Source organism: Lepus europaeus, chromosome 11 (assembly GCF_033115175.1).
Source record: "Lepus europaeus isolate LE1 chromosome 11, mLepTim1.pri, whole genome shotgun sequence".
NCBI classification, from domain to species: domain Eukaryota; kingdom Metazoa; phylum Chordata; class Mammalia; order Lagomorpha; family Leporidae; genus Lepus; species Lepus europaeus.
The window spans coordinates 50,346,363-50,485,300 of record NC_084837.1 but is presented as its reverse complement, the minus strand read 5'-3'; the positions used below and the strand labels follow the sequence as shown (position 1 = coordinate 50,485,300).

Genomic DNA, 138,938 nt, shown 5'->3' with positions numbered 1-138,938 from the left:
TGTTCTCATTCATGCCTCGCATGGGAGTCCCTTTAAAAGGCCAGAGTTCCACTGGCCATCTACCTAACCATAGGGCCAGGCCATTGGCCACTGCCCATGAGTCAATAAACCCTAAACCAAGGGGCTTTCATTGCTGTTCTGTTCTCCCATCATGCAAGGAAAACAGCATACAATTCAGCAGTGGCTGTTTGTTACCATCTTTGATCAGTATCTCTCCATCTGCCAAACTTAGTGTAATAGCCTTCCAAACAGGACACTACCCACACACCTTGGAACTGCCATCCAAAAACCAGGCAGACTTTTCTTGGTTAGTGCAGATATATTAACAGGGTATTGTCCATGTGGCAATAGGATCCAGGCACTTCCCCATGTAGTTATAAGCCAGTCCTAGAAGAAAGGGGGCCACCTGTTTGAGGAGACAATGACTACCTCTTTGCATGCCCCCACCAGTATCATGTTTCTGTATAAACCATTTCCATTTTATTGTTGAACTCTTTTGGGTACTACCTTCCTTACTAGTGTTTTCCTGGCATCACCCAAGACCTGATGGATGCTTCAGGTTTTATGTCCTTCAATCACAGGAGCAGTTCCTATTAATGCCAACAGCAAAACAGTAGTTGTCTCTCAAATGGCATATATCTTACCACATTATCCAGGAATGTTCTAGTACAAAATCCCAGTGGTCACCTCTGGGTGGCACTCATAAGCTTTTGCAAGAACCTCCAGTCTACATAAGTACTCTACAGGCACTTCCTATATCATGTGAGTGTAGATCACAAGGACCCAAAATGTCAAGAGAGAAGCTGCTTCTTGTGATTCAGACAAGGCCTGATTTTATTTTGGCCCCTTCAAATACAGCATTCTTTGGGGGTAGTTTCACAGAGAAGAACTTGCAGTCTTCCCAATGTGGAATATGTATCCTCCAAAATCCAAGTAGACAAGCCAACACTGGGCTTCTTTTGATGTAGGATAGATATTAACAGCAGTTTTAGTCACATACAAAATGTCCTGGTCGTCTCTTGTCCTCAGAATGTCACCATTTGCTCAGGCCATTGGGCCTTTGTTGCATTTATCAGCCAGCCTCTGTTGGTCATGTTTGTCACCCCAGCATTTGGATCAGTTCTCACTTGGTCTTCAGTTTCAAATATGATCATGATATCAATACAGTGTACCATTACACCAATAATCTGAATCATTCCAAATGTCTTCTTTTTTTTTCTTTTTAACTTTTATTTAATGAGTATAAATTTCCAAAGTACAGCTTATGGATTACAATGGCTTTTTCCCCCCATAACTGCCCTCCCACCCGCAACCTCCCATCTCCCGCTCCCTCTCCCATTCCATTCGCAAAGATTCATTTTCAATTATCTTTATATACAAAAGATCAATTTAGTATATATTAAATAAAGTTTTCAGCAGTGTGCACCCACACAGAAACACAAAGTGTAAAATACTGTTTCAGTACTAGTTATAGCATTAAATCACAATGTACAGCACATTAAGGACAGAGGTCCTACATGAGGAGTAAGTGCACAGTGACTCCTGTTGTTGACTTAACAATTTGACACTCTTGTTTATGGCATCAGTAATCCCCCTAGGCTCTTGTCATGAGTTGCCAAGGCTATGGAAGCATTTTGAGTTTGCCGACTCCGATCTTATTTAGACAAGGTCATAGTCAAAGTGGAAGTTCTCTCCTCCCTTCAGAGAAAGGTACCTCCTTCTTTGATGGCCCATTCTTTCCACTGGGATCTCACCCGCAGAGATCCCCCATTTAGGTGTTTTTGTTTTTGTTTTTTTTGCCAGAGTGTCTTGGCTTTCCATGCCTGAAATACTCTCATGGGCTCTTCAGCCAGATCCGAAGGCCTTAAGGGCTAATTCTGAGGCCAGAGTGCTGTTTAGGACATCTGCCATTCTATGAGTCTGCTGTGTATCCTGCTTCCCATGTTGGATCTTTCTCTCCTTCTTAATTCTATCAGATAGTATTAGCAGACACTAGTCTTGTTTATGTGATCCCTTTGACTCTTAGACCTATCATATGATCAATTGTGAAGAGAAATTGATCAATTGGACTAGTGAGATGGCATTGGTACATGCCACCTAGATGGGATTGAATTGGAATCGCCTGGCACGTTTCTAATTCTACCATTTGGGGCAAGTCAGATTGAGCATGTCCCAAATTGTACATCTCCTCCCTCTCTTATTCCCACTCTTATATTTAACAGGGATCACTTTTCAGTTAAATTTCAACACCTAAGAATAATAGTGTGTTAATTACAGAGTTCAACCAATAGTATCAAGTATGACCAAAAAAAATTGTAAAAGGGATAAAGTATTAAGTTGTTCATCAACAGTTAGGACAAGGGTTGATCAAGTCACCGTTTCTCATAGTGTCCATTTCGCTTCAACAGGTTTCCCTTTTGGTGCTCGGTTAGTGATCACTGATCAGGGAGAACATATGATATTTGTTCCTTTGGGACTGGCTTATTTCACTCAGCATGATGTTTTCCAGATTGCTCCATCTTGTTGCAAATGACCGGATTTCATTGTTTTTTACTGCTGTGTAGTATTCTATAGAGTACATGTCCCATAGTTTCTTTATCCAGTATACTGTTGATGGGCATTTAGGTTGATTCCAGGTCTTAGCTATTGTGAATGGAGCTGCAATAAACATTAAGGTGCAGATGGCTCTTTTATTTGCCAATTTAATTTCCTTTGGGTAAATTCCAAGGAGTGGATGGCTGGGTTGTATGGGAGGGTTATGTTCAGGTTTCTGAGGAATCTCCAGACTGACTTCCATAGTGGCTTAACCAGTTTGCATTCCTACCAACAGTGGGTTAGTGTCCCTTTTTCCCCACATCCTCGCCAGCATCTGTTGTTGGTAGATTTCTGTATGTGAGCCATTCTAACCAAGGTGAGGCAAATGTCTTCTAACCCAATTATGACAGCAGCTGGTGAATTCAAATAACCCTATACAGTAAATATAACTTGGAATCCTTCCCATATGAAGGCAAACAGCAATTGGCCATTTTCCAAGATCAAGACAGGAAAGAAAAAAAAAAAGAAAGAAAGAAAGAGCATGGCAAAATCAATCACTGAGTAGTAATCTCCTTTGGCCTGCAGTGTATTTTTGTCCTGTTGAAATATAGCAGGGACTACTAATGCTATGGGTAGTGCGACTTTATTCAAGTTCAGTATTTCCCTATCACCCTACATGAGTCACCCCTTTTATGCACAAGCCATATACAAAAAAGTCATTGATATCAGCACTTTACCTTCTGACATGTCATTCATTCATTTTTGTGCACTTATATATCCTACATTGCCTCAGATTAACAAACTGTGGGATTGAGTAGCTCTCACTGCTCCTATTTAGCATGTCCAATCATGATTGGCCTGGGAAAACATTCAGATGCTTTCTGTTTCACAATACTAGGTAGGGGAGAGGTTCCCCAGTCAGACATAGTATCCTTCCCAATATTGCATTCATGTAAAGGAAACACATGAAGTCCTTTCAAAATCCCAGTGCTCATCAAAACATTCACCTTTATCCCATGATCCATTATTTACTCTCCCAATCTGTGACCCCCACCAGGACTTTACCAACAGATTTAGGATTCACAGTGCGCTGGGGTCCGCTGCCAAGGTGTCCCAGAAATCTCTCCTCTCCACTTCCAGCTGTTATTACCCACTCTCCAGCTGGGGTATGAACTAGAAGACCCAGGTCTCTTTTCAACCTTCACCTTGATGGATCTGGCAGACTGTTGCCACTGGTGATCCATGTTCAGGTGTCTCATTGTCGTCCTTGCCTTCCAGATTTTTTAATTCTTCCAAACCAGGGTAAGTATAGCAGAATTATTTAAGGCCTTTTTTTTTTTTTTTTTTTTTTTTGACAGAATGGACAGTGAGAGAGAGAGAGAGACAGAGAGAAAGGTCTTCCTTTTGCCGTTGGTTCACCCTCCAATGGCCGTCGCGGTAGGTGCACTGCGGCCGACGCACCGCGCTGATCCAATGGCAGGAGCCAGGTGCTTCTCCTGGTTTCCCATGGGGTGCAGGGCCCAAGCACTTGGGCCATCCTCCACTGCACTCCCTGGCCACAGCAGAGAGCTGGCCTGGAAGAGGGGCAACCGGGACAGGATCGGTATCCCGACCGGGACTAGAACCTGGTGTGCTGGCGCCACAAGGCAGAGGATTAGCCTATTGAGCCGCGGCACCGGCCTATTTAAGGCCTTTTAATATGGCATAAGCCAGGGCCGGCACCATGGCTCACTTGGTTAATCCTCCACCTGCAGCGCCAGCATCCCATATGGGCACCAGGTTCTAGTCCCAGTTGCTCCTCTTCCAGTCCAGCTCTCTGCTATGGTGCTGTGGCCCGGGAGGGCAGTGGAGGATGGCCCAAGTGCTTGGGCTCCTGCACCCATGTGGGAGACCAGGAGGAAGCACCACGCTCCTGGCTCCTGGCTCCAGATCAGCTTAACTGCAGCCATTTGGGGAGTGAACCAATGGAAGGAAGACCTTTCTGTCTCTCTCCCTCTCACTGTCTAATTCTGTCAAATAAAAAAAAAAAGGCATGAGCCAACAGGAATTTCAAAGATCCACCTAGATTTTTTTTCATTGTTTTAATCTACCTATTTATTTAAATTTTTTAACTTTTTATTTTAAAACAGTTTTAATTTACAAAAGATTTTATTTTTAATATTTAAATATAAAATAAAAATATTTGTCACAAATCATAAACCACACCCATCTTCCCTATATGTATTCATCAGAATTCCCTTTATCCCTGCCACTGCTCCCAGCCTCTAGTAATCAACAATCTGTTCATATTGAGGGTTTCTTTTAGCTCCCACATATAAGGGAGAACATGTGGTATTTGCCTTTCTGTGTCTGAGTTATTTCATTTAGCATGATGTCCTCTAGCTCCATCCATTTTTCTGCAATTGAAAGAATTTCACTGTTTGTATGGCTGGATAGTATCTCATTGTGTATAAATACCGTATTTTCTTCATTTATTCATCTGAGGATGGACACCTTGGTTGACTCTACTTTCAGATTCTGTTTTAACTCCATCACTGTTAACTTTATTCTTCCCATTTCTTAAGGACCACCTACAGATTTTACTCTACTGGGATGAATGCCTTGACTCCTCCTTTTGTCTTCACTTTCTTTTGAGTCATTTTAATTTTTTAAGCATCTGTAAGATCAATAAGGCAAACCAAGATAATAAATATGACAAGGCTTTTCATATCATTGTGAGTTTCACAGCAGCAAGACTGCAAGGGGTGTCCAGAGAAATAAGGCCCCCTGGTCACAGAATTTACTACCACCTAGTAAAAGGGCACATTCAGTGGATATGTGATAAAGCCACTTCAGCATGACCTACATACAAAACATATCGGCTTCTTTATCTGGGGACTTCCACTTGGTATTTATTGGAGGATGGCCGTTTCCCTCTTCTCAAAGAAACAGATTTTACAGAAATTTTTATCTAGTATACCAAGTTAATAACCTGCTATATGTCCAATCATGCATAGCTACTTAGAGTTGTCAATAGTGAGCACGGGTCCTATGTCAAAACAGATATGCTCTAACGACAATAATATATAAATTAATCTATACAATGAGGCAATCATTTCTCGCTATTTCCATCTTGGATTCATCTTCCCTCCACATAGGCAACCTCCTTGGTGACTGGAGGTGATAGACAAGCCACCTGTTGTCCCAGGGTAACTTTTCCCTTCGAGAATGTCCCTTGGGCCAGCTGCAATAACTCAGATCAGCAGAAATCTGAGCAGGGCCCAGCATCAAGATGCAGCCCAACACTCCCTTCCACTTTCATTTTAGCTGTTACAGAAGATGATAACAATCTAGGGAGTATATGTTTGACTGATTTATTATTATTTTTCATTTTCTGATGTGCCCAAGAGTTGAGTCTACCATTTCCGAATTTCACTGATGACTTTAACTTCTAGTAACTTTAGCCTCAAAGTGTGTGTCATGATGGCACAGATACAATTCCATATCACAGGTGACCAGGAATTAAAGGCTCACCAGTCCCTAAATTCTCACCAGTTCTTTGCCCAAAATACACATTTCAATGAGTTGGGTTGACCTAGTGAATCTCAAACCAGAGCCAACTGCAAAAGCTGCCCACCTATGATGTTGGGGAATAGGTCACAAGACACCCCCTCACTTATGATACCTGTTGCAAATTGGGAGATGCCCAAAGCTACCCTGAGTTTCAGTTGCTCATTAGAAATCATGGAAAACTATTGCACTCACTATTACACTCAAATGCAGTTTATCATAGGCAAAGGACACACTTTAAAAAAACCATGAGAAGAGACATGTAGGGCAGAGTCCAGGAAAAGTACCAAACATGAGGTTTCTCATGGTCTTCCCCCTATGCAGTCAGGAGGGCAGCACACACGGGGCATTGCCAGCCGGTGTGAGGCAATCTGGGGTCTTTATTGGAGCGCCATCATGTAGACCTGGTTGAACACCACTGTGACTGATAAAATTTCTGGCCCCTCAGGAGGTTGAGCTGATACCATATCAGCTCACGTTAAATCCCAGTGTTTGGGTGGCTCAAAGTCCCCAGAATAAATAATGTTCCTATTTGGCTGGCCTAAAACAAAGCCACTCCTGTCAAGCAGAACATTCTTGGAGTTTAGAGACCATCTCCAGAAGCTCAGGACGAAGGCCAGACCTCTTTCTGGATGAGTTAAATTCTTTACTGTGCTGCAAGTCTCAAGTCTTACTGAAAAACACCAGGAAGAAGGAAGAACAAATTTTCACAATGTTTTCTTTTTTAAAAAAAAGACTTATTTATTTATTTGAAAGTCAGAGTTACACAGAGAGAGAAGGAGAGGCAGGGAGAGAGAGAGGTCTTCCATCCACTGGTTCACTCCCCAACTGGCTGCAACAATCCGAAGCCAGGAGCCAGGAGCTTCTTCCAAGTCTCCCAAGTGGGTGCAGGGACCCAAGGACCTGGGCCACCTTCTACTGCTTCCCAGGTGCATTAGCAGGGAGCTGGATCAGAAGAGGAACAGCCAGGTCTCGAATCGGTGCCCATATGGGATGCCGTTGCTTCAGGCCAGGCGTTAACCTGCTGCCACAGTGCTGGCCCCACAATGTTTTCCTTCCTTATTATGCAAGCATGTGGCTGAGTGAAGAATCCCATCTCTGAACCTGAATATTCCGCTCACCTCGAGCACTTGACTATGAGAGAAGAGGAAGAACTTTGTGAACTGGAGTAAATCGGGTGAGGGTCACTCATCTGCCCTAGGGAAGTTCTGCATTTCTGTGGGAGAGCACCCCGCCACTCACAGGGGAACAATGCACATTCTGCCCAAGCTTTCAACTTCCTACTGTCAGCTTTCTCCATGTATCTAACTACCACCAAGGACGGATATGGTCTCATTTCAGGTGAAGATGAAATCCGTGCATGCTTGCCACACGTTTGATCCAGAACTCAATACTTGTGAGATAAAAAGCAAGCACAGGCTTTAAATGAAAAATGAATTTCATTCCTTTAGCTTCATCATAATGCTTCATATGCATGTATAGGTTTGTAAAGGAAATCAAAACCCTCCTGAACATAAAAATCATGTTCAGTGAAAAATTTTTTCAGTCTTAATAAAATAATGTTTTAGAAATTGGAACGATACAGAGAAGATTAGCATGGCTCCTGCGCAAGGATGACACGCAAATTCATGAAGCATTCCATATTTTTTAAAAAAAATGTTTTAGAGTATCTTCTTTTTTAAAAAAAGATTTATTTATTCATTTGAAGGCAGAGTTACAGAAAAGCAGAGAGAGAGAGAGATATTGTCCATCTGCTGGTTCACTCCCCAAATGGCCTCAACTGCTGGAGCCAGGCTGATCCAAAGCCGGGAGCCAGGAGCTTCTTCTAGGTCTTCCATGCAGGTGCAGGGGCCCAAGCACTTGGGCCATCTTCTACTGCTTTCCCAGGCCATAGCAGAGAGCTGGATCAGAAGTAGAGCATCCAGGTCTCTATCCAGCACCCATATGGGATGCCAGCACTGCAGGCAGTGGCTTTGCCCCTTATGCCACAGTACGGGGCCCTAGAGTATATTCTTAATTCATGTGGCTTGGCTTGTGATTAATTGCTTTACTACTTAATAATACTACCAAAATTTGTCACATTGTAGATAACATTACTTAAAATAAACTGTAGCTCTCATTTTTGGCAATGACAGCTTTGGTTGTAGAGGAATCTTCAGTGGTCATGGTGGCCTTGGTGGTAGCCCAGTGGTGGTGGTTATAGTGGCAGTGGGGATGGTTACAATGGATCTGGTCATGATGGAAGCAGTTTTGGAGGTGGTGGAAGCTACAATGATTTTGGCAATTACAGCAATCAATTTTCAAATTTTGGGCCTGTGAAGGGAGGAAAGTTTGGAGGCAGAAAGTCTGGTCCCTATGGTGGTAGCAGCCAATATTTTGACAAACCATGGAATCAAGATGGGTATGGAGGTCCTAGCAGCAGCAGTAGTTATGGCAGTGGCAGAAGGGTGTTTTTTTTTTTTTAAGATTTATTAATTTATTTGAAAGACAGAGTTACAGAGGCAGAGAGAGAGAGAGAGAAGTCTTCCATCCTCTAGTTTACTCCCCAAATGGAGTGGCAGAAGGTTTTAAGAACTTCCAGGAAACAATGCTTAGCAGAAGGAAAGAGCCAGAGAAGTGACAGTGACGTTACAGGTTACAACAGATTTGTGAACTCAGCCAACCACAGTGATGGCAGGGCCCAGCTGCTACAAAGACACACTTTAGACAATACTCATGTGTGGGGGCACACACACACACACACACCCCACAAGGACTGTACTTGTAACTAATTTTATAACAATTTATCCTAGTTTCTATTCTGTGGAAAATTTAAAGCATTCCAACAAAGTTTTAATGTAGGTTTTTTTGACCCATGCTGTTGATTGCTAAATGTCTGATCATGATACTGAATTAATGTGTCTTTTTCAAAAAAGAAATGGTGAGGCCAACACTGTGGCTTAGTAGGTAAAAGCCACCACGTGCAGTACCAGCATCCCATATGGGTGCCAGTTCGAGTCCCAGCTGCTCCTCTTCTAATCCGGCTCTCTGCTCATGGCCTGGGAAATCAGTGGAAAATGGCCTGAGTGCTTGGGCCCCTGCACCCACATGGGAGACCCAGAAAAAGCTCCTGGATCCTGGCTTAGGATCAGCTTAGCTCCGGCAGTTTTGGTTATTTGGGGAGTGAACCAGAGGATGGAAGACCTTTCTCTCGGTCTCTCCCTCTGTCTGTAACTCTAACTCTCAAACAAATAAATAAAATCTTTTTTAAAAATGGCTAGACTATGAGAGTATGGGGTTTGGAGACAAATCTCAGCACTGATAAATAATGCTTGTACTGGTTAGGCATGTTATTTGCTTTTTCTGTGACTCAGTTTTCTTATATGTAAAATGAGACTAGCTCACAAGCATGGAAAGCCATGACACGATGGCAAAAAACAATCTAAACGAAAGACCCTGGTGAACAAGACCCCAGCAGAAGGAACAGGCCATCAAGGAGAGAGGCGCCTTTCTCTGAAGGGAGGAAGGAACCTCTACTGTGACACGTCCTTGACTAAACAAGTTCAGAGTCGGTGAACTCAAGGGAATTCCATAGCCTAAACAGCTCATAGCAAGAGTCTCGGGTGATTGCTGACGTCACAAATAAGAGTGCCAATTGTTAAATCAACAACAGGAGTCACTGGGTACATGCTCCCCACGTAGGATCTCTGTCCTTAATGTGTTTTACTATGAAACTTAAAAACACTACTACTAATCAATAACTATACTAACTACTAAACAATACCCTATACCTTGTGCTTTTGTGTGAATGCAGCCTGTTGAAATCCTTGCTTAATATATACTAAGTTGATCTTCAGTATATGAAGGTAATTGAAAATGAAACTCGATAAAGGGTGGGATGGGAGAGGGAGAGGGGAGGGCCACGGGAGGGAGGGAGGTTGGTGGGGGAAGCCACAACAATACAAAAGTTGCACTTTGTAAATTCACATTTATGAAATAAAAAAATAAAAAATAAATTAAAATTTTTTTTTAAAATGAGACTAGAACCTCATTGGTTTTTTTACAATACGATGCCCATACGGGATGCCAGCATCAAAGACGAAGGCTTAACCTGCTATGCCACTATGCCGGCCCTAAGTAAATGTTTTTTTATAAAAAGAAATCAATTCTCAGATATTCAACTTCCATATTCCATCTTTCCAAAGAATGACCTGAGAAAACACCTGTGTTTAAGGTCATACTCAGCCTGCTTTCCTACCTCCCCTTTGAGTTAGCCAAGCTCAGAATAGAAAAACCTACATTCTTCTCCCCATCTTGTATTTACTATGGTGCAGGAAACTGCCCAATTTCCAAGAAAAAGATGATTCTAAGTACTGATTACCTGGATACTTCCTTTAATAATTAATGGCTTTGGGCTTGTTACCTTTCTCTATCTTATATTTAGTTTGGTTAAGAATGTAGACTGGTATTGCTGGAAGTTAACTGGTCCTGTGTTGAGATGTTCTGAATTCAGATATATTGTGGAATGGTTGATGATTTTCTTTTTCTTTATTTTATTTTATTTTTTGACAGGCAGAGTGGACAGTGAGAGAAAGACAGAGAGAAAGGTCTTCCTTTGCCGTTGGTTCACCCTCCAATGGCTGCCGCGGCTGGCGCACCACACTGATCCGAAGCCAGGAGCCAGGTGCTTCTCCTGGTCTCCCATGCGGGTGCAGGGCCCAAGCACTTGGGCCATCCTCCACTGCCCTCCCAGGCCACAGCAGAGAGCTGGCCTGGAAGAGGGGCAACCGGGACAGAATCTGGTGCCCCGACCGGGACTAGAACCCGGTGTGCCGGCGCCGCTAGGTGGAGGATTAGCCTATTGAGCCGCGGCACCAGCCGATGATTTTCTTTTAAGGACCCTCACCTTTCCACACCTCAACTGTGGTCCAGGAACACATATAGGGAAGAGTTCTATGAGTATAAAGCAGCCATAGTGCGGATACAAAACATTCTCTGCTGAAACTGGCTTTTTCAGGTATTTAAGTGTATGCAATTTGTTTCAACTCTTCTCAACACTCATCCATAAGTTGTGTTGTTAGCTAGAGGGAAAAATATCATCACTGAACAGATGAAGCTGAACTGTTCAGTGACATTAGTTTTCTTAGACTGCTTTCTAGGACTACCAATTTTTCAAGATATATTGAATAAAATCCATGAGTTCATCAGAAAGTTTGTAAAAACTTATTTCATCAGATCACAGGCATCTAGCTCCATGACCACTAATCTGTTCTGATTTTTTTATTTATGTATGTATTTGAGAGGGAGAGAGAGAGAGATTGAGATCTCATTTTCATCCACCGGCTCACTCTCCATCTATGACCAGGTTAACGCTGGGACCCAGGAACTCAATCTGGATCTCCCACATGGGTGGCAGACACCCAACCACTTAAGCCATCAACTGCTGCCTCCCTGGGTATGCATTGGCAGGAGACTGAAGTCAGAAGCCAGAGCCAAGTATTAAATTATGATATGGGATACAAAAGTCTTAACTGTGGACTAAACACCCACCCTATATAGTTTCATTTTTATGCCAACAACTTCATTTATGTGTAATTTATTCTGCTATAAAAAATGAAGTAATGATCTAACACATTTGTTTTCCTAGTCTCTAGCCTCTTGAAAGAACTGAGAATTAAAGGAACTAGACATTTTACCTTTTGTTTTTTTTTAGAGTATTTCATTTATTTAAGTAGGCATATATATGAGTTTTATGATTTTTTTAAAAAACTGATTCCTCTGCTTTCTAGTATTTACCTGAGTAAGGCTAATCTGAGATCTTACACTCTCCTGTATCTGATTAAGGAGTGCTTTTCCTCACCTCCCCCCACACTATGTATCTGTTAGCACTCCTGACTGTGTCTATTGATCCCCTTGCTAATGTCAATGCTGATGAGACTTGCAGGAGACAGACTCCTGACCTGGGGACTCTAGCAGAGGAGACTGAGCATCGGCGAGTGTGTGGACACAATGCTAGAAATCAAGGGTGAGAGGAATGTGCTCTTGTCATGGATGTGAAGCAAAGAGCTGGGGCCTTCGGTCAAATCCTTTATTAAGTGAGCCCAGAATCCAACTTTGGTGTAGCTGACTTGCCAGAGATTGTGCTAACCATGGAGGAAAGATGGGTCCAGGAGAACTGAGAAGTTTCCCCACATGACACACAAACTCACCTCTTCTTGATGAAGCAAGACCCTCCCTTAAGACTGAGAGTGATGTGAGTGGCCCACTAGCACTCCATTCAGCAGCAGCTTTCGCTCCAGTAAAACGCCAGAAGGCACCTGATTCCAAAATCACTGGGTGATTTAAAAATGCACAAAGCACCTCAACAGGTCCAGTTTCAGCAAAGAAAAGAGAACATTTTTGCAGAAGGATAAAGTATTTATCCTTATGGTCTTATTCTTGTTAGAAGTTGTTGTTAGCATGATCTAGCAGTCACAGAGCTAAAGAAATGAATCAAGAAACTACCCAATAAACCACACTTATAAATTCAGCAGCAAGAATGGGAGACACCTGCCTAGACTATAACCACCATCAGCAGAGAGGCAGGGATGGCTTTAACAATACACTACCAAAGGCCATGGCAAGGAGAGTGGAACAAGACACCATCAAAAACCCAGAACTCTCCATGGACCAGCACTACTCTTTATTGATGGCAACATCCTAGGACAGAAGTGGAGCAAGCAAGTCAGATTCGTGGATGATAATTCAGACAGCCACTGAAGGTTCAAGGCTCAGCACCTACTGAGGCCAGGCTCACAGAGTGAGCTCAGCTCAGACAGGCTGAGGTTACTGCACACCTCAGAGACTCCTTCTCTGCAGTACCAAGGGCTAGCAGGCATCTTCTTTATTGGTCAATGCAAGGGAGCAAGCCCAAGACAGCGCACAGAGGACCAAACTCAATAACCAAATTAAACTGCATGTCAAGAACTGAGATAATTAACCCCGCACTGGCTCAAACCCTGGGAATCATAAGCAGTGTGCAAGGCAGGCTGGGAAGAGGAAAATCAGCACCCCATGCCAGAAGAACCCCACATGTCTACTGTGACCACAGTTACTCACGTTTTCTGGGCTTTCTGGACCACAGCAGGATTCCAGAGGACTAGGATTCCTGGGTGCCTTTGGCTCAACCTGGCCCCTGAGTCTCGCATTTTTTCCCTATCTAACTTGAAAACAGCTTACATCCTTAACCTTCTCTATTGATTGAACTTAACAAACAGCTATAGAACAGCAACTATGTGGCAGCCACATTACCATACAGCACCTTTGGGCTAAAATGTTTATGGGCAATTGACAAACAGGTTCCATGAAAACGAAAACAAATCAAGAGGTAAGTACACTGTGATTGGGAGGGAGTGAGACCTGCAGAGGAGCAGCATGGGAATTCGTACCTCTGAACTGATGGAACAGGGCTGGGGATTCATACCTCTGAACTGATGGAATAGGGCCGGCTGGGTTCCCACACATTCCGCTGCCTCCTTCCCTACAATTAAGCTGGAGCGATGTAACAATTTCTGCCTGTGTCTGCCATGGCTGGAGAGGAAGAATTCTGAAATGATGGAAGTTCAAGGTGGAAGCACCCAGTGTCCAACGGAAGAAGAGCTTCCCTGGAGTGCGACCCAACCTGCACCAGACTGACACAGCAGCAAATTCTCATTTGGTTAAACCACGGAGATTTGGGGATTGTGAATCACCCAGCATAGCCTAGCCTGCCCTGTTACCTTGTGTAAGAGTGGAGCTGGGTCAGGCAGCTGCTTTCTCCCCACCACTTGGGAGAGACCTCAAGCAAAAATAGACTTCTCAAAGCCCAGGAAAAAAACCTCCCTTGGCAAGTCTTGGTCAGTGTCAGAGGCCTCTTCATGGACCACAGCCTCCCTGGTGATTTACCACTAGGACAACCGTGGCTTCTTCAGGCAAGCTCCCTCCTACTCACAGAGCTATGGTCTTGTCACTGGAGAAAAGGCCGTGGACGCCGCGGGGTTCTTGTCAGGCACGAGACAGAGAGCTAAGGAACAAGGTCTTACTGGGGATAGGGCATCCGTCAGAACAGAAGAGACAGATAGAGAGCGCCCAGTCACTCAGACTGGGGAGAGTGAGGTTACAAGGTTGAATGGAGAGAATACACCTGGGCACATCTGGGCAGGTCAGGCCCGGCCCGCAGCTCTGCAGAGAGCAGAGGGCTGAGTGTGCCCAGTCTTTGTTTAGGCTGGGGCTTATAAAGGCAGGGGGCCAGGTTTCTCCTTCCCCTCCTCCTCCTCTATGGTAAAGGGTTTGTGGAGGGTAAATTAGCAAATTCCTCCCCAGGTTTACTGGCACCCAGCAGAGTAGAGGGGCTTCCCTTAGGGCGTCTGAGAAGGTTTTATTGCCCCCATGTTATCAGGTCAGGTAACCCATTTGGTCCTGAGGAGAGAGAATTCTCAGGGAGCTTTCCTTGGGGGAAAGGCTAGGACCACCTGGAAGGTTATCAGGGTCTGAGCAGGACTTTGAAATGCAAAATGCTGGCCTTCAGGCCGTTCTCACTCACACACACAGGCTAATTTCTAACTTCCTGTCTAACAGTCTCACTTGAGTAGCTTCACAGGTAGATGGCAGCACCAACTGTCACCAGCTTCCGGAGGCAGCTGGGAGAGGCCACCGTGGAGACTCAGATGCCTACAACACTGTAGTGGACAGTCATCCACCAGGGCACCGTAGCCCAGAGTCTACGTTCGGAGATGGAGATCATCCAGGATATGAACGAACTAGATTGGTTTAGAAGTCTCACACACACACACACAATCCTTCTCAGCTCCATCCTAACCATCCTGTGGCCTCCTGCTCTCTAGGTATTGTAGCTCTGTGTTCTCAGCTGTGCCACTCACCCGTGGATACCTTCCTGATTTTCCCCAACTACAACAGCACTGTATACCAATGGCATTTTTACTTCCCAAGACCGAGCAGTGTGAGATACCCTGGCCATCATGTAGCAGCCACTCAGGAAATATCTCCTGAATTAATAGGGTTCTCTGAGAGTATTTGGGTTAGAGATGCACTTTAGCACCTCCGTATCAGATCTGAAGAGAAGTCAGTGGTCAAACCAATCTGAAAACAGCAAGAGAACAGCCTGGGCCCCCAGTAGGACCAGGAGCACCATCCTCAGGAGCACAGTGAGGAAGTTCTACTTAAAAGGAAGACGACTCCCCTGGGTTTGCCCCCTATGCTGCCCTGCATCTGAGCCAAAATGCTAGAGACACAGGATCATTAACATTCCCCAGCGCCCCGGGGGCCGGGGCCACACTGTGGTTCTGAAAAGAAGTAAGGTTGGGGCAGTGTGTCCATTGTTGTACGGCACCCCCTTAACTGGTAACAGCAAGAAATGCCATTGTCACCCATCATACCACACATACGCATGCACCTTTTTAAACCAAACAGAATCTAGTAAGAGATGGCCCCTGGACTTGGAAGTTCCTGGAAAGACAGGACATTCCAGGGAAACAAAGACATACAGAACCTGAGGACTATGACCCGAACCTAATCAGGTGGCAGACTCAACCTTGCTTGCCAGGAAAGTAGCAGGATTAACAAAGGAACGATTCAGCCCTTTGTGAACTGTGTGCTTGGGAGCAAAGGGATGTTAAACTGACTCAAGGCCTGGGTTCGGGCCCTGCAGACAAACAGTTATATCCCCCATCCCCTGACATACCCACTAGAATATGGAACACAGCCGTTGGAGGATCCCAGACATCCGAAGAAACCCAGCTGTACCTCTCCCTGCTCTCCTGCTCGTTCACAGAGGCAGAAGAACCGAGATGAAGGAACCTGAGTGACTTTGGTAGCTGAAGTTCCTTCTACCTGCCTGAAGAGGTGGAGGCCCTCTACCTGACTCCAGGGCCGAGCAAGACAGCTGCCAAGCCTGCTGAGAGCATTCAGAGAGGGAGAAAGGGAAGAGAGCCCAGAGATCCACCTCTGCACCAAGAGCAGCAAGCAGAGCTCAGCTGGTGCCAGAAACTTCCCTGACCCTGCCGCCCAGAAGCAGGTGTCCACGGTTATACTGCACACAAGACCGCATTGTCCCTCCATAGTGCGCGTGGGCAGGGAACTAAGGCACTGCAAGATGACCACAAACAAACGGATTCTTCACCAGGCCACTGTACCTGAGGTCTTAGAATTTAATTCCCAAGTGATGTGAAGCCCAAGAGGGGGAAGCAAAATATTAACTTCACGACCCCATTTCTACAGAATTCCTGACTTCTACAGCATGCGTGCTTCCTTTCCCCAGAAAACCGCAGGCACAGTGTTCTGTCAAATGCTGTTTTAAATGTTTGTCAAACAAATTGATGGGAATTATAAACAACGATGGTATTTATGATTCTGTGACTATTTTAAAATTTATATGAATGAAATTGAACATCTTTTTATTTGATTATTGGGGTTTTTTTTGTTTTTTGTTTTTTGGGTTTTTTTTGACAGGCAGAGTGGACAGTGAGAGAGACAGAGAGAAAGGTCTTCCTTTGCCGTTGGTTCACCCTCCAATGGCCGCTGCAGCCGGTGCACCACGCTGATCCGAAGCCAGGAGCCAGGTGTTTCTCCTGGTCTCCCATGCGGGTGCAGGGCCCAAGCACTTGGGCCATCCTCCACTGCACTCCTGGGCCACAGCAGAGAGCTGGCCTGGAAGAGGAGCAACCGGGACAGAATCCGGCGCCCCAACTGGGACCAGAACCCGGTGTGCCGGCCCCGCAGGCGGAGGATTAGCCTATTGAGCCGTGGGGTCGGCCTGATTATTATTTATACCCTTGCCTATTTTCCTACTGGACTATGGTCTTTTTTATTTGTATCTGTTGAACTCTATTTAGTAGCACCATTAAGCCTTTCACTGTAATGTAAATTAAAAATGTTATCTCAGGGCCAGCCCTGTGGTGCAGTGGGTTAACGTCCTGGCCTGAAGCACCAGCATCCCATATGGGCGCCTGTTTTAGTCCCGGCTGCTCCACTTTGCATCCAGCTCTCTGCTATGGCCTGGGAAAGCAGTGGAGGATGGCCCAGATCCTTGGGCCCCTGCACCCATGTGGGAGACCTGGGAGAAGCTCCTGGTTTCGGATCAGCGCAGTTCCGGCCGTTGCGGCCAATTGGGGAGTGGACCAACGGATAGAAGACCTCTCTCTCTGCCTCTCCTCTCTCTGTGTAACTCTGACTCTCAAGTAAAAAATAAATAAATCTTTAAAAAAAAAGTTATCTCAAAAATAAATAAAAGGATTAAATTAAATGGCTTATACTACTACCTCACAAATATTTGCTATTAACTATTTATATAGGAAAGCAATATAATACATGTGTATTGCTAGAAAAGTTAAACATTACAGAAAAGCATAATTTTTTTTAATTTAAAACCTGCCAAATGTACTCCCTAAAGGCAAACACTGCTAAAAACAAAACAAAAAAAAGTACATGTTTCACTCAGGAAAATACTGTGTATGCTTATGTCAACATGCACTTTTTTTTTTAAAGATTTATTTATTCATTTGAAAGACAGAGTTACAGAGAGGCAGAAAGAGAAGTCTTCCATCCACTGGTTCACCCCCAGATGGCCACAATGACCAGAACTCCACCGATGAAGCCAGGAACCAGGAGCTTCTTCTGTGCCTCCCACGTGGGTGCAGGGGCCCAAGGTCTTGGCTATCTTCTACTGCTTTCCCAGGCCATAGCAAAGGCTGGATGGGAAGTGGAGCAGCTGGGACTTGAACCAGTGCCTATATGGGATGCCAGCACTGCAGGTGGCAGCTTTACCTAGTACACCACAGTGCCGGCCCCATGTTTTTATTTATATCAAAAGATTATGTAGGCTTTCTTTCAATAGATGTATAGTGTTCCATGACAAGGGTAGGTATGCCACAAGCTCCTTAACCAACTCCCTATTAATAAGTATTAGGTAATTTCCAGGTAGGTTGTTTTGTTTTTGAGCTTTACAATGCAGATAAGACCAACACAAACATTCTTGTACATATATTTTGTCCTATTCTTGCAAAAGCACCCATAAAGTAGGTTTCCATGTGAAAGGTTTTCCCCATCTGTAGCTGAATAGGTGTCCTGCGCACATTTTCAGTGTGAGCTTCCTGGTCCTCATTCAGTTACAGCAGCTCTGCCTGCTTACTGAGGATCACTTAGTCCTGGCAGAGGGCGAACACCTGCTTCTCTGCTGTTCTTTGTCACAAGGAGCCCAAAGGGTCCAGATGGCAGCCACAGCGTACAGGTCAAGAACATGTTTGTTTGGTCCCCAATGAAAGCACTCCCCCATGGGAACCAAGACTTGAAAAAAAATCACAGAGCCCAAAGATGTAAGGGTAAGGGAAAAAGGTTCCCCAAATTTGCCGCTGGGAATGGCAGCGAACAGGGCCGCTCCTGTACCCACCCCTTGGTTTTTCCAGAAGAAACTGAGGGATCAGGATCCATGGACAGCAACTCTGACACACAGCATGTGTCAGGGTCCCATGCTTCCCCACCCAGGGCCCATCCTTGCATAGCAGATCTGCTGTAGTCAGGAGTTAAGCCTCTTTGAGCTCTCTTATGGTTAATTCCTGAGTCTGATTTTCAACCTTCTTGTCCTCTGGCTGCTGGAGATAAGAGCCACTTTATATGCCTCCCAGGAGATCCGCCAGCTTTGACACTCAGCTTTGAATAACTGATTAATTACTCTCAGCTCTTCGTGATCCTTTTCCATCGCCTGAGTATAGTTAGCATTTCCCCCCACACACCCATTTTGCAAATTCCTGATACTCTGAACCAGTTAATGCAGCCCCTTCTACAAGTGCACCATTGCAGCTCATAACCAGTGAACTATTGCTCTGCCGCCTCCACCACAGTGATGCCAGCTGGGTGGCCAGTAACCCGGCCCTAAGACCCTGTCTCATCACCTGCTTCCTCAGAACTGCTGGAACCCATGATCTCTGCTTGGGTGTCCCAGGAAGCAGACTCTGAGTCAGGGAATAACACAGAGGGGGTTTGCCAGGAAGTGCTTTTGGTACCAATACCTATGAACAGGAAGAGAGAGAGGCAGGATTGGGCAGAGGGTGAAATTCAGCCCTCAGCCGGTCTTCCTGGGGTGTCTCAGCCCATCCTGCAGAGTTCTGAAGATGGGCTGACTTTTCAGAACTCTCCTGAGTCGGGATGAGAGGGTTGGGCTCTATGCCACGTATCACCAGTGCTTGGACGTGGGTAGCTGGGAAGGGGACTTGACCCTGGACACCATGGCTCTCCTTAGTCCAGAAGTCCCCTGAGGGGCGGGGGGAATGGCTGCTGCAGGTTCTTTCCCAGCAGCTGAGATAACAAAGCCTCTAATCCTGAAGAGTGATCTGGGCAGCAAATATTAGCAACCGCCACATAACCCAAGCAAGACGTATGGGCTCCATGACCCCTAAGGGTTGTGTGCTTTGTCCTCTACTCATTTTCCTGTCCCTAGGAATCCTGTGGGACAGGATGCCCTTGGCATCTGGGAGCCTGTGCCCTCATGGATGACACATGTTATTACAGTCATTTCCACATGGTTCCCTGATACGACTATTGGCAGGAGGCCTCCATCCCTCAACGCACGGCCTCTCCTTCGGTCTGTTGGAGTCTCCTCACAACTTGACAGCCAGTTTCCCCCAGGCAAGTGGTCCGAGACAGCAAGAAAAGAGGAAAAAGCCCAATGCTGTTGATACCCTAACATCAGCCATCACAAATCATGACTCTTGACACATTCTACACTTTAAAAGTGAGTCCTAAGCCCATCCCACACTACAGGTGAGGAGAATTAGGCTCCACCTCTCGAAGGAGGTGGTATGAAATAATTGCAGCACCTTTCAAACTGCTACACATGGAGAGAAGGATATTCCCCAAATCAATGATGCCAGATTCTTCTGAGGAAGGACATATAATGGAGAAATAAAGTAAAAGGAAGCTTTTGTTTTCCCTCTGTTATTTATAAGAATATAAGCCAGAGCCACAACTCACTAGGCTAATCCTCCACCTGTGGCGCCGGCACCCTGGGTTCTATTCCCGGTTGGGGAGCCGGATTCTGTCCTGGATGCTCCTCTTCCAGTCCAGCTCTCTGCTGTGGCCCGGGAGTGCAGTGGAGGATGGCCCAAGTGCTTGGGCCCTGCACCCGCATGGGAGACCAGGAGAAGCACCTGGTTCCTGGCTTCAGATCGGCGCAGCACGCCAGCCTTAGCGGCCATTTGGGGGGTGAACCAATGGAAGGAAGACCTTTCTCTCTGTCACTCTCTCCCTCTCTCTCACTCTCTCACTGTCTAACTCTGCCTGTCAAAAAAAATATATAAAAGAACATATTCTTATAACTTTTTTCATTCAAATATAGAAATATTATTGACAAATATGTGGCAAGCCAGTGAAACGGGGTGGGAAGTAAAGGGCTCCCATAGGGGCGATGTGTGACTCCCTGCCCCTTCTGCTACGGTTTCTCCCTGGCTGACCCCATCCAGCTAAACACAAAAGCATGAGGAGCAACATGATCATTGCCAACGGTTTCTCAAAACAGCCATCATTTTCCTAGCACATCAACAAAGAGTCAGATGACAGCACTTAGTTGAGAAGCGAAAGGTCGGGGAAAACAGAACCATTAGTCTGTTTCCTGCATCCTCATCCTTCAGCCACAATTTCATTTCACGCAGAAACCAGCCCATTAGCTTGGAAGGCTTGATTACAAGCTCGGCATGGGGCCCCGGCACTCTACAGATGTCCAAGAGGGCACAGCTGGGGGGTTCTATACCCTTGTGTCCCCTTTAGTCCAGGCCCTTGTCCCCATTCCCTTTCCTATATTCCATGGAGACGCCCATTCCCCAACATCCAGGAAGGAGACAGGAACCTTTAAGGGGAGGATTTGTCAAGGTCCAGGCAGAGAAATCACCCAAGGCTAGGTAGGACCTGTCCCTTGAGGCCTGATGGGCTGTTAGGGATTTTTTCCCCCCCTCTCTCCTAGGAATGAAGAGGTCCCCACCCTACCTGGACCTTTGCTGACCCCTTCAGGCAAGGGAAGGAATTTCAGCTGTGTCCACAACAGCAGAGCTGGTTCTCACCTCCTTCACCCCGCCCTTTGGAAGGAAAGTTCTCGCCTCCACACTGCATGGAGGGAACTCAGCCTGCCAGAGCACCAAGTAGGAACCAAGAGGAAGGACTTTCTCTCCTGTCGACAGGAAAATGGTTTGTAAACATGAGTTACCCCATCAACTCACAGACTGACGACCATGTGAGTCCCAGAGACATTGCTGGGGTGCCCAAGACTCAACTACCCACTGTCCCCAGTCCACAGTCACATCTTTGTCATCTGTGACTCTCTTTTGGAGGAGAGCAGATGAGAGTACTTCAAAAAGTTTATGGAAGAATGGAACCAAAAGATACATTTACTTTGGTGCAAGAAAATTTTTGAAATACATCATATTTTCATAATGTCCATTTTCCTGAGATATATCCTTTATAAAGAAATAAATAAAAGATGCATTTATTTGTTTGAAAGGCAGAGTTACAGAGAAAGGGGGAGAGATAGAGATCGTCTATCCACTAGTTCAGTCTCCAAATGACCACAATGGCCAAGGCTGTGCCAAGTTGAAGCCAGGAGCTTCATCTGGGTCTGCCACATGGGTGCAGGAGCCCAAGCACTTGGGCCATCTTCCACTGCTTTCCCAGGCACATTAGCAGGGAGCTGGATCGGAAGTGGAGCAGCTGGGACTCCAGTCAACACCCATATGGGATTCGAGGGTCACAGGCAACAGCTGCTCTGTGACCTTTTCAAAGCACCTTTGTACACGGAGAAGTCCCAGTCTGCAGATATTTTTGGATTCATCAGAGCTGCTTCCACAAATTGAGCCTGCTCTGGGCGAGGGTGCGGACACAAGGCAGCCACCCCAGAGCCTCGAGCAGCAAGGGCAGCACTGTGTCTCCATCTGCTGCCCCCACAGGGCTTCTTAAGAGGCAAAGTCTCTGTCTAGCCTCATTTCCCAGCATAATACACCCTATCTGTAGCCTTCTCCCTCCTCCGAGAAGATTCACCCAGGCCAGGGTCTGAGGTCCACCAAGCCCATGGGGCCACCTTCCTGGAGGCGCCAGAGCCCCAGCTCGGCAGCTTCCTTCCCAGCAGCTCTCCATGTGGCCCTGATGTTTGCTTGCTGCTGAGAGCTCAGGTGGTGAGGATTTTCCCAGCACCTCACTGATCAGACCAGGGATGTGATTAGAGAAGAGTTAGCAAAGGGCAGACGGAAGCCTGTAAGATAAGGATTAGCTTTGCACAAAATGGCAACATTTCTCTAAGGAGCCAGCCTTTCCCCGGGGCTGCATAAGCTCAGTCCTCCAAGGGGGAAAAATGCCCTGTGTTTTGAGAACGGGCTTGAGAAGTGTAGAATTCTGCCCCGAGGATGCCTTATCCTCCCACATAGGGAATAACTCGGTGATGTCCACAGGATGAGCTTTCTCAGACCAGATCCAACCTAGAAGCTTTTAAGAGCCAGGGCTGTTTGTAAATATCTGAGCACAAAGGGATAAGACATTTCCAGATACGGAGCAACACGCATTCCCACGGAGTGAACCGTGTATCACCTGGCGTAGGCGGAATAGGGGCCCCAAAGACAGCCAGGCTAATCCTCAGAACCATGAACATTTTCCGATGTGGCCCAAAGGGCTTTGAAGATGAGATTCCGTGAAAGATCTTGAGACGGGGCCATCAGTCCAGGCCGTCTGGGTGTGCCCTACATGTAATCAAGAGGAGAAGGGGAGGTGACTCTGCCTCAGAGAGGAGAGGGGATGTGATGCAGAGACTGCAGTGATGCGCATTGAAGAAAAGGCCATTGATAAGGAACACAGGTGGTCACTAGATACTGGACAATTACAAGAAATGAATTCGGGGCCAGCGCTGTGGTGCAGTGGGTTAACACCTGGCCTGAAGCTCCAGCATCCCATACAGGTGCTGGTTCTAGTCCTGGCTGCTCCTCTTCCAATCCAGCTCTCTGCTATGGTCTGGGATAGCAGTAGAAGATGGCCCAAGTCCTTGGGCCCCTGTACCCACGTGGGAAGCTTCTGGCTCCTGGCTCCCGGCTCCTGGCTCCTGGCTCCTGGCTTCAGATCGGTGCAGCTCTGGCCGTTGTGGCCATCTGGGGAGTGAACTAGTGCATGGAAGATCTCTCTCTCTCTCCCTGCCTCTCCTTCTCTCTCTGTGTAACTCTGACTTTCAAATAAATAAATAAATCTTAAAAAAAAAAAAAAAAGAAATGAATTCTCCCCTAAGGCCCTCCCAAAGACACCAGCCCTGCCAACACCTTGACTTGAGCCCAGTGAGACTGAGCTCGGATTTCTGAGATCCAGAACTCTAAGAGACTACATTTAATACCATATCAAGCCACTAAGTTCGTGATGGTCTATTACAGCAGCAACAGGAAACTAATACACCATCTCTGAGGTGTTATTTTAATGGCTTTACTAAGGTACTACTGATACACAACAAACTACACACATTTAGTGTACAATTTGACCAGTTCTGACATACGTGTACATGCATGAAGCCTTCATCAGTCACAATAGTGAACGTACACACTACCTCCAAGAGTAAACTCATCCACCCCACAACCCCGACTCCTGGGCCTCCCCGAGGCCCCGCCTTCCGGGAGACCACTGCTGTGTTCCATCAGGACGAAATCGCTGGTTTGTATTGAAAACATTTAGCCCTAAGTGGACCCATGCAGCGGTGCTCTTTTTTGTCGCACTTCCTCCACTCTGTTATTTAAGATTTCGCTCACGCTGTCGTGCACACGGTCCCTTTTTCTGCTGAGTAGTGTTCCATTGTGTAGCTACACCACGGTTCGACACTTTTACTTCGTTTATGTTGGAGACAGAGACACCTCCCATCCACTGGTTCACTCTCCAAATGCCCAGGAGCCAGGAACTCAATCCAGGTCTTCCATGTGGGTGGCAGGCATGCACCTCCTTGAGCTGTCCTGCTGTCTCCCAGGGGGCACATTAGCAGGAAGCTTAAAAGAGGAGTAGAGGGGCCACCCATATAGTGCCAGCATCCCATATGGGCGTCGGTTCGAGTCCCGGCTGCTCCTCTTCCAATCCAGCTCTCTGCTATGGCCTGGGAAAGCAGTAGAACAATGGCCCAAGTCCTTGGGCCCCTGCACCTGCGTGGGAGACCCGGGAGAAGCTCCTGGCTCCTGGCTTCGGGTCGGCACAGCTCCGGCCGTTACAGCCAATTAGGGAGTGAACCAGTGGATGGAAGATCTCTCTCTCTCTCCCTGCCTCTCCTTCTCTCTGTGTGTAACTCTGACTTTCAAATAAATAAATAAATCTTAAAAAAAGAGTGGAACCAGGATTCAAACCCAGGCACTCCAATTCGGGATGTGGGAGTCCCAAGCATTGACTTAACTGCTGTGCCAAATTCTGTTTCTAAGCATTAAACACTACAGTTTAATACTCACCTATTGGTAGACTTCGGGTCATTCCAATTTTTGGCTATGTTAAGTAAAGCAACCAGTATCGTGCATGTAAAGGTTCTTATATACTGTGTGCTTTCCGTGTTCTTAACTAAATACCTGCAAATGAACTGGCTGCATCCTACGGTGAGAATATATTTTGCTTTTCAAAGGCTACTTTCCCAAGTGCTGGGCCATTTTACACTTCCAACAACAACATCTTGCTTTTATGTTTTTCTTTCTTTTTCTTTTTCTTTTTTTATTTATTTTTATTTATTTATTTTTTTGACAGGCAGGGTGGACAGTGAGAGAGAGAGAGAGAGAGGTCTTCCATCTACTGGTTCACTCCCCAAATGGCTGCAATAGCCAAAGCTGGGCCAATCTAAAGCCAGGGGCCATGAGCAGGGGCCCAGGGATTTGGGCCATCTTCCACTGCTTTCCCAGGCCATAGCAGAGAGCTGGATCGAAAGAGAAGCAGCCTAGAATCAGCCCTTAAGGGATTCAGATCTGGCTGAAGAGCCCATGAGAGTATTTCAGGCATGGAAAGCCAAGACACTCTGGCAAAAAAAAAAAAAAAAAAAAACCCTATATGAAAGATCTCTGCAAGTGAGATCCCAGTGGAAAGAACAGGGTCATCAAAGAAGGAGGTACCTTTCTCTGAAGGGAGGAGAGAACTTCCACTTTGACTATGACCTGGTCTAAATATGATCAGAGTTGGCGAACTCAAAAGGCCTCCATAGCCTCGGCAACTCATGACAAGAGCCTAGGGGGATTACTGACGCCATAAACAAGAGTGTCAAATTGTTAAGTCAACAACAGGAGTCACTGTGCACTTACTCCTCATGTAGGATCTCTGTCCTAAATGTGCTGTACATTGTGATTTAATGCTATAACTAGTACTGAAACAGTATTTTACACTTTGTGTTTCTGTGTGGGTGCACACTGTTGAAATCTTTACTTAATATATGCTAAATTGATCTTCTGTATATAGAGATAATTGAAAATGAATCGATGTGAATGGAAGGGGAGAGAGCGCGGGAGAGGGGAGGGTTGCGGGGGGGGAGGGCAGTTATGGGGGGAAAAAGCCATTGTAATCCATAAGCTGTACTTCGGAAATTTATATTCATTAAATAAAAGTTAAAAATATATTTAAAAAAAAAAAAAAAAAGAGGAGCAGCCAAGACATGAACCAGTGACCATATAGTATGCTGGTGCTGCAGGCAGAGGCTTGACCTACTATGCCACAGCACCGGCCCCCTCCACCCAGTTTTGAGATGTGTTTTGAAGAGGTTACTAACCTGAGTTTTAAAGGCAAAAAGCCCGAGAGTTTCCTCATTAGAAGGGAGGAAACTTCTGCATCAAGAAACAGCATCATGGCTTGATGCGAAGCATGGCCCAAGGCAGCAGATGCCTCCCACAAGAAGGCCGGAAACTCAATAGGGCGAGCCTCAATGAGGAAGCCACAGAATGTCTTTAAACCCTACAGGAGGTGCAGGTGGGGATGATTATCTTCCTCCTCGTCAGGTGACCTGCCTATTTGGGGGTTAATCTCTCCATTTTATTCTTTTTTTTTAAAAGATTTATTTATTTATTTGAAAGTCAGAGTTACACAGAGAGGAGAGGCAGAGAGAGAGAGAGGTCTTCCATCCAATGGTTCACTCCCCAGATGGCCTCTCCGGCCGGAGCTGCGCCAATCCAAAGCCAGGAGCCTCTTCCGGGTCTCCCACATGGGTGCAGGGGCCCAAGGACTTGGGCCATCTTCTACTGCTATCCCAGGCCATAGCAGAGAGCTGGATTGGAAGAGGAGCAGCAGGGTCTCGAACCGGCGCCCATGTGGGATGCCGGCACTTCAGGCCAGGACGTTAACTCGCTGCACCCAGCACCAGCCCCTCCATTTTATTCTTTCAATGAGGGGACTGCTGACAAAAAAAAAGCAAGATGATCCACTGGAGGGGCTGGAAACAATCTTTTTATTTATTTTTTTATTTTTTATCTTTTTAAAATTTTTTTTCAATCTCATAAAAACTCTAAAATGTATCTCCATTAACTCACACAAAGGATCTTTGAAAAGGTTGTGGACAATGCATATTGTGAAAAAACTATGGATTTCATGGCCGGCACTGTGGCATGGAGGGTAAAGCCACTGCCTGCGTGCTAGCATCCCATATGGGCACCTGTTCATGTCCTTGTTGCTCCTCTTCCAGTCCAGCTCTCTGCTATGGCCTGGGAAAGCAGCAGAAGATGGCCCAAGTGCTTGGGACCCTGCACCCGCATGGGAGACCCGGAGGAAGCTTCTGGCTCCTGGCTTCAGATCGGCGCAGCTCTGGCTGTTGCAGCCAACTGGGGAGTGAACCAGCGGATGGAAGACCTCTCTCTCTTTCTCTCTCTCTCTCTGCCTCTCCTTCTCTCTGTGTAACTCTGACTTTCAAATAAATAAACAAATCTTTTTAAAAAAAAAAAAACTATAGATTTCAAAATTTCTGCACCAGTAGAAACTTAACTTTTGATTTCATTTTCCATGAACATTTTGAAATACTCTCATATCTACATTTTATCTTTTAAGGAATCATCACAATGTCCATAAGCAAGCTTCACGTAACAAGCTATTGTTAGCACACTTTCTTATCTCTGCTGGGAATATTGAGGCATTTTTTTCCTTGTCCATGTTAATAAAAACTGAAGGTAGGAATATATCAGTGCCCAATTTGGATGAATTCGCCAGCCAGCTTTTACAAAGCGGACACTGAAAGAATGCCTTTGGATGATCGGGAGCAATTTGAACATCTGGGTGTGCAAACTCCCTTTAATTGGGGCCTTTGGGTGATGGGATTCCTTGTTCTCTTTGCTCAGAACCTTCAGAGCGGAAAGTTAAGAAAAGTCAAGTTTACTGCTGCTAATTGCTGCTTCTGGTTTTGGCAGTCCAAGAATCAAATGAGGTGGTACTAATAGGACAAGCAGTTTGCTGTGGTTCCTTACATTTTGATAGGTGGAAGGATAGCCCATAAAATCTTCTATTCATTTGCTCACAAATGCGAGCCAATTCGGAGGTAGAACGGGAAGAACCGTTAGACATGAGGGCAGAAGCCTGGGACTCGGACTCCCGTGATTCTAACGTACCAGCTGCACGCTCTCCGGTGAAATGCACTGAATTCCCTCTGTCTGTTTCCTGCAGCCTTCCAACAGAATGGGTCTATTTATCGAGGCAAATCCACCTGAGAGTGGGCATCAAACCATTCAACAGAAACAACCCTAAGCATGGCTCCAGCTCGGGAGAGGCCTGTGAGTGTTACACGGGAGAGTCCTAAACTGGAGGCAAGGAGCAGCTGAGGACCGCACGGCGCTAACAGGGCAGGTGAGGGAATGGGACAAGGCCCTCGGCAGTCCAGGCAGAATCACCGCCTCCCAGAGCCAGAAGCCAGCCCTGGATTACTGCAGGAGAAGCAGGCGTTCTGTAGACCCTATTGGAGCCTCCTCAGGAACAAAACCAGGGAAGATTCTGGAAAAGCAAGTTCTGAGCGAGTGCGTAAGCCAAGGGCATGCCATTAGGTAGAGCCCTGTGTAGGCTGGCACAGAACAAGAACGGCGATAGACATCAAGAGCAGGAATAAGCGGAAACTGGGAAACTCCAGAACAACGGAGAGCTAGGCAGAGCAAACCCTGTTTTGTCAGCCAGTCCTGGATCAGGGTTTTCGCCAATTCCCTGGGAATAAATTGGGGAAGAGTGATTAATCCTCCCCCACAAAGATACAGGGAGCATCCTGCGGGTCCCAGGGCTCCCTGCAGATGAGCACACGCATCTCACCTCGGAGCTTACAGCAACAGGCAAAGCACAGCGAAGGAGAGGAGCCCGCAGACCTGCAGGCTGGGAGGCCACCACAACAAGCTCAGGGGCGGAGGCCACAGCAGCAGGCAGGAGGCTCCAGAGAGCAAGGGAGAGGCTGGGGGAGAGGCTGGGGCAGACGCAAGGACAGGGCCCGGGACACCTGGTTAGAGATTTTCCTCTTGTCCTGCAATCAGGGGGAGGCAGGAGGCTGACATGAAAATCACTCGCTCCGGTTTGAGAACCAAATCAGAATCCCCTATGCATTATTTAAAGCTCATTGTGCAAAAGCGTGACCACGATACAGTTCATGCTCTCGGGTTATAAAGAACATCTCCTTTAAAAATATAAAAAAGATGTTTCTCTGAGCTTTATCCTGGGTGCCTGGCACTGAGCTTCTGAAACCCTTGGCATATCCTAAGCAATAAGAGCATCTGCATAACTCACGACCACCCAGGTCACACCAGAGTTTATGCCTCTGAGGGGTCTGTGTTGAGCCCCTGGATAGGGGCCTGTCACCAACCGTGTGACTAGCAGATGGGGACTTGGAGCAACGTGGTAGCAGCCCAGGCTGCCCTCTGGAGATTGGGCTCAATCACTAGGATCTAATCAGCTATGGCAACGTAATGAAACACCACTAACAACTCTAGACAGCCAAGCTCAGTGAGTGTCGTGGCTGATGAACACAATGGGGAGGGAGGATGGGGACAGCACTCTGATTCCGGGGGAAAGGGCACAGAAACTGCATGTGCCGGATCCGCCCAGCCCTCACCCTGGTGGTGTCTTCAACTGCTCCTGATGTGTATTCTTTCTAAGACTGTAAACATTTTTTAAGGATTGATTTATTTATTTGAAAGTCAGAGTTACAGAGAGGGGGGGGGAGAGACAGATCTTTCATCTGTGGTATAATCAATTTTTGTAAAGTCCTAGGGTGGGGCTGGTGCTGTGGCGTGGCAGGTAAAGCCACTGCCTGCAGTGCCGGCATCCCATGTGGGTGCTAGTTCGAGTCCCGGCTGTTCCACTTCCCATCCAGCTCTCCGCTGTGGCCTGGGAAAGCAGTAGAAGATGGCCTGAGAGACCTGAGCCTGGATCAAGGCAAGGCTATTTTAGAATAGACCTCCATCTTGTAACTCGGGCCTGACCGGGCCTGAGCTCTTAAGTTCATAAAAGAAAAAAATAAATAAATGAACCCCCCTTGCAATAAACTCTCCTAGCTACAGCCAATTAGCAGATAGCAGAGAAATACCTAAAGTTCCTAGTGTCTTTTTAGGGCAGTTAAGGTGACTGATAACATCCCAAGACCCTGAGGTTTGGCACGTACACCCCAACAGCTCGAACCCTATACTTTAGCCAATCAATTTAAAAGGCATCAACCCCAAAGCCATCCAACCACCTTTACTAGGTCCATTCCCGCCACTGGATGCACTAATTAGTTCTAAGAGATGTCCTTTGAATTTCCCAAGGGATGAGATGATTTGCTAAATGGTACCATGATGTATAGAATGTCTCTGAAAACCCTATAAAAACCCTGTTAACTGAGGGGTTGGGGCTCTCAATTCAAATCCGCTGCATCAGTGATAGTTGAGAGTCCAGGCCCAGACCTGTAATAAAACTCTCATGTGTTTTACAGCAGTATCAGCTCCTTGATGGTTTTGGGGACAATCAAACTGGGCATAACAGGCCCAAGTCCTTGGGCTCCTGCACCTGCATGGGAGACCCGGGAAAAGCTCCTGGCTCCTGACTTTGTATCAGCACAGCTCTGGCCATTACAGCCATTTGAGGAGTGAATGGATGGAACTCTCTCTCTCTCTCTCTCTTTTTATCTCTCTCTGCCTCTCCTTCTCTCTCTCTGTAACTCTGACTTTCAAATAAATAAATCTTAAAAAAAAAAAAAAAAGTGCCCTTGGGTAGGCATTTGGCCTAGCAGCAGTTAAGATGCCCACGTCCCATATCCAAGAACTTGGGTTTGATACCTGCTTCCAGCTCCTGATTCCGGTTTCCTGCTAATGCAGACCCTGGGAGGCAGTGAGTTATGGGCCAAGTACTTAGGTCCCTGCCACCACATGGAAGATCCAGATTGAGTTCCCAGCTCCCAGTTTGAGCTTTGGTCCAGCCCTGGCCATCTTAGGCATTTTTGGGAATGAACCAGTAGATAGAAGCTGGCTCGCTCACTCTCTTTCTCTTCCTCTCCTTCTCCCTCTTTTTTTTTTTTTTTTAAGATTTATTTATTTATTTGAAAGTCAGAGTTACAGAGAGGCAGAAGCAGAAGCAGAGAGAGAGAGAGAGGTATTCCATCTGCTGGTTCACTCCCCTGATGGCCGTAACGGCTAGAGCTGCGCCAATCAGGAGACAGGAACTTCTTCTGGGTCTTCCACATGGGTTCAGGGGCACAAGGACTTGGGCCATCTTCTACTGTTTTCCCAGGCCATAGCAGAGAGCTGGATCAGAAGTGGAACAGCCGGGACTCAAACCGGCGCCCATATGGGATGCCGGCACTGCAGGCAGCAGCTTTACCCACTATGCCACAGTGCCAGCCCCTCTCTTAATTTTAAAAACAGCCAACAACAAATGTCCACTGACTTTCTTTTAAAAAGTGTTTTCCAGGGTTCTGTGAGTCACTCTGACAAATTATAGAACCTGAAGAGGCTGTGGGAACCCCAAATTGGTAGCCAGTTGGTCAGAAGCTCAGGAGGACTGGGGACCTCCAAAGGCTGGCTGGCACCTGAAGTGAAGGGGTAAAATCTCAGTCCACCCCTGCCAGACCTCCTGGGGAGGACGGAGCGCCCTTGGTTAATGGGGTCTGCACCAACTCCAGATGGTTAGCACAGGTTTGAATTGTAGTACACCAGAGGGAGTCAGGCCTGTTGGGATTGAAACAAAATGCACGCTACAGTTCATTTTAGTCATTCTTAATCAATTTCAAATACAATTATCTTTTGTACAAGGGAGTAAAAACAAAAAGCACACACACTTGTTCCAGAACTAAGAAATGGACAGATGTCTTAGTTTTATCAGCTATTGAGAAAAAAAACTCTGGCTTTGAGCAGCTCAAAATTCAGATTCTGGAACCTGGTGGCCAGCCCCAGGGTGCTCAGTGCCATTTAGGCTTTTTGTTATCAGCACTAAACCAACAAAGGGGTAAAATCTCAATCCACCACTGGCCAGACTTGAGCCTCTTGTCATCTGCATCTGAAGAGTCCTTTTCCCTGGGCCTGAGACACCAGTGACACCCAACATCCCCGCCCGCCCACCGTAGCTTTCATTCCCAGCTACTGGTGTGGACCGATGCTCTGGTGGCCTGTGAAATGGAACCGCAAGCTTTCACCTTTTTAGTAACCAGCTGCCTGCACCAGCGCCCTTGGCCAGTTCTAAAGCGCCTCCCTCCTTCATACCCTTTCTGTACCAGCATACTCATTAGCTTGCTAACAAACTAAAGATGGTAAAGTGAGCTTGAGAGCAACTCACCTAAGACATTTTTTGCCTATTTCTAAGAGTAACTGTGATGAACATCCAGGCCAGGAGTAGGCAGTCAATATCAAAACCAGGAGGAAAAACCTCCCTCCCACAACACTGTCTTGACAAGGCCTGCTCCAGAGGCCATCACTGTGCTTTAGTGGGTGAAGTTGCTGCCTGCGGCGCTGGTTCCAGTCCCGGCTGCTCCACTTCTGATCCCGCTCCCTGCTAAAGCACCTGGGAAAGCAGCAGAGGATGGTCCAAGTACTTGGACCCCTGCACCCACCAGAGGGACCCTGATGGAGTTCCAGGGTCCTGGCTTCAGTCTGGCCCAGTCCTGGCTGTTCCAGCCATTTGGTGAGTGAGCCAGCAGATCAAAAATCTCTTTGTCTGTCTGTCTGTCTGTCTGTCTCTCTCTCTCTGTGTAACTCTGCCTTTCAAATAAATAAATTAATCTTAAAAAAAAAAAAAAAGACCTGCTCCAATCCAGAGAGATTACAGGTAACATACTCGATATGATCAAACAAGGCACATTAATTTGCAGGATACTGATACGTATGATTAAAACATCATCTTGCAAATTCTATCCTTAAACATCTTTAGGCCTTTACAATCCTTTGTATTATCAAAGTTTTATAACTTGAAGCCAATCTCATTACAGATGACTCTCAACAACAGTTCTTTAAAAAAAAAAAAAAAAGATTTATTTATTCAAGAGGCAGAGAGAAAGAGAAATAGAGGGAAAATCTTCCATCCTCTGGTTCACTCCCCAAATGGCTGCAATGGCCAGATCTGGGCCAGGCCAAAGCCAGGAGCCAGGAGCTTCCTTGTAGTCTCCCACATGGGGGCAGGAGCCCAAGAACTTAGGCCATCTTCTGCTGCCTTTCCAGATACATTAGCAGGGAGCTGGATAGGAAATGGAGCAGTGGGGACTCGAACTGGTACCCATATGGGGTGCCAGCACTGCAGGCAGAGACTTAACCTTCTATACCACAGTGCCAGCCCCTCAACAACAGTTCTCTTCCAGGCTGTCTACACCCACAATGTTTCTGGCTCCAGCAATAGCCTGTGGAATAATAACTGAGAGGAAAACACCCAATTGTCCATCCTCCACATCATGGACACAGAAGGAAGAACTCAACCAAGCCCGTAGCAATTCCATTTTTTCCCTACCTCTCTGTAGCTAATGCCTTTTAACCACTTTCCTCTCCTCCCACCTCCTTGTGTACGCTCATCAGTCCTCCCAGGAGAGCACACATCCAACAATAGTCTCTTGCTGTTTAGAAGTTGCAGGAAGAAAAGGAATAGGTTGGCCACATTATCTTCCTTTTTCTATTGAGTGTGGAGCTCTCGCTAACTCACTTCAGAGTCTCCTGCCTTCCTTCCGCTTCAGATCCGGGGTCTCCAGCTTAGTCACCGCAGTTGTCTATCTAAGACTGGTTCTTCATGAACGATGCAGAGTCAGAGGAGAAACAGCTCATGAACTCTGCCCCAGCAGACTCCTGGGCTGTCCCCCCCTTTATTTTGTGCCACCAAGATTAAGGTCAACTACAGGTCCTCACTCTCAGTCAACTTCATCCATATTTCTAGGGAATCACTAAAAATAAGTCATTTTACACTGTGCTCGTGAATACAATATTAAAAAAAGAATGATAGCATTCTCCATCACAGAGAGGGAAGAAAGTATGTGACATACAGAATACATAGAAAGGCATCTCAGCTGGCGCCGCAGCTCAATAGGCTAATCCTCCACCTGCGGCGCCAGCACACTGGGTTCTAGTCCCGGTCGGGGCACCAGATTCTGTCCCGTTGCTCCTCTTCCAGTCCAGCTGTCTGCTATGGCCCGGGAGTGCAGTGGAGGATGGCCCAAGTGCTTGGGCCCTGCACCCACATGGGAGACCAGGAGAAGCACCTGGCTCCTGGCTTTGGATCAGCGCGGTGCGCCGGCCGCAGCACACCAGTCACAGCGGCCATTGGAGGGTGAGCCAGCGGTAAAGGAAGACCTTTCTCTCTGTCTCTCTCTCTCTCTCACTGTCCACTCTGCCTGTCAAAAAAAAAAAAGAAAAAAGAAAAAAAAAAGAAAGGCATCTCAGAAATTTCACGGAAAAGTAGAATGAAAAGATAATTCTAGGGTGGGTGTCATGACACAGTAGTCTAAGCTGCTGCTTGCAACACCCACACCCCACATTGGAGTGCCAATTCGATTCCCAGCTCCTCTTCTTCCAATCCAGCTTACTGCTAATGCATCTTTGGAGGCAGCAGGTAGTGGCTCAAATACTTGGGTCCCTGCCACCCACATGGGACACCCTGATGGAGTTCCTGGCTCCCGGTTTTGGCCTAGACAAGCTTCATCTGTTGCAGCCATTTAGAAAGTGGACCCATGGGGCCAGCGCTGTGGTACAGTGGGTTAAAGCCTTGGCCTGAAGCGCCGGCATCCCATACGGACGCCGGTTCTAGTCACGGCTAGTCCTCTTCCAATCCAGCTCTCTGCTGTGGCCTGGGATAGCAGTAGAAGATGGCCCAAGTCCTTGGGCCCCTGCACCTGCATGGGAGACCCAGAAGAAGCTCCTGGCTCCTGGCTTCAGATTAGCGCAGCTCTGGCCATTGCGGCCATCTGGGGAGTGAACCAACAGATGGAAGACCGCTCTCTCTGTCTCTGCCTCTCTGTAACTCTTTCGGTGGGCCCAGCAGATGAAATATCTCTCTCTCTGTCTCTCCGCCTCTCTCTACCCTGCCCTTCAAGGAAATAAAAATAAATGAACATTTTTTCAAAGATATTATGCGTTCTCCATGAATTTTTCGAGGACCTTCATAAATGTGCACACACCTATATATGCACATATTCTAACTACATATTTGGCCCTGTTTTCTTTCTATATGACTTTTGATTGTGTACTTTCTTATATAACTTACATTTTAAACATTTTCCCTTATAGACAATATTCAGAGATACATTTTCCCTTATAGACAATATTCAAAGATAGCAATTACCTGCCTCAAGTATGTCCTGACTAATTAGAAAACCAAAGGGTTTTAATAGGCAGTTAGAGTTTCTATCAAAGTAAATGCTGTTTTAAAGACAACCGATCCCTATAATTATATAAATATATTCACATTAAACCTGATAATGCCATTGAGGAGGTTCTTTGCTATTAGTTGATTCCCAATAATTGGACAAACTACAAAGTCAACTGTGATTTTTAAGTGTTATTTTCATTCCCAAAGAAAAGAAAGGAAGAAAAAAAAGATGAAACCTTCTTGGTCACAGCAAGAACCAAAACACTATTACACCTGTCTCTTTGCATGAATTTCATCTCAAACATACACGTACCAAAATCTACTTCAAACAAACTGCTATCATTAGCTCAAACCTGAGCAATGAAGCCTGCAGAAGACAGCCTTTCTCCATGCCATTAGAGAGAAAACACACCACCATTATTCAGGAGGCCTGCAGAGAAAGAGATCTGAAAAAAAAATAAAAGAAGAAGAAGAAAAATAAATAGCCATATTTTAGATTCTGTGAATAGGGCATTATGGCTGGAATTTATTATACAAGATTTTCCTGAAATATTTGCTCTAATTTTAGAGCTTTGTCAAACCTTATGATGGAAATAATTAAAACCTGTGCACTGTGAGCTGAAGCTAGTGGGTTTCCCCCACTAGCTGATAGTAATGGCAATGCCGCCAGCCGCCAGCTGTAGGACAAGTTGGCCATCTTATCTACAAACATCAGGCTGGACATTAACCAACATCACTTGGGGCTGCTGGAATTCCTGGGAGCAGGTCAGTAGGTCCAGGTCTCTGCCCTCCTCACCTCACATGGGAACAGTGCTTGGAGAAGGATACTTGTTGAACGGAACCTGCCACAGGCAACGCACTGCAGGAGCGCCCCCACCCCTTGGTATTCTGTTTCACTATAAAAGCAGCCCCTCGTGTAACAATAAACACTTTAGCAATAGTCTTTTTTTAAAAAGATTTATTTATTTATTTGAAAGGCAGAGTTACAGAAAGGGAGGCAGAGAGAAAGAGAAGTCTTCCATCCACTGGCTCACTCCCCAAATGGCCACAACAGCAAAAGTTGGGCTGATCCGAAGCCAGGAGCCAGGAACTTCTTCTTGGTCACCCACATGGGTGCAGGGACCAAGTACTTGGGCCATCTTCTACTGCTTTCCCAGGCCACAGCAGAGAGCTGGATTGGAAGTGGAGCAGTCAGGACTTGAACTGGTGCCCACATGGGGTGGTGGCACTACAGGCAGCGGCTTTACCCGCTACGCCACAGCACCAGCCCCATCAGTCCCAATCTTAGGCAACTGTTAAAGGGAATCCTGTCAGACATCACAGCTTCCAGAACTTGAAGACCTTGCAAGCCAAAAGCCCCAAGGGACACTGAGTGTGAGAGCTAGCTCAATGCCAGGCAACTGAGAGAGCAGTCCCGGTCAAGGTCATGCTCCAGGCAGCCCTGTGTATCTCCACAACCTACAGCAGTATACAACTGTACCTGTACACACACACACACACACACGCACAAATATACAGGTATATATTTTAAATATTTAAATTTAAGTGAATTTCTTAGATGTGCCTTTTCAGACACACCCCATCATAAAATATATGACCTTAAATAGATGAGTGGAAACTGTGACTGTGGCTTTTTAATTTTTTTTTAATATTTATTCATTTATTTGAAAGGCAGAGAGAAAGAGAGAGCAAGCAAGCTCTTCCATCTGCTGGTTCACTCCCCAAATGGCTGCAACAGCCAAGACTGAGCCAGGTCAAAGCCAGGAGCCTGGAGCTCCATTCTGATCTCCCATTTGGGTGGCAGGAGTCCAAGTACCTGGGCCATCTTCTGCTGCTTTCCCAGGTACATTAGCAGAGAACTGGATCAGAGGCAGAACATCTGAGACTTGAACCGTTGGTCTAATATGGGATGCCAGCTTTGTAGGCAGCAACTTAACCCACTGTACCACAAGGTGCATCTAACAGGATTTTTTTTAAGATTTTTTTTTTATTTGAAAGAGTTAGAGAGAGGTAGAGACAGAAAGAGAGAGGTCTTCCATCCACTGGTTCACTCCCCAGATGGCTGCAACAGCCGGAGCTGCACCAATCTGAAGCCAGGAGCCAGGAGCTTCTTCCGGGTCTCCCATGTGGGTGCAGGGGTCCAAGGGCTTGGGCCATCTTCCATTGCTTTCCCAGGCACATTAGCAGTGAGCTGGATCGGAAGTGGAGCAGCCGGGACTCAAACCAGCACTGCAAGCTGGGGCTTTTACTCGCTGTACCATGCACTGATCCCATAGGATTTTTTTTTAATCCTACCTTAATACTGCAACTATTGGGCCTCTCAAGGGTTCAAAGGTGTCAACAATGACAGTCTTGCTCACACTCCTTTTCCCCAATGTGGGCTATTGCAGCAGCCTCCTTGGGGTCTCCGCTAGTGTCCACCTACTCTGCGTGGTCACCAGCATTGCCTTCTGTTCATTCACCCAATGCTTATTGATTTCTTTCTTTCTTATTATTATTTGCGCAGCTAAGAAAGGGAGAAAGAAAAATAAAGGGAGCTCTCAAATCTTTGTATGAGCAAGGACTGGGCCAGGCCAAAGCCAGGAGCCAGGAACTCAATCTAGGCCTCCCCATATGGGTGGCAGGAACCCAACTACTTGAGCCATCACCACAGCCTCTTAGGGTTCGCATTAGCGGGAATCTGGAGTCAGGAGCTGGAGCTGGAGTGGGTATTAAATCCAGGCACGCCACTATGGTATGCAAAAGGGCCAGCGCTGTGGTGTAGTGGTGATGCTTGTGACACCAGCATCCCATATGGGTGCCGGTTTGAGTCCCAGCTGCTTCACTTTCAACCCAGATCTCTGTTAATGGCCTGAAAAACACACCAGAAGATGTACTTGAGGCCCTGCCAGCCACATGAGAGACCAAGATGAAGCTCCTAGCTCCTGGCTTTGGCCTGGCCCAGCCCTGGCCTTTGCAGCCATTTGGGGAGTGAACCAGCAGATGGAAGATGGATCTCTCTGAGTCTCTCTCTGTCTCTCCCTTTCCCTGTAACTCTGACTTTCAAATAAAGGCAGAGATCAGAAGTGGAAGAGCCGGGACTTGAGTCAGCACCTATATGCATCATTCAAGCAGTGGCTTACCACAGCTGCGCCACAATGCCCGCCTGAATGCACATGACTTAGCCACCATCTGAACCCATCCCCTGGTTTCTTGCTATGAGTAAAATGATGATTACTTACAGAAGACACAAAGATGAGTAAGGCACCTCCCATACTCTGAAGGATCACACAGTCTAAGATGCAAATTCTGTTTTGTCAGTCACCTACCTGAAATTCGTCAGGAAATGCCTGTAGGATGAAATCGGAACTGACAGGGCTGGTGCTGTGGCAGAGCGGGTAAAGCATCCCATATGGGCACCAGTTCAAGTCCCGGATGCTCCTCTTCTGATCCAGCTCTCTGCTATGGCCTGGGAAAGCAGTGGAAGATGGCCCAAGTCCTTGGGCCCCTCCACCCACGTGGGAGACCCAGAAGAAGCTCCTGGCTCCTGGCTTCAGATTCGCCCGGCTCCAGCTGTTGCGGCCATTTGAGAAGTGAATCAGCAGATGGAAGACCTCTCTCTCTCTCTCTCTCTCTCTTTCTCTAACTGTGCCTTTCAAATAAATAAATCTTTTTGAAAAAAGGAAGGAAAGGGAAGGGAAGGGAAGAGAAGGGAAGGGAAGGGAAGGGAAGGGAAGGGAAGGGAAGGGAAGGGAAGGGAAGGAGGAAGGAAGGAAGGAAGGAAGGAAGGAAGGAAGGAAGGAACTAATTAGTACAGCACGATTTGTCATTATTCGTACTCATGGGATCTGGTCCCAGACCAAACTGCTCTATCTGACTCCCTGACTCTGTCATATATGTTGCCTCTGCCCTAGCTACCTGGAGCCTGCTCACCCTCCCAAGACCCATGCAAACGACATCCTCTACCTGGACTGGCCCTGCTATGGTTTGAATGCCCCACCCCCACCAAAACTCATGTTGAGGCTTCACTCCCCAGCAGAACACTACTGCACTGCGGGGAGACCTTTCAAAGGTGACAGAGTCGTGACCCCGCTCACGAAGGGACTCATGCTGGTCTCACAAGTGGGCTGTTACAGGAGAGAGCCCGGCCTCTCCCACTCTCTTGCTTCCTCTCTCACCACGAGACCTCCCTCTCCCACACACACAGTCCCACTGTAGACGTCATCTGCCATGAGGCCCCCACCAGAGTCAAGCAGATGCTGGCTCCAAGCTCTTGCACTTCAGTTAAAGGCACCTAGCCCCAGGTAATTTGTTACGGAGGCAGGAAATGGACTGAGACACCTTCCGTGCAGTAAACTGCTAGGCCTCAGCACCCGGCACAAGCTCAGAGAGTCCCATCCGGCTAAGCCAGCATGCCAAGTCAGCAGCTTTCCTTAAACACCACGTGCCAGGCTCTCCCACGCTTTAACCCATTATTCCGCACAGGTCTCAGGCAGATATCACTAATACCTCCACTTGCTAGATCCGGACACTGAGGCACAGCAACTTCAAGTAACTCACCCAAGACCACCAGTTAGGAAGCAGCAGAGCCAAACTTGGAACCTGGTTCCACAGTCATGGGAAAAAAGGACTTTTTTTTTTTTTACTTTTTTTTTCTTTTGGTAAACTATAGAAATCTTTTCTGAAGGATACTGTGTTTCATCCCTGAGGGACAGGCTTCATAGAAAGACAGGTGGCACCCCACCATGCGGAGACCAGTCAGCACAGCGGGACCCTGTCTCAAGCGGCTGATGGGGTCAGGGTGCTTGTCTCTGGGCCGAGACACCGAGGCCGGGCACCGTCGCCTGAGCACTGCAGAGACCAACACGAGCAGGTGCCCTCCTTCGGGGGCTCTGTGGGCCTCAGCTCTTGTTCTCAGCAACAAGTTAGCCTCTTCCCCATCGCTCCGAGGTGGTCTGAGAGCCTCCCACCTCCTGCGAGTCACTGAGCAGCTCTCTGCTGTCACCTGCTCTGGTTTCACGGTTCACAGCACATCCGTGTACTTCCCCTGTGTCAAAGTTCCCACAGGCAGCTTCGCTGTCACCTCCACGTCCTGCCCCGGCCAGGCAGCTGAGGTTACCTACACCACAGGGTGAGTGGACAGGGATGAAGGTCACAGCGCTGCTTCTCAAAGCAGAACTTGCACCTCAGCCTTCCAGCTCTAATCCAGTTCCTTCCCTGGTACGAGTGAACACAACAAACCTTGAGATTTGCCACCAGCCCAGCAGCACTGGCCCAGAGCCTTGAGCCCAGCGTGGGATGTCTGTTTCCAGCAGGTTCACGTGGGCCCCAGCAACTCGCCCCCCAAGGCTTCCTGTCTCCCAGCTTCCCTGGTGTCCCCATTGTATGCACCCAGGAGCTCTGGCCACGGTGGCCACCCCATGCCTTGTGCCTCAGTTTCCTCGTGGGTGCCACAGTGTTGGCCTCCTTGGATGCCACTCCTTGCTGTTCACACACACACACACACACACACATACTTCCTCTGCTGTCTTTGTCACCATCTCTGCCCAAGTCCCACAGTATGGCTTCCCGCTCCCAGGCCCTCTACCCCAAGATCCTACCTGCAGCAACTGGACTCCAAGGAAGACCTATTCCCACCTACTGCTCTCCTAGCTTTGGCGTTGTCCCCACTTCTCACCCTCCTATTAACAGGGCACATTGACCAATGTCATGGTTTTTCTAGCATCACACTGATTCCAGCCTCTGTCCCATCATCAGACCATTTGGCCCAATCTTCAGATCAGAAATACAGTCATTGTAGATATACTGTGCCTACACATCATTGTTTAAAATGTTTTGTTTAATTAGCTTGTATTTGAGAGACAGAGAGGGAAAGACAGAGAGATCTTTCATCCTCTGGTTCACTCCCCAAGTGCCCACAACAGCCAGGGCTCAGCCAGGATAAAGTTAGCAGTCAGGAGCTCCATCTTGATCTCTCCCATGGGTGGCAGGGGCCCAAGTACTTGGACCATCTTTCACTGCCTTCCCAGGCACACTAGCAGGGAGCTGGATTGGAAGTAGAGCATCCAGGACTCGAACTGGTGCTCCAGTATGGGGAACTGGCACTACAAGTGGTGGCTTAGCCCACTGCACCGCAACACCGGCTCCTACACATCATATTCAAATAGACACCACATGCCCAGGATACAAAATTTCAAAGGCATCCAACTATATAGCCCATAGAGTGAGAACTAAGTCACTTCTCAGCCCTGTAGCCCAGGCCCATGGGTCCACAGTTCCCCTACTCAGAGGCAGCAGCAGGTTCTTAACTTCACCGATGACAGTCATGGATCTCCAACCTGGATGGCACTGCCCATGTTTCGACAGCAGCATTGTCAATTTCTTCACCATGTATAAACTTAAAACCATTTTAAAAAGGAATTTTTAAAATTCAACTTTAATGCCACCACCCTAAATTAACTCAAGCTATTTCTTAAAATCACATTTCAATTTTTATCTACATGTACTTTTTCATTATTTAATCATAGCAATTTTTAAAGTTTAGTTGTAGTTCCATTGCCAATGTCAGACACACATTTCATTTTCATTATTTTTAATAGCTACATAATATTCATTTTGGCTAAAATCCAAATCTTGGGTTTTTATTTCAAGCTTTCCTGACTATAAATAATAGCAGTATAACCATCTATAATTTTGTCTTCTTTGAATTATTGCATTCGAGTAAGTCCCCAGAGTTATAATATCAAGTCTAAGGAATGGTTTATGTCACATTTAGCCAAATGACTCTCGGAGAAAGGCAAGAGCAGTTAACAATGCCTCACACACATCTGAGGACACACATTACTCCTGTCCCATCCGATACAATAATTACACTTATTAATCAAATATACTTTCAGAATGTTCACATTTATGTCTTTGATGCAGGGGCTGGAATTGTGGCAGAGCGGGTTAAGCTCCTGCTTGCAACTCCAGGTTCCCATAGAGGAGCGCTGATCCAGCTCCCTGCTAACCTGCCTGGGAAAGCAGAGGATGATGGCCCAAGTAATTGAGCCCCCGCCACCCACAGGGCAGACCAGAATGGAGTTGCTGGCTCCTAGCTTCAGCCTGGTCCAGATCTAGTTATTGTGGCCGTTTGGAGAGTGAATCAGTGGATGGCAGATACTGCTCGCTCTCTCTGTGTCCCTCTCACTCTGCCTTTCAAATAAATATTTTTTAAAAGTGTCCTTGATGTAGGTTTCTGTGTTTGGCACAAACTTCTGTTAGAAGCAGTCCTCCGACTGACTCACTGGGGTCAGTGAGTGACTGGTTGGATTTCCAGAACCTTGAAAAGCTTACAGATCTTGTGACATCCCATGTGATCAAGCATGAAGTGAATACAACTAACTTTCTCTCCCTCTCTCTCTCTCCTCTCTCTCATTCTTGGTTACTCCCTATCCACTGAGCTCTTTTTCTATGTTACTATAAAAGACAATAAGCTTTCCAGCTTACATTCTTTTAAAAATGATCGCCTTTTGCACAGTATTGCAAGAATATCTCCCTTGTTTAAAGTGGGCATAAGACACCTCCACTTTGGAAAGCAAAACCTGGACTTGAACTTGGGTTCTTCACTTGCTAGTTATATTCCTTGGTCAAAGCATTAGCCTCTCAGAGGCTAGTTTCCATCAGTAAAATGGGAGAAGAGCACTATCTGTCCATCTTACAGTGTTGCTGTGAAATCAAGTGGAAAGGTGTATGCCTGTGAGAACTGTTTTGGAAATAACAAATTGCTCCTCAAACCTTCATAATAATTCTGTTAGACCACATGACTCCTCTGTTTCAAGTCTCTCTCTTACTGATTCTGGAAAACCGTATTGTTGAATTTTTAATGATTGATTTAGTGCCTTTTCTTTGTTCTGGTTACTCAAACTAGGAAGCCCAGCTCTCCAGAAAGCGTAATGCTAGCTCCATCCCTGACACCTGCCTTCCTGGAATGTTTCATTTTCTAGTTTTGTTTCCTAAAGCTCTACATCCATTGCTCAAGATTTTCCTTACTGCTTTAAGTGTGTTTTCTGCTTTGTGAAGCCAGAACATTTTCAGTGTCTTTTGCAGTGATCATTCCCTTCCTTCCTTTTTGTTCTGACTTCCTCGGAACAAAACATAAAGATTATTACTGTTAGATAATAAGGGATTAGGACTGAGAGGACATAATGTCAATTTCATAGCTTTGAAAGGGGCACCTCGGTGCTGTGGTATAGCAGGGAAAGCCGCCACCTGCAGAGCCAGCATCCCATATGGACACCGGTTCAAGTCCTGGCTGCTCCACTTCTGATCCAGCTCCCTGCTAACACGCTTGGGAAAGCAACAGAAGATGGTCCAAGTCCTGATGCCCCTGCACCCACATGGAAGCCCTGGAGGAAGCTCCAGGCTCCTGGCTTTGGATCACCCCAGGTCTGGCTATTGTGGTCATTTGGGGTATAAACCAGTGGATGGAAGACCCTTCTCTCTGTCTCTCTTTCTGTCTGTAACTCTGACTCTCAAATAAATAAATATTTTTAAAAGATTTCTATTTATTTATTTGACAGGTAGAGTTACAGATAGTGAGAGGGAAAGACAGAGAGAAAAGTCTTCCATCCACTGGTTCACTCCCCAAATGGCCAAAACAGCCAGAGCCGGGCCGATCCAAAGCCAGGAGCCAGGAGTTTTCTCCAGGTCTCCCATGAGGGTACAAGGGCCAAAGAGATTGAGCCATCCTCTACTGCTTTCCCAGGCCACAGCAGAGAGCTGGATTGGAAGAGGAGCAGCCGGGACTAGAACCGGCACCCATATGGTATGTTTTCACTGAAGGCAGAGGATTAACCTACTGTGCCACAGAGCCAGCCCAATTAATAAATCTTAAAAAAAAAAAAAAAAAAAAAAGAACCAACCATTTTCTGAAGTGTGGGGATGGTTCCCTGCAGTTGCTTTCTCAAGAGTAATTACAAGAAAGTTTTCTGAAGGTTCACGTCTTTTTTGGAAACTTTTGCAGGAAACCCACACTGATTTTTCCCATGTATGGTATTCTTTCTTAAGTCACCTTAGTGGCTATGCTCTGCTGCACTGCTGGAAATCCTTTACTAAAAATTTTTAATTAATTTTAATAGAATCTGGAGTGAGGAGTTTGATTGATCTACTTACTCTACCATCTTACTGGATAATTTTCCTGCCATTCCAGACTTTTAAAAAAATTATTTTATTTATTTGAAAGAGTTATAGAGAGAGGTAGAGATAGAGAGAGGTCTTCCATCTACTGGTTCACTCTCCCGATGGCCACAATGGCTGGAGCTGAACCCATCTGAAGCCAGGAGCCAGGAGCTTCTTGCCTGTCTACCACTTGGGTGCAGGGGCCCAAGGACTTGGACCATCTTCTACTGCTTTCCCAAGCACATTAGCAGAGAGCTGGATCAGAAGTGGAGTAACAGGGACTTGAATCAGCACCCATATTGGATGCTGGCGCTGTCAGCCGAGGCCTTAACCCGTTGCACCACAGTGCCACCCCCCCATTCCAGACTTTTGTATCCTCGGCTACAAGAGAGTCTAAGAAGAATCCAAGGACCAGAGATGGGATTAGAGCCAGAGAGCCAAATCTTTTCGGTAGAAAACTGGGAAATGCCATTTCATGCTTTGCTGCTGCAGTAAAGGCTCAGGCTGGACCTTCTCAGAGAGAGGCGAGGCTGGAATACTGAGAAGCGCAGCACAAACCCTTTCATAACTCAACTCATTAACTGCGTTCCTCAAGTTTCTGAATCTTCCAGACTTCTTGCGAGCAGCAAGGGCTGCAGCGATATCTTTGGTTATAGATGAGGGGAATGCTAAATTATTTCCAAGGTCATCTTTCCACTTCTGAATTTCTACACTAAATACTATTTAAGCTGCAGATTCAGGCACTAATTGATGTGACCAGGATGATCCTGGCTTCCTGATATCCTACCCACAAAATGCACATGTACATGGTTGTGCACACACTTACACGCGTGTACACACAGTACTACTTGGATTTCCCCATTTGTGAACTCTTCAAATCAATTGTCATTAAGCGTAAAATAAGGTCCCAGCATTGTGGCACAGTGGGTGAAGCCGCCACCTGCGATGTTGGCATCCCATATGGGCACCAGTTCCAGTTCCAGTTCCGGCTGTTCCCTTTTCCGTCCAGCTCCCTGCTAGTGCTTCTGGGAAAGGCAGAAGATGGCCCAAGTACTTGGGGCCACCCACATGGGAGACCCGGATCTAGCTCCTTGCTCCTGGCCTAGCCCTAAGCCATTTGGGCCATTTAGAGAGTAAACCAAGGGATGAAAGATCTCTCTCTCTCTCTCTCTCTCTCTCTCTCTCTCTCTCTCTCTCTCTCCCTCTCTCTCTCTCTCCTTCCCTCTCTTATCTGCAATAGAAACGTCCTTCCTTCTAGGATCAGGGCAGCCTCTGCTCCCCCAAATCTGCTCCAACAATGAGATGCGGAAGATCCCACAAGGTAGCAGCACCTTTCCAAGGTATGGGCGAGGTGCCCAACCTCAGCCCAGTCTGCCATGGCCAGGGTTGGGGGGTAGCCCTCTGATGGACAAACCGCAGCATCTCAGCCTTCCCTGCGACCCCAGGCACGGGGCCCACCTGGGATGGAAGCCTCCAGGCACTCCCAGAGTGACCGGAAACCCTAACCAAGGCCAGGCACAGGCCGGGTCCTTGCCCCTGAAATGCTACTTTGGTCATTTCGAGGACCGTGATCCCCCGCAGGCTTTAGATTTGAGGCTCAGGAAAACTAGGCTGGGCTTCAAACAGGGCCCCTGTGAAGTGGCCCACGTTTTGACACGTTTCAGTGGTCCACGTTTCAGCCCCTCCTGGCAGAAGAACATGTTTTAAACTCCGCGAAATTCAGAAGGAAGTTCTTGGGCAAGGAGACGCCACCCGCGGGGCTCGCGTGTCCTCACCGACCCGGGTCCCCCTCCGGCGGCATGTCAGAGCCCATCAGCGCCCCCTGGTGGCAGAGACGCGAGGGGTGGTTCTGTTCCTGCAGGTGGGGAACGAGGGGCCACGGAGGCTTACCCACCCGTCCACGCGCCCTGCGGGGCCCTGCTGGTTTCCTCTCAGATCTCCACCGCTCTCCTGAAAACTGTTTCCGTTTCACGGCTGCCAAGCTAGTCCCCGGCTAGAAAGCCTACCTGGGGCAGTAGCAAGAGGCTGAGAAGGCGAAGCCCAGATGGTTTCTTCCTCTACTTCTCAGCTTTCAGCGCGCCATGGGCCAAGCCCCTCGCTCCGGGGACCGGGCAGCCTCCGCTGTGGTCCTCATTCCTGCTGGGCGGCCTCAGCTTCGCAGCTGGCGACACCTCCCCTTTCCCGTCCTTCAGCCCTCAGGCCCCTGGCAGCTGCCTGGTGCTTTCTCCAGCCCTGTGTGTGCCCAATTCCCTGTTTGAAAGCCTGGGATGACTTTGTTGTGCCTGACCACAGGTGATGAGCAGGACGGACACGGGGTCTCACGGCGCTGATTATCTGCCCCAAGAAAACAAGTATTAGAGAAGCAATCACTAATTTGGCAAGGACTTCCACAGAGAAGTACGTGAGAACAAATAGAGACTTAGCCTAGAATAATAATTGTTGAGACCTACACTGTGGTACAGCGGGTTAAGCCACCACCTGCAATGCCTGCATCCCACATCACAGGACCAGTTGGAGCCCCATCTGTGCTATTTCTGATCCAGCTTCCTGCTAATGTGCCTGGAAAAGCAGTGGAAGATGGCTCAAATTCTTGGGCCCTTGCCAGCCAGGTGGAAGACCAGGATGGAATTCTTAGCTCCTGGCTTCAGCCTGGTCCAGCTCCAGTCATAGTGACCATTTAGGGAGTGAACTAGTAGATGGAAGATATTCTCTCTCTCTCTCTCTCTCTCTCTCTCTCTAATCTATCTTTCTTTCTCAGTCTTTCCCCCATCCCATAGCTCTGCCTTTCAAACAAATAAAATAAACCATTATTTGAAAAAAAAGAATAAATGTTGTAGCACCACAGGTAACACCAGATGCAAGAAACACTGAGTTAGTGGGTTTCACCCAGACAGCCCCACAAGCCACAGCTGAAGCAAGGCAAGCTTTCTGCCTGGCTCCAGCAAGAAGAAAGGAGGGGCCCTGGCCAGGGGCGAAATCAAGGTTTCAAACAGGGCCTTGTGCACTGGGGTGCAGAGAAGCGGGGATAGGGTTCTTCTGACCGCCTGTCGGTACCTAAGAAAATTTAGGTTCTGCCAAGTCCAGCCAGAGGAGAAATCAGAATCGTGGAGGAATGTGCCATCCCCCTGGCAACCCCTACCCCACAGGAGCCAGGCAAGGCACAGGTCAAGCCTGACTCAGAGAAAACGCTGTCCTGGAGATGTAAGCTCCGAGATGACAGCGTTCCCCGAGCCTGCCGGAGGACGGCAGCGCCAGCCTGCTGCCCTGCTCTTTCGTCCCAACAGATTTCTATTCTTGTCATGATGAGCTCAAAACATCCTTACCTTCTCCATCCAGCTGTCAACCTAAATAACAATCAGAGGGATTCCCCCAAGAATGATGATGTTTATTTGGGAACAGTTGCACACTGCAATGGGAATGTGCATGCCATAGTAAACCATGAACATACTCAAGGAGGTAGAAGCAAGGAGGAATTTGTTAATGCAAAAGGGAGGAGGATTACATAAGATGTTTTGAAACAACCATCCTTGGCCACAAGGACTAATACCGAGAGTGGTGCCAGTTCACATGGACAGACGTGTGCTGGGCAGGTGTCTTCACAGAAGTATTTTCTGTGCAATGCTGTGGTTCTGGCAGCTTTTTGTGATGGCTGCTCTCGGGCAATCATGTGACAACCTTCAGAACCTCCCGGCTTTACTCATTGATGTGTTGCTTTTGTTAGGGCTGACACAGGAAACCCCATTTTGCTTATGACCATTTCCACACACCCACCAAGACCAGGGAATCTCCTCAACACCTGGACGCCCTATGACAAACCGTGACAATTAAATTCATGTAGAGATGTGGTAGGTATGCGACATTCTTCACTTTCGACACTTTTTTTTAAAGATTTATTTATTTGAGAGATAGAGTTACAGAGAAAGAGAGAGAGAGAGAGAAGAGCTGATCCAAAGCCAGAAGCCAGGAGCTTCTTCTGGGTCTCCCATGTGGGTCCAGGGGCCCAAGGAGTTGGGCCATCCTCTACTGCTTTCCCAGGCCATAGCAGAGAGCTGGATCAGAAGAGGAGCAGCTGGGATATGAACTGGAGCCATAGGCTGAGGCTTAACCCACTGCACCAGAGCACCGGCCCCCACCTGAGATGCATTTAAATCACTATTTACAAGTCTATAGTGTGTTACTTGAACAGAGGAGTTCCAGTTCCACATGACAAAAGGAGAGCCACTACTCAGTGGTATGGCCACCCTAAGCCACCCTGCCTTGAGGGAGGGAGAGAGCAAAGCTTGAGTCTCCTCACCCCTCCAAGTTCACTGCCTATTCTAGGTTAATATTAACTTTAGAATATCTAACAACATCTCCAGCACTATGGCACAGCGGGTTAAAGACCAGGCCTGCAGTGCCAGCATCCCATATAGGTGCCTGTTCGAGTCCCAGCTGCTCTGCTTCCAAACCAGCTCCCTGCTAATGCACTGGGAAACCAGTGGAGGGTGGTCTGGGACCCCTGCACTCACATGGGAGACCCAGAAGAAGCTCCTGGCTCCTGGCTTTCAATCAGCTCAGCTCTGGCTGTTGCAGCCATTTGGGAAGTGAACCAGTGGATGGAAGACATCTGTCTCTGTGTGTGTGTGTGTCTCTACTTCTCTCCATAACTCTTTCAAAATAAATAAAATAAATAATTTTTGAAAAAAGAATATCTAACAGCATTATAACTCAACATGCCCCCCCACTGACACACACACACACAAGCTATTGTCTCTCTTTTAAACTCCAATTACATTTTACCTACACTGCCCAAGTCATGATTCAATAAGTCATTTTGAGTCAGTTGTGGCAACGGAAGTAGACCAAGAAAAGGGGGGCGCTCTGGTGTTGTCTGGGATCTACGGACCAGGGCCCAGAGCGCCCCTTCTCAACCTGATTCCATGAGAAACTAAGCCTTCATGCCCAAAGCCAACTGTTTTATGTGACGAATTAACTTATATTCCTTCTGCGTCTAGAGTGCTACTAGCTATGTAACTTCCTGGGGAGAATCAGGAACATAGACCTCCATTCTTTCCTGTAAACCCCGTTGTGGAAGCCTGGGTAGTGGCAGAAGCTGTCCAGTAACTCTTGTCACTCTCTTGAACCTGTCTCTAGGTTAAAGGAGCATATGCAGGTGATTACACTCACATAAACGTGAGCTCAAGAAGAAGGCAAATGTTTACGTGAAGGGTACAGGCATAAAGACGTGTGAGAGAACATGGACAAGCTACTGAGCAAGCAAAGGACCCTCAGAAGTGCACACGCAGGTCCCCTGATGGCCTTTTGTCTTCCTTCCACATGAGTGAGACTGGGCAGGTGCTGGTCAACCTGATAAGGTTTATGTGATCCATTCAACTAACCCAGTCCTTCCAGTTTTTAAAAAAGATTTATTTATTTATTTGAAATTTGGAGTTACACACACACACACACACACACAGGTCTTCCACCTGCTGGTTCGCTCCTCAGATGGCTGCAATGGCTAGCACTGGGCCAGGCCAAAGCCAGGAGCCAGGAGCTTCATCTGGGTCTCCCACATGGGTGGCAGGGGCCCAGTGACTTGGGCCATCTTCTACCGCCCTTCCCGGGCCATTAAGCATGGGTCCAGATCGAAATACAGCAACCTGGACATGAACTGGTGCCCATGTGAGACGCTGGCATCACAGGTGACAGTTTTACCTGTTTATCACAAGAGTGGCCCCAGATCATTCCATTTTGACAAAAGACAGTCAAACAAATTAAACCTTTGTTTATATGAGCATGGCTAATTCTGTAGGGTCCATTTTCTGAACACCCCCTCCCCTGACTGTCCTCACTCCCAACCCAGCCCACTGAGCCCCACGGGAAGGAAGAGGACTGAGCGGTGCACATGAAGAGTCTAGCAGCAGTGAGTGAGTTCGTGGGATAAGGAATGGAGGGGCACAGGGGGAAGATTTGTATCATCTGCCCAGAGCCCGGGAGCTTGGCCAATGGGGCAGAGTTGAGTCTCCCTGTGGGGGAAACGCAGATAAATCACAGAGAGTGTGGCACTGTTCTTGGCAGTTGTTTTCTAGGTGTTTCACTGACGTGTCCCATTTCCTTAGCTAGACAGTAAATTCCTTGAGTACAAGGACGAAGTTTCCGCTGTAAATCTTTAACCTCCTACAGTGTTCAGCACAGTGATTCTCCTGCAGATGCTTAATCAGCATATTGCTGATTAATTAGAACCTGCTTTGGGGGAAAAAGTGGTGTATCCTTGCAACATTTACAGCATAAGTGTTTACGCGTGCAAGCCCTGTATGGAAAAAATATAGTTTAAAATGTTTAATACGTGCACAACCCAAGCCAAGGTTCTTCCTCCCATTCTGCTTCCTGCGCCTCATGGGAGCCACTGACCCTGAGAGTCGGACAGAGACAGAATCTGGGGAAGGCAGCCCTCATCACTGTGGAATGGGGCCGTGCTTCCCCGGGAGACAGAGCCCAGAGTCTCTTTCCCACCTGTTCAGGGACAGCAGGCAAGCCAGACACTTTGGGAAACACTGACACGCCCCATCTCCATTCTACCTCTTTCCTCCCCAAAGTCAGAGGCTTCTCTCCTCTCACCCCAGCGAGTGCGTGCCCTTTCCTGCTGAACTCTCAGAATCCCACCGACATTCGAAGCTGGCTACTCCGAGGCAGCAAGCTGCCCGGACTGCTGTTTCCCACGGTTTTCAGCTCGGCCTCTGCGTCACCTCTAGCAGGGTCCTGGAACACTCCCGGTCTGGGAGCCTGTGAGACTGGACGGCTGCTTTCAGGCTGCTCTCTCAGGGTTCTGACCCCGGCCTGGCTCTCAGTCCAGTCACCCTGGCTGTTAGACAGTCACCACCCGGGAGTGGGGCTAGTACTGAAAACTGGCTCCTTTGGCCCAAACACAGGTGAAACTGATTGCGTCTCCAAAGCCAGTGCATTAAATTTCTGTGGGAAACAGGCTCTTCCGTGGGTGAGCAAAGGTGCTGTCCACAGGCCATGCCTCCTGCCTGGAGTGATAATCAGAACATAGCAGGGTAGACATAGAATCCAGAGAGAGGGAACTGGCGGGTGCTGGAGGACCCTTCAGCCAGCAGGACAAGGCCCAGCTGGCCCTGGCTGGCCCCATCTCGCAGTATCCTGAGATAAGGAGGAAATGTCCAGAAAGCCAGGCTCTGCCCTTGTCCTGCCTAGAACAAGATGTCCTCCAGTGCTTGGCTCAGCCAGCCAAGTGTCCCCAGGGCAGAGCGCTTCTGGAGCCCCTCAGCTGTGGTGACAAGTGGGGCACAGCAGACACAACTCCAGCCACCCCGGGTGGCTTTCCTGAGCCTCGGAGAATCGGCTACCTGTGGACACGAGGCCTCTGTCGGTTCCTGCTGCCTGTCGGTGAGTGATAGTGTTGCTCTGCCTGACTGCTGTGGGAGTGCCCTGTGTCCCCGCACCCTCTGGAGCAGCTGGGTTTGTGCAAACCCTCCTACCTGAGCTAGAAAATTGCAGGCAGATTTAGGCATCTCAGTAGAAATCGGCAAGGTGTGTAGAGTCCTCACCAGGGCCTGGCGATGGGTGTGTGGAGATCCCACCCAGGGATTGGTCCCTCTGCCCAGTATTGTGCTCCAGAGAACTTGACCTTGGTGGTACTGATGAACACCCACTCCACACACAACAGCACATTTCAGGGTCTCCAAATGGCCGTGTCTATCAGAAAGCATGGTTCTCCCTTAATATATCAGAGACCCTATAAATTCCAATGCCCAACTACCTTCATCCTAAACTGGATCAGCTTGGGTCCCCTTCCTTCTTTCCTCATCATTCCATCAGGTTTTCAACACATTTTTCGTCTTTCTAGACATTATATACTGCCCAGTAAGAACCTTCCTCTGGCCCCCAGCATGGGAGGGCTCCCAAGGCTTCCCTGGAGAATGGGTGTCCTGCTCTGTCCTTTGCACTGCCTTCTCGTCTTCAGCCCCACTGCACGTTGGGAACTGATGCTCTTGGCCCTATATCCATGGCCTCCAATGGATTCTAGCAGCAAGAATCTGACCATACAGATCTGACCACCAGGGATTGGCCTGACCTCTTTGCTAGGTCTCATTGGTTGCTAGGGCATACATGGTGGATTATCTTCATTTCTCTCTTTTTTTTAATGATTTATTTTATTTATTTGAAAGGCAGAGTTACAGAGAGAGAAGAGGAGGGAGAGGGGGGAGGGAGGAGAGAGAGAGAGAGAGAGAGAGAGAGAGAGAGAGAGAGAATCTTCCATCTGCTGATTCACTCCCCAAATGGCCACAACAGCCAGGGCTGGGCCAGGCCGAAGCCAGGAGCCAGGAAACTCTTCGGGTCCCCCACATGAGTGCAGGGGCTGAGGCACTTTGGCCATCCTCTGCTGCTCTCCCAGGCACATTAGCAGACACTTCACCTCTCTCCATTCAAGCCAATGCGAGGGCCCAGACACTGGGATGACCATTCTGCTTTGTGGCCAGTCATGCCCTCTGGCTCTGCTTCCAGGAAAACTTGGTTTTTCTGCTTCTACTAACCTCAAAATAAATCAGCAGTCAGCCCTCATGACTTTCATACACGTTTATCAACCTTGGCAGAAGGAACCCTGGACTTTGAAAGCTATTTGGGGGCCGGCGCCGTGGCTCAATAGGCTAATTCTCTGCCTTGTGGTGCCGGCACACCAGGTTCTAGTCCCAGTCAGGGCTCCGGATTCTGTCCCAGTTGCTCCTCTTCCAGGCCAGCTCTCTGCTGTGGCCAAGGAGTGCAGTGGAGGATGGCCCAAGTCCTTGGGCCCTGTACCCCATGGGAGACCAGGAGAAGCACCTGGTTCTGCCTTCGAATCAGCGCGGTGCACCAGCCACAGTGGCCTTTGGAGGGTGAACCAACGGCAAACGAAGACCTTTCTCTCTGTCTCTCTCTCTCACTGTCCACTCTGCCTGTCAAAAAAAATAAAATAAAAAAATAAAAAAAGCAAGCTATTTGGCAGAGCTGACTGCCCAAAGAGAGCAGCCTATCCAATTGTGTCAGCATTGAAGGAACACTTTAGACCCACAATGAATACATCTTTTTTTTTTTTTAAGATTTATTTATTTATCCAAAATGTAGAGTTACAGAGAAGCAGAGGCAGAGAGAGAGAGAGTGAGAAAGGTCTTGCAACCGCTGGTTCACTCCCCAAATGGCCACAATAGCCAGAACTGAGCTGATCCAAAGCCAGGAGCCAGGAGCTTCCTCCAGGTCTCCCACATGGGTGCAGGGGTCCAAGCGCTTGGGCCATCTTACACCGCTTTCCCAGGCCATAACAGAAAGCTGGATAACAGAGGAGCAGCTGGGACTCGAACCAGTGGCCACAAGGAATGCTGGAACTGCAGGCATTGGCTTCACCTGCTACGCCACAGCACCAGCCCCTGAATACATCTTTTTTTTTTTTCTTTAATTTTTGACAGGCAGAGTGGACAGTGAGAGAGAGAGACAGAGAGAAAGGTCTTCCTTTGCCGTTGGTTCACCCTCCAATGGCCGCCGCGGTTGGCGCGCTGCGGCCGGCACACCGCACTGTTCCGATGGCAGGAGCCAGGTGCTTCTCCTGGTCTCCCATGGGGTGCAGGGCCCAAGCACTTGGACCATCCTCCACTGCACTCCCTGGCCACAGCAGAGAGCTGGCCTGGAAGAGGGGCAACCGGGACAGAATCGGTGCCCCGACCGGGACTAGAACCCAGTGTGCCGGCGCCGCAAGGCGGAGGATTAGCCTACTGAGCCGCGGCGCCGGCCCCCTGAATACATCTTTATTCAATGTATTCTAAGTTGCTGTGCTCAAACAGGCAATAAAACCTGGAATCTGATCTGCAGTTCTCATTCTGGGTCGTTCATGAAACTTTCCAGCTTTTCCAGTGAACCAGACACAAACAGAGAGACAGTTTAATGTGGTACAGCACAGTGGCTTTCAAAGTTTTTGGCTCCACAGCAAGAAATGGGTGTTAAATGACAACCTCACATGCACGCACACCCACACACATCTACATGCACACCTATATCACTAAAACAAAAGTTTCTTAAAACAGTGCCACCCTAGAGGAAGAGGCACATGAAAACAAGTTAAGAGGAAATATTGCCAAGGGAAAGACTTCTTTTCTTAAAAAAAGAAGTGGTCCCAGAAAGGGAGCAAGTGGGGGCACAATTGCAAGCCTAGTGCCAGAGGGGACAATTCTGACTCATTCCCATGGAGGGATTGGGAGACACGCCAGGTCACACCTGAAAGTCACCCCACAGAGTGGGCAAGGGAGTGGGAGTGTGTTGGGGGGCAGACAGAGATTCCCAGGCACTTCCGGTTCTCCTGCACAACACACGCTGGCTTTGGGGAAAGAACACACACTGGAGTCCAGTTGGTGGACACTGGGAATGGTAAGGAGATCCTAGGTGACATGAGCAGGGCAGGGACAGCTCCTGCTACAAACATGGTAACCATGGGTGATGCACTGTGACATTTTCTATGCTGATATTATAAAGATTCACTTATTTATTTGAAAAAGCAGAGTGACAGAGAGAGAGATCTTCCATCTGCTGGTTCACTCCCCAAATGGCCGCAACAGAGGGGGATGGGCCAAGCCAAAGCCAGGAGCCAGGAGCCAGGAGCCAGGAGCTTCATTCGGGTTTCCCTCATGGGTACAGGGGCCCAAGCTCTTGGGCCATCTTCCACTGCCTTCCCAGGTGCATTACCAGGGAGCTGGAGCAGAAGTGGAGCAGGTGAGACACGAAAGGAGACTCACATGGGATGCCAGTGCTGCAGGCGGCATCTTAACCTGCTGATTTTTATTTTCAGTTGCTAGTCGTGTGCCTTAGTCCCGCCGCTTAGCCATTATTTAACCTGCTGGAGGCTTTCTCCTCATTCCTAAAATGAGAAGAACAACATCAACTTTGCTCATTGTGGTGAAAATCGAAAATGACATAGATATCTCTAGCAAATAATGAGTGTGTAACTTGTAGCTATTATGATAATAAATGTGTCCTCAAAATGCCTCAAAAGAATATCACAAAAATGTCTGTTTCCTTTTCATTATGTTCAGGACATGCATGCATAAAAAGCAAGTGGTGGGACCGGAGGTCCTTTGCAGAGACGTAAGAGGCAGCTGCACATTCGTCCACAGCTCTCGCCTCCGTGTCTTCGCTCTTTGTTCCTGCTGTTTAATGCTGCTCATCATTCTTCTAAATTTTTATTTATACATTTTTACTTATTTGAGAGGCAGAGAGGAAGAGGGGGAAACTGTCCATCTGCTGCTGCACTCTCCAAATACCCACAAGAGCTGAGCAGTCCCAACCCAGGAGACTGAAATTAAATCCCACAGGGTGCAGGGACCCAAATACTTGAGCCTTCCCCTGCAGTAGCAGGGAGCTGGAGTCAGGATTGGAGCCAGGACTCAAAACCAGACACTTCGGACGGAATGTCGGCAGTCTCCTGTCACCTTGGCTGCTCTGTCACATGCCTCCCCTCAAGCTGCATCTTAAGGGTCCCTCTGTCAGGAAGCTTTTTCAGACTACCTAACTAAAAATTTCCATGCCCTTCTAGTTGAGATTATTTCATGGCAATTGTACCACTTTCTTTTTTCTCTTTCTTTTTTTTTTTTTTTTCAATATCTGTTAAAACACTGACTTAGGAACAGAGAGGCAAAATGGAATGAAAGGGCCCAGAAATAGGGGCCAGTGCTGTGGCGCAGTGGGTTAAAACTCCGGCCGGCAGTGCCAACATCCCATATGGTCACCAGTTTGAGTCCTGGCTGCTCCACTTTAAATCCAAATCCCTGCTAACGTACCTGGGAAAGCAGGAGAGGGTGGCCCAAGTTCTTGGGCCTCTAAACCTGTGAAGGAGACCCAGAGGAAGCTCTTGGCTCCTGACTTCAGAGCAGCCCAGTTCTGGCCATTGTGGCCATTTGGGAAGTGAACCAGTGGGTAGAAGATCTCTCTCTCTCTCTCTCTCTCTCTCTCTCTCTCTAACTCTGACTTTCAAATAAATAAATAAATCTTTAAAAAAAAATAGGCTCTGGGGCCGGCCCTGTGGCACAATGGGTTTACACCCTGGCCTGAAGTGCCGACATCCCATATGGGTGCCAGTTCCAGACCCGGCTGCTCCACTTCCAATCTAGCTCTCTGCTGTGGCCTGGGAAAGCAGTACAAGATGGCCCAAGTCCTTGGGCTCCTGCACCTGCGTGGGAGACCTGGAAGCACAGCTCCAGCCGTTGCAGCCAGCTGGGGAGTGAACCAGAGGATGGAAGGCCTCTTTCTGCCTCTCCTCTCTCTGGGTAACTCTGACTTTTAAATAAATAAATAAATCTTCAAAAAAAAAAAAAAAAGGCTCAAATACATACAGGAGTGATAATGAAATCCAAGTGTGAAGACTTGACTTGGATGGTGCTGAGACCACTGGCTAACCACCTGGGGAAAGGTTACCTCGGGTCTCCAGCTCAACTTCCACACACAAATGCCAAATGGCCCAAAGATTGGGCTGGCGCCGTGGCTTAACAGGCTAATCCTCCGCCTTGCGGCGCCGGCACACCGGGTTCTAGTCCCAGTCGGGGCGCCGGATTCTATCCCGGTTGCCCCTCTTCCAGGCCAGCTCTCTGCTATGGCCCGGGAAGGCAGTGGAGGATGGCCCAAGTCCTTGGGCCCTGCACCCGCATGGGAGACCAGGAGAAGCACCTGGCTCCTGGCTTCGGATCAGCGTGATGCGCCGGCCGCGGCGGCAAAAAGGAAGACCTTTCTCTCTGTCTCTCTCTCTCACTATCCACTCTGCCTGTCAAAAAAATAAATAAATAAAAATTAAAAAAAAAAAAGATTGAAGTGTGCATGCATGCACACAGGCATACACACGTACACACACAGACAATAGTGACCAGAAAACATGAGTGCATTTTTGTACTCTTAAAGCGAGAAAAGCCCTTTTTAAAAATGATACGGTTGGAGCCAGCGTTGTACCGCCTGCAACACCGGCATCCCATATTGGAATGCCGGATCTGAGTCCTGGCTGCTCCACCTCCCATCCAGCTCCATGAAAATGTGTCTGGGAAAGCAGCAGAGAAAAGCCCAAGCACTTGGGCCCCTGCCACCCATGTGAGACAGCCAGATGGAGCTCTTGGCTCCTGGCTTTAGCTTGGCCTAGAGGTGGCTGTTGAGGCCATTTGGGGGTGCAAACCTGCAAATGGAAGATCTCTCTCTCTCTCTCTCTTTCACTCTGTCACTCTACCTTTCAAATAAATTAATTTAATTAATCTTTTTTTTAATTAAACTTTTATTTAATGAATATAAATTTCCAAAGTACAGCTTATGGGTTACAATGGCTTCCCCCTCCCAAAACTTCCCTCCCACCCACAACCCTCCCCTTTCCCGCTCCCTCTCCCCTTCCAATCACATCATGATTCATTTTCTATTCTCTTTATATACAGAAGATCAGTTTAGTATATATTAGGTAACGATTTCAACAGTTTGCCCCCATATAGCAACACAAAGTGAAAAAAAAATACTGTTGGAGTACTAGTTATAGCATTAAATAAGAGTGTACAGCACATTAAAGACAGAGATCCTACATAATATTTTTTTAAAAATTAATTAATTTTCTATGCCATTTCCAATTTAACACCAGGTTTTTTTTCTTCTCATTTCCAATTATCTTTATATACAGAAGATCAATTCAGTATATAATTAGTAAAGATCTCATCCGTTTGTACCCACACAGAAACACAAAGTGTAAAAATACTGTTTCAGTACTAGTTATAGCATCACTGCACATTAGACAACACATTAAGGACAGATCCCACATGGAATGTAAGTACACAGTGACTTCTGTTTCTGACTTAACAATTTGACACTCCTGTTCATGGCGTCAGTAATCTCCCTAGGCTCTAGTCATGAGTTGCCAGGGCTATGGAAGCCTTTAGAGTTCGCTGACTTTGATCTTATTCCGATAGGGTCATAGTCAAAGTGGAAGTTCTCTCCTCCCTTCAGAGAAAGGTACCTCCTTCTTTGATGGCCCTGTTCTTTCCACTGGGATCTCACTCACAGAGATCTTTCATTTAGGTCTTCTTCTTTTTTTCTTTTCCATGGTATCTTGGCTTTCCATGCCTACAATACTCTCATGGGCTCTTCAGCCAGATCCGAATGCCTTAAGGGCTGTAAATTAATCGTTTTTTACAGAGTGACACAATTAGGCGCTGTAGCATAGTGGGTGGAGCCTCCACCTGTCAGTGCCGGCATCCCATATGGGCACCGATTCAGGTCCCAGCTGCTCTACTTCCAATCCAGCTCTCTGCTGTGGTCTGGGAAAGCAGTAGAGGATGGCCCAAGTCCTTGGGCCCCTGCCCCGGCATGGGAGACCTGGAAGAAGCTCCTGGCTCCTGGCTTTGGATCAGCACAGCTCTGGCCATTTCAGCTAACCGGGGAGTGAACAAGCAGAAGAAAGACCTCTCTCTGCCTCTCCTTCTCTCTGTGTGTAACTCTGACTTTCAAATAAATAAATAAATCCTTTTTTTAAAAAAAGAAAGAGTTACAGAGAGAGGTAGAGACAGAGAGAGAGTCTTCCATCTGCTGGTTCACTCCCCAGATGGCTGCAACAGCCAGAGCTGCGCCGATCTGAAGCCAGGAGCCTGGAGCTTCTTCCAGGTCTCCCACACAGGTGCAGAGGCCCAAGGGCTTGGGCCATCCTTTACTGCTTTCCCAGGCCATAGCAGAGAGCTGGATGGGAAGAGGAGCAGCCAGGACTAGAACCGGCACCCATATGGGATGCCGGCCGAAGGCGGAGGATTAACCTACTACACCACAGAGCCAGCCCCCAAAAGAAATTTTTAAATCTTATTTTTAATGGCTATATAATATTTCTTTCTGGGGTGCAGTGTTGGAATTGCGTACATGGATACAATACATAATGATCAAATCAAACCAGGGGAGTTAGCATTTCCAACTCCTCATTTCTATGTGGTCTATAACAATTAGCAATACGTTTCAAAATAACCGAAGAAAAAGTTTGAAGGTTCCCAACACATAAAAAGCTTTTTTTTCTCTAAAGGCGGTGTAGAAAGTGTGCATGGTTTCTTTATGAAGTATCAAAAGGTAAGAACAATCCCCGTGGCATCGCATTCAAACGAGTCAGCAGAGCACATGGCACCAGAAGGACAAACCTGCCGTCCCCTCGCTCCTCGGGGACTGCTTGGGGTAGGATAATGAATTCTGAAGCTCCCCCCCACTTCCTCTGCAGAGATTAAAAAAAAAGCACAGCTCTGCCGGAGAATCAGATCGGGTCCGACAAAGAAAACACGCTCAGAAGCACGCGGCTTTGTCCTCCGGTGAGGGAGCTCAGACGGGTCCTCTTCATGTGCACCCGAGGCCTCTTCCATGGCTCTCAAAGCCAGAGAAGGCAGCTGACACTGCTGGGCGTGACAATGCCAAGTGTTCTCTCCAGGGAGGGCAGGCTGGCCAACGCCAGGGAAAGGTTCTCTGCTTAATGTGCATTTAGATTGTGCCATGCCCAAGAACTGCTGTGAGGTCTCGGAAGGGGCACGTGTGTGTGTGCGTGCGTGTGTGTGTGTGTGTTCAGGTGGCCCAGACATTCCTCACTGGGAAAACAGAATGCTTCAGGAGGAGTGAGGGGACAGTCCTGTATTTCATACCAGCAGAGAGATCGCCATCAAAACCTGTAGGGAGGGGCCAGCGTGGGGCACAGCACTTAGGACACAGCTGGGGACTCGGCACCTCACCTGGGAGTTTGAGTTCTGGCTCTACTTCCAACCCCGGCTTCTCGTTAAGGCAGACCCTGGGAGGCAGCCAGCTGAGTCCCTGTGAAGGAGACCCGGATGGACTTCTGGGCTCTTGGCTCCTGACTTCTGCCTGGCCCAGCCTGGCTGTTGCAGCCATCTGGTGAGCGAGCCAGTGGATGGAAGACCTCACCCTCCATCCCCCCACCCCCATCTCTCGTAGCTGACTTTCAAATTAATAAATAAATAAATCTTTTTTAAAAAAAAGAACAAGAAACAGCAAACAACCAAATGAAAGTGGATAACAGACATGAACATGCAGTTTATGACAAAATACAAACATTTATAAGCATACCCAAAGACATTCAAATGCCTAAATAAAGGTAAGTTTTTTAAAATTCTTTTTCTCTGAGATTGTCAAAAACTGAAATGCTTGGTGAAGCCAAGTGCTATGAGGTTGCGATGAAACTAACTCCACCACGCAGAATCGCCCTTCAGGAAGGTTCCTTGGGCCTGGAAAAGAGCCCAGCCCCAGCTGTTAGGGGCATCTGAACTGCTGGATAGACCATCTCTCTGCCTCTGTGTGTGAGTGTTTCTGTGTGCGTGTGTCTCACTTTCAAATAATAACATACAATCACACAGGGAGCTCCAGAACTCAACTTCAACTCTCGTGCCAGCCTAGGACTACCAAGCCCACCCTACAATTTCCTATTAAATTCCCCCACCCCAAACCTGGAATAACAACCTGGCAGGGGAGTCTTGCTGCAGAGCCCTGATGCGGTGACTCGGGAGAGGACAGATCGTCAGGGAGAGCATCCCCCATCCGCCTGTGTCTGCAATGTTCTGCAGACACGAGACTATGTCCGAGAGCTCACAGCAAGGCAGACACTTGGTTGCATTTAGGAATCCAAAGGGTTTATTCCAAGGAAAACCTCTGCAGGGAAAAGAGAAGATGCAGGATTCAGAAGGAGAGAGCACTGGACTAGGAGAGGCAGGTCTGACAACCCAGCCCAACCTAGGGCCCCACGGCACAGGCAGGCTTTGGAGGAGACCGTGTTAGACACAAATGGCGGAGTCCCTGTGCCTCCACACAGCCCAGCAACTGGCTGCAGCCACTTGGGGAAGACTGTGCCCTCTGTTCCAAAGCTGCAGTGGGCCCGAAGGAGTTTACAGCCCGCTGGAGCTCCCAGGTAGGCCTTGAGTGTGTCTAGAAGGAGGACCTGAGCAGGGATTCCGCGTGTCCACACAGGGGAAACACATTCACTAATCGAGGCTGGAATCTCACTGTGCCCATAAGGGACCTAGCGGAAAGCTGTGTCAGGCAACCTGCTGGGGACGTTTGTCCCTGTATATTGTAATCCAATTCACCCCCAGGGCTTCAGGGAACTTCTTGGTGCAGTGATATTGTACAAAAGAAGGAATAAGGCATCAGGGACATGTGGCCGTCCCCATCCCATCCCTGGCCCCAACGCCTACATCTCAACATCCACAGAGATACCACAGAAGAATCTCAATGCCAGAAGTGGCCCACAGCAGAGAGCATGGTCACCTACTGCTTAAAAAATAGATGGGGGAGGGGGCCCAGTGCTGTGGCATAGTAGGCTAAGCCTCTGCCTGTGGCACCAGCATCCCATATGGGTGCTGGTTCAAGTCCTGGCTATTCCACTTCTGATCCAGCACCCTGCTAATGCACCTGGGAAAGCAATAGAAGATGATCCAAGTCCTTGGGCCCCTGCACCCATGTGGGAGACCTGGAATAAGCTCCTGGCTCCTGGCTGCAGATCAGCTCAGCTCTGGCCATTGTGGCCATTTGGGAAGTGGATGGAAGGATGGAAGACCTCTCTCTCTCTCTCTTTCACTCTTGCTCTCACTCTCACTCTATGTGTGTGTGTGTGTGTGTGTCTACCTCTCTTTATAACTCTTTCAAATAAATAAAATAAAATCTTTAAAAAAAAAAAAAGAAAGAAAGAAAATAGATGGAGGAAGCACATGGGACATCGGCCCACCCCAGTCCTCCCCAAATACAGCAGAGGAGAGTCGTCCTGGGCACGAGGGGAAAGAGAAGCCCACGCCCGCTTTGTAAGACTCTGCCAGCTGCCGCCATGCAGAGTTCCTGAAAGGCCCTGCGCAAACACTGGATGGATGATTATTAGCGCACAAACAGCTGCCTACTAACAGGGCAATGGGGAAACCACGAAACACTAGCCACTGAATAAACCATACAGTGGAGTTAGGAGATTCTAAATGGAGCCATTTCTCACCAAATTAATAATCCATTACATTTAAATAGGCACCTACAGATCCATTCACTGTTTTGTTTGGAGATTTTTTTTTTCCTAAAGTGAATTAGTTGCCAACATTTAAAAATCAAAAAGTTCCTATCAACATCCAGATTGTCAGCTTCTGTTTAAAAACCCTGGGGTCTGGTAACTCTGGGCCAGCAATCTCGGCAGCACGAGCTGAGCTGAGTGATTCCGGGCCTCAGGATCCCTACTGACCCCCAGCCGCTGAAACCAAGGGTATGTGCCATTTCTCAAGGAGTGTCAGCCGTCAGCCAAAGCTTAGGCCAATCTAGACACCCTTCTAAAGCAGGTAGGGCAACAGGTATAGTTCGTCTTTAGAAAAATAAATCCATCAAAACTAGTTAAATCTTCCTAAAGGTAATTTGGCCATAGCCATCCATTTAGAACATCTGACCCAGGGTACAAATTCATTTGCACCAAACACAAAAATATGTGCAGGCAAGATTGTTCATAGGAACACTGTTTGAAATAGAGAAACGCTGGAAGCTACCTCAATGTTCCTCCATAGGACACTGGCTAAGTAAATTGCAAAGTATCTGCACAATGGAACCCTGGACAGTTATTTTAAAAAGGGAAAGAAACAAGTAGATCTATTGTACACCACTAAGAACAGTCCCCCAAGAATATATTTTATTTATTTATTTATTAAGATTTATTTTATTTTTATTTGAAAGACAGAGTTACAGAGAGAGGTAGAGACAGAGGGAGAGGTCTTTCATCTGCTGGTTCACTCCCCAGATGGCTGCAATGGCTGGAGCTATGCCAATCCTAAGGCCAGGAGCCAGGAGCTTCTTCCAGGTCTCCCATGCCGGTGCAGGGGCCCAAGGACTTGGGCCATCTTCTGCTGCTATCCCAGGCCATAGCAGAGAGCTGGATTGGAAGTAGAGCAGCCGGGACTTGAACCGGTGCCCATATGGGATTCTGGCACTGCAGGTGGCAGCTTTACCTGCTCTGCCACAGCACCGGCCTCTCTCACTCTGCCTTTCAAAAAAAAATAAATTTTTAAAAAGAAGGAGGCCAGCGCTGTGGCAGAGCAGGTAAAGCTGCCGCCTGCAGTGCCGGCATCCCATATGGTCACCAGTTCGAATCCTGACTGCTCCACTTCTGATCCAGCTCTCTGCTATGGCCTGGGAAAGCAGCAAAAGATGGCCCAAGTCCTTGGGCCTCTGCACCTGCATGGGAGACCCAGAGGAAGCTCCTTGCTCTGGCTGTTGTGGCCAACTGGGGAGTAAACCAGCAGATGGAAGACCTCTCTCTCTCTCTCTCTACCTCTCTCTCTCTCTCTCTCTCTGCTTCTCCTTCTCTCTCTAACTGATTTTCAAATAAATAAATAAATCTTTAAAAAATAAAAAAAAAGAAAGAAAAAAAGCAAGTAATTGGAAGGTCAGTAAAACATTCACAGAAGGAAAATGTATATGATCTTTTAATTTTTCCATGAATTTTTGAAGTTCCATTTTATGTATAGTGTCATCCTATTTATGAGAAAGGTTTGTTTTTTGTTTTTTTTTTGACAGGCAGAGTGGACAGTGAGAGAGAGACAGAGAGAAAGGTCTTCCTTTTGCCGTTGGTTCACCCTCCAATGGCCGCCGCGGTTGGCGCGCTGCGGCCGGCGCACCGCGCTGATCTGATGGCAGGAGCCAGGTGCTTCTCCTGGTCTCCCATGGGGTGCAAGGCCCAAGAACTTGGGCCATCCTCCACTGCACTCCCTGGCCACAGCAGAGAGCTGGCCTGGAAGAGGGGCAACCGGAACAGGATCGGTGCCCCGACCGGGACTAGAACCCGGGGTGCCAGCGCCGCAAGGCAGAGGATTAGCCTAGTGAGCCACGGCGCCGGCCGAGAAAGGTTTTTTAAGAGAAAAATGCATGCAAATGTATAGAAAACTTCTGGCAGGATACACAAGAGTAAGAGCTATGTAGGGAACAGGTAAAAGAAGCACAGGATGCTGTTTTCTGCTTTTCACATCACTTCTGTCCCTTTGGAAAATCCTGAGCACATGTTATGCTTGTAAATTAAAGGCGAGATATTTTAATGATTAAAACAATAACACTGGCCCAAGTTCTTGGGCCCTGCACCCCATGGGAGACCAGGATAAGCACCTGGCTCCTGACATCGGAACAGCGCGGTGCGCCGGCCGCAGCGCGCCTACCGCGGCGGCCATTGGAGGGTGAACCAACGGCAAAAAGGAAGACCTTTCTCTCTGTCTCTCTCTCACTGTCCACTCTGCCTGTCAAAAAAATAAAAATTAAAAAATTAAAAAAAACAATAACACACACACAAAAATAAAAAAAAAAAAACACAATAACACACTGACCACAGAAGTAAAATTCCAATCCAGAATTTCTATGAAAATCTCAACCACACCAGAAAAATGACAGGAACAGTGGGTCAGGTTGTCATGACTCTCTCTGGTTTCACACATGGAAAGAAAAATCTCCACCTCACCAGATTAGAAATATTCGATAAAATGTATAAAAAGCACCCAACATCTGCCGACACTCAGGGAGTGCATGCTGTCCACATTCTTATCACCATCTCTCCTTGGCCCTGGTCCCAACCCCACACCGGTCCCCCACATGTGCAAGCCCCACGCATGTCAACGAATGCATGATCTGATGACCTATTGCGAGAAACTCAGGACTTGAATTCCAGCCCAGGTGAGCGCCAGCGCAGTCAGCCGTTGAAGAAGATGAGAGTGGAGCCCTAAAATCACAAAGGCATTCGCTCATGGTAGGCAGATGGTGCCACCTCCATACAAGAACAACCTCCGAACAACCTCCGTGCCTGTGAAAGTTCCCATTGCAAAGAGATACTCCCACGCAGCCATGTATTCCCCCTGAAGATTTCCTGCCTCCCCTCCAACAAACCAGCTTGATCAGGAGCCCGAGCTAGGCACCCCCGTAGCTCTTGCCTTCCTTCTGCCCTTCGCACCGTTGCTAGAGTCACTCCCTAATGTTCCTGTGCTCCCCTGAAAGAAGGGGTGCAGGAGACCCCATATCACTCCTGCCCAGATAAGGAGGGGCTCCCAGGCCACAGCTGTCTTCTGCCAGAATCCTCACTCCTTCACCCTCCTTAGCCCCTGGGTGTGGTTGGCTCCAGGGGGTGGGAGCTGGGGTTAAACGTGCCCCGCAGGCCTGTCCCAGGATCCACGCACTGGGAACCCTTCCTGGAGTTCCCCTGCGCTCCTCCCCCAGCTCCAGGCGCTGCTGGGGAGAGCGCTGGGAAGGGTTCCCACAGTGCATTAGCTCCGGACCCTGGAGGAGGAAGAGGAGTGTGGCGCTCTCCAGCCTCCGTCAATAATTCAGGAGGCTCAGACTGAGGGGCACCAGCCGGGGAGTCAGTTTTCCCTGGACAAGGGGAAAATTAGACTCAAGCTCTCTTATCTCATTAGGGCGTGCTGAGTGCCCCTGCTGCAACTTCTCAGTTGAGGAGTATGCTGCAAACGCAGGGCTGGCCTGTTAGACCACTTGCTATCTGTGTACCCTCTTCTGAATGCTAAAATCCTTTCCCTGTTACTCCACCGACCCACACACATAATCAATGAGCCTTTAGCAAGTGCGAATTCTATTAAACAGTCACCCACCCCAACACTAGATTTTGTAGAGCAGGAGTCTCTCTCCTCTAATCATAGGGACTGACATAAGGTTGCCAAACTGGTGATTTTACCAACAAACAACACTCTTCCAAACCTACCCATCTGCTTTCATCATCTTTTCTCAAAGAAAAAAACTAACACACACACAAGAGAGAGTAAAACCACATTCCAGAATAAAAGACTATTTGTTGAGCTAAATAAGCTCAGCTTTTAAATGCAACTCACTATATTGTCTTTATGTTTCTCATTTTGCCTCAAACCTGTGAAAAGGGTGCCATGGACCAGCTCTGATTCCCAGCCTGGCATATAGAGGCCACCGGGTTAAACCAATTCAGTTGCTTGCACCTGGGTCTGCTGGGGCCTTTCTATAGTGTACCATAAAGCCATCCAGATTTATTAAGTCTCCCAGAAACCCAGGAGGGAGATCATTTCAGCCCACTTGGCAGAAATGGAGGCTGAAGTCTGGGAGACAGAATTTATAGCTAGTGAAGACTTTATTCATCATCTACTCCACATCCTCAGTTCACAGATGAAAAGTCTGGCCTGTGGCAGCAAAAATAATTACTATATGGTGGCCATAATTACTATGCGTTTAGTAGTTTACAGTTCATAAAGTGCTGTTGCATTCAACAAATATTTATTGAGCTAGGATGGAGGCTGAGACTTGGGGAAACAGTGAGCAGAGAGAATTTGGGTACTTGTCGGTCCTCTGTATTGCTCCACAGGCTGGGGGCCCCTCCAGCCTCCTGGCTGCTGCTTGGCCCCTGTAAAATGGGAACATTCTCTTGGATGGAGGGTATAAGAGACCTGTTCAGTCGGCATCTCTAACCCTGCACAGTGGTTACCACAGTGATCAGAATCTACCCTCCAGAATACGAATACAAAAAAGATCTTAGGTCAGCGGGAATGCCGGTGCCAGGCCTGGGCCAGCTACTCCCCACCACAAGTCTCTCCCAGGCTCCCTTATCCTCGCAGGGTGGGTTCTGTGGGAACTCAACACGTTGGCACTCCCGTAGCAGGTCACATTCCTACACCCAGGCTTTCTTGGAGGAGCAGTTTCATGGAGGTCTGGGGAAACATAAGCAACCAACTCTAAGTTCCCTCTTTCCCCTACAGAGAAGACGCAGTCAAGAGGACATGGAAGGAGCAGCTGGGACGCGGGAAAGTCTGCGGGTCCAAGCAGCCGGGCTGGCCTGCAAGGCCAACTTGACGGCGGACTGCGGGGCGCCGGCAGGGGGCGCCCGTGGTCAAAGCTGGCTCCGCGGCGCCGAGGGCCGGGTCTCCGCCGAGTCTCCAGCGGCGGGCGGGAAGCGAGGCGGGGAAGCAACCCGCCCTTTGTCCTGCCCCTTGCCCTCTGGGCGGTCGCCTACCTAGGGCAAAGTGCAGCCCAGCCCTACTGGCCCGAGCCATGCATAAAGCGCGAGTACTGCTGGGTGGCTGTACCCGGACGTGGAAGGCGGTGCGGATGGCCAGCTCCGGGGTGACCCGCCGGGACCCGCTCGCGAATAAGGTGGCCATCGTAACGGCCTCCACCGACGGGTGAGTGTCGGGGCCCGGCGTCTCCGAGGCCCGAGCTGTCTGGAAACAGGTACTGGCCTCGCGTCCTTTGCCTCCCAGAACCCTGTCGTCAGGCCTCACCCGCGGCCAGAATTGGGCCCGGGGCAGAAAAAGGACTCACGTGGCTGGCCTGAAGCCCCTCCCGATGTCCTCTGGTCCCTGCTGGGCCAGCCCTTGTGCCACTGCTGCCTCCCACACCGCTGGGCCCCTCGCTGCCCCAGCGCTTTGGCGTGCCCGATCCACAGCCCCACCTAGAGGCTGGGAAGACTGGAGCCCCTAGAGAGGCCCGGGTTCCCTATTGCCATTCACCAAGATGTTCCAGACACCCCACTGGGCACCACGGACCTACACTGGACACAAGGGTTTTGCACATTTTGGCCTACCCTGCCCAGCCACTGTCTTCCCCCTCCGCCCTCCTCCATCCTATTTCTGTAGCCCACAGGACTCTGCCAGCTCCTCAGAACTAACACACAGTGCATGTCATAGGCTAATAATGGCTGACAATTGCAAAACTTGGAACCCCTGCTGTCTGGGGGAGTATGTACATTTCCCCGTGGTTCAAAGTGCTGAGGGTAGAGTCTGGAGAATGACACAGAAGGAAGGTGTTTGGGACAGGGACTCTGCTGAGTGAGACCTGCTCACCAGGGAAGTCCCTGCTGCTGCGGGCCCAGCTCGTTTCTGCTCCTTGATCCCCAGAGGGTACGGGGCCTGGCACTGGCTGGGCCTGTGGAGGTGATGCCGGTTCCCGGGAACTGAAGCTGGGCGCTAAGAGCATCTTCAAGCTAGCTAAGCCAGCTGCACGGTGATGGCTGTGTCGTCAAGCCTACTTCCGGGAGGGCATTCCGAGGGAGAGCCGGAATTCAAACCTGGAGGGAGGCCGCCTCCAGCACCCATGCTCTCAGCCTCTGCCCCCGGGGAAGGCCCTCACAGTCTTTGTCTCTCTCTGCCCGCAGGATCGGCTTGGCCATTGCCCGGCGTCTGGCCCAGGATGGGGCCCACGTGGTCATCAGCAGCCGGAAGCAGCAGAACGTGGACCGGGCGCTGGCTGCGCTGCAGGCCGAGGGGCTGAGTGTGACGGGCACCGTGTGCCACGTGGGGAAGGCCGAGGACCGGGAACGGCTGGTGGCCACGGTGAGCGGCAGGGTATGGGCACAGAGCCAGGAGGTGGCAGAAGGGAGCCGGCCTGAACTCCTTCCCAGCTTTCCTGGATGGCACTGGTGAGATCCAACACAGCACTGCGGCCTAAAGCAGTGCGTTCTGCATCTCCACACCAGTCTCCCAGCAGTTTCTGTGCATGCCTTACTCTTCTGTCAATATCCCAAAGTCAGAACCATCATAGCCCAGGCGAAGAATCAAAAGCACTCTCATGCTTTAGTCTGCATCATCCCTTGGGGTATCCCCCCCCCCAAAAAAAAAAAAAGCTGGTCCTGATTTTCCAGTAGCTTCCAACCTAGACAGATAAGAAAGGCAAATTGGTCACAAAATAGATGTTCCCATCCAAAAGCTAATAAAATATATCTCTGTTCTTCAGCTGATAGAGTACCTGGGAACCTACAGGCAGCAACCAGCCATGTACGAATCACCTACTGTGTGTGGAGCCTTACACAGCGTCTCTCTAAACCCGACAACAACCGAGCAAGGCCAGCCTTGTTCTTCGGGTTTGTGTCGAGAGGCGGTCCGGGCACCTGGAGCTACTTCCCAGGGTCCCACATCCAGTAAGGAAAGAGCAGAGATTCAAGCCAGACCTGCTGAGCTCCCTTCCTTTCTGATTACCCACAGACTACCAGGCACCTCCCCACCAGGGTAGGATCAGGCCTCAGGGGCCCGTTTGGACTTTAGTCTCAAAGGCAGTGCCTGTGCCAATGTCAGAGTTGGTACTTGGCTGCAGCCTTCTAGCTGCCCAAGAAAATATGGAAGACCCCGCAAAAGAGGCCCCTGTTCCCTGGAGGCTCAGGGCACATTTTATTTCCTGGCATGGAAGGGAAAACCTACCCAAGAGCGGAAGTATGAGATTGTGCTAACAGATTGGAAGGTTGGCAGAAATAATTTGGACAACCGTTGAAGAAGAGGATCTTAAACGATGGTAGACCGTAGTGTGGTAGATAGTGTTAAGGAACCATTGGCAAATGCTCATGTGTATATTGCAAGGAATTAAATGTGAGTCTAAGAAAGTCACCTTGTCTGGCACAGGCTGCTGAACAGAGCCTGAGACCAGGCCCTTGATTCTTAGGGTTGGGGAGACGTGTGGGAGCCAGGCCAGTGACTGGCTGGATGAAATATGTACAGTGATTTGATGACAAAATCCTGCTGGGCCAACATCTTCTGGCTCCCCCAGGTCTACTTCATGGGGTCCTGAGCTAGAGTGGGTGGGACTGGACAGGTGGAGTAGGGGCAGGGTTCTGAATGACCCTACGAGGCGAGCAGAGAGTGAGGAGGAACTGAAGCGGGGAGGGGAGCCCTGGTGGTGCAGAGCAGAGAACACAGCTCAGGAGGACTGTGGGAAACGGGGCTGCGTGAGAAAGAACAGAGACAGCAGCCTCCGTAGCCTCCCAAAGGAGCGAGACAGTTGTAGGAAATAAGCAGCCGTGTTGGTTAGTTTTTTTTTTGTTTGTTTGTTAACGCAAGGAGACAGAAAAAGAGAACTTCCATCTGCTGGTTCACTCTCCAATTTCCCACAACAGTCAGGACTGGGCCAGGCTGAAGCCAGGAGACAAGGACCTCCATCTAGGTCTCTCACCCAGGTGACAAGGACCCAGGTACTTGAGGTGCCACCCAGGGTGCCCATTAGCAAGAACCTAGACCCAAAGCAGAGGAGCTGGGACACAAACCAGTACTCCAGTACAGATGCTTGCATCCCACATGGTGCCTGAACTGCGCCAATGGGAGGTCTTGAGCAAGACGAAAGTGGTTCTGGGAAGGATAATCTGTGCTGGTAGGATGGGTAATAGGGAAGACCCCGCAGGCCAGGACATTTGTGAAAAGCTGCTGCTATCGTGTATCGTGTATATCTAGAATAGTCGGGCTGGGACCAGAACGAATGTGCCCAATAGATGTTAATAGGAACCAGCCGAGATCGTCCCAATCTCCTATCGAGGAACTGGAAATAGAAGTGTGAGCCAAAAGTGTCTCTCGGGCAGGCAGTGGTGTGGGACCAGGGTTGGCAGGGAGGAACGGGAGATGTGGCTCTTGGGCAGGCAGTGTGTGGGACCAGGGTTGGCAGGGAGAGACGGGAGACATGGCTCTCGGGCAGGCAGTGGTGTGGAACCAGGGTTGGCAGGGAGGTACGGGAGACCTGCCAGCCGTTCCCATGTGCTCTGCTTCCTGCCTGCTGTCACCCTGCAATAAGGAAAGCTGCTGCCCCGGGAATGGCCGCCCCCCCACCCCAAAGCCTCCTCCTCCCACTGTGAAGCTTCTAAGGACCTGGGCAGCGGGAGCCAGATTAGCCAACTCTCCACTTGATTGCAACTTTCTAAAAAGAAAAACATGACTACCAGGACACGGCACAAACAACTCCTGACCACACCTAGCCTGCATCCTCCATCAGAGAGCCTGGGTCCCATACCCACCTCCAGCTCCAGACTCCAACCTCCTGCTAAGGCAGTCCCGGGGAGGTAGTGGCGATGGCTCAAGCAGGTGGGTTCCTGCCACCCACACAGGCGGCCTGGTTGAGTCCCTAGGCTCCAGCTTCACCCCATCACTCCCACCAGCATCCATTGCAGGCATTTGAGGAGTGAACCAGAAAATGGAATATCCATTTCTCTCTCTCTCTCTCTCTCTCTCTCTCTCTCCCTCTCTCTCTCTCCTTCCCTCCCTCTCTCAATTTTTTTTTATTTAAGAAGAGAAGACACCGGGGTGGTCACAGGTACCTTTCTTATTCATCTTTTATGATTTTTTGTCCATATTCAATCAAACCCGACTTTCTCCTCCTCTCTGTACCAAAAGACCAGGAGGAAGAGCGGGTGGGGTGTGCAGCAGGGTGAAGCTCTCCAGGTGATTCTGGTGCAGTCTGCCATCTCCTCACCTCAAACACACATGCTCAGGACACAGCACCCACCACTTCCTGACTTACTCTGCACTTTCAAGTTCATCAAGTTCATCATCATAGGCCAGGGGTACACCAGAGCCAAAGCAGGTGATGGGAGTCTGCACCAGGACACCGAAATTCAGAGGGCATGAGAAAGTATCAATCCTCTCCCGCATGGGAGACCAGGAGGAAGTACCTGGCTCCTGGCTTCGGATCAGCGCAGTATGCCGGCCATAGCAGCCATCTGGGGGGTGAACCAACAGGAGGAAGACCTTTCTGTCTGTCTGTCTCTCTCTCACTGTCTAACTCTGCCTGTCAAAAAAAGAAAGAAAGAATCCTGATGTTAAAAGATGATGTGACTTTTGTGAGATTTACATGTTGACAGCCCAGACATCCCCGCAGCACTGTAGAATCAACTGCGCTTAGCACCTAGTTAGCAAGAATAATGCGTTAAGATAGGAAGCTGGCAGATGGTGCACGTGATTAATAACACCCCTCTGTGCGGCAAATCTGAAGCAGGAAGTTGACGGAGGGCCCAGGGCCCCGTTTAGTGCTGCTTGCCCAAGGTATCACAATTGCCAGCTTTGGGCAAATACAAACTCTGGTTCCAGGGTGGCTTAGGATTGAAAACCCTGCCTGGCAGATTCTGCCTGGCTCTTCATGACTGCAGCACGTCCCTTCACCAACCACTTACAGCTGACGAAGGAGGGGAGACGTTGCCCTGTTTTTCTCAGTTTCAATCTCAGTTTCCGCCTTGAATCTTCCCTGCCTGCAGGCAAGAGATAGAGAGGGAGAGAGAGAAAGGGAGGGAGAGAGAGAGACAGAGACAGACACAGAGAGAGAAAGAGAGAGAGAGAGAGAGAATGGTACCATAACTGAATGTAGAACTGCTTTTAAACCCAGGCTGGTGCCCTCCCATCATGGCTCCCCTGGGCAGCCAGTTTCCTAATGATCCCGGCTGGCTTTCAGAGAGCTCTGAAGTAACTCTGTGCTACAAAGTAGGAATCTAACCTCAGTCCTGCGGCCGCTGACTACCTTCTTGCCCCAAGCAAAACACTTCAGCTCTACCAGCACCAACCGAGCAGGCCGAGCATTCTCAGCCGGCCCTCCTGTGTCACTGCTGAGCGATACAAGCGCGGCCTTAAAACACAAGTTCCCTGGGCCTCCGGTTCATCACCCCTGCCATGAGGACACCAGGCCAGCCAAGCTCAAAGGGCCCTCCGTTCAGGCTGAGCGTGGACAGGTTGGCTTTGACCCATGGCCATGCATTCAAGGAGAACCAGACAGTGAGGACTTGGGACCTGGAGCTGGGAGGCAGTGGAAAAGGCAGGGGGGCTCAAAATAGATTTTGAGGCGAGAGTTGAAGCCATGAGATTGAAGGAGCTCCCCCAAAGGGAACGTGTAAAGAGAGGAGCAAAAGCGACAGCCTTTGAAGACGAGGAGGCAGGAAGAAAAGACCAAAAGAAATCGGACGACGTGACCTGGTCGGGGGGAGCCTAGCTAGGGTGGCTTGGGAGAGAAAAATGTTTCAAGAAGAGCTGTCATCCTGACGACTGTGCCTTTGGCAGCACTGACAGGTGCGCCTTCCGTCCTCACCTGCAGCGCTGATCCGGACTGTACTGCCCCCCCCTCCCCCCCCCAGGCCCTGAACCTCCACGGAGGCATTGATATCCTGGTCTCCAATGCCGCTGTCAACCCTTTCTTTGGAAAGCTAATGGATGTCACCGAGGAGGTGTGGGACAAGGTAAGAGAGGATTAAAACAGCAGGGAGCAGGCCTCCGAAGAAAACACTCAACACAGGCTGGGGCTGCTTTTAGAATGTGCTCTGTGCTCCACACCGGGTCGCGCACCTTGTAAAGGGGGAGTGGGGGGGGTGCGGCTTCCCCTGCCTTTCTTTTGCAATCGCTCCTCTTCCCCAGCTCTGGCTCCTTCCGCTTGCTCCCCACCGGTCACCACCAGTGCTGCCTTTCACCAGCTCTCTCCCCCTCAACGAGCTTATCCCCGGTCTTCTTGGTTTATTTCCAGAAGACACAGGGCAGCTGACACGCCAATAACCAGTGCACTTCAGCTGACACGCCCACTCAGCCTCTTTTCAACTGCCAAAAAAGAATGGTTTTGCATTAGTTGGGAAACATTCATAGCTGCTGCTTGAGTCAAACCACTTGTGGTAGAATACCCAAAGTCACTGCCATGTGAAGAACACACAGCCTCGGGGGTGGGGTGGGGTGCTGTACTCTCTTCTTAACTGTATTGTACTGGTTTCTATGTGCACGTGTAGGATGACATAGTATTCGTAATACAGTTCACACACCTCAGCTTCTCATCCTAAAGCCTCCATTAAAGATTTGTCTTCCTTTACTGAGGTGAATGTTCCTATATGATTTGGAAATGGTTAAATTTTTTTTATCATCTCCCATGGCTTTGCTTTTTACTCTGATGTCGGTAATTAATTTCTCAACACAAAAGTTTAAGGATGCTAAAGTATACTTTGTTTATCAGTGTTTCACACACATCAAGACCCGAGTGCCAGACGGCTCTGCAGGGAGCCGGTCCCTGCTTCTGATACTCTTAAAAGGAACATCGTTCATGGTTCATGACCGCTGTGAATAAAGAGACCATGTGAAAATCCGTTCTAAGCCAAGGGGCTTTTCCTTTTTGGTTTACTTTTTTAAAAACACCACAGCGCATTAAATCTAAATGCCATTATTGATCCTCGACATTACCCTGGATTTAAAAAAAAAAAACAGAAGTTGGGAGGATAGTTGGGGACATTTTATTTTTGGACAGTATGATAGCTAAGACTAGCATGATCAGCGTTGAACGATGGTTGTGGAGAGAATGTGCTTACTCCCCAGAACTGTGTGCTGAAATCTTTAGGCATACATCAGTGTCACAGTGTCACCAGTGTTACCTTCGCTGGTTCCTCCAAGAAAACTGTCCAGGCAGATAGGACAGACTGGGAGCCACGAGGGAATCTGAGTGACGGCTATCTGGCTGTCCATGGCACTATTGCAACTTCTCTGTAAGACTGAAATTTTCCAAAGTAAGAAGTTGGCATGGCAGCATGAGAGGGGACATCCCAGAAGTACCCAGAACAATGCCAGGGAACACCTATTTGTTTTACCTTGGGACATGAGGATTCTGATTGTGCACTGTGACCCAGGTTCTCTTCATCCTGACCCATTTCCCAGTAGTGTCCAGCCAGGCCTGCCTGCCAGGAGCCAAGAGCATCTCGGTCCCTAAGTCCAGGAGCCAGAGAAGTGCTTGGAACAACCTCAGGTGCCCAAAGTCTGGCCACTTCGCCCTGACCACCCAGTCTCAGGCTCTCCCTGCTCTGAAAACACACAGAAAACCCTGCTTAAATTCAAGGCAGCCTTGAGAGTTTAGACTCATCTTGGGCCAAACCATTCTTAGCTGCTTAGGGAAGATGAACCAGGCTCCATTGCTTCCCACCTGCACCTCGCGTGTCAGAGCCCCGCTGGACAAGCTGGTGAGAGAGCCTTCTCCCTGGGCCCCCGTGTCCCCACGTGTAAGGTCCAGATAAATCACCCCTCCCTAACACCCTGCCGCCCCGCCTCCTCGGCGCCCTCCCCTCATGCTGTTTCCCCTTCTTCTCTCGGCTTCAGATTCTGGACATTAACGTGAAGGCCATGGCCCTGATGACAAAGGCGGTGGTGCCAGAGATGGAGAAACGAGGGTACAGAGAAGGCGAGGGGGCCTGGGTGAGACGCGTCCTGCGGGGGCCGAGGGCCGCACTCTCTGCCGGGGGGGAAGGTCATCTCTCTTCTTTTCCAGAGGCGGCTCCGTGGTGATCGTGGCCTCCATAGCAGCCTTCAATCCATTTAGTGTAAGACCCCCTTTCCCACTCCCATCCTGTCCCCCATCTCACAACTCTCCACCCCTCCAGCCACCCAAAGAAGAATCAGAGCAGCAAGCCCCTTCCTGCAGAATCCAAGCCTTGTCCCCACGAACCCTCACCTAGGGAAGTAGAGACACGAGACTGTTTCCTAACCCTGACCTGCCCACCCTCCCAGGGACACCTGACTGAGCAACGACCCTTCATCAAGAATGACCCGGAAACTAAGGGACCAATGTGTTCTCTTCTTTCCCCCAGGGCCTGGGCCCTTATAATGTTAGTAAAACAGCCTTGGTGGGCCTTACCAAGAACCTGGCCCTGGAGCTGGCTGCCCAGAACATCCGGGTGAACTGCCTGGCACCGGGACTCATCAAGACCAGCTTCAGTAAGGCGGTAAGGAAGGCGGGCCCTGCAGTCCGGTGGGACCCCGGAAAGGGCGTGGATACCCACCGTCTTGCATGAGGAAGCCCAGCACCTGAGTGCACTCCAGCCACTTCCACCCGCCTCCCCGGGCTTCTCCACGTTCCCTGTCTGCACCACCCTCCCCAGATGGGTCGCCCACGCACTCCTTCCCCGCACCACAGGGTGGAGCCTGAGTTTCTCACTCGCACTGTTTCACAACCTGTGACGTGGGTGAGAACTGGGAGACCCAGCAAGATGTCTCACTTGGACCTGGAAAGAATGAAACGGAGGAGGGCAGTGGGGAGAGCTGGGAGCCAGCAAGAAATAGGAAGTGAATGGGGGAGTCCCCCCATCCTTGCTCTCAACAGATGTGAGGCCAGGCCGTGTCCTCCCTCGCTGTCCCCGGGTTTCCTCCTGGTGCCCATGACAAGACTTCTCTTCTTGCAGTTGTGGGAGGACAAGGCACAAGAGGAGAACATCATACAAACGTTGAGGATAAGAAGGTAAGGCTGTCACAGGAGAGGGTTAGGAGGGTCGGAGACCGCGAGGTCTGGGCCCCGACACAGCCCCCAGCTCACTGTCTCAGTGCCACAGACAACACAGCTCTGCCTCACAGGCTTCTCACGCTGATCCACAGTGGCCTGAGCAAGGAGCCTGCTTCTTTTGTGCGCGTGCACGCACACACACACACATAGACTCCACAGGTGTCCGTGAAGACCAGGGACCAAAACCCAAACTGTGCTTTTCCAGTTCCCATTGTACAAAGAGTCATGTTTAAAGCTCAGGCTGGTGATCATACAACCCAAATACAAGGAATAAAGACCTTTCCTAAGCCTCCAACTCCCGCTATGGGAAGAAATCGCCCCCCACACCCTCTGTGGGCTGGCTGAACTGTTCAGGACCCTGTCTCCTAATTGCCCTACCTCTCTCCACTGTCTGGCTCTGGGCACTCCCTTGCCTTTCATTTCTCCATCTCGTCCCCTCAAGGACAAATTCAACTGACCCCAGAATCCCAAAGTCCCTGAAGTCCTCCCAAAGCCATTCCGATGCCGGGCATGAGCTACAGCCCCAGTGAATGATCCAGCCCATGTCCCTCAATCCTGGATGCACACCCGAACCACCCAGGAGCTTTACAAACTGCACATGTCTGGGCCCTACTCCCAGAGATTCTTCTCTGGTTCAGGTGGGGCCAGGGCTTGTATTGCATTTGGGTTTGTTTTGGTGTGATTTTTGGTAAGCCTCCCAAATGATTGCAACGTGCATCCAGGGTGGAGAACCACCAGTCCAGACGGTCTACATTTGAGTTAGTCTACCTTCACCTCTACAGCATCGTATGGACATCAGATTCAAGGGTTCCCTAATTGAGCAATCATCAATAGAATGGGAATTAGCACATTCCTACAAAATGAATATGACTTTAAGGAACAAAAGCATATTCCTGAAAAGGTTGTCTGTGAATTTGTACAAATGGCAGCATTTTAAGCACACCGTTTAGTGTCACACAGACCCCGACACCTGAGCAGCATACACACATGTGAAACACTTTTTTTTTTTTTTTTTTTTAGTAAATCATCATTCACTACTTTATCTGTACAATTTTGGATTCTGGTGTCCTGAGCTCTCTAGAAAACAGTGCCTCCATTTTATCTGAATTTACTGTGCAGTGGTTTTAACAAAGTACACTGTTTATGCTTATGCTAAGTGGTAACAGCTCATCAGCACATTGGCCCACAAAAAATCATCTGAGAATTTGGGGTTAAGTAAGCTTGGCCTATCAGATTCTTACTCCAGTCCTTGCCTTCTCAATCCCCCAGGTTAGGCAAACCAGAGGAATGTGCGGGCATCGTGTCTTTCCTGTGCTCCGAAGACGCCAGCTACATCACTGGGGAGACAGTGGTGGTGGCTGGAGGAGCACCATCCCGCCTCTGAGGACTCGGCACCGGCACCGACTCCCGGCCCCCCACCCCCACCCCCGCCCCAAGCGGCAGGTGGCAGCCTTCATCAGCTGGCCTGCCCCACCTCTACTTTGAATCATACAGCTCACCGCACAAAAGCAGCTCTAACCCGTGCAGGGGTCCAGCCGCCCCTGCGGCCAGGCTGCTGTCTGATGAGGATTCCCCCTGTTGCTGCGCCTGGAATAAGGCTTCCTGCCCCCTGGAACACCGCGCAAGCCTGCCCGAGGAGACCGAGTCCTCCTGGGCAAGGACCAACAGTGCTTTTTCTTTTTCTTTTCTTTTCTTCTTTTCCTGGGCCTCTGGGGAATGTGAGGGGCTGTGAAAGAGAAGGAACCCAACCCGGAGGGGAAGGAGCAGGGCTGGAAATTCACAAGTTGCAAATGACATGCAAATAAAACGCAGATGATCGCTTTGCTTTGAACCGACCGACCGGTTATTTCTCCCGTGTGCGGCGCGTAGGTCTGGTAGCTGAGCGGCGAACCGAAGCCTAGGCTGGCTGGAGCCGCAGGTCCCCCTCCCCGTCTCCAGGACCTGAGCGTCACGCTCGGGGGTGGAGGTGTCTGCAGAGCCGCCAGCTGGGCGATGGTGGCATGGGAACTCCCAGGCGCTACTCTCAGCCTCACACCCCCGGGGATGGTGCCAAGGACGCCACAGGGATCCCCGAGACTGGGCGAGCGAGCAAGCGGGAAAGAGGGACGAACTCCCCCAGGTGTGCGGCCAGGTCCCGTCCTAGCATCGCCCTTGGTCCCCAGCTCCCTCCCGGGTCAGCAAGGACGAGCTAGACGTGTCCCGAGCCGGCGGGGGTGGGGGTGGGGGCCTGAAATGATGACCTGGGGATGGCGTACCCAGGCCCACAGACAAAGGAAACGGGTTCTGCCTACGGTGCCGGAGGAGTGCATGGCACGGAAAGCAGGGACGCCGCCCCCGGCCCCAGTGACGACGGCCGGGACAGCGGGGGACACGCGCCGGGCCTCTCACCAAGGCGCGGGCGAGGGGCTGCGGTGGAGGGGGGGGGGGTCGGCGCCAGCGCGCTCGCGGGGTCTCACGCGCCTCGGCTGCGCGGCGCGCATGCTCGGTCCGGCGGCTCCCGGGCGGGGCGGGGGACCCGGCGCTCCGAGGCGGGGGGAGGAGCGCTCGCGCAGCCGCCCCTGACGGGAGCGGGCTCGGCCGCTGCTGCAGAGCTCAGCGCCCGGGCCCTGCCGGAGCCGGGTCTAGCATGTGCCGCGGCTCCCCGGCGGCGGCGGCGGCGGCGGCGGCGGCAGCTCCTCTGCAGCAGCGGCAGCAGCAGCAGCAGCGGCCGCCATGGCCAAGGCCGGCGTGGAGCTCACTCGCGAGCTGCAAGGTACGAGGCCGCCTTGGTCTCCGGGACGCCCCGTCAGGGAGCATCCCAGACCCAGTGCGTTCCTGCCCGCGGTGCACTCCAGCCCGGTGCCTCCCAGCCCACCAACTCCCCCCAACCCCGCCCCGGGCACCTCGGCTCCAAGTCACCCCTGCCCCTGAATCCCTGCTCCGGCGTCGCTGTCCCCGGAGCATCCTCCGCCGACCCCCTTGCCTCACCCTATCAGGACCTCCCTGTGCTGGAGCCGCCCGTCCCGCTCTTCGGTGACAGGTGCAGTTCCCTTGCACTCCCTGGGGCTCTCTCCCAGCGTTCCCGGCCCACCCGTCGGCAAGGCGTCCGGTCTCCCCCTCGTGAGCATCCCTGCTTCCCCGCCGGGCGGGGCCAGGCCCGCCCCGCCGAGCGATGAGCGCTGCCCCTGGTCCTGACCGCCTTTGGCTCCACACCCTCCCTCTTCTCGGCCCCGCCCCGGAACTGGCCCTGGAGAACCCCCCCACCCCCCAGGAGCCGGGCAGGCCGGTGGGGCAAAAAAGGGAGTGGGGAAGCGGCCCTAGATTGGAGCTAAGACCGCCAGCAGGCAGGGTCTCTGCGGCTCGCCTCCCGTAGCCCCCGTCCCAGCCTGCCCCCTGCCCACTCCCCACCACCCACACCTCCAGGCCTCTCCTGTTTGCACGGTTCTCAGAACCTGCTCAAACCGAGACCCGGCCCCCTAGCGCGGCTACAACCCTGACCCCCAGAGGCGGGAGCACAGGCTAGCCCACGCAGAGAGCAGGACGCTCAAGGATATTCGGAAGCACGCTGCGCTGTGGCGATTTCCCACACCTACAGGCGCACGCCAGCACCATCAGGAGATGTGTGTACACACACTTCACGGCCGCTGACTCGCGGGCGCACGCGTGCACGCGCGCGCACACACACACACACACACACTCCATGGGGTGCCTGGATGGCTCTGCCTGCAGATGGATATGGGGTTCATTTAAACAGTAACTCCTTCCCTTCCCACCCTCCAGCCCCCCCCCCACACACACACACAGGCACAGGAACCACCTGGCTCTGTGCCCCTGTCAGAGCTCCCGGGCAGCAGGCTCATTCACACGTCTCTGTCCCCACCGATGCCACACTCTGGCTCCCAGCATCTTCCGAAGGCTTTGCACGCACTGTAGTAAAGACAGACCACCTAGAGGATGGTGGAAGGGACGGCCCCACAGCCCCGCCCACTGACTCACTGTGTCTGTGTTGATGGCTGCTGTAGCGCGTGGGTTTGGAAAATCCTTCACACCCTCAGAAGTGTAAGGCACACCCTCCCACAGATGGCGTCGTTCCGCCACTGTCCCCTGAGCCAGGGACACCAGGCAGGAGCCAGAGTCTCCTCTAACAGGAAGTCACCCAAGAAGGAAAGGTCTCGGTCCTCGTCCCTCTTCTCTCTCCTCTCATCCGGCCCTGGCCCTGCTTCCATCTGGAAAGCCCAGGGGAGTGGGGGTGACCGGGATCAGGGCAGCTCTGAGTGGGCCTCCTCCGCCTACAGACAGCATCCGGAGGTGCCTGAGCCACGGGGCAGTCCTCCAGCAACACCGAGTGAAGCTGGAGACAAAGCCCAAGAAGTTTGAGGACCGAGTGCTGGTGAGGGTGGTGGCCTTGTGGCAGGGAGGAGGTGGGGAGGGTGACTGGGGAGGGTGCTGGGGAGCAGTGGCAGGGGAGACAAAGCCTGGGCGAAGGGAGTGTCCCGGAGCCTGGGGTCGGGCAGGAGGGGGGGGGGGACCCCTGGAGCAGAGCTGAGGGTGCTGCAGGAGGGCAGGGGGACCAGGGCCCGAGCAGCTGCCACGAGCCGCCGATCCTCTTGTCTGCCCTGTAGGCCCTGACGTCCTGGCGCCTCCACCTCTTTCCCTTTAAAGTCCCTGCCAAGGTGAGTTGGGCTGAGAAGTGGGAGAGCACAAGGCATGCCCCCTGCCAGCCTGGTGACCCAGGCCTTTCCCAAGAGCTGAGCACACCCATCCCTCCCAGGTGGAGAGCTCCTTCAATGTCCTGGAGATCCGGGCCTTCAACACGCTCAGTCAGAATCAGGTGTGCACCGGCGCTCGGGCCCCACTCCCGGGCCAGCCCGAGGAGGCAGTGGATATGTGAGGCTCTGCCGCTCCCTCTCCCCCAGATCCTGGTGGAGACAGAGCGTGGCATGGTGAGCATGCGGCTGCCATCGGCTGAGAGCGTGGACCAGGTGACGAGACATGTGAGCTCTGCCCTCTCCAAGGTCTGCCCTGGCCCTGGGTGAGTGGCAAAGGAGGGGTCTGCCAAGGGATTAGGCGACAGGGAGACGTCCCCTTTGCTCGCACTGGCTTCTTTTCCCGGGGGCCTCAGAAACCACGATGGGGGAAGAGTTGAGAGCCTCTTTCCACCCGTCTCTGGGATGATGTGTTCATCTTGCAGGTGTCTTATCCGCCGTGGAAATGCAGACACCCCAGAGGGGCCCCGAGACACATCCCCCAACTCCGAAACTTCCACGTCTACTACTCACAGTGTCTGCGGTGAGCAGGGACAGTCGTGAGGGGAGTGGGGCTCAACCCACTGGGCCCTCGTCCAGAACACATGGTGCATGGAGTGGGGATTGCCTGGGCTGAGGATTGCACAGCTCCCAGACCTCAGAGGTTCATGGCTTGGCACGTGAAGTGACCTTGACCATTCCTTGGACCCCAGGGCTAGTCCCCTTACCCTCTGGGAGCCAGCCTGTGCCTCCTGCCCCTGCCCACAGGTGGTTTCTCTGAGACCTACGCTGCCCTGTGTGACTACAATGGGCTGCACTGCCGGGAGGAAGTGCAATGGGTATGTTGGACAGCGGATGGGTGGGGCCTGGAGGGAGGGGGCGGAGAAAGGAGGAGCAGGTGTGAAGCCAGTTCCACCTCTCCAAGGATGTGGACACCATCTACCATGCTGAAGATAACCGGGAGTTCAATCTTTTGGATTTCAGCCACTTGGAGAGCAGGTAAGCAACGGGACAGATTCAACTCCCAAATTCCTAACCACAGCTCAACCCTGGCCCTCCCCAGGATCCCCCTCAGTCCCAGCCACAGCCCCGGTCTCCCCAACTCCGCCCACCCTCATGGCCATCTATCCCCCTAGGCTCTCCCCAGCCTACCCCAGCCCTGCTTTCTTCTTTCTGACCCCAGCCACCCACTCACCAGTCTCCTGCCCCCTTCACTGTTCCCACAGAGACTTAGCCCTAATGGTGGCAGCCCTGGCCTACAACCAGTGGTTCACCAAACTCTACTGCAAGGACTTGAGGCTGGTAGGAACTAGGAGAGGGCTGGGGCAGTGGAGGGGAGCCTCCTCCTTGGCTCCTGCTTGCAGGACCCCCTCTGTCTCCAGGGCTCAGAAGTGCTGGAACAGGTGCTGCACACCCTGAGCAAGTCTGGAAGCCTCGAGGAGCTGGTGCTGGATAACGCTGGACTTAAGACGTGAGGCCGGCCTCCTGCATGGGCGGCGGTGCCCCTTGATGTAGTCTTAGGGTTCCCAGAACTTAAGAACATGATGTGGGCCTCTGAATTGCAACATCCAGCTCCTGGCTTTACAGAGAAGGGGAGGCTGAGGCCCACCAGGGCACTGAGCAAGTCAGCCAGCCAGCTGGGACTCAGACCCGCCTACCACCCCCCAGGTGGTGGCCTTTCCCCAGGACACTCCAGGCCCTGTGCCCTTTTTCCATCAACCACCAACCCGGGTGGGCAGCTCCAGTCTTGAGGACCCAGAGCTAGGTTTTGCCTCAGCTCAACTTCCTACGAAGCGGAATGCTCCCAGGTACTCCGGAGTGGTGACAAGTTCCCTGGCAAGCCCTGAGCTGCTCCCCTCCACTGTGGGGACCTCTAAGCATTGCAGTCCCAGCCAGGCAGGCAGGTAGAGGAGGAGGGGAAGCCAGGGGCTGGGACCGGGGGCTCAGCTCCGGACAAATCCTTCCTCCCCTTCCCTGAAGGGACTTTGTCCAGAAGCTGGCCGGGGTGTTTGGGGAGAACGGGAGCTGTGTGCTGCATGCCCTCACTCTGTCCCACAACCCCATCGAGGACAAGGGTGAGCCCCAACCCGGAATCCTATCCCCGCCACAACGCAGACCCCTCTCCTAGCCCAGGGGCCAATCTGGGTTTGAGCAGGGGCTCTCCAGCCTGATTCAGCCCCTGCCCCAACGCCTTCATCCTTAATCCCAAACCTGCACCCCCATTCGAGCCCCCGTCTGACTCTGCACCCCTGTACCCACTGCCCAGCCTCTCACTGGGCCCGTTCTCTCTCCACTTCCCAGGCTTCCTCAGTCTGAGCCAACAGCTCCTTTGCTTCCCCACTGGCCTCACCAAACTGTGCCTGGCCAAGACTGCCATTTCCCCTCGAGGTACTCATGCTGTGACCCCTGACCTCTGACCTCCCACCACCACCCCACTGTCGCCAATGCTGCCCAGAGGTTACCCCAGTCAGATGCTACCCCAGTTGTCCCAGGGATGGAGGAAGGAAAAGGAGCCGTGCTTGGGGAGGAGGGGAGAGCTATGTCCCAAGGGGAAGAAGTGAGGACGGGGGGCCAACCCAGCCCAGTGTCTGCTGTGCCCAGGGCTCCAGGCGCTGGGCCAGACCTTCGGGGCCAACCCAGCCTTTGCCAGCTCCCTGCGATACCTGGACCTGAGCAAGAACCCTGGGCTGCTCGCCACAGACGAGGCCAATGTGAGTCAGTAGAAGGGAGCCGCAGGCCCCTGCAGAAGCAGAGTTGGGTCAGGGCCTGGACTCTGGGGCCACAGCCGTGCGTGTCCCCTAGGGGTGGAGGGACTCTCTTGCCCCTTCCCCTGCAGCCCCTCTGACCTGCCTTCTCCAGGCCCTCTACAGTTTCCTGGCCCAGCCCAACGCCCTGGTGCACCTGGACCTGTCAGGGACCGACTGTACCATCGACCTGGTGAGGGGCTGGGGACAGGGAGTGAGTCCAGGGCAGGTCTCCATCTCCCCTCCCTGAGGACAGCTTCCGCTGAGTTACACAGTGCTGTCTGGAGCGCCTTGCTGCCTGGGTGCCCTCTAGCCAGGCCCAGGGGCCTCGGCCCTGGCCCTGCTCCCCAGCCGTGGGCAGTGGCCCGGGAGGCTCTCCCTAGCATGAACAGGTGCATCTGCAGGGTGTAGACTGCTTTCCACAGGGTGGTGTTCACAGCCTATCCTAGACAATGAGGAGCCCTAACCTGGCCCGAGGAGGCATGGGGGGATGAGGAGGGAGCCCCCACCCGCCCCGCCCCCAGCCCCTCTGAGGCCCTCCATGTCACTCCCCACAGCTTCTGGGTGCCCTGCTCCACGGCTGCTGCTCCCACCTCACCTACCTCAACCTGGCCCGCAACAGCTGCTCCCACAGGTGGGAGCACGCGGGGGTGCGGGGTGATGGGCCTGGCTGTGCTGGAGTCTCCCCTCCCTGGCTGAGCTGGAGTCTCCCTCCCCAGGAAGGGCCGGGAGGCCCCACCTGCCTTCAAGCAGTTCTTCAGCAGCGCCTACACCCTGAGCCATGTCAACCTGTCGGCCACGAGGCTGCCGCTGGAGGCCCTCAGGTCGGGTGGGTGCGGGCTTGGGGGGCGTCCAGGGGACACGCTGCAGAGCAGCAGAGGGGTAAAGGCGGGCCTGCTGACCTTCCTCCCACAGGGCGCTGCTTCACGGCCTCTCCCTCAACAGCCACCTCAGTGACCTGCACCTGGACCTCAGCAGCTGTGAGGTGAGCCCGCAGGCCCCACCCTCGCCCCAGCAACCGTGGCTCGGACCCAAGACAAACTCTGGCTCCGCCTCCCCTCTGCGACCCCGACCTGAGCACGCCTCCACTTCCCTTCCCACCCCTGCCACTGCTCGCCCCACCCACCCAAGCCTGTGCTGCCTCTGGCCCACCTTGCCAGGGGCTGCTGGTTTTCAATGTGCCCTGAGGCCTTGGGGCGGGAGATACCAGGCTTACCCACCAGAGGGCAGGAGCAAGCTGATCTAGAAGTAGCCGCCTGTGGCTGCAGAGGAAGAGAGAGCCTTCAGGAAAGATGGGTTCTGGATAAAGGGAGCCCTGATTCTGCTCTACCCAAGACCTACTGCAACCTTGAGTCCTGGCAAGACTGCTCTGGACTCCCGAGCATTAAGGGTGCCCTGTTCCCACACCAATCCTGGCATCCCCCTGCAGCTCCGCTCGGCGGGAGCCCAGGCCTTGCAGGAGCAGCTGGGGGCCGTCACCTGTGTGGGCAGCCTGGATCTGTCTGACAATGGTGAGTAGGGGCGCCTCCCTTCTCCAGAGACCAGGTGGGAACAGGAGCCCGGGGTCTGGGGAAGAAGCCCGGAGGAGACTCCACTAAGCTCTGTACTCAAGGCCAAGGCCTCTCCTGTCCACTGACCAGGGTTCGACTCCGACCTCCTGACTCTGGTGCCTGCACTTGGCAAGAACAAGTCCCTCAAGCACCTGTTCCTGGGCAAGAACTTCAATGTCAAGGCCAAGTGAGGCCCCTCAGACCCTCATCCCATCACTTGGCCCGTTCTCCTTGGCATACTGTAGCACCCTGGCCACCGCTCTCCTGCTCCGATAGCATGGCCTGGTCCCCTCCCCTCCGATTCTGAGCCCTGACTCCCCACAGGACCCTGGAGGAAATCCTCCACAAGCTGGTGCAGCTAATCCAGGAGGAGGACTGTGTGAGTGACCAAGCCTGGGAGGGCACCCGAGGGGCAGGGCGGGCTGCAGGGACCGGGCCAACCCCTGCTTGCCGCTCAGTCCCTGCAGTCGCTGTCGGTAGCAGACTCCCGGCTGAAGCTGCGCACCAGCATCCTCATCAATGCCCTGGGCAGCAACACGTGCCTGGCCAAGGTGGATCTGAGTGGCAATGGCATGGAGGACATCGGGGCCAAGATGTTATCTAAAGCCCTGCAGATAAACTCCTCCCTCAGGTGGGCCCACACTGGAACCCCTAAGCCCTCCCCTCCCCACCTGCACACACAAGATCCTCCCCCCCCGCCTCCATGCTGCCCTGTGTCCCAGCTGCAGGAACCCTCTCTGCACCAACCTCATGACTTACCCAGGAGAGGAGGGAGGGCTCTAGAGGGGTTGTGTCCCTGACTTCTAGTAGCACCCAGAGGGAGGCGAGATGAAACTGGTGCTCACCTTCCCCCCAGAACCATCCTATGGGACCGGAACAATACATCTGCCCTGGGCTTCCTGGACATCGCCAGGGCCCTGGAGAGGTGAGTGAGCCAGGCTCCTGGCCTGGACCAAGCCTGAGAGACCCCAGCCCCATCCCAGGCCTCTGGGCCCATTTACATGGAGATGTTAGGAAAGGCCCTGGGAGAGGGATACGTGGGTTCTGGGGAGCAGGGGCCTCCCCGCCTCCCCTCCCACCCACCCAGCTGTGCTGCTGTGTCCCACAGCAACCACACCCTGCGCTTCATGTCATTCCCCGTGAGCGACATCTCCCAAGCCTACCGCAGCGCCCCGGAGCGCACAGAGGACGTCTGGCAGAAGGTAGGGACTGGGACAGCGAGGGACGGGGGTAGCCCACATGCTCAGGCCCTGACACCTATGCACCTGTCACCATCTCCAGATCCAGTGGTGCCTGGTGAGGAACAACCACTCCCAGACGTGCCCCCAGGAGCAGGCCTTCCGGCTGCAGCAGGGCCTGGTGACCAGCAGCGCCGAGCAAGTAAACGTTTCCCTCCAGGACACATGGGCATGCGTGGGGCCTGCAGGGCACAGATGTGATGGCACGGAGCACACGGGGGCATGAGAGCGAGTCCTGTGGGCCCCTAACTGGACTGAGCATGTGGGCGAGCAGAAAGATGGGGGGCATGTGGGCTGTGGGCCCCAGAAACGCGGGAGCAGATAAGAGGCAGGCACCCCCAGGAGAGAGACCAGAGGCCACACAGAGGCCGTGCTGGCACCCCCACGGTGTGAGGGCGCCCACCCCTGACGCTCCGGCTGCTGTGCTGCAGATGCTACAGCGGCTGTGTGGCCGAGTGCAGGAGGAGGTGCGGGCCCTGAGGCTGTGCCCCCTGGAGCCTGTGCAGGATGAGTTGCTGTATGCCAGGGACCTCATCAAGGATGCCAAGAACTCCCGAGCGGTGAGCCCCACCCCCACCCCCGCAGTCCACCCTTCCCTGACAGTCTGGAGACCCCACCAAGTGTCCAGGCCCTGCCCCAGGCCTCTGCCCTCCTAACTCAGGGCCCTGATTCAGCCTTCTGACTGGAACCCCTTCCTCCCCAAGCTGTTTCCCAGCCTCTACGAGCTGGGCCATGTGCTGGCCAATGATGGCCCTGTGCGGCAGAGGCTGGAATCGGTAGCCAGTGAAGTGTCCAAGGCTGTGGACAAGGAGCTGCAGGCAAGTCCTGGAGGAGGGAGGAGGCCCTGATGGGAGCTCAGTGTTGGCTAAAAGCTGAAGTCAGAGTTGGGGGCAAAGAGGAAAAGCCCAGTGCTGAGCCCACCACACTCCCACTGTGCCAAGGCCGTGCTATTGTATCAGGCTTAGATTTCTTTTTGCCACCTTTGACCTTGGCCCCTGAATTCTGTCTCCTCCATCCTGATCCTTGGACCAAACTCTCCCTCTGTCTATAGGTAAGGTGGAAGGAGCACTGACCAGGAAGTGGGGGGGCCCTGGTATCTAAGTCTTTGCCACACATGTCCCCGGGACCCTATGCAGGTCCCTCAGTGTCATCATGGAATCAGTGGGGAAAAGTCACTTCTGCTGTGGGGCCAGCGGTGATCTCGCCCCTCCCCTCCCCCACATTAGGTGATCCTGGAGTCCATGGTCAGCCTCACACAGGAGTTATGCCCCGTGGCCATGCGAGTGGCCGAGGGACACAACAAGATGCTGAGCAACGTGGCGGAGCGGGTCACTGTGCCCCGGAACTTCATCCGAGGGGCGCTGCTGGAGCAGGCGGGCCAGGACATTCAGAACAAGCTGGAGTGAGAAGAGGGGGGTGCTGGAGGCGGGGCTGGATTTGGCCCAGAGCACTTAGCACTATCAGCAATGAATAATGGATGGCATCATCTCCATTACACGGGATAAATCTTTAACCAACTGCAACCTTGCTATTTAGGGTCTGACTGCTCTTTGCCCTAGAAAAGGCAAAGTGCTGAGCTGGGGTTTAGGAGCCGGATAGGGCACACAAACAGGTGTGCACACACCAAGGGGAAGGCACGCAGGGCGGGTGCAGGCACATGCGCTCTCTGCCTAGCCCCTCCAGAGACTTCCTTTGGGTTCTACCACTCTCCAAAGCAAAGGAAAAAGGGCGCACATGGACGCACTGGGCTGTCCTCTCACAGCAACATCCCAAGTTACACAGCTTGAACTGCAGCCCCTTCGCTCCTGCTCGGGCTCCTCTCTGCCCACACACACCTGGGCTCCAGGGATGGGGGGAGTGCTGGCGTGTGTCATGCAGAGTGTGGTGGACCCGAGGTGCCCCTGCAGCAGCCATATTCTCTGTGGGGAGTGAGGAGGTTGGGGGGGCCGGCCCATTCTCTCAGATCTCTGGGGAAGACAGAGACAGAGACCCCGGGGCCCAGTGGGGACAGGAGCCTGAGTAGCCCTCCCTGCGCCCACAGTGAAGTGAAGCTGTCTGTCGTCACCTACTTGACCAACTCCATAGTGGATGAGATCCTGCAGGAGCTGTACCACTCCCACAAGAGCCTGGTAAGGCTTCTGAACGCCTCCTCCCCTCAGCCTGTCTCCCCCAACCGTCCCCCACCAACTCAGAGTCCTGGGAGGTGGGCAGCTCCCCAGGGATCCTGCTCACGACTTCCCTTCACCAGGCTCGGCACCTGACCCAGCTAAGGACTCTGTCAGATGCACCAGGAGGCCCAGGCCAAGGGCAGGATTTGTCCTCCCGAGGCCGAGGTCGGAACCACGACCATGAGGAGACCACAGACGATGAACTCGGGACCAACATCGTGAGCCACCCACACCTCCCGTCCCCTCCTTCCCCTGGCCCCTGCCCTTGAACCTGCACAGCACTGTCCCCTTCCACTCTCTGGACTCCTCTCTGCACCTACTGGGCCCAGCCTCCCCCAGCCCCACTCCAGGCCAGGCTGGGCCCTTGTCCCCATGTTTTAGCCACCGAGAGCGAGGTGGGATGTTTGCCAAAGAAGAGGCTTTATGAGGCACGGGAAGCTCCAGGAGAGGGTCCTGGCTCGTAACCTGGCACCACCAGTCGTTTCCATTTCTGCAGGACACCATGGCCATCAAGAAGCAGAAACGGTGCCGCAAGATCCGGCCGGTGTCTGCCTTCATCAGTGAGTCCCCGCCTCCATTCTCGTGTGCTCCCAGCTCCTACACCTTCCCCAGGCCCTGACCCTACCTCTTCCCTCCCGCAGGTGGGAGCCCGCAAGACATGGAAAGCCATCTGGGGAACCTGGGGATCCCCCCAGGCTGGTTCTCAGGCCTCGGAGGCAGCCAGCCCACAGCCAGTGGCTCCTGGGAAGGCCTCTCAGAGCTACCCACTCATGGCTACAAACTAAGGCACCAAACACAAGGGAGGCCCCGGCCCCCCAGGACCACCCCTCCAGGACCTGGTCGGCCCAATGTGAGTCCCTAAGGCCCTGCAGGAGCACTGACATCACTTAGGGGTTCTAGCTTTAGGACCCAAATGCCAGCCTTGGGGATCAGGCAGGAGCCCCATCAAAGAACAGCACCCGATCAGGTGAGAGCTAGACTGCTGCAAATACAAAGTCTGCCAGGCAGTGGCGTTCTTATTGTGGGGAAGGATGGAGCTGAGAGCTTAGGCAGTGCCCTGGTGAACTGAAGTCTGAACTTCCATGGGGCCACGTCCAAAGGGGAAGGCCCTGAGCAGATGGGAGGAGCGACTTCCCAGCCCAGATGAGATACCCTTTGGGACTTTCCTCCCAGCAGGTACCTGTGCCTGGGACTCGTCAGGAGAATGGGATGGCCACCCGCCTTGACGAGGGGCTGGAGGACTTCTTCAGCCGCAGGGTCATGGATGAAGGCTCCAGGTGTGTCACCCAAACACACTCACACTTCAGCAGGCCCTAGAAGGGCTGCTGTGACCTCCCCGTTCCAGTGACGTCTCTCCAAAGAACGGTGCACCTGCCCATGTTCCCTGCCCTCCTCACCTATCCCTTAGCTCCCATAGCCTCAGAATCATTGCCCCGGGACAGCTGGAAAGGAGGGGGCAGGAGTGAACCATGGCAGTGGACAGCGGGGACAGCTGGGGGCCAGAGGCTCTGGGCTAAGGGGCCCACAGGGCCCTACTCCCTGTCGCTGTCCTGTGTGGACTCCCCAGCGTCTGTCCAGGAAGGGGTTGGGGAAACAGGAGGAGAAGCTGGTTGAGGGGCAGCAGGAGGCTTGAACTAACCCCGGCCCCCGCTGCCCAGCTGCCCGCGGACGCTGAGGACCTTGCGGCCAGGCCTCTCTGAGCCGCCGCTGCCTCCGCTGCAGAAGAAGAGGCGCCGAGGCTTGTTCCACTTCCGCCGACCCCGGAGCTTCAAGGGCGACAGGGGGCCGGGCTCCCCGACCGCCGGACTCCTCCTCCCTCCACCCCCTCCCCCGCCCCCGCCCCCGACTCAGGAGAGCCCCCCCAGCCCGGACCCCCCGAGCCTCGGCAACAGCTCCTCTCCCTGCTGGAGCCCAGAGGAGGAGAGCAGCCTTGCCACCGGCTTCGGGGAGGGCCGGGGGCCTTCCTTCCGCAGGAAGATGGTAAGTGAGGCCGAGGTGCCGTCCCCTCCTGCTGACCCATACACACGTAGACCATCCCCCCCCAACACACCTCAAATTGGTGGGAGAACTCTAGGACCCCGCGTTCTAGGGGAACATTAGTCATTTCCGTTCCCCTCTCCGTGATGGTGGACCAAGACCTGGCATGCAGAGCATTCTGGGAGTGCTGTATGCAAATGAAGGTGTTGGAAGGAGTCCTCAGAGCTGTAGGCTGGGCTTACCCAGGGTTGGGGGTTCCATGGGGCAGTGTCCCTCCCCCAACTCCCCTGCTGCTTGTGGAGCTCGCTGGCAACCAGAGACCTTGTTCCAGGGCCCTGAGGGGTCGGAGACCTGGGAGGGGGGCCTGGCCCCTGGGACCGCACAGCAGCCAAGGGTCCATGGTGTTGCCCTTCCTGGGTTGGGAAGAGCCAAGGGTTGGAGCTTCGACGGGAAACAAGAGGTGAGGGCGCCTCGGGTGGCAAACCGGGGATCCTGTGGGTCCCTCTCCACCCCGCACTGCCCACTCCCCCATGCTGCTGACTCCCTGGGATGGTCCATGCTTTGACTGGGGAAAGTGTTGGCCACGGTTCTGTCGCTGTCGCTTGCCTGCGTGGAAGCCTGGCCTAGTTGCTGGCTCCTGGAGCCTCTGCTTCCTTGTGGGAAAACTGGGGGGACCAGAGCTCTGCTGCCCGCACTTTGGTGACTCGGTTACAACCCTCAGTGTGGAGCTCAGCCTTTCCCACACACCACCTGGGTTACGTTTACAGAATATTTGTATTGAAGTCAAGTCCCCTTTTAAAACTTACTCTGGACCTAAGCATCATCATCTGTCAAATCCGGGCTCCTTGTCCTGGGCGTGCGTTTCCTGCTACTCGTTATATACTTGTTATATATTATCACTAACAGTATGTGTGTTTGCATAAAGTGTGTCTTGTGTCCCAAGCATGTTTGTGTGTGTGTGCGTGTGTGCGTGTGTGTGCCTCTTCTCATCAGCTAAGAGGGGTTTTCTGCGCTGACTCAGCTGTGCACGCTTTTAGGGCTCTGGCCCAGACCTGGAGGGCAACACTCAGGCTTGGCAAAAACGGCGCTCTTCCGATGATGCAGGTGAGAACAGTCCCCTCACTCCCTCCCCTGCACTCCCCTCTCACAGACCCCTCCTAGCTTGCCTTCCCCCTCCCTCCACTGCAGGGCCTGGAGCCTGGAAGCCCCCACCACCACCCCAAAGCACCAAGCCAAGTTTCAGTGCCATGCGCCGGGCGGAGGCCACATGGCACATAGGTACGGAAAGCCGCTTCTCAAGCAGCAGCCCCAGAGCCTGGGGAGTGTGCCACCAAGGTGGGGCGGTGAGAAGGGTATTTACAAAGCAACAGCCTAAAGAGAGAAAATAGCCCAATTCAGAGAAAGCGTCTCCAGAACAGGAGTGGCTTTGCCAGGAGTGGTTCCAGTGACTCCCGTCTGGCAGGTGCCACCTCTGGTCACCGTCGGCCCAGCGGTGCCCTCTGTGGAGACGTCTCTCTATGTGTTAGCTGGAAAGGCAGTGGGCAAGTCAAATGGCCAGCAACTGCAAGCCGTGCCAGGCCCCAGGCTCCTCCAAAAACAGCTCACAAACCCTCCTCAGCTCACTCAAAAATCTGCCCGGAAATGGGGCAGAAGCTCTGCCCTGGAGGGCAGAAACCCTGGTCCTAGTGCCCCTGAGCCACTCACAACCTTAAGAAGCCCTTTACTCTCTGGCTCCCAGGGGATTACTCCAGGTACAGTGCCTCCTGCCTGCTGAGCTCAGAGCACAATCTGCTTTGGGAGCCACTGAAGAAAAGCTGGCACCAACCTCAGGTCCCAAAGGCGCAGACACACACACACACACGCTTCCTGGAACAGAACCTGATAACAAACGCGACCCCCCAACAACACCGACATGGACATCCAGCCCCAGGATAGGGCACAAGGACTGGGAAGAGCTAAGAGATGAGCTCCTGTGTCCCGTCCAGCCCACCCTCCCCACTCTTCTCTGTCCCATAGTGCAGACCCTGTGCCTCTGCCCCTCTGTGTCTTTGACGACTTTCCAGTCAGACACACATTCACTAGGAAGAGCAACCAAGGCAGGGCTCCGTCCTCTCTTAGGAAACCACAGTAGTCAGATGCTGCAGGGCACACACACCTCACTGATACACACACAGCACCTTCTGGGGCCACACCCTCGGCTCCTGCTGCTTCGAGCCACAGGGGCAGAGGGAGAGCGTGCAGGACACCTCTCCTGCCATGTCAATCAGACAAGCAGACAGAACGGTGGGAATTGAAGGCTGCGGCCTTGGCAGGGCCCTGGGGCACTGCAGCCTGGATGGGCAGCCACACCTATGGACCCAGCAGGAGAGGGCTGAGTTCCTGCTGTGTGAGGGGGCAGCCCAGCCAGAGCCCCGGCCAGAGGTCGTGGCCTCACCGTGAGCCCAGGGGAAGGAACAAGGGCTAAGGAAGTGTGGAAGCAGAAGGGGACACGGAAGGCAGGGATGCTGGGGCAACTGGGCTTGGAGGGGAAAGCCGTGGCCCCCAGGGCGGCGGGAGAAGAGGCTGGGAAGGGCTGTGTGAGAGTGCCTGTTCCTGCAGCTTCTCCTCCCTGCCTCCCAGCTGAAGAGAGCGCCCCCAACCACAGCTGCCAGAGCCCCAGCCCAGCCTCCCAAAATGGGGAGGAGGAGCAGGAGGGAACCCCATTCACGGAGAGGATGGCTCCAGCTAGGAATGCCAAGGTGAGGGCTGACAGTGGGGTGGGGTGGAGCGACAGAAGGTTGCACTTAGAGGAGGCAAAGGGTCCAACTCATTCAGCACGTGTTTCTCTGGACAGCTGCAGGACCCTCCTTTAGCCCCACGGCCCCCCAAGCCCGTGGCTGTGCCCAGAGGCCGCCGGCCCCCTCAAGAGCCAGGAAGCAGGGAAGAAGCCGAGACTGGGGGTACAGCTCCAGGAGTCAACAAACCCCGGCTGAGGCTAGGCTCACAGCAAGACCAGGAGGAGCCGGAGGTCCAAGGTTGGCCACCCTGGCTGGGGGCAGGGAAACCCAGGGCACCTCCCTGGGAGGAGCACCCCTAGCCCGTGAGCCTCCCCACCGCACGTGATGTGTCATTCCAGGGCCCCCCGATCCAGGCCGCCGCACCGCACCGCTGAAGCCCAAGAGGACACGGCGGGCACAGTCCTGCGACAAGCTGGAGCCTGACAGAAGACGGGCCCCTGACCCCACAGGTGCTGGTGGTGAGGGGGCGGGGCCTGTCCCAGCCCAGCACGGGGTGGCTGGCTCACCCTGCCCAGGAGACAGGCCCCCTTGATCTGTCCCCAGCAGGAACCAGTGAGCCAGGAACAGACTGACGGCTGCCACAGCCCCCCAGGCCCTCCTCTCGACATGTGCCTCACAAGGACTCAGACCCCCACCCGCCGCTGCTCCCTCGGGGGCCTCCCGCCAGCCCCTGTCCCACAGGGACAGCATGGCAGAACCGGCCATGGCGGAGCAGGAGGCGGGGGCCGGAAGGGAGGGAGCAGCCCGGAGAGAGGGAGGCTCTCAATTCCTCAGCCTGGCTCTGCAGAGAGCTCCAGGATGGGGGCCGTCTCCTCCCCCAGGAGGGCGGATCTCTGTCCCTCTATCCCCAGGGGCTCTCTCCCCACTTGTATAGAATAAAAAAAAAATCACTGCCTGCCTCGAGTCTGCTGTTTTTCCCATTCACTGCCCCCACGCCCCACCATCTGCTCCCTTCCTCCCACACCCCTCCCTCCGCCGCCAGAGCTTGGCCACCATGGGGAGAGGTGAGGAACACCCCAAGAGGTGGCACTGGGGCTCCAGGGGGAGGAGAAGGAAGAACAGAGAGGGATGGAAGGGGCTGGTGGTCGCCCACTCAGGGTGGGTGCCCTGCGCTGGCTGGAGAAGAAACCACCGTCACAGAGCCCATCATCAGCTTCTGTCCAGCTGCAGGGGACGTGAGCACAATGGAAGACTATAGTGTACCAGGAGACTGGGGAGCTGTGTGTGCATGTCTCACTGACCGTATTACGTGATATGAGTCATCCTGGGGGCACCTTCAATAGCCAACAACCCTCAACAGTTGCGTAGCTTGTAGGTGAGCAGAAGTCTCTGTGGCCTAAGAGGATCGATAATTAAATTAATCGTTTCCAACTGGTGTCCTGACAAATCCTACCTTGGCACTCAAGATCCTGCTCTGCAGCCTCTTCCTCCGGGAAGCCCTCCCAATGCCTTCCCTACCTCTCATCGTGCCCCATTGCATCCTGGGTGGGTCCATGACTTGGCACCTGCCATGCTTCTGGTTCTGTGCATTGTGCTGATCGTGTGTGTGTGTGTGTGTGTGTCTGATCTACATAGTCTCCCTCCTCCAAGCACAGGGGCTGTGCCTAATCTCCTAGTTAGTACCAGCACCTGACACGAGGGCTGGCACCCCGGACAGGTTCAGTGGATGGCTGCTGCCCTAATTCTGTGAGCAAGCAACGTTGGGAGTGGAGGGTGAAGGTGTCCAGGACAGCACTCTTGCCACGCCTCACAGATGGCCATGTGCCCAAATGTCTCCCCACGTGGCCTGAAGCTCCCCAGGCACTCACTCACTTCCCCTTGTCTCACTGGGATGACTATCGTCTTGTTTCCGTAAGATCTGTGGTGGCACAGCCCCTCCCACAGGGATGTGACCCTATGGGTTTAATCAGTGGGGGTGGGGTGGGGACGGCATTGGACACCTTGTGGCACCAGGAAGGTGCCTTGGGTGCCAGTGCCTGGGTCCGTGCCCCCACTGCGCAGCCCCATCCTCCAGCTGCTAGAGAGGAATGTGAGGTCACACGAGTCCCAAAGCAGTCGCATCCATTTCCTCCATCTCATAAGAAGGTGGCAGGGAAACGGACATCCTTCCCAGGGCCCTGAGAGCCGGCGTGCCGCTTAGAGACCCACGGTCCGGCTGGCGTGAGCAAATGTGTATGTGTGTATTTGTGACAAGGACATCCCAGGGTGCTCTCGGCTGTGATTGCAAATGTCCTGGACGAGCGCATCTGATTGTGACACTGGGTGTGTTTCCCAGTGGGTCTCGGGACTGTGCCTGCCGTGGTGTCGCAGTGAGTTTACGGACTGGTGCCTGTGCGTGTGGAGATGTGTGAGCCTGGGAGCCGTGGGTGCATGTGTCGCCACCATTTCTTGGTGTGGATGTGTGTGCGCGCACACACACTGCAATGTGTGCTTCTTTGGATTCCGGGCGTGGGTGTGGTGTGAAGGGGAGGATGTGTGTCACTGTGTCTAGAGGGGTCCTGCCTCGGAGCCTCGCCAGCCCGCCCTCCTCCCTGGGCTCTGTGGCTCCCTCCCAGGCAGTGGCCCTGCCCCTCTCCTCCTCTCCCTCCCAACCCGTCTGTACGGGGGGAGCTGGTGCGGCAGCCCCCCCGCACCCCTCCCCATCCAGGCCCCATAAATAGCAGCAGAGCTGGAGCTGGAGCCAGCGCCAGCGGCTGGAGCAGCAAGGGAGTCAGGGCCAGGGCCAGAGAGCCGGAGAGAAGAGCCCCCAACCGAGAGCCCAGGTGAGCCCACCCTCCCTCCCTTGCCCAGCCCTGGTCAGCACCCCGGCCTGGCCCAGTCTCCATGACAACGTCTCCTCCAGTTCCGGAGAGGTCTCCATCCCTGCCGATCCGCTCCTCATCACATGCCCCTGCCTGTCTCGGGGGACCCACAAGAACTGGGAGACTCGTGGCTGGAAGGCAGAGTCCCCTCAGCCCAGACCCTCCCACACATATACCAAAAGGCACCTGTTGGGGGTGGGGGGGCAGGGGTGGGTCCCCAGCCAGGGAAGGGTCCCGGTTCTGAGGGAGCTCCGGGAACGGTCACACCCTCCTGGAGACAGACAAACGCACATGACAGGGCAGAGAGACACAGAGGGTGGCGCACTCAGACCAACACACACTCGCTCCGGGAAGCAGGACGTGCGATCAGGCAGCCTCACCCTGAAATCTGGACAGACACGAATAGGTGACGCACCGACTGGTCAGGAACTCAGGCCGGCGTACCCCTGCCTGCTGCTGCCCAAGGCTTGGTGCCACTGCTGGGGGAGGGTGGCGCGCATGCATCCCACGGGTGGCATGGAAGGGGCCGCGGCTCCCCCAAAATCCTGTCGCTAAGAAACAGTGCCAGTGCTGCCAAGAAGTGTGAGAACAGGGGAGGTGGGGAGGATGCGTGGCTCCTCATAGTGAGAGCCCCCGCCAGGAGGCTGGAGGAGCCTGCAGCAGCGCCCTGGTCCTGCCGCTAACTCCCCAAGCCCACCACCCCTCGTTTCTCCGTCAGCCAGCCAGCCAGAAGGTGAGTGGGGATAGGGAGTGGACAGGGACAGCCAGCCCTGCAGGGCACCTTCCAACCTGACTCCTCCTGCCCACTGCAGACTCCAGCCCTGAGGCCCGTCCTCGTCAGCCCTCCCGCGGCCTCTCCACCTCCTCCCCCCATCGGCCCCCCTCTTTGCCCCAGTTTGGCTCCCTCGTGCCAAGACTGAGTGCAGCGCTGGCTCAGACATCAGTCGGGAAGTAGTGGAAGATGCTGAGGCAGCAGAAAGCATGGATCAATCAATGGCCTAGGAGCCAAGACTGCCAGGAACCCCCCACCCCCACCCCCAGCCCTCCAGCCCTCTCCAGCCCATCCACGTGGACCTAGGCCGGCAGGAGTGACAGAAGCACGGTGCTCCTGTGCCGGAGCGCAAGGCTCAGAGCTCGGGGAAGCAGGAGTCCATGAGACCCCACGGCCCCAGCAAGGAGGGAAGGGGGCGGGACTCAGGGCCCCCAGAAGACCGGTCCTTTCCCTTTGCAGTGTCCAGGCCGTCTGCTGTGTCCTCACGGTGACATGTCGGACCCCGAGATGGCCTGGGTGCCCGAGCCCCCAGCCATGACGCTGGGGGCCTCTCGGGTAGAGCTGCGGGTATCCTGCCACAGCCTCTTGGACCGAGACACACTCACCAAGCCTCACCCCTGCGTGCTGCTCAAGCTCTACTCTGATGAGCAGTGGGTGGAGGTGAGAACAGCTCAGGGTTTTCCTTCACTAACCTCCAGGGTAAGCCTGGGCGGGAGGGTGGGCAGGTGCCGCCGGTGAGGGCCTCCAAGGGGAGGACAAGGGCTCCACGGGCCATTTTTGGTTCTGGACCTCATGGGGAGCCTTGGAGATAAATGTGCTGCCATGCTGAGCACAGCCCATTTCACAGATTGAAAGCCCAGAGTCCCAGAGGCAGCGGGGCACCCCACAAAGGGCAGAGCTGGTCCAGCAGGCTGGTAGCAAGCCGAGCTCAGGGATCTGCCTAGGAAGAGAGCAGCTAGTGTCTGGGGTCGTGGGACCCCCAAGGGGAGCCGGCGTGAGCAGTGTGCCCAGGACAGGGTGCAGTAGCCCCGGTTCCCAGAGGGCTTCCACCCCGCCCGCTGCAGGTGGAGCGCACGGAGGTGCTTCGCTCCTGCTCCAACCCCGTCTTCTCCCGGGTGCTGGCCCTTGAGTACTTTTTTGAGGAGAAGCAGCCCCTGCAGTTCCACGTGTTCGATGCTGAGGATGGAGCCACCAGTCCCCGAGATGACACCTTCCTCGGCTCTACAGAATGCACCTTGGGCCAGGTCTGCATTCCCACCCAGCCCACCCCACCTGCTTCAGCTTCTGCCATGCACTCTGGAGCTAGTCCGATCCGCGCTGGGATCCCTTCCCCCACTGCTCATTGGCTGTGACGCTCCAGACGAGTTACTTAACCTCTCTGTTTCCTCCGTCCAAAAAAAAAAAAAAGGGAGCAGGGGGAGGTTATAGTGCTTCCCTCTCAAGGCTGCTGTAGGAATTGAATCCAACCCTAGCCCACGTCAAAGGGCCGAGTGCTATGGGCATTCAGTGGGCATCTGTCAGTCCACCTCTCGTAACCTGACCAAGGCAGGGGGCAGCATCACAGCTGGATCTCGCTCCACCTCCATCCCCAGATTGTGTCACAAACCAAGGTCACCAAGCCATTACTGCTGAAGAATGGGAAGACTGCGGGCAAGTCCACTGTCACGGTAGGCCGGGCCACCTCTGCCACGCGTCTAGTGCCCCTGCGTGGAGCCCATGGAGACTGCCGTCAAAGGGAAGGGAGGAGGGTGGCCCTTGTGGTCAGGGGAGAGAGAGTCTTGCCACTTGTGTCCCCCTTTGCAGATCGTGGCCGAGGAGGTATCTGGCACCAATGACTATGTGCAACTCACCTTCAGAGCCCACAAGCTGGACAACAAGGTTGGAGCTCCAAGTCCAGGCCCCCGTCACCCCTGCTGGAGTCCAGTCTCCCATTTGAGATAGATCCCAGAGGCCCAGGCCTCTCCCTTCCTCCTCCTCGCAACCTCCCCAGGCTCATTAGCGCTTTCCTCTCAGGATCTGTTCAGCAAGTCTGACCCTTTCATGGAGATTTATAAGACCAACGGGGACCAGAATGACCAGCTGGTCTGGAGGACTGAGGTTGGTGCCCGGGGCTGTGGAGATGGATGGAGAGCAGAGGAGGGAAATTAGACAGTAGGTGCCCAGCTCCTTGGTGCCTCTCCAAGGTGGTGAAGAACAACTTGAACCCCAGCTGGGAGCCGTTCCGCCTGTCCCTGCACTCCCTATGCAGCTGTGACGTCCACCGGCCTCTCAAGGTAAAGCCCCCGCCAAGCAAGTGCAGCCTGCGGAGACTCCCCCTGAGCCCAGCCCACCCCTCCTCCCTCCGTGTGCTGATCCCTTCTCACAGTGGGTAAACAACAGTTCACAGCTCAGTGTGAAACTGTCCACGTGTGCGCTTTTTATCAGAGGCCAAAGGCTCTGCCAGGTTGAGCCAAAGAACAAAGGTCGGCAGGTGGCCTCTTGAAGCAGGTTGAGGGCATCGGAACCTGGAAACCGCGACCACCTCAACCTTGTGGGTGCTCCCCAGCCCCATTAGCCACTGCAGACAGCTCTGACCCTGACCCTGACCCTGACCCCTCTTGTCCTCTACCCTCTCAGTTCCTGGTGTATGACTATGACTCAAGTGGGAAGCATGACTTCATCGGCGAGTTCACCAGCACCTTCCAGGAGATGCAGGAGGGGACAGCAAACCCCGGGCAGGAGGTGCTGCAGAGACCCCACCCCACCCCCCACATTCCACCCAGATCCCTGGGAGGCTCCTGAGGGTGATGCTGAAGAGGCTACTGTAGGTGATGGGAGGTGGAGAGGGTTGGAAGGGGTCCAGGCCCAACCCAAGGACCAAGCCTCGAGCTCTTCCTCTGGGATGCTCTTCTGGAATGGGGTGAAAGGGGCCACTTGGTGGACATGTGACACTGAGCTTGTGGAGTGGCTGGTGTCTAGATGCAGTGGGACTGTATCAACCCCAAATACCGCGACAAGAAGAAAAATTACAAGAGCTCAGGGACAGTGGTGCTGGCCCAGTGCACGGTAAGTCCCAGCTCCTCCTGCATGCTCTATCCCTGCCCCTGCCCACCACAATCGCAGAGTCAACCTTGCCCTTGTTTCAAGGGCTTCCAGAAACTTGGAGCCCTTGCCCTATCCCACCCCAACTGCAGCCTCAAAAGCTCCAGCCCTTCCGCGTGGCCCAGCTCCCTCCCCTGGAGGAACAGCCCATCCCTCCACTTTACCTCTCCCCTCCCACCAGGTGGAGAAGGTGCACACCTTTCTGGATTACATCATGGGTGGCTGCCAGATCAGCTTCACGGTAAAGGCTCGGGAATGGGGTGCAGGCAACAGGATTGGCCCACAATCCTACTGCCCCTACCTGGGCTTCCCGTGTGCCTTAGCACCATCAGCTTGAACCTCACCCCCACCCCATGATAAGGCCACCTACGGGCTCCCCCAGATCCCTCTGAGTCTTCCCTTTAGACCTGAGCTCTGGCCCAGCCTCTCTGAGGCCCTGCTGGCTGCATCACCTCCACCAGGTGGCCATCGACTTCACTGCCTCCAATGGGGACCCAAGGAGCAGCCAGTCCCTCCACTGCCTCAGCCCTCGGCAGCCCAACCACTACCTGCAGGCTCTGCGTGCAGTAGGAGGCATCTGCCAGGACTACGACAGGTAGGAGCAGGTGGAGGGCAGGGGGCACAAGATGAGAGGCCTTGCCCAGGGGGTGCCACGGCCTTTTCTTCTTTTCAGTGATAAGCGGTTCCCAGCTTTCGGTTTTGGGGCTCGAATCCCCCCCAACTTCGAGGTAAGCTGGGTACAGAGGGAGGGGAGGGAAGGTGGCAGAGTCAGACAGGAAGGAAAGTCATCCTGTCACTGCTGTCACCTCTCCCTCACAGGTGTCCCATGACTTTGCTATCAACTTTGACCCTGAAAATCCTGAATGTGATGGTAAAGAGGGGAAGTCCCCCGGGTGGGCATTGTGGTGCAGCAGGTCAAGGCTTGGGATGCCTGCATTCCCTAGAGCACCTGTTTGAGGCCCACCTACCCAGCTCCCAACTCAGAGTCCTGCTAATGCATCCTGAGAGGCAGCAAGATGATCACCTGGGCACCTGCCACTCACACAGGATTTCCAGGCTCCTGGCTTCAGCCTGGCCCAGCTCTAGCAGTGGGGAGTGTACCAGGGGATGGAAGACTGTGTGTGTGTTTGTGTGTGTGTGTGTCTTTCTCCCTGTGTTGCTCTGCCTTTCAAGTAAACCAAAATAAATGAATGAATGAATAAACAGTTTTTAAAAGTGGGTTCAGGGGGTCCCCACCAGCCCATCTCCAGTGGCACACATGCCTGCAGCAGGGACCTGCACACTCTTGCAAGAGCACACCATGGCTCCAGCAGCCTCCCTTCCATCCACTCCAGCCCTGGGGACCTGCTCAACTCTCCCTCTGCTTAGAGAAACACAGAGTGAGAAATCTGGGGGGCGGCCCGTCCTAAGAGGCAAGGAGCACCTCTCGCTTTAAGGCCTGCCCTTCTGCCCACAGAGATCGCAGGGGTCATCGCCTCCTACCGCCGCTGCTTGCCCCAGATCCAGCTCTACGGCCCCACCAACGTGGCTCCCATCATCAACCGCGTGGCCGGGCCGGCCCAGCGGGAGCAGAGCACTGGCCAAGCTTCAGTGAGGAGACCCCGGGGGGTCGTCGGGTGGGGCCAGTGCCGGGGCCTGGACCTGGGCGGGTGTCAATGCCCAGCGCTTAGAGCCCGCACTTCCTCCACTCTGCTTCCCGCAGAAGTACTCGGTGCTGCTGGTGCTCACAGACGGCGTGGTGAGCGACATGGCCGAGACCCGCACCGCCATCGTGCGCGCCTCGCGCCTGCCCATGTCCATCATCATCGTGGGCGTGGGCAACGCCGACTTCTCAGACATGCGGCTGCTGGACGGCGACGATGGTCCCTTGCGCTGCCCGCGAGGGGTGCCTGCAGCCCGCGACATCGTCCAGTTCGTGCCCTTCCGGGACTTCAAGGATGTGAGTGCTAGCGTGAGGGGTGGGGTTCCTCAGCCCCTTATATCCCCAAACCTGACCTTTTGAATGACCCTGAGCCCCGGACGGTCACCTTGAAGCCCTGCCCCTCCCTCACCGGATCCCACCCCGACCACCACCAACCAAGTCTTCTGGCCACCGCCAGGCCGCGCCCTCCGCGCTAGCCAAGTGCGTCCTGGCCGAGGTGCCCCGACAGGTGGTGGAGTACTACGCGAGCCAGGGCATCAGCCCAGGGGCCCCCAGGCCCTGCACGCCGGCCACCACCCCCAGCCCTAGCCCGTGACAGCTGCCCCCGGAAAGAAGTCTCTCCCTCAGCCTCTGGTGAGTCCTGAGGGCCAGGGGCGGATACAAAGGGGCTCAAACACCTCTTGGCGGGGTGCTGAAGAGGGTGCTGTGATGTTTGCACCCCTCCCCCAGGTGCCTGTCCTGACCCTTGTGAGTAACCAGTGCCTCTGCATCTTGGATCAGCCATGCCCTCTGGGTCCTGGAAGTGAGTGGTGGGCCCAGCTCCCATCTCCCTGAGCCCCACACCCCCCGACCTTGTGGCCCCTTAGTGACTGCCTTCAGTGATCCCCACTTTCTGGCTGTTAATAAAAGGAACTGCTCCTACCACCTCCGCCTCTGTGGGTCACACCTCAGATGCCCACTGGGCAGTCCGCAGCACCCCACCACCACCACCACCCAGATCTTTCAAAGTCTGAGCCAGAGCTCCCCAGGCAGGCTGCCGACCCTGCAATCTCACCCCTACTAGGTGCCATTCGAGTCCAAGGAGCCCCCACTCTCCCGTCCCAACCCCAGGGGGTCCAGCACCATGGGGGTTAATTATAGGGGATGGGGGGGTAATGAGGGGCTGTCAAGGGGGGAAGGCTGATGCCCTCTTACAGCTGTCTCCAGAGAGGCCCTGCTGAGTCCCCCAGGGGCTGAACCCCAGCCCCCACACAGCTGTGGGGCGGGCCAGGAAGGGGTTTCAGGGGGAGGAGGACAGGGAGAGCAGCAGGTGTGCTAGGGGCTGCGGAGCACAGAGGGGTGGGGAAGGCCTGTGCAGCCCGGCTGTCCTGGGTGTGTGAACGTGCATGTTCACATCCCGCACAGCCCCGACGCTCCACAAGTGTGGCCTTGGTGGATCAGGAAGTCCAGCTGAGCATTCCCCGTGATCCCATCAGCCAGGACAGCATGTGTCAGGCTTCGTGCCCAGTGCGTGTTGAAATGCGCTCATTCTCACTAGGCAGTTACCGTTATTTCCCCCATTTTTCTGACAAAGCAAGCTTTTAACTCGCTCGTGACCACAGAGGAACTAGGGTAGAACTGGAACCTGAGCCGAGGCCCCTCTGACTAAGGAACCCACACTGTCCGTCAGCATGGTGTGGGACCCTTATTTGAGGTCAATCCGCGTGCCCCTGGTGGATCATCTTGAGATCCAGGTGCCTGTCAGTGTGGCCTAGCTGTGTGCACGGGTGTCTGTGGACAGTGTCCCTGCCCTTGTGTGCAATGCAGGTTAGAAAGGTGTGCAAGAGAAGCAGTGGATCTGGACTGCAGCACCAACCTGGCAGGGACACAGGTGAAATTCCCAGTGAGGAGAGAAGAGCTGGGCCCCTGGAGGGAATGCCCCCCACCTCAGACCCCTCCTCCTACAGCCAGTGTGAAAGAGAACAAAAGGGGGAGGCACCGTGGATCCAGGTGGGCCACGGAGAGAAGAGAGCAGTTCCCAGGGGCATGGAGAAGAGGCCTCCTGTTGCAGGCTCCTGCGTGGAGGAGGCATGAGCTGGGCTAGAGGAGGGGGAGGAGGGAACAAGAACTGCCACGGGGGAAGACAGCTGGGGAGGGGGTGGACAGAGGGGGCAGAAAGGAAGAGAGACATATGGGAGCCGCTTCCCCCATGCCCGACCGCTTCTCCTATTTATTATGTCCCTTAGAGGACAGATGACAAAGGCTGGTGAGGTGGCTGCTCCAGCCCCATGCATCTGCTCTGCCTAGAGGCCCCACCCAACCTCCCCTTAGGTTGCTGAAGAGCTTCGACTCCCCAAGAGCTGGGTTACCATGGCGACTGGGCGACCTCAAGGATATCCACAGCCAGGCCCAACCACTGCTGCCTCTAGGTTTGGGGTGAGGGGGAGGGTGGACCCCTCCATCTGGCCCAGTGCCCACCCTTCCACCCCATTTTCATTGGCCTTCCAAAGATGTGCCACTCAGCTCCAGGTGGGGGCGTCCCAGTATTTCTCTCTCTCTCCCCCCTCCCTCCCTCCCTCCCACGCAGACACACTAAACAGTACCCTGAAGCAGAGATAAAGAATGAACACTTAAATTGCAAGAACATTTAGCCAATAGCATTAGCATCCTGTCTGGACTTCAAGTTTAATTCACAAAAGCTGCACTCTCTCCTCTGTTCCTTGTTATCCTGAGAAAAGTCTCACTCCAGCTCTCAGAAAGGTAGCAGGGGTCCCCCATGCAGGCTCACCCGGGCTGCTCTCGCACTCACAGCGTGCTGGCCAGGAAGCTGCGGCAGGCAAGGGGCCTTTTTGGTGAGGTTGTCTTGGGGGGCTTCTTGGGGAGACCACTGGGACTCCCACACTGGGAAGATGCCAGAACTGGGAAGGTATCAGGTGTCATCCATACCAAATGAGGACTCGGTGAAGTAACTGAGGCCCAGGGAGAAACTGATCTGCTCAAGGTGACAGAGGAATCCCATGGCAGAGCTGGGACCAGTGCCCAGGTCTCCGGACTCCCGCCCAGGGCTCTCTCCCCTCCCACGCCAACCACCCACAGAGCTCACTCTCCACACCTTTGCTGCTCTGGCCTCTGAAGGCCTCTGGGGTGGGCAGGGGAAAAGCATCCTGGGTACGGTTCCTAACCGTGGGTGTAATGCCTCATTGGGCTTATTTATGTCTGTCTTGCTGCTGGGAATTGAAACCTTGCAAATGCAGTAGTCCTAAAATGGGCAGGTTACAGGCCTCAGAATGAAAATACTGCCTCATTGCTAATCACAGCCTTAAAGCACTACAGGCTGAAAACCTTATTGAAATAAAAACTAAACTTGGGGGTGGGAGATAGCTGCACCAGTCCCTCACTTCCATTCACTGTGTCACCCAGTCATTGCACCTGTGCGCCACCCCCCCTCCCCCCACCCTCGTTGGCTCCGGCCCTGCAGATTTGCGTGCTCATCATGTGACTGGGTTTCTGTGTTTGCCTTTCATGAGAGGAGGGGACCCCTCTCCCAGAAAATGACCAGCATCTAACCTGTGGAGGGGCCGAGAAGTTTGGGGGTATTTGTGTGACCATACAAGGATTCCATGGGACCAGAAGGCGCTGGGTAACAATCCAAAGAACTGTGCGGCCGCCTCCCACCTACCCATCTACTCCATCCTCCCGCACCCGCCCTCCCCCAGCCCAAATGGCTCAAAGGAAGAGGTGGGTGTGGTCCCCGGACCCCGGACCGCTCGAGGTCAGCCGGTCACAGCGAGCCTTGTAGAGGTCGCGCTCCCGGGCCAGGCGGGCCACCTCGGCCCGCAGCGCGTCCAGCTGGGCGGCCAGGCGGGCGCGCTCGGCTTCCAGCCCGCGCCGCTGCTGCAGCCGCTTGGAGCGACAGGCTTGCGCATAACCGCGGTTCTTCAGCGTCCGGCGCCTCTGCTTCAGCCGCAGCGCCTCGTCGCGCCCGCAGCCCCGCAGCTGCCGGTTCAGCTCCCGCACTGACATCGACACCAGAGCCGCGTCCGAAAACCGCTCGGCCAGCTGCGGAGGAAGAGCGAAGGGACCGTGTGGGGGCCGGGTCCCCCCAACCCCCCAGGCTCCACGCTCAGGTCCCGACCCAGGCTGGTCCCGCCCTCGGGAAAGCTCCGCCCTCGGGAAAGCTCCGCCCCGGCTCCCAACTTTGCCTGGATGCTGGCCCTTCTGCTGAAGCTCTCTCAGCTCAGACCCCCGCCCCGGGCCCGGACGGCTGCGGCTCCCCCCCGCCCCCGGCCATTGGCACCGCGCTCGGACCCCATTGGCTCTCCCCGCACCGTAGGCCCCGCCCCCCGACCAGGCGAGCCAATCGCTCACCTGAACCCTGCGCCTCCCCCTCCTCCGCGGTGCCCAGCAGCCGGCCCCCAGAGGGTGTTTCCAGTGAACCCTGGCTCAGAGGGACTCCACCCTCAACGTGCCACGTTCGCCTGTCCTTAAGGCCACAGCCCTGTGACCCTCAAAGGATTTGGATTACGTCCTAATGTCCTCAACACCCTCGACTGTGTCTGTAATTAATAGGATGAGTCTCAATCCTTCCAGAAAAGGTTGGGCGCTGGGGGGAGCGCCGAGCCTAGCCCGTGAGCCTGGCTGTGTTCCTCACGTAACCCCCTCCCCGGTTTCCACACGCGGTGCATCCGTCTACCTGCTCCCCAGCCCTCTTTAATTCTCAACTCTTCCCCGCTGGGTCCTCTTCTCGTCTAGTCTTCTCCCCACTTCTCCTGGATCGGCGTGTAGTTTTCTGTGATTTCTTCCAGGGGCCCTCTTCCCTCTGTCCCAGATCTCCCCAGTCCCTAACCCTCTCCAGAACTGCCCTGGCTCTGTCAGGCTGGCCTCCTCCCTCTGCCCACAGCCCCTCACACCGGCTCGCTAATCACTCACCTGGGCATGCTGGGCTCCCATCTCCTCTGGGCTCTCTGCATAGTAGCCCTGGGTCTCATCAATGGGAACTGGGCCCTGGGCCTGCAGCAGCTCCACGGCCTCTTCAGGACTCAGCCCCAGCGCCTCTCCAGTCCCCAGCTGCTGCTGCAGGGTGGCCAGCCAGTACAGCTCCTCCAGGCCTGGCCGGGGCCCTTCAGGGGCGCCCACTGTGCCTGGCTCACTGAAGGTGGGCGATGGAGGCACTGAGCTGTAAGGTGTGGAGCCCAGTGATGCTGTGGGAGGGCCAGCGCGCCCTTCGGAGGGCTCCCGCTTTACCTCAAACTTCATCAGGTCGAAGTCATTGACATATTCCATAGCCAGGGGGCTGGGGGGCAGCGCCATTCTGGGGCTGGGCTAGGGAGGTGCACCTGCAAACAAGAGGAGAGGTCTGGAAGCTGCCTGCTGGTGCTCCTCACCCCTCTTCCCCCAAAGCCCAAAGACCTGGAGCAGGGTTCTGGAAAGGCATGGTGATGGTGCAGCCCTGTACCCGGCAGGGTCGCCTTCAGGCTGGGCGCAACCTGTCAGGTGGCAGAGGCTCCTGACAGAGGCCAAGCAGCTGAAGGACCCAAGGAGAAAGAGGTCAGCAACAGCCTCTCCCTGCACTGGCACCTCTGAAATCCAGAAAAGACAGCAGCAGCACAGCAGTGCTCCCAACTCTAGTGCTGAGGCTCTGTCATCTCAAGAGGCATCATTTCATTTCCAAGCCATTAAAATAGTTTTGCTTAATTAACTGTGAAAGAGTATGTGTATATTTTGGGGCCAGGGAAGGCATGTGTGCTGTGAATCTTCAGGCACTTTATGAGGGTCACGTGCTGCATCTCCATCTCTCAAGGCACCCAGGACAGTGCCTTACACATAGATCCTCAGTGCCACTTGCTCTATGGATTAATCAATCAACACATCCCTGTTATGGGGGCAGAAGATTTTGTGTGGAAACAGAGAAAGATCCCAGAATCAATTCCACAAAGCTCAGGCTTCAGTGGCAACCGTCTTTCCTCGAGGCTCGTCTCTCCAAGGATCAACCAAGACTATTTCCTTCCTTCTGCTCGGAACCTGTGAGGTTGTTTGAACTTGAGCAGATCACCTGTTGCTTTCTGAGCCCTTTCCCCCTGTTCAACGAGGGCATTTAGACGTTATCACATCTCCCCGACTGTTCTGTGGCACGCTGACTCTGAGAGTTATCCAAGGAGAGCTCTGTGCTCAGATAATTTTGAGAAATACCGCCTCCTCCCTCACCTCTTACAGCTTCACAAAGCATAAGAGCACATTAATCTGGCAAGTCCTTCAGCAAACCATCTGTTCACCTCCAACACAGATGTCCCAAACATGTCACCAAGGAACTCTGTTATCAACAGTGGAACACATGTTCACTTGAGGAACCTCTGGCTAGATGACCTCAGAGAGCTTTCCCAGCCTGGAAATCCCAGGTTCTAGCCCAGTTCCCAATTCCAACGGCCCCGCCGCCATCCCCAGAAGCTGCAAGGCAGAGAACGCTCAGTCCCAGGGTTTAGACTAATGGCTCCATCTTAGTGACTCAAGCCTAGCTCTCCCTCTAACCCAGAAGGGTGGGAAGAGGAGCAAGGCATCTCTCTTCCTGTGCCAGGGAAGGGTTGCTGCCTTCTGCATGGAGCCCCCCGGCCCACGAGAGGACAGAGGGGTCAGAAACAAAGACACGGACTGAAGGGCCTGGTCACAGCAGGGAGCAGATGGTGAGACACTGAAAGGGGTGTCCAGCGGGAGCCGGATGTACAGAGGAGAGCTAAGTGGGGAGGACTGTTTATCTTCCTGATGTGATAACAGAGAGGGACATCAGGCCAGCAAGGGAGGGAATGGGGCAGTGTGCAGAAGCTGTGAGGAGTCCAGAGAACAGACAACAGGGAGCAGACAGCAGGTGTGGGAGGAGGGGACTCTAGGATAGAGACCTGGCACCCAGGAAGGCCCTGGACATACTCACTTTAGGGGGTGGCAGAGATGCTGTGGTCAGTGTCAGAGCCAGGTAGCCACAGTTTTCCCAGAGACTGGAGGCCCCATGGAGCAGGCCCAGGTGCCTCTGTGCTCAGAACGAGGGGGCAGTGGGCACAGAGCCCAAAGGGCACTCTTAAAGGGCCAGCTCCCTGAGCTCAGCTACGGTCCTCAGGCCTCAGCCAATGAGGTAAGAGGATGATTTGCATATCTCAGCCTGGGGGGTTGAGGGGTAGGAGAGGAAGGGACAAGTATCAAGGATGCCTGTTCTCAAAGGAAAGCTCCTTGCTGATGATCCAACATGTGCTCAGTTCCCCAGGGCAGATGACCCCAACCATCACCCTCTCCACGAACACAGCCTCACTTCTCAACCACTCAGAGCCCAGCCCTGGAAAAGAGGGCCAGGCAAGCTCCCAGGACCCCTCCCCACAAGGCTCTAAGGCCCCTCATCTGTGTCTCTGTGGTGTATGGGCTCTCCCAAACCCACACTCAGCCAGTCTGGGGGGTGGGTTTCCTGTTTTCAAGCATCCTCACATTTCTGCCCCTAATCCCACCTTCACCCTGACTGGCCTCACAGCCATCGCATCAGAAAGATAAGCAACTTTCCCCAGGGGGAATCCCCAGGACCTTCAGCTTCTCCCATCCTTGCTGATGCAGTGTAGGGGAAGGAACAGGAGGAGAATGGAGAATTTGGCATCTTTCTTCCCAGCCAGTAGGAGACACTGAAATCTAATCACCTCCAGTGCATTGGAGACATTTCCGTGACTGCCCTCACACGTCCTCTGCTCCCTCTCACCTTTTCCCTGTGTGCGTCTCTGCCCCTCTCTCCTCTTCTCATCCTGCTTCCCAGATGGCTGGGGGGTGACCTACATTTTCAGTCTAATCCCCTAACACCTCTTAGAGCTATCATCCTCGAGTAGGAGTTGGAACAGGGATACTAGGAATTAGCCAAGGAGATGTTTAAACCTGTCCGAAGCTGTTTAAGGGTCTGTACTAGAATAGGACCCCGCGAAAGAAAAGCCATTCTCTACCTTCTGAGGATACCCCCACAAACTCCCCTGGGGTCACCGGGCCTCTTTCCCATCCCAGAGAGAGACCCCGAGGTTCATCAGCCCCAGCTTGGGGTCCTCAGTCCCCAAGATTAAGCTGGTCCCAGCATTAGGTGTTGGGAAGGGGCTGGTACACACAGATCATCTAAGAGAAGTGGGTCTCAAAGTGTGGTCCTCGGCCCGTCAGCGGTAGCAGCACTGAACTTGCTGGAGATGCCACTTCTCTGGCTCAGCTCAAGCCTACTGAATCGAATTTTCTGGGGGTGAGGCCCAGAAATCTGCCCTTTTACAGGCTTCCGGGCAACTCTGACACACGCGGAAGTTTAAGAGCCACAGTGGTGCAGAACACCTACAGCCTGAGTACATGTAGTCTCTCCTACCATGCTTCCTAGGCATGCGTTAGAAGACCTAGATCAGGTGAGGTCACTCTTCCCACACCTGGGCCTCTGTGGTATGGAGCAGGCACCGTCACCCGCAGTCAAGGAGGAAGTCTCCTCTGTGTGATTGCCTGGGTCGAATGCTGTTTTCTCAGAAGAATCAGAAGACCCACAGCCTGAGAACCAGCCTCAAAATAGGAATAGGGATTATGGAATCAGGCAACCCCACACACATGCCCGTGGATTGTCACATCACAGTGGACACCCAGGAAAGAGACCCTAGAGTTGTCCTGGCTGAAGAAAGAACCGGAAGTGGAGAATGCAGCTACCTCTCATGCCTGCTCTGGCCTGGCCAGACACTTGCCCCCACCTGGCAGCTGTTGGGCCCGCACTGATCCTCTTGTTTACTGGAGGTGGGAGGGCTAAGCCGCTAACGGGCTAAGGGAGTCAGACTAAACAAGCTCAGGCCAGCTGAGCAGCTTGGGGCACAGACCAGGCTCCACAGAACCAAAGGAAGGGGCTGGCGGAGTGAGAGCTGGGCCCAGACTGCCCCAGAAGGACCAAAGGCACAAGGAGAAGAGGGGTGCAGGTGGGGGACCCAGGAGGCAAAGCTCATCCTAGGGAGAAGCTCGGGGACTGGGAAATGGACACGGTGACTGATTCGCTCAAGGACACCTGGTGACAGCGAAGCAGAGATGAAAAAGATGAAGCCAGCGTAGACTCCAGGAATGATGGGCCAGGAAGGGAGGCAGGGAGGCCAGGAGACAAGCTAAGGAGGCAGTAGACACGTACTGCTATGGAGGGCAGAGCAAGTCAGGGGCTCCAGAGGCATTTGCAGACACAGGGATGTGGGCACATGGAAGAGCTGAACAAAGGCTGTGGAGAGTTGAAGAAACAGAGGGCTTCCAGGAGGGGCCAAGAAAGGAGCAGAGGCCAACAAGAGAAGTGGACAGGAGCAAGGGACCAGAGTAGCAACTATGACAGGCACGGAGAGCAACACTGGGGACCAGAAACTAGGAACCAACCCAGGAGAATGGCCAGACAGATCATCAGGCTACAGAGGAAAGGCAATGGGCAGAGGGAGGCTGCACCACGGGGAAAGGGACCACACAGGCAAAAGGCCCCGAGGACAGGGGTGGAAGATGAAGAGGAAGGAGGGGAGAGGAGACAGAGGCAGCATGCCGGAGGCTACCCTCAACTCCTCTGTCCTGCACCCCATCTTAGGAATCCCTGAAGACCAGTTCTCATGCTGAGTTCTGGCTCTTGGTATCTAGAGTTCCAGTAATTGACTCAAATGCTCAAACCTCTTCTTGATGTTATCTCCCACATTCATTTAATGAACATTTATTAAACACCTGTTCTAGGGACTGCTCTAGACACTGGGGACACTTTAGTAACTGAGGGTGATGCCAGCGCTGCCTGCTTGGCGCGTACAGATAAAGCCAAGCAACAGCAACTTATTGTTCTATGGGCCAGGCAACAGTGACCCAGTCCTGGGCCCTGAGCTTTTATTTATTTATTTGAAATATAGAGTTACAGAGAGAGGTAGAGACAGAGAGAGAGAGGTCTTCCCTCTGCTGGTTCACCCCACAAATGGCTGCAGTGGCCGGAGCTGGGCCTATTAGAAGCCAGGAGCCAGGAGCTTCTTCTGGGTTTCCTATGTGGGTGTAGGTGCCCAAAGCACTTAGGCCATCTTCTACTGCTTTCCCAGGCCATAGCAGAGAGTTGGATCAGAAGTGGAGCAGCTGGGACTTGAACCAGCGCCCATATGAGATGCCGTGCTGTAGGCCAAGGCTTTAACCCAGGCTCCTCTCTGACTCTCCTCTGGCTGAATCCCACCTCCTCTGCCCATCCCAGTTCCCACAGGCCCACATCCCAGATACCTGAAAATTCCTTGCCCAAAGAGTCTAAGTCCATTTCTTTTATTTTTATTTTAGAGGCAGAGAGACGGACAAGAGCCCCTATCTGCTAGTTCACTCCCCAAATGTCCACAATGGTCAGGGAAGGGCAAGGCTGGAGCCAGGAGTCGCGAATGCAATTTCAGTCTTCCACAGGGGTGGCAGGAACCCAGGTACTAGAGCCGTCACTGTTGCCTCTTGGGTTCTGCACTGCTGTGACACTGGAAACAGGAGCTGCAGCCAGAAAATGAACCCGGGCACTTAGATGTATGATGTGGGCTAAACACCTACTTCTCCAAGCCCATTTCCCTTCCACAGCTGGACCACACTATCAGTGCACACATCCTCGGGTCCAAAGGGTGGCTAAGGGTTGGCTGCTGGCAGGAGTCTGTGGACAAAGTTGAGATGGGCAGATACGAGGTACACAGGAACCTCCTCACAGCCCAAGATGGCATCAGGACCAAGAGGTCCCAGCTGAGAACCAGCAACCACAAGTTACCTCTCCCCACACCAGCTCTGGTGAAGAACCTTGAGGTACCAAATATAGCCCAAATGTGAACCTGGCCTTCTATTGCCATTAAGAAGTATATATTTGTCAGGGTGGAATACAGCATGTTTTATTGAATGGTTTGTTAGCTGGAGTTATACATTCTAAATGTTTAAGGTTTGTGGGCCTCTATTTGCATTCTTGCCCCTGGCCCTACAATGTTTACATCAAAACAAACTGTTTTTAACTGAGATGAGTGCCATAAACCGGAAGAATGAGTGCTGTAGGGTTTGACTTGGATCTCACGAAGGCCTAATTTGAGGAGTCAGAAGGGACAAGGACGGCAGGGACAGGTCACCCAAAGGAGTCACATTAACTGAGACTGCTCGGGTGAGTACGTGATCACACCTGGATTTGTGGAGAGAGTGGGGATTCCAGGCCACAGGAACAACATGGGCAAAGGCTCGGAGGCAGAAGGACGCAGATGTGTCCGTGCAACTGAAAAAAGCTCAGTAGAGCAGAGAAGAATGGGGAGAGGTGAAACTGAAGAAATCCAGGGACTGGATCCTGCAGAGCCTGGTGGCCCCGTTAAGGATTGGGGCTGTATTCTAAAAGCAGTGTGGAGCAACTTGAAAGGCTTTCCGCTGAGGCGTGATACGATCAAATCTGTGTTTGAAACGATCGGCACTTTGTGGAGGAAAGCAAAAATGGAATCAGAGTCAGACTGGGGGCTAATGCAGCATCCAAGTTGAGTTTGGGGACTCTCTCCAGCTGGAAACACACTCCAAGACAGAGCCTCATGTGTGGCTGTTTCACCGGGGAGGACTTTTACAGGCAGTGAGAGGCAGGATTGCTGAGGGGGAAAAAATGGGATTGCACTGCACTTTGCAATCAGCCGACCCCACAAGGAGCTCTGGACCTGGGATGGACCTTTAGAGTTGGCCCAAAGTGAGACAAGGAGTCTAGGTCTTTGAGCCCCTATAACTACCAGTCACTGGATATCCACTGCCCAAGGGCAAGGGGCATCACATTTGGAAAGACTACTCCCTCTGGCTACAGATAGCACTCAAGGAGGTACTCAGCTGGGAGCCGCCCACAGCCAACACTTCCGTGGCTGGGACAATGAGCACCACAGTCCCAGAGGAGGAGCTGGGCAGCACCCCATGGCACCCATGGGGGCAGGGGGTCTGTGAGAGAACCCAGGGCATGAGTCCAGAGGAGATAATGCAGACCAGAGCAAGGCTGATCACACCCTGCCCCCTGGTGGTACTGCTTGGACACTGGGTCAGCTGGTGGGCTAGGCTAGAAGGGGGTGCCCCAAAGAACTGAACAAAAGTGGTGGCAGGGGCCGGCGCTGTGGCATAGAGGGTAAAGCTGCTGCCTGCAGAGCTGGAATCCCATATGGGCACCGGCTCACATCCCAGCTGCTCCACTTCTGATCCAGCTCTCTGCTATGGCCTGGGAAAGCAGTAGAAGATGGCTCAAGTCCTTGGGCCCCTGCACCCACATGGGAGACCCGGAAGAAGCTCCTGGTTCCTGGCCTCAGATGGGCGCAGCTCTGGCCATTGCAGTCATCTGGAGAATAAACTAATGGATGGAAGACCCCTCTCTCTGTGTGTGTCTCTCTCTCTTTCTCTTTCTCTCTGCCTCTGCCTCTCTGTAACTCTGCCTTCCAAATAAATAAGTAAAATCTTAAAAAAAAAAAAAAAAGTAGTGCCAAAGAAGGGGGACTCAACAATGCAAGAAAACTCTCACATGAGCCTCGTGCTCGGTCTAAAGCTACAGAAGGAAGCCATGGTGGTGAAGGATTCTGAACTGCAGGACTTGTTCGTCCTTCCATTCAACCAACATTTATTAAGTACCTATCATAGGCCAGATACCGCTAGGAGCTAAGACAAAAACAGTAAAAGTGAGATCATTCTCTCAAAGATCTACTGTTCCAGTGAGGTTTATAGAGATACAAAAACAGCCATAGTAAAGTGTAAGCATAGAAATACAGGCACATGCATGAGACAGAACCAACACAGAGAAAACAGATTTAACAAGAGGCAAACAGGAGAGGCTCAGGTGGGAAGCGGCCGTGGCTTGAATGCATCCTTCAAAAGGTCATGTGTTGGGACTTAATCACCACACTTGTATGTTAATAGTATTCAGAGGCTTGGCCTTTGGGAGGGCTATGAGGGTGGGGACCTTGTGATTTCATAGAAAGAGAATCCTGAGTTGGCAGCTTGCTCGTCTCATCACAGAAGACATGATATGCTGAGATGACGCAGCAATGAGGCCCTCACCACCTGCTGAGCAGCGATGCCAGCACCGTGCTCTTGAACTTCCCAGCCTGCAGGGCCTTGAACCAAATAAACTTCTGTTCTGTAAATTTCTTTGCCTCGGGCATTTTGTTATAGCAACAGAGAATGGGCTGAGGTGGAAGCGATGTTGACACGGAGTTCTGATGGGCAGAAGGAGTTCAAGGAAATGCTTTGGAAATGCCTTGTTCCGTGTGAAGGAGGAAAGACGGCAGGTGGAGAGGTGGAGCAGTAATGTTAAATAAATAAGAGTCAGATTATGAAGGACCTCAGATGCCAAGTGATGGGAAGCCCTGGAGGGATTTTTCAGACTGAGAGTGATATGATCCAATTTTTAAATGATAAATCACAGAGGGACTATAGGATGGCAAGAGAGGAAAGTTGGTCATTAGAGTCATGAGGACCTGGATTCTGATTCCACTTCTCCTGCTGACCACGAGTGTGACTGTGAGCAAACCACTGAACCTAAGCCTCGCTGTCCATACCTGTAAATGAAGATTGCTGTGAGACGGAATGAGCTTATGCATGGTGAGCAGCTGGCACACGGCCACACCACAGACAATATTCCTCTCTCAACTCTCCAAAGGAAACTTGTGCGCACAGTGTGGGTGTGACCGGGGTCAAGGGAGAGGGAGTGGTGTTTGGAGAGGCAGGAGGCCAAGAGGTGTCTTGGAAGTTATCACCTGAATCCAGGTGAGAGATAAGCCCTGAACTTGAGGCAATGGCTATGGGGACAGACACAGTTTGAGAGCTAACCATGAAGTACAAATCCAAAGGTCCTGGTGTCTAATTGACCATGGAGGACAAGAAAAGAATAGTTTAGACTTTACTCAGGTCCCCTTTGGAGCAACTGGCTACATGGTGGTGCCTTTGCTGAGACAGAAAACCATGGGAGCAGGTGCAGGATTATTAACAAGACGATCTTCAGAAGGATGGCCAAGGGGCCGACACTGTGGCCTAGTGGGCCATGATGGAACAAAGATATAAACCCTCAGCCATTCTTGCTCATTGCCCAAAAGACAGATAAGCATTGGAATGTATTCCTTGCCCTTGAACCTCAACTGGGTCTCATACCCTACTGCCTTCATACCCCACCCTGCATTCTTTCCCGGGTCCCCAAGGCCTCACCCAGTTTCAGGAATTCCCCTCTGCACACTGCCCCCTACCCCACCCCCAGCCCCAGCCCTCCTAAAATGTAAAAAGGCTGGCCCCTGGGGGTCGGGGCCTTCTGCAACGTGTTCCATCAATGTGCACATGGGCATTTGGTCACCCACCCCTACAAATTAATTTTCTCTGAATAAATTCAGTCTGGCTATAAATCCGTACACTGCCTCCTCTCTATTCTGCACCTCTTTTCCTAACATTTTGATGCCCCGTGTGAAGAGGCACCGATCTGCAACTCTTTTCCTAATAGGCTAAGCCTCTGCCTGTGGCATCAGCATCTCATATGGGCAAGGTTGGAGTTCCAGCTGCACTATTTCTGATCCAGCTCCCTACTAATGCACCTGGGAAAGCAGTGGAAGATGGCCCAAGTGCTTGGGGGCCTGCACCTGTGTGGGAGACCCGGAAGAAGCTCCTGGCTTCAGATCAGCCCGGCTCTGGCTGTTGTGGCCATTTGTGGGGGTGAAACCAGCAGATGGAAGACCTCTCCTGTCTCTCCCTCTCTCTGTGTATAACTCTGCCTCTCAAATAAATCTTTTTTAAAAAATGTCAGCAATGCAGTCATAAGCATGCTCAACTTTAGAACCAAAGTGTGGCTGAGAGGCAGCTGTTTACAGCAGAATAGGTGTGGACACTTTGGATGGGACTGAGGGAAGAGGTCCAAATGCATACAGGTGCAGGCTGTGCATGGGTGGGAACAGATGGCAAAGAGCAGCAAAAAGCCCATGGCGGGAGGCCAGCTCTTTTCATCCCACCATGTTCCAGCACAGGACTCTGAGAAATCTAAGAATCAAGACTGTTTCTGTTGCACATGGCAGAAATCATTTTAAAATTCGCTTCAAGGGCCGAAGTTGTGGCAGAGCAGGTTAAGCAGCTGCCTACGACGCTGGCATCCCACACAAACACCAGTTCAAGTCCCAGCTGTTCCACTCCCAATCCAGCTCCCTGCTAATGTGCCTGGGAAAGCAGCAGAAAATGGCCCATTGCTTGGGCCCCTGCATGCATGTGGGAGACCCAGAAGGAGTTCCAGGCTCCTGGCTTCGGGTTGTAGCTATTTGGCAAGTGAAACCAGCAGATGGAAGAGTTCTCTCTCTCTCTCTCTCTCTTTCTCTCTCTCACTGTAAAACTCGGCCTTCCAAATAAATGAAAAATCTCTTTTAAAAGTTAGCTTGAACAAGAAATGTATTGATTCTTATGACCAACATCAGAAATCCGTTCCTCTGCTCTGCCTCCCCAGGCCGCCTTCTGCCCTGGCAGGTTCCCGCCTCCAGTGCCAAGCCAACACACAGAGGTGTGTACTCTACAGCTCAGCAATGTCGGCAGAAAGAGCTCCTTTCCAGGTTTATAGACAAAGTCCCACAGAGGGATCCCAATCCCATCCCAGAACACCCCAACGGCCATGGCAAGAGCAGGGAACGCACACAAACTGGCTATAGGGAGAGTGTCCTCCAAGGAACGGTGAGTGCAACCCACCCCACGACACAGAGTAAGCAGAGAGTTCCCCAAAGGAAAGTCGGGGTGCTATTCCCAGAGCGAGGGAGTGGATGCTAGGACATGCCAAGTTTCAGGTGCTGGAGCATTTCGGGGAACGTCTGGCAATCTCAAGGTGAAGACAGGTGTCTGAACAGGGTCACCTCTTGAGAAATTACCTTCATGGTGGTAGTTTGGTGGCCGCAGATGAGTTCTTCAGGGGAGTGTGGAAACATGGCCAGATCACAGGACCAAGAGAGCCAGCCACTCTGGGGTGGGCAGCCCCCACCATTTCACGGCACAGCAGAAAGGTGCCCTGGGCAGCAGAAGAAACGAGACTCCTGGAGTTGGGGACTACAAGGCCTTAGCACAGGAGCCTTGGGAAACAGAGCAAACAGCCTGGGACTGCGAGCGTCCAGTCCCCAGGAAGAACTGGAAAGGCAATGCCCAGCCCCCAGCTTCTAGAATCTAGCCCCCCCACGGTAACCCTGGCCTCCTCCCTCCTTCCCAGCTTGTTTGCCACCCAGTGTCTCTCAGTCCCTATCTCCCGGGAGGGAGCAAGAGTCCTCAAAGTTACATCACCGGCGGGCGGCGTGGCCTGGCGGGGGGCGTGGCCTGGCGGGGGCGGGCCCGGGTCGCGGCTGGGGAAGGCGCGGAGCGGGCACTGTCCGCCAATGGGAGAGATGGGTTTGGGGGCTAGGATGCGGGGCGGAGGGCGGCCGACAGGCCCCGGGAGCACGGCGGCCGGCGGGGCTGGGCGGAGAGTGGGTCGCGCCGGCCCCGCCAGGTACCGCCCCTGGCCCGCCCGCCTCCTTTTTAAGCGCCTCCCGCCCAGCCTCAGCTCCCGCTGCTTCGCCCTGCTTGCTACTTCCCCGTCTCTCACGTCTCCCACGTCTCCCCGGCTCCGCTCGGTTCTGTGACCACCCCGCAGCCCCCGCCCCGGTGCCATGGCCGCTGCGTACCGCCCCGGCCTGCGGTGAGTGACCACCCCATTCCCCCCAGCCTGGGGCCGACCCGCACCTGCGGCCGCTCTCGCCCCCTGGGGGCCGTCCCCTCCCGGCCTCCCATCCTCGGCGGAGGCGGGCGGGGGGCGACGGTTCTGGGATCCGCGCCGCCCGAGGTCGGCCGGCCGCGCGCCCGGCGCGCTCGTCCCCGTCCGCTCCTCCCCCTCGGCGCCTCGCTGGTCTCTGGCCGCGCGGTCTCTGTCTGCGACTTCAGAACTTCCTCCCCTGTTCCCTCGCCCCTGCGGAGCCCTGTCTCCGGGTGCTCTCCTTTCCTTCCCAGATAGAACGCGCTGAGAGCCCTGGGGGTGCTGTAAGCAGTGGTGGGACCTTGGGGCCAAGGTGCACGAGTCTCTGGGGGCCCTGAGCCCAGCGCTCCCTAAAGAAGGTAGAAGGTAAACATCTGACCTCGGCCTCCCCCGGGCTGCAACCTGCAACACAGCCAGAGGAACCTGGAGCCAGGGGAGGGAGGGTAGCAATGGGGCAGGAGGGGGCCAAGCTGCCTTCGTTTGTTGCATGGCTGGCTCGTTGCCCACCCCAGGCCTGGAGCCCCTAGGTGCGTCCTGCCTGTGTGTCCATCCCTGTACAGGCTCTCTCCTCCTTTTGTCCCAGAGTCAACTGACCGCACGTCTGCCCTGCAGCTGGTTCCACTTGGAAAGGGAGAGAGGGTCCTGCTTAGGGGAGATGGAGGCAAGGGGTCGTTGGGTCACCAGGTGCCCCGTGGGGGGAGTGCCTTTACAATGAATGCTCAGGGAAGATTCTTTGAGGCAGGAACAGACCCAGGGCCCCTTCGAGGCTGGCTCCCCTGCTCCTGGCCATGCTGGGCTCCATCCTGCTCTGACTGGTGGAAACCACCTCAGCTTCCACTCCAGCGAACTCAAGCTCCCACATCCGGGATCTGAGCTTTCTCCCTTCCCTGAGCTTACACCTCTTTGTCTGAGCTTCCTGCAGCCTGTTGGTCCACGCTGCTACCCACAGCAGTTCTCCAGGCCGTGTGGCTTCCAGGAAAGGGAGGGGGAGGCACAACTTCTCACAGTCCTGGCGTGGGGGCAGTTTCTGGTGAGGGAGGCTTTGGCCTTTGCACTCTCTGGTTGCTGCACCCTGGCTGCAGGCCAGCCACAGAGACCCTAGTTCTCTTCCTCCCTGGAGTGTGACGGACCATAAGAGACCCTCCTGGGAGCTGAAGCCTGAGCCCCAGCCAGTAACACTCATTTCCCAATGGTCAACCTTCCACACAGTTCAAAAAACCCCGACTCAGTGGGAACCTCTTATGCCATCATTGCTGGCCCAGGTGGGCCGCAGCAGATCTGGTGCCTGCAGCCCCAGCATGCTGCAAGTGTCCTCATCTACGAAGCTGGCCCTGGAAGAAGGCTGTGCCACCTGGAAGACCAGGTCCTGTGCTCGAGGCTCTCACAGTCTGACACCATCCACGCCCACAGGGAAAAAAAAAAATGAAAACAGCTGCTGATTTTTACTTACAGAAAAGTATGCTTTGGTTGGTCGGTGGCTTTGGTCTTTTCCAGCTATACTTGAGAGTGGAAAGAACATGGGTAAGGGGCTACACACTGTTCCCTGGACAGTTTCTCTGGACCCTGCTTCTTTCTGAACACTGAGCAGACATGCTGCAGCGTGGACATGGGCTGTGCCTGCATTAACATCAGCAGGCCCACGCGTGCATTTCCGCACAGCTAGCTAAGTGCCTTTGTGCCCATTTGGCCTTCCCCATCCCATGCTGACCAGCAGATGTCCTCATTAAATTCATAAAGGCCACAAGACGCCTGGGGCTGCACCCATCCCACACACCAACCCCAACCTGCTCTTCATGGTGCCTGCATCCGGACCTGCTTTAGCCCGCTCCCAAGAGGCCCCAGTTTTCCATCATACACATACAGTTCCCCACATACACTTGTCCACCATCCACGGCAGCAATGGGCCCATTGCCTCCTTGTTTCTTCTCTTGCAGGCTTAGCTGGCGTGGGCTGAGCCCCTGGGGCTGGTCGTCATGCCGCAGCATCCAGACCCTGCGCGTGCTCAGTGGAGATCTGGGCCAGCTGCCTGCTGGAGTCCGGGACTTTGTGGAGCGCAGTGCCCGCCTGTGCCAACCAGAGAGCATCCACATCTGCGATGGGACCGAGGCCGAGAATACTGCCACATTGACCCTGCTGGAGCAGCAAGGGCTCATCCGAAAGCTCCCCAAGTACAATAACTGGTAAGCCTTGAACCCAGCGACCTGCGAGATGGGGCCATCTCTTTGAATGGAGGCCACGTTGGGTTCACCAAGACAAAAATCGAATTTAAGCCATCCTAATAGGATGAGCAAGAATGGGAGCTCTGGGGAAAAGACACAGGAACTAGGCTAGTCAGTACAAGGATACTCCAAAAAGTTCATAGGAAATTTCAATTAAAAGATAAGTTTATCCGGGCTGGCGTTGTGGCTTAACAGGTAAGGCTGCCTGTGATCCAACATCCCAACTGGGTACCAGTTCTTGTGCCAGCCGCTCCACTTCTAATCCAGCTCTCTGCTATGGCCTGGAGGAAAGCAGCAGAAGATGGTACAAGTGTTTGGGCCCTTGCCACCCATGTGGGAGTCCTGAAAAAGCTCCTGGCTCCTGGCTTTGGCCTGGCCCAGCCCTGGCTGTTGTGGCCATTGTGGCCTTTTTTTTTTTTTTTTTTTTTTTTAAAGAAAGATAGTTTTTTGGTGCCAGAAGTCTTGAGATGCATGCAGGGTTTTTTCATAATGTGCATTTTCCACAAACTTTTTTGAAGACCCCTTGTGTGCATGGATTTCAAACTTTTTTGTGCCAAAATAAAGTTAGTTTTTAATTCCATTTTCCATGAACATTTTGAAGTGCCTTTGTACTTTTATATGAAGTGAAGAAGCTGATCCAAATAAGAGCTTTTCTTCTTCTTGTTCTCTTTCTCCTTCTTCTCCTCCATTTCCCCATCACCCTCCTCCTCCTCTCCTTCCTCCCCTTTCCCTCTCCCCGCTCCCCACCCCAGTTCAGGGAGCTTTTGCCAGGGCCAGAGGCTCCCCAGGGGCTGGGGCCTTGGGAAACCACATTCTCTTAGATGAGACACAGCCTGAAGGAAGGGACTGAGATGAGATTGGCTGGGAACAAATAAGGCCAACAGAAGACCCGGAGTCAGTTGAACTTGAAGAAGTAGGTCTGGGGACAGGGAGAGCTGCAGGCCAGCATCTTCCTGACAATCCCCTCTCCCCAGCTGGCTGGCCCGCACAGACCCCAAGGATGTGGCACGCGTAGAGAGCAAGACGGTGATTGTGACCCCCTCTCAGCGGGACACGGTGCCACTACCAGCTGGTGGGGCCCGTGGACAGCTGGGCAACTGGATGTCCCCAGCTGAATTCCAGCGAGCTGTGGACGAGAGGTTTCCGGGCTGCATGCAGGGTAACCAGGGTGGGGACCCCAAGGCCGGGGTACAGGGGGTGGAACCAGGTTTGGAGCCTTCATCCAGGGATGGCTTTTCCTTTGCAGGCCGCACCATGTACGTGCTTCCATTCAGCATGGGCCCTGTGGGCTCCCCGCTGGCCCGCATCGGGGTACAGCTCACCGACTCGGCCTACGTGGTGGCGAGCATGCGCATTATGACGCGGCTGGGGACGCCCGTGCTTCAGGCCCTGGGAGATGGGGACTTTGTCAAGTGTCTGCACTCCGTGGGCCAGCCGCTCACTGGGCCAGGTGAGCCCCTGCTCGGCCCAGGGGAGCCCACAGAGGCCTTCTTGTGCTTGGAGAACTCCCAAGTCCCACTTAGCCCTGGACCCTGAGAACCTGTCCCTGCTGAATCCTGATCCCCAGGAGCCAGGGCAGCGGTCTGGGCCGCGGGGGAGGCTGTGATCACAGAGCAGTTTGCACAACATTGAGAAACATCAGCCCCCCAGCCTCAAAAACGGGGGCATGGGAGCCGATGGCTGTTAGGAGGTCAGGGGCTTGAGCCCATCCTTGCTGAGTATCTCTCCTGCCAATCCCTGATCCCTCGAACCCCTGACACCCCAGTTCCGGATGCCACTGCCAGCAGCCCCATGACCCCATTGTCCCCAGGGGATCCGGTGAGCCAGTGGCCATGCAACCCAGAGAAAACCCTGATTGGCCACGTGCCTGACCAGCGGGAGATCGTCTCCTTCGGCAGCGGCTATGGTGGCAACTCCCTGCTGGGCAAGAAGTGCTTTGCCCTGCGCATCGCCTCGCGGCTGGCCCGGGATGAGGGTTGGCTGGCGGAGCACATGCTGGTGAGGGCCTGGTGAAGATCCAGGCGGCGGCAGGGGCTGGGGCAGGGGCGGGGCCCAACCAGTCTGCCTCAGCCTCGCCTGCCCCCTGCCAGGTGCCAGGCTGGCAGGCAAGGACTCTGCCCAAAGCTTTGGTTCTAGGCTGCTAGACGTCAGGGCTTCCCCTGATGGATATTCCAGGCCTGGTGGCAGGGCAGTGCACCTGTTCAGTGAATAAACATTGGCATGGGCATTCAGCCTAGAGATTAAGATACCAGTTAAGATGCCCACGTTGAAAATCAGAGTAACCTGGGTCCACTTCCCAACTCCAGCTTCCTGCTAATGCAGGCCTGGGTAGGCAGTGATGACGGCTTAAGTAATTGGGTTCCTGCCACTCATGTGCAAGACCTGGAGTGAATTCCTGGCTCTTGGCTTTGGCCTGGCCTAGCCTTTGCTGTTGTGGGCGTTCGGGAAGTGAACCAGCAGATGGGAACTCTGTCCGTCTCTGCCTTTCAAATACATTTTAAATAAATAAATAGATACACATCAGTCCTCCCTGTGAGTGAGCCCCTGTCCCTCCTCCTGCGGCCCGTGCCCTGACCATGCCCCTCCCCTCCCCCCACATGCAGATCCTGGGCATCACCAGCCCCGCAGGGAAGAAGCGCTACGTGGCAGCCGCCTTCCCCAGCGCTTGTGGCAAGACGAACCTGGCCATGATGCGGCCCACGCTGCCAGGCTGGAAAGTGGAGTGTGTGGGGGATGACATCGCCTGGATGAGGTTTGACAGCGAAGGTGAGGGCCCCTTGGGTCATGCCCTGGGCTCGGGCTCTGGCCGGAGACTGACTCTGTCCCGTGGTCTTCACAGTGAAGTTTGTTACTGAGAGCCTTTTCCTAAATCGCCGGCCCCGACCCACGCCTCCTCCTCTAGCACCTCAGAGCCTTTCCCCATCCGATCTAGGGTCTAGTTCAGGGCAAGAGGCGCAGAGCAGGCCCTTCTCCAGCCTCACGTCCCAACTTTCCCTGGATGGCCTTCCTTCCTTTCACTTTCCCTCCCAACAGGTCGACTCCGGGCCATCAACCCTGAGAACGGCTTCTTCGGTGTGGCCCCTGGCACCTCTGCCACCACCAATCCCAATGCCATGGCCACAATCCAGAGCAATACTCTCTTTACCAACGTGGCTGAGACCAGCGATGGAGGCGTGTATTGGGAGGGCATCGACCAACCCCTTCCACCTGGTGTCACCGTGACCTCCTGGCTGGGCAAACCCTGGAAACCTGGTAGGTGGGCTGGGGAAGTCGTGGTGTGGTGGCGCAGCCCCCCAGAGCTCAGCACCCTAGTAATGGACAAACCTTCTCCACAGCCCCCAGCAGTCATCTGAGGTCTGTGGGAGACACAGGGAGTTACAAATATTTGCAGGTCCCAACCCCAGGCGAGGTCTCAGTTCATGTTCCAAGTACGTCAATCGTTGGTTTTGTGATTTGGCTAAGCTACTTACCCTCCCTCGATTCACCCTCACCATCAGTTAGATGGGTGTAGTTGTTACAGTCCCCGTCTCAAGGTTGTTGGAGGATTATATTAAACAGTGAATAAAAAGTGTTCCCCACACTGCTCAACACGTAGTACATTCTCAGTAAGAAATGTAAGTTGGATTTTTTTAAAAAAGAAAAAGAAAGGATACTTACTACTTTGGAAATTGCTACAGAAAGACTTGGGCTCAAAGCCCAATCCGTAGCCTGAGCCACCAGGGAAGCGGAAGCCAGCCTCGTCCTCCAGCCAGCTCTCCCGTCCCTGGGCTCCCACTGCCGCCTTGTGTAATAGTTGTCTGGAGGTCAGTACTGTCACCCGCCCACTCCCCCGTCCCTACAGCGCACAGACCTCAGTCCAGCCCAGCCCAGCCGGACCAGCGCTGTAGTCCTTCCCAGAAGCTTCTCGACGCTGTCATCAGCCAGTGCCTCGGGCCCCCCACCCCCACCCCCTGCACCCTCTGGTATTCCATGGCCTATGGGCAGAAAGCCTGGAGGCCCAGGGTGCAAGCAGAGAGCATGGTGGGGGAGGGAGGGCCGTGGTGCTGAGCTTGTCTTCCGGGTTCCAGGCTGGCCCAACAGTTGCCCTCCTCATGTAATCACCCTTCATTTTCCCCAAGACCGTTATTAAGTCTCCCTCAGTCTTTCCCACCCAACTGAGAAATTCGAGAAACTATCATCCTTCCCCACAGACTCGTTCCCCAACCCTTTCATCATCTCTGAAAGCAGGGGTAGAGCTAGGGCGCCGTGGGCCCAGCTTCAGTTCCCAGGGCAGTACCCTGTGGCATGGGGTTCTGCGTGGGGGCTCATGCGGGGAGGGCTGTTCTCGAGAGCAGAAGCAGGAGCTGGCGGGTGGGAGAGGAGGGGGTGCTGGCTCTGTGGCTCCCTCACCCCTAGGTACCGCACTGCTTCACACCTGTGCCGCTCACTGGGCCCTCCCCTCTCCAGTTACACCTGCCCAGGCGATGTCCCTTCCTGAGTTGCTTAAGTCCTAGCACTCCATCATCAGGAGATACCATTGCGAGTTTGTTAGCTTTAACACTGATTTCTGTCTGCATGATTCTGATGGCTAAGGAGAGTCTGGCTTCCCCGGTTTGCTGGTGGGAAGGCGACTGTCTGAAATGCTGACCTGGCATTCTCAGCTTTTGCTGCAGGTTTAGAAGTTTATTTACATAATAATCCCATAAATAGTTTCTGGGGGAAAATTATAACCTTACGCCAATATCCAGCCTCATCCGCTTGAGCCCTGGTCAATGCCAAGTGCCTATAGCTGGGTGCAGATGTCAGTGGCCTGCCGCATCCCGATTCCTCTTCCACTCTTTCCTCACACAGCTCAGCCGGCGGCCCCATTTCGGATAAGTAAGCTAATCTTTTGGGGGAAACATCCTGGTCCCTTTCTCCTCTTGCTTACCACACAGGTTGTTGGAAACTAATGAGGCAAAAAGAAGTTGCACAAGAGTGTGTACACACGTATGTGTGTGTTGGGCGGACATGACCCTGGAAGTGATGGTATTTGTATTTCCTCTGCCAGGTGACAAGGAGCCCTGTGCACATCCCAACTCTCGCTTCTGTGCCCCTGCTCGGCAGTGCCCCATCATGGACCCAGCGTGGGAGGCCCCAGAGGGTGTCCCCATTGATGCCATCATCTTTGGAGGCCGCAGACCCAAAGGTGAGCAACGTGTGGGCTCCGTGCCTTCTTGGTGAAAGGTCTAGCACTGTATCAGGGTCCACCTCCTTATTTACTTACTTTCCACTTATGTCTTCATTGTTATTTGAGAGACAGAGAGAGAGACCTCTATCCACTGGTTCACTCAGATGCCTGCAACAGCCAGGACTAGGCCAGGCCAAAGCCAGAAGTCAGAAACCCAATCCAGGTCTTCCACGTGGGTGGCAAAGATCCAAATACTTGGGCCATCACCTGCTACATAATGCACACGTTAGTGGGAAACTAGAATTGGGAGCAGAGCCAGGCCTTGAAGCCAGGGACTCCAACACGGGATGCAGGCATCCCAAGTAGCAGCTTAACCCTTGTGCCAAATGCCTGCCCCAGCTCCCAGGTATACATAACACACAGGGAGCCTCCACCCAGATCCCGAGCTGTAGTTCTGTCTTCAGAGTTCTCCCCTGGTGACTGCAAGCCTGGAGGGATGCCTGGGGTCTGGCAATGGGAGAACCGAGGTCTTTGGAGGAAGAGACCAAGAGTAGTGATCACCAGAAGGGGTGCTGTGAGGATGCAGAGGAGAGAGCGGCCTGTGACCGTGTCTGTTGGTGTCGTAGGGGTACCCCTGGTTTACGAGGCCTTCAACTGGCGTCATGGGGTGTTCGTGGGCAGTGCCATGCGCTCTGAGTCCACTGCGGCAGCTGAGCACAAAGGTGAGCATCGTGCCCTCCTCCAAGCCCACCCCAAGCCACACCTTCCTCCGGCCGCGCTGCTTCCCGCTTCTGCCTTTGCTCCCTGTTCCTCCCTCTCTCTTGCCCTGAGGATACCCCAAACCCTCAGCCTCCCACAGTGTCCTCCAGCTGGCTGCAGGGTGCCCTTCCCTCACCAGGGAGGCAGAAGATTCCTTACCCATCTCGCTCCCCTCCCCAGGCAAAATCGTCATGCACGACCCGTTCGCCATGCGGCCCTTTTTCGGCTACAACTTTGGGCGCTACCTAGAACACTGGCTGAGCATGGAGGGGCGCAAGGGGGCCCAGCTGCCACGCATCTTCCACGTCAACTGGTTCCGGCGTGATGAGGCAGGCCGCTTCCTGTGGCCAGGCTTTGGGGAGAATTCTCGTGTGCTAGACTGGATCTGCCGGCGCTTAGAGGGCGAGGAGAGTGCCCGAGAGACCCCCATCGGGCTGGTGCCCAAGGAAGGGGCCTTGAATCTCAGCGGCCTGGGAGCCATAGACACCACTCAGCTCTTCTCACTCCCCAAGGACTTCTGGGAACAGGAGGTGCGTGACATTCGGAGCTACCTGACAGAGCAGGTCAACGAGGACCTGCCCAAGGAGGTGCTGGCTGAGCTGCAGGCCCTGGAGGAACGCGTGCGCAGAATGTGACCCGAGGCTGCTTGCTGGCAGGAGAGCACAGCGTGCCCGTGGGGATGGGGCGCCCCAGCTTGCAGGAGGTAGAAGCCATTTGATTGTAACTAACATCTGCGCACCGGGGGACCAGCCCTTCTCACACGCCCTGTCCCATAATAAGAGATGCTCGTTCATTTTACACAAGATTTGTCCTGTTTTTATTTCCCGTTGATCTTCACAGCTTCCATTGAGCAGCATCGTCACCATCTTCCAGCCCCTGGAGGAAGTGCTGCCTGGTGCCCCGGCAGGGCCTGGCATGCCTGGAGGGATCCAGGTTCTGTCCTACAGGCAGCATTATCAGTGGGGATCGCTAGAAGGCTCTGCCCCCTCTGTGTCCTCAGGTCCTAAGAAGGCGGGATCTTGGCCAGCTGCTCAGGGCAGCGTCTGGGCCTGAAGTCCCCAGCCACATACCCATGCATGCAGGGTATTGTGCAATGAAGCGGTGCCCCTGTCACCCTCAGACCTGACTTTCTTTTTTTTTTTTTTTTTTTAAATTTATTTTATTTATTTGAAAGAGTTACAGAGACAGAGAGAGGTCTTCCGTCTGCTGGTTCACTCCCCAATTGGCCACATTGGCCAGAACTGAGCTGATTCGGAGCCAGGAGCTTCTTCCAGGTTTCCCACGTGGGTGCAAGGGGCCCAAGGATTTGGGCCATCTTTTTTTTTTTTTTTTTTTTTTTTTTTTTATGGGAATAGTTAGAGAGAGAGAGAGAGAATGGTCTTCCTTTGCCATTGGTTCACCCCCCAAATGGCCGCCACAGCCGGTGCACTGCAGCCAGCGCACCGCGCTGATCCGAAGCCAGGAGCCAGGCACTTCTCCTGGTCTCCCATGCAGGTGCAGGGCCCAAGCACTTGGGCCATCCTCCACTGCACTCCCGGGCCACAGCAGAGAGCTGGACTGGAAGAGGAGCAACTGGGACAGAATCCGGCGCCCCAACCAGGACTAGAACCCAGGGTGCTGGCGCCGCAGGTGGAGGATTAGCCTAGTGAGCTGTTGGCGCTGGCCTTGGGTCATCTTCTACTGCTTTCCCCAGGCCATAGCAGAGAGCTGAATTGAAAATGAAGCACATGGGACTTGAACCAGCGCCCATTTGGGATGCCGATGCCAGCGCTGCAGGCCAGAGCTTTAACCTGCTGCGCCAGAGTGCCAGCCCCAGACCTGACTTTCCTCTGAAACCACTGAACAGGGATTCGTGAAAGCTTACTACTCGCTATTTAGGTGGCCGACACTTCTGTGGCACCTGCCGTGTGCCAGGCACTGTGCTAAGTGTATTATAAAGAACTCTCTGAGGGAGGGGCGATTTTATGGGTGAAGAGACATGGGCACAGAAAGGTCAAGTTACTTGTCAGGGACACACAATGCACTGCAGAGCCGGGGTCAACAACAGCTGCATAAATTTGTCTTCAGCCATAGCAGAGGCTTCTGGAACTATAAGGACCTTAGAAGGCACCTATTCCATGCATATGAATCACCTGGGGATCCTGTTAAAACTGCAGATGGATCCTCAATCGGCCATAGCCCAGAGATTCTGTCTGTCTTACAAGCTCTTGGGTGCTGCTGGTCTGGGGCCTACAGCTGGAGCAGCAAGGTGTTCACTGAAACTCCTCTGACAGCAGTTTCAGAGAGAAACCAGCTAGTGAGGGCACAGTGGGTCCACGTGAACTGGGCGTCACCTCGGCTTCGCTCCGGTGATCTGGATCAGGCTAAGTGAATGCTGAAACTGGGACAGGTAAGAGGGGAACCTCCCCAGAAAAAAGGACAAACTTCAACAAACAAAATGGGATTATTGGGAACTCCTCAAAGGGAGAACACTGGAGGAGGGAACACCAAGTGTCAAAAACGCAAGTGAGGGGAGAAAACCTGCGTGGATCTCGTGCTAGAACACAGCAATGAAGCACATTGTGTTTAGAAACAGCAAGTCCTGGCCGGTGCTGTGGCTCACTTGGCTAATCCTCCACCTGCGGCGCCGGCATCCAAAATGGGCGCCGGGTTCTAGTCCCAATTGCCCCTCTTCCAGTCCAGCTCTCTGCTGTGGCCAGGGAGGGCAATGGAGGATGGCCCAGGTGCTTGGGCCCCTGCACCTGCATGGGAGACCAGGAAGAAGCACCTGGGTCCTGGCTTCGGATGGGCGCTGCGCTGGCTGTGGCAGCCATTTGGGGAGTGAACCAACGGAAGAAAGACCTTTCTCTGTCTCTCTCTCACTATCTATAACTACCTGTAGAAGGAAGGGAAGGAGGGAAAGTCCTGGGTGCTCCACTTGGATCCAGCTCCTGCTAATGTGCCTGGGAAAGCAACTGATGATGGCCCAAGTGCTTGGGCCCCTGCTACCCACACAGGAGACCCAGATGTCCTGGCTTAGGCCTGGATCAGCCATGGCTGTTGCAGCCATTAGGAGCGCGAACCAATGGATGGAAGATCTCTCTGTCTTTAAAAATAAATAAATTTTATTAATACAAAGGTAAAGGGACCAGCATTGTGGCAATGTGGGTTAAACCACTGCCTGTGAAGCCAGCATACCATATCAGAGTGCCAGTTAGAGTCCCAGCTGCCTCGCTTCCAATCCAGCCTGGGAAAACAGCAGAAGATGGCCCAAGTGCTTGGGCCCCTGCCACCTATATGGGAGGCTCAGATGAGTTCCAGGCTCTTGACTTCAGCCTGGCTCAGACCTGGCTGTTGTGGTCATTTGGGGAGTGAACCAGCAGATGAAAGGTTTTCTGTTACTCTTTTCAAGTAAATAAATAAATCTTTAAAAAATAAATAAATAAAAAGTGAAATTTTCAGTTCCATAAATAGCCCGTGATGACTCAAACAGTACCTTCACTGGTCCCATAGTGCAGACAGTAAGCACATGGTGGACTTGAGGCAGCAATGCCTCTCAGTATTTTCTCTTTTTTTGTTATGTTATGCCTTTTTAAAAAAACTTTTATTTAATAAATATAAATTTTGAAAGTATAACTTTTGAATTATAGCAGCTTTTCCCCCCATAACTTCCCTCCCACCCGCAACCATCCCATCTCCTACTCCCTCTCCCATCCCATTCTTCATCAAGATTCATTTTCAATTATCTTTATATACAGAAGATCAACTTCATATTTACTAAGTAAAGATTTCAATAGTTTGTACCCACACAGAAACACAAAGTGTAAAATACTGTTTGAGTACTAGTTTTACCGTTAATTCACACAGTACAACAACATTAAGGACAGAGATCCAAATGGGGAGTAAGTGCACAGTGACTCCCACTGTTGATTTAACAATTGACACTCTTATTTATGACGTCAGTAATCACCTGAGGCTCTTGTCATGAGCTGCCAAGGCTATGGAAGCCTCTTGAGTTCACCAACTTTGATCTTATTTGGACAAGGCCATAGTCAAAGTGGAAGTTCTCTCCTCCCTTCAGAGAAAGGTACCTCCTTCTTTGATGGCCCGTTCTTTCCACTGGGATCTCACAGAGATCTTTCATTTAGGTTTTTTGTTTGTTTGTTTTTTGTTTTGGTTTTTTGTGGGTTTTTTTTGCCACAGTGTCTTGGCTTTCCATGCCTGAAATACTCTCATGGGCTTTTTAGCCAGATTTGAATGCCTTAAGGGCTGATTCTGAGGCCAGAGTGCTGTTTAGGACATCTGCCATTTTATGAGTCTGCTGTGTATGCTGCTTCCCATGTTGGATTGTTCTCTCCTTTTTAATTCTATCATTTAGTATTAGCAGACACTAGTCTTGTTTATGTGATCCCTTTGACAATCAGTCCTATCTTTATGATCAATTATGAACTTAAACTGATCATTTTGGCTGGTAAGATGGCATTGGTACATGCCATCTTAATGGGATTGATTTGGAATCCCCGGCATGTTTCTAGCTCTACCATTAGGGGTAAGTCCAAGTGGGCATGTGCCAAACTGTACACCTCTTCCCTTTCTTATTCCCACTCTTAAATTTAACAGGGGTCACTTTTCAGTTAAATTTAAACACCTAAGAATAATTTTGTGTTAATTGAAGAGTTCAGCCAATGGTATTAAGTAGAACAAACAAAAAAAAAGTACTAAAAGGAATAAAATAGTAAGCTGTTCCTTGACAGTCAGGGTCTGACTGACTGTCAGAGGCTGAACCTCTCAGTATTTTCATCTGTAAAATGGGAATGTGCCTACACCCACAGCATTTGAGGGTTGAAAGTCCACGGAGGAGCTGGTGCTGTGGCGTAGCAGGTAAAGCCACCGCCTGCAGTGCCGGCATCCCATATGGACGACAGTTTGAGTCCCGGCTGCTCCACTTCCTATCCAGCTCTCTGCTATGACCTGGGAATTCAGAAGATGGCCCAAGTCCTTAGGCCCCTGCACCCATGTGAGAGACCTGGAAGAAACTCCTGGCTCCTGGCTTTAGATCAGCTCAGCTCAGGCCATTGTGGCCATCTGGGGAGTGAATAAGTGGATGGAAGACCTCTCTCTCTCTCTCTCTCTCTCTCTCTGCCTCTGCCTCTCTGTAACTCTGCCTTTTAAATAAATAAATCTTTTTAAAAAAAATAATAAAGTCCACAGAGTAGAGCCCTCAGCTATGCCTGGTACCAAAGACATTTTCATACCAGTAGCCATTGACACCACTATTTCTCTCTCTTTTTTTAAGATTTATTTATTTATTTGAGAGGCAGAGTTACAGAGAGGCAGAGGCAGAGAGAGAGAGGTCTTCATCTGCTGGTTCACTCCCCAAATAGTCTCAATGGCTGGAGCTGGGCCTATTAGAGTCCAGGAGCCAGGAGCTTCTTTCGGGTCTCCCATGCGAGTGCAGGGGCCCAAGCACTTAGGCCATCTTCTACTGCTTTCCCAGGCCATGGCAGAGAGCTGGATTGGAAGAGGAGCAGCCAGGACTTGAACTGGCACCCAAATGGGGTGCCGGCACTGCAGGCAGCAACTTTAACCACTACGCCATAGTGCCAGCCCCAAATTTTTATGTCTTTTATGTCTCTGTCATTTCCCTCCTCCATTCCTTTCTTTTCTTTCATTTCAGCCATTGATGAAGCCATGCCTAAAGAGGTAACTTCCTTGAATCTGTTCCAAAATTAATATTTTTATCTTTGTTGTTTCTATACTTTCAGGCCATTTCATGCAATTTAGAAAATGTCCTCACTTCCTTTAGCCACATTAAAAATTAACTTCCAAGGCCTCATGAATGGTACAAAGGCTGGAGCCCCTCATTGTGGCAGCACAGGTGGCTTAGAGCACGTATGTAGGGTACAGCGAAATCAAGTATTCCTGGTGGTCTTTTGGCCTTTAATTTCTGTTACAGTGGGACTTAAGAGGACGAGGAAGAAGTCTGCCTGTGAACACCTGGGGCAGGAGCAGCTGCACGGTCGCGTTTGCTTTCCTACCATTTACCTCTGCAAACTTCTGTGCAGATTACTGCTTCCCACTTGCCAAATTTCACAACATTTGACTTCTAAAGTTCAGTACCAGCTAAGTTATGCTGCTTCGTTCTGTTTCTTCTCTTTCTTCTGTGAGTTGGATAATTTAATGTGCGTCAGGTTCGCACAGTGCAGTGGGGGATACCTGGCTCCCAGGCCACCCCCTGGCAGAAGAAGCAGGTGTCACTGGCTTGTGCACCTGCCACGTGCTCCTGGTATGGGTGACGACACCCTGACATGCCTGCTCAATATCCAGCACTGTGGTGGAATGAGGTGAAAAGGTCATATCAAGATGGCCGCTGAGGTGAAAAGGTCATGCCAAGATGGCTGCTGGCAACAGGCCATGATTGGATGGCTTCGGAAACCACATGACAACAGAGGAAACCACATGACAACAGAGACTGACTGACGGCAGGCCGTGATTGGATGGTTTCAGAAACTGCCTGGCGACAAGAGCCTGACTGGCAACAGGCTGTGATTGGATAGCTTTGGAAACTGCCTGGCAACAGGCTGTGATTAGTTGGGGCATAGACCGCCCCTTGACCGGATTGGCTGGTCTTGGCTATATAAGCTTTGTACTAACTCAAATAAACGAGTCTGCGGGCTACTCGCCTCAGGCCTGTTTTCACCTGACTCCCGGGGTCTGTGTGGTGACTCAGTGCCTCTTGCCCCTACCACGCTCCTCCTCTCAGAAACAAAGTTGAGAAATCAACTGTAACACAGAACCACATAAGCCGACCTCGCAGAGCCAACTTTGTTCTGTTTCTAATTGACCTTAGCAAATGTCCATAGCATAATAATCCAATAGTATCTGAGAGTATTTATGTAGACAATGTTTGATAAGCATTTTAATAAGATTTGTATTTTTGAATTTAGTATATAATAAAAAGATATGTTTGAGTGTCAAAAAAATCCACACCTGTGGCCGGTGCCGTGGCTTAACAGGCTAATCCTCTGCTTTGCAGCGCCGGCACACCGGGTTCTAGTCCCGGTTGGGGCGCCGGATTCTATCCCGGTTGCTCCTCTTCCAGGCCAGCTCTCTGCTATGCTCCGGGAAGGCAGTGGAGGATGGCCCAAGTCCTTGGGCCCTGCACCCGCATGGAAGACCAGGAGAAGCACCTGGCTCCTGGCTTCGGATCAGCGAGATGCGCCGGCTGTGGCGGCCATTGGAGGGTGAACCAACGGCAAAAAGGAAGACCTTTCTCTCTGTCTCTCTCTCTCTCACTATCCACTCTGCCTGTCAAAAAAAAAAAAAATCCACACCTAGATGTTCAATCAATGCCTAAATTTGTTATCTCATTGGGGATATATTCAAGTTCCATTGTAACAAGTGGAATATTTTTATAAAGGGACTCTTCCTTTTATGTTCTATTTCATTTCCTTGTGGTGTGGTTCATACAGGAACAAGATAACTGCTTAATTCTTCTTTATATACCATCTTCAAAATAATGATTTGGTTTCCCATCATCTTTCAAAAAGGTAGTCAATTAGGTACACCACACACGCACATACACCATTATGAGCAGATTTAAACATACTGTTTATTAAATTAACCTTATTAATGCTCAAATTGTCCCACCTTTAGCCATAGGATCTTGGATCCTGAGCCTTTAAAAAAAAAAAGATTTGGCTGGCTCCAGGGCTCACTGGCTAATCCTCTGCCTGCAGCGTCGGTACCCCAGGTTCTAGTTCCAGTTGGGGCGCCGGATTCTGTCCTGGTTGCTCCTCTTCCAGTCCAGCTCTCTGGTGTGGCCTGGGAAGGCAGTGGAGGATGGCCCAAGTCCTTGGGCCCTGCACCTGCATGGGAGACCAGGAGGAAGCACCTGGCTTCTGGCTTCGGATCGGAAAATGGAAAGAAGACCTTCTGTCTCTCTCTCTCTCACTGTCTAACTCTGCCTGTCAAAAAAAAAAAAAAGATTTATTTATTTATTTGAAAGTTACAGTTACACACAGAGAGAAGGAGAGGCATAGAGAGAGAGGTCTTCCATCCACTGGTTCACTCCCCAAATGGCTGCAATGGCTAGAGCTGCACCGATCTGAAGCCAGGGCCAGGAGCTTCCTCCAGGTCTTCCCATGCGGGTGCAAAGGCCCAAGGACTTGGGCCATCTTCTACTGTGTTCCCAGGCCATAACAGAAAGCTAGATCGGAAGTGTGCCCAGCACCCATATGGGATGCTGGCACTGCATGCATCGGCTTTACCCACTACGCCACAGCGCTGGTCCCCGAGTCCTTTTGAAAAAAAAAAAATTATGTATTTGAAAGAGTTACAGAGAGGGAGGTAGAGAGAGAAAGATCTTCCATCTGCTGGTTCACTTCCTAGATGGCCACAATGGCTGGAACTGTGCACGATCTGAAGCCAGGAGCCAGGAGTTTCCTCCAGGTCTCCTGCATGGGTGCAGAGACCAATGACTTGGGCCATCTTCTACTGCTTTCCCAGGCCATAGCAAAGAGCTGAATTGGAAGTGGAGCATCTGGGACTCAAACTGGCGCCCATATGGAATGCCAGCACCTCAAGCACCTTTACCTGCTATGCCACAAGGCCAGCCCCTCCTGAGCTCTTTTGACAAGACCCTGATACGTCTGTTTGCTTTCCCGATAACTGGTGTAAGTTGTTCCATACTCAGCTTGTATGTTTCCTGCCCTAGACCTGGAATCAGCCATCTCTCCAAGAAGCTCTGGGTTCTTCCAGTGGGAGATGATATTATTAAGACCACAATCTGGATGTGAAGAATGTTCATTGCTAACTGGATTAGTAATTGTTTCTAGACCTTTTCAGTGGGGAGAGACAGGAAGATAAAATACCTCATGAGTTCAGACTGACAGTTCCTATTCAAAACCAGGACTAAGGGCAGGCGTTTGGTACAGCTGATTGCAATGCCCACATCCCATATGGAGTGTCTAGTTTGGAGTCCCAGCTCTGCTTCTAATTCCAGCTTTCTGCTAATACACACACTGGGAGGCAGCAGGTTATGGCCAAGGGCTTGGGTCTCTGCCACTCACATGGGAAACCCAGATGGGGTTCCAGGCTTCTGGCTTTGGTCAGGCCCAGCCCTGGCTGTTGCAGGCATCTGAGGAGTGAACCAGCAAATGGAAGATCTCTATCTCTGTCTCTCTCTCTGCCTTTCAAATAAATTAAAATTTAAAAAGAAAACAGGACTGAAGTTCTCTGTACCTCCTATTCTACACACACGCGCACACACAAATTTGAGCCTTAAGTATACAAGATATGAGACTAACATCCCGGAAGTAACTGCTTTCCAATCAACACATTTTAAGTCCTGTGCAAATCAGCATACTTCCTCCCTCGAATCCACACAGCCGCTGCTACAAGAAGACAATGAATAAACAGGCGGTCTCAGTCACTTCAGGAGACCACACGTTCCCTTCCCTTCGTGTTGCCAGGAGATGTACTTGTGTCCCCAAGCTCTGTGCAGTCACCAGGCGGGGGGCTGGGGTGGGGGAAAGGTCAGAAATGGTTAGCCAGAGCACAGAACTTATTTTCCCCTGCTCTGTTCCAGCCCAGTCCGCCCTCTAGTGGAGGCCGAAGGGTAGGAAAAAAACAAACCCAGGTAGGTCAGACAGGAAGTGAACTAGCTGACATTTACTTAGCAATTACCAGAAATAGTCCTAAAATGGGCGCTGAAAGTAGAAAACCTCTTTGTGGCTTTCAGTGAGAGAGGCTTTCAAGTGTAGCTGGGGACAGTAGAGGCTGCCCGAATGAAAAGCACTTTATAAACTGTCACCAAGCAACGTGTCAGATTTCAAAATCAAGGGAGTGTGCCACAGTGACAGAACTACAATTACCTTTAACGAAATGCCATTTTATTTCTTTCAATAGAAAACATAGTGCACCCTAAAATACAATAGCTCATACACACTTTGGAAAACAGTGTAGGTCACAAGTGACATCAAGTCCATAGGCTAGGAAATCGTTTATACACAATGAATCAGTGGACCCAGGGATGAATGCTATAGTCTTTAGCACTTGATTTGACATTAAGGAGGAAATTTTGGTCTAAGTCCTCTGATTTTTTTTTTTTAACATTTACCATGACTTTTTTTTTAAGATTTATTTTATTTATTTGAAAGAGTTACACAGTGAGAGAAGGAGAGGCAGAGAGAAAGAGAAAGGAGCGCTTCCATCTGCTGGTTCACTTCCCAATTGGCAGCAATAGCTGTAGCTGTGCCTATCCGAAGCCAGGAGTCAGGAGTCTCCCACGTGGGTGCAGGGGCCCAAGGCCTTGGGCCATCTTCTAGTGCTTTCCCAGGCCACAGCAGAGAGCTGGATCAGAAGAGGAGCAGCTGGGACTCAAACTGGCGCCCATATGGGATGCCGGCACTGCAGGCGGAGGCTTTACCCACTATACCACAGCGCCAGCCCCCACCATGACTTTTAAATGTAATATTCAATATTAGACAAGTTCCCTCTTACAAAGGCTTGAATTTACAAGATCTTGTTAAGGCTTAAACTAGATTTGTAATACAAAGAAGAGGAAAGAGATTATAAAAAAAAAGGAATTATTAAGAAGGTGAATTTAATATAAATTCTTGTTTTTCTAGATCTCAGGTCAGGTGCCAGAATTGTATTAGTAATAGAATCCTGGGGCCAGCGCTATGGCGTAGTGGGTTAAGCATCCACCTGTGGCACTGGCATCCCATATGGGCGCTGGTTTGAGTCCCAGCTGTTCTACTTCCAATCCAGCTCCCAGCTGATGGCCTGAGAAAACAGTAGATGGCCCAAGTGCTTGGGCTCCTGCACCCGCATGGGAGACACAGAAGAAGCTCCTGGATCCTGGCTTGGGATCGGCACAGCTCCAGCTATTGTGGCCAATTGGGGTGTGAACCAGCAGATGCAAGACCTCTCTCTCTGTAACTTTGCCTCTCAAGTAAATAAATAAATCTTTGAAAAAAAACTTTTAAAAAGAATCCTTTGTTCATGCAACACCTATGTCATTGGTCCCTGAAAGGCCTTCCTCATTTTATTATTTAATAACGTAATGAGCCTGGGTATTTCGACACTTTATGTAAAATTGAAACCATATTGTTTTGGCATCCACCAGGATTTGTCACTAGAAGGGACTGTCTACCACTTTTAAAACTCCGCAGTGTTGGCCGGCGCCGTGGCTCAACAGGCTAATCCTCCGCCTTGCAGCGCCGGCACACCGGGTTCGGATTCTGTCCCACTTGCCCCTCTTTCAGGCCAGCTCTCTGCTATGGCCTGGGAGTGCAGTGGAGGATGGCCCAAGTACTTGGGCCCTGCACACCAGGGGAGACCAGGAGAAGCACCTGGCTCCTGCCATCAGATCAGCGCCCGGCCGCGGCGGCCATTGGAGGGTGAACCAACGGCAAAAGGAAAGACCTTTCTCTCTGTCTCTCTCTCTCACTGTCCACTCTGCCTGTCCAAAAAAAAAAAAAAAAAAAACAAAACTCTGCAGTGTAGCTTGTATCATTCCCCATGGTATAAAAATAGACTACAACATCATGTTCATGGCTACATGTTTCTGTGTCTGTGCCATATGGACCACAACTTATTTAGCCAATCCTATAACTGTATAGATACGGGGATCTATTTTTCTTTCCAGTGTTCCACTATTATCAATCATTGCCAGACAGGAATACATTTTTCCCCGGGTCCAGGAGAGACTCCCAGAAGTGGTACCACTGGGTCAAGTGCAGGGGCCGTGATGGAACTTCACTAATTGAGACCAGGCTTCCTCCAGATAAGAAATTCTCCCGCAGGTGCTGAGGTGGGAATAAACAAGGGATTTATGGGCTTACTTGTTGGCAAAAACAACCAAAAGTGAGGTTAATAAAAAACAGACAACCAGATTCGGAGGTTTGCATTGAACGATCCAGAGCCCCATGAGAGGTCCTTAGAGGATCCTTCAGAGGATCCGCCAAGAGGCGAGGCCGAAGGAAAAGCAAAGTAAGAATCTAAGGAAGGGAAATATCTGAAAAAGACGATTCCAGATTCCCCAGGCTGGATAATCCGAAACTGTGAAGTCCCAGGAAATGTTATAGCACAGACAGTGAGCAAGCTGGCAATAAGGGGCCGGCGACCAGCAGCAGCGCCAAATCCGTGGAGCCCAGCCCAAGACGAAAATGCTTCCAAAATTAAAGATTTCAGGGCGCTGGGAGCCCAACATTCGGGCGAGCACCGGCCCCTTCTAAGCGCCCGGTTGGCCTGCACAGGTCGCACGCCCATGAAGCCGGCTCCGGCGATAGGCTGCGGTCCAGCGGCCCGCAGAGCAGGACGGCCACACCCTCACCCTCCTGGGGTGTGCAAGCCCCACAGGAGGCCCCTCGCTCCCCTCCCTGCCCTCAGGGGCTCAGGGCAGCTGGGGGGGGGGGGAGGAGGCAGTGCGGTAAGGGCGGGAGCGTCGCAGCGGGCGAACAGCTGGGAGCCAGGACTTTACAGCCGGCACAGCGAGGTCACTGGAACTGCATGTCTCCCCACCTCTGGCCTGGGCAAAGATCCCGAAGTGTGGCAAGCCTTTGGCCTTGGACTCTGCCCCGTTACTCATAAACCCACTGGACACGGCAGCAGGCGGCGCACACGTCCACCCCAGCCTCGCGGCCCAAGCGCAGGGGCGCCGCGGGGCCACCCGGTCTAGGGACAGTCTGCAAAGCCCGGAGGAGCCCAGGG

At 52.4% G+C, this 138,938-nt stretch overlaps 6 protein-coding genes, 1 long non-coding RNA gene and 1 other non-coding gene across 15 annotated transcripts in view; 6 read left to right on the top strand and 2 right to left on the bottom strand.

Annotated features, from left to right (window-relative positions):
- The first annotated feature begins 7,622 nt into the window (after positions 1-7,622).
- On the top strand, positions 7,623-7,732 carry LOC133770647 (U6 spliceosomal RNA). The gene has a single exon (XR_009867357.1). It is a non-coding gene; the product is annotated as a U6 spliceosomal RNA (small nuclear RNA).
- A 27,405-nt stretch (positions 7,733-35,137) lies between these two features.
- LOC133769964 (uncharacterized) lies at positions 35,138-67,342 on the bottom strand. The gene is made up of 3 exons (XR_009867293.1): positions 67,252-67,342; positions 45,960-46,287; positions 35,138-35,261 (listed from the first exon to the last, which is right to left on the bottom strand). It is a non-coding gene; the product is annotated as an uncharacterized LOC133769964 (long non-coding RNA).
- On the top strand, positions 66,865-77,788 carry LOC133769963 (dehydrogenase/reductase SDR family member 4). Its single transcript, XM_062205409.1, has 8 exons — positions 66,865-67,112; positions 68,084-68,261; positions 72,797-72,898; positions 74,781-74,851; positions 74,950-75,001; positions 75,269-75,403; positions 75,860-75,915; positions 77,227-77,788. Exons 1-8 carry the CDS (start codon positions 66,982-66,984, stop codon positions 77,339-77,341), a joined length of 840 nt encoding a protein of 279 aa, XP_062061393.1. The 5' UTR covers positions 66,865-66,981; the 3' UTR covers positions 77,342-77,788.
- Positions 77,789-78,651: 863 nt separating this feature from the next.
- On the top strand, positions 78,652-94,024 carry CARMIL3 (capping protein regulator and myosin 1 linker 3). Of its 6 annotated transcripts, none has more exons than XM_062205407.1 (40): positions 78,652-78,709; positions 80,232-80,326; positions 80,559-80,609; positions 80,708-80,767; positions 80,853-80,968; positions 81,128-81,225; positions 81,450-81,520; positions 81,607-81,680; positions 81,908-81,983; positions 82,064-82,152; positions 82,662-82,756; positions 82,983-83,069; positions 83,283-83,392; positions 83,541-83,618; positions 83,983-84,059; positions 84,145-84,249; positions 84,341-84,410; positions 84,855-84,936; positions 85,066-85,162; positions 85,300-85,354; positions 85,434-85,606; positions 85,832-85,900; positions 86,084-86,177; positions 86,257-86,355; positions 86,645-86,773; positions 86,918-87,031; positions 87,440-87,615; positions 88,255-88,342; positions 88,462-88,599; positions 88,878-88,941; positions 89,023-89,231; positions 89,558-89,658; positions 90,040-90,361; positions 90,690-90,818; positions 91,396-91,462; positions 91,547-91,636; positions 92,978-93,096; positions 93,192-93,372; positions 93,474-93,584; positions 93,682-94,024. In XM_062205407.1, the coding sequence occupies exons 1-40, from the start codon at positions 78,670-78,672 to the stop codon at positions 93,705-93,707; spliced, it is 4,125 nt and encodes a 1,374-aa protein (XP_062061391.1). In that variant the 5' UTR covers positions 78,652-78,669; the 3' UTR covers positions 93,708-94,024. The 6 variants fall into 6 exon arrangements, with proteins under 6 accessions (XP_062061391.1, XP_062061390.1, XP_062061389.1 ...); XM_062205406.1 differs by having other exon boundaries at positions 89,555-89,658; XM_062205405.1 differs by having other exon boundaries at positions 89,555-89,658; positions 93,679-94,024.
- A 3,171-nt stretch (positions 94,025-97,195) lies between these two features.
- On the top strand, positions 97,196-102,213 carry CPNE6 (copine 6). Its single transcript, XM_062205408.1, has 16 exons — positions 97,196-97,368; positions 97,773-97,952; positions 98,301-98,375; positions 98,512-98,586; positions 98,722-98,805; positions 98,892-98,981; positions 99,325-99,429; positions 99,667-99,753; positions 99,971-100,030; positions 100,251-100,384; positions 100,463-100,517; positions 100,609-100,660; positions 101,246-101,379; positions 101,492-101,728; positions 101,889-102,064; positions 102,161-102,213. Exons 1-15 carry the CDS (start codon positions 97,201-97,203, stop codon positions 102,024-102,026), a joined length of 1,674 nt encoding a protein of 557 aa, XP_062061392.1. The 5' UTR covers positions 97,196-97,200; the 3' UTR covers positions 102,027-102,064; positions 102,161-102,213.
- Positions 102,214-105,136: 2,923 nt separating this feature from the next.
- On the bottom strand, positions 105,137-117,583 carry NRL (neural retina leucine zipper). Of its 2 annotated transcripts, XM_062204638.1 has the most exons (3): positions 117,265-117,583; positions 106,340-106,746; positions 105,137-105,469 (listed from the first exon to the last, which is right to left on the bottom strand). In XM_062204638.1, exons 2-3 carry the CDS (start codon positions 106,718-106,720, stop codon positions 105,137-105,139), a joined length of 714 nt encoding a protein of 237 aa, XP_062060622.1. In that variant the 5' UTR covers positions 106,721-106,746; positions 117,265-117,583. The 2 variants fall into 2 exon arrangements, 1 of the variants encoding a protein (XP_062060622.1); XR_009867204.1 differs by lacking the exons at positions 105,137-105,469; positions 106,340-106,746 and adding an exon at positions 111,684-111,898.
- Positions 117,584-117,917: 334 nt separating this feature from the next.
- On the top strand, positions 117,918-127,045 carry PCK2 (phosphoenolpyruvate carboxykinase 2, mitochondrial). Its single transcript, XM_062205400.1, has 10 exons — positions 117,918-118,061; positions 120,050-120,295; positions 121,309-121,493; positions 121,581-121,784; positions 122,145-122,332; positions 122,938-123,100; positions 123,368-123,586; positions 125,364-125,501; positions 126,110-126,205; positions 126,423-127,045. The coding sequence occupies exons 1-10, from the start codon at positions 118,033-118,035 to the stop codon at positions 126,875-126,877; spliced, it is 1,923 nt and encodes a 640-aa protein (XP_062061384.1). The 5' UTR covers positions 117,918-118,032; the 3' UTR covers positions 126,878-127,045.
- Positions 127,046-138,825: 11,780 nt separating this feature from the next.
- Positions 138,826-138,938, top strand: part of DCAF11 (DDB1 and CUL4 associated factor 11) — an 8,307-nt gene continuing 8,194 nt past the window's right edge. Inside the window, exon 1 of one of the 2 annotated variants that reach the window (XM_062205398.1) lies at positions 138,826-138,938. This exon is cut by the window's right edge and continues 110 nt beyond it. The gene's annotated coding sequence lies outside the window, so the exon portion shown is untranslated. The other variant, XM_062205390.1, reaches the window with a different exon arrangement.

Excerpts from the sequence above, each read along its gene's own strand:
- LOC133769963 (XM_062205409.1), top strand. The coding sequence starts at position 66,982 with ATGCATAAAGCGCGAGTACTGCTGGGTGGCTGTACCCGGACGTGGAAG. Across the intron at positions 68,262-72,796 it reads GGGAACGGCTGGTGGCCACG|GCCCTGAACCTCCACGGAGG; the intron begins GTGAGCGGCAGG and ends TCCCCCCCCCAG. Across the intron at positions 75,916-77,226 it reads CAAACGTTGAGGATAAGAAG|GTTAGGCAAACCAGAGGAAT; the intron begins GTAAGGCTGTCA and ends TCAATCCCCCAG.
- CARMIL3 (XM_062205401.1), top strand. The coding sequence starts at position 78,670 with ATGGCCAAGGCCGGCGTGGAGCTCACTCGCGAGCTGCAAG. Across the intron at positions 78,710-80,231 it reads GCTCACTCGCGAGCTGCAAG|ACAGCATCCGGAGGTGCCTG; the intron begins GTACGAGGCCGC and ends CTCCGCCTACAG. Across the intron at positions 87,032-87,439 it reads CTGTGGACAAGGAGCTGCAG|GTGATCCTGGAGTCCATGGT; the intron begins GCAAGTCCTGGA and ends CCCCCACATTAG.
- CPNE6 (XM_062205408.1), top strand. The coding sequence starts at position 97,201 with ATGTCGGACCCCGAGATGGCCTGGGTGCCCGAGCCCCCAGCCATGACG. Across the intron at positions 100,518-100,608 it reads GAATCCCCCCCAACTTCGAG|GTGTCCCATGACTTTGCTAT; the intron begins GTAAGCTGGGTA and ends TCTCCCTCACAG. Across the intron at positions 101,729-101,888 it reads CCTTCCGGGACTTCAAGGAT|GCCGCGCCCTCCGCGCTAGC; the intron begins GTGAGTGCTAGC and ends GGCCACCGCCAG.
- NRL (XM_062204638.1), bottom strand. The coding sequence starts at position 106,720 with ATGGCGCTGCCCCCCAGCCCCCTGGCTATGGAATATGTCAATGACTTC. Across the intron at positions 105,470-106,339 it reads TGGGAGCCCAGCATGCCCAG|CTGGCCGAGCGGTTTTCGGA; the intron begins GTGAGTGATTAG and ends CTTCCTCCGCAG.
- PCK2 (XM_062205400.1), top strand. The coding sequence starts at position 118,033 with ATGGCCGCTGCGTACCGCCCCGGCCTGCG. Across the intron at positions 121,494-121,580 it reads GTTTCCGGGCTGCATGCAGG|GCCGCACCATGTACGTGCTT; the intron begins GTAACCAGGGTG and ends TTTCCTTTGCAG. Across the intron at positions 122,333-122,937 it reads GGCTGGCGGAGCACATGCTG|ATCCTGGGCATCACCAGCCC; the intron begins GTGAGGGCCTGG and ends CCCCACATGCAG.